This window comes from Phyllopteryx taeniolatus, chromosome 6 (assembly GCF_024500385.1).
Source record: "Phyllopteryx taeniolatus isolate TA_2022b chromosome 6, UOR_Ptae_1.2, whole genome shotgun sequence".
Taxonomy (NCBI): Eukaryota; Metazoa; Chordata; class Actinopteri; order Syngnathiformes; family Syngnathidae; genus Phyllopteryx; species Phyllopteryx taeniolatus.
This window is the reverse complement of record NC_084507.1, coordinates 8107408-8250383: the sequence shown is the minus strand read 5'-3', so window position 1 is coordinate 8250383 and position 142976 is coordinate 8107408. Positions and strand designations below refer to the sequence as shown.

General features: G+C 41.0%; 9 protein-coding genes, 1 long non-coding RNA gene and 1 other non-coding gene across 16 annotated transcripts; 8 read left to right on the top strand and 3 right to left on the bottom strand.

The window, feature by feature from the left end:
* The first annotated feature begins 369 nt into the window (after positions 1-369).
* On the top strand, positions 370-3583 carry fxyd11 (FXYD domain containing ion transport regulator 11). Of its 2 annotated transcripts, XM_061776714.1 has the most exons (7): positions 370-541; positions 1705-1746; positions 1954-1986; positions 2402-2416; positions 2699-2773; positions 3176-3200; positions 3344-3583. In XM_061776714.1, exons 1-7 carry the CDS (start codon positions 385-387, stop codon positions 3366-3368), a joined length of 372 nt encoding a protein of 123 aa, XP_061632698.1. In that variant the 5' UTR covers positions 370-384; the 3' UTR covers positions 3369-3583. The 2 variants fall into 2 exon arrangements, with proteins under 2 accessions (XP_061632698.1, XP_061632699.1); XM_061776715.1 differs by lacking the exon at positions 2402-2416.
* A 520-nt stretch (positions 3584-4103) lies between these two features.
* Positions 4104-18785, top strand: LOC133479562 (FXYD domain-containing ion transport regulator 3-like). Its single transcript, XM_061776716.1, has 8 exons — positions 4104-4284; positions 13424-13480; positions 13915-13947; positions 15999-16022; positions 17252-17326; positions 17470-17506; positions 17608-17651; positions 18131-18785. Exons 2-8 carry the CDS (start codon positions 13447-13449, stop codon positions 18148-18150), a joined length of 267 nt encoding a protein of 88 aa, XP_061632700.1. The 5' UTR covers positions 4104-4284; positions 13424-13446; the 3' UTR covers positions 18151-18785.
* A 6196-nt stretch (positions 18786-24981) lies between these two features.
* Positions 24982-56664, top strand: LOC133479188 (proline-rich transmembrane protein 1-like). Its single transcript, XM_061775793.1, has 3 exons — positions 24982-25255; positions 25762-25989; positions 54457-56664. Exons 1-3 carry the CDS (start codon positions 25118-25120, stop codon positions 54610-54612), a joined length of 522 nt encoding a protein of 173 aa, XP_061631777.1. The 5' UTR covers positions 24982-25117; the 3' UTR covers positions 54613-56664.
* Positions 56665-59852: 3188 nt separating this feature from the next.
* On the bottom strand, positions 59853-77016 carry sdha (succinate dehydrogenase complex, subunit A, flavoprotein (Fp)). Of its 2 annotated transcripts, XM_061775792.1 has the most exons (16): positions 76867-76980; positions 75798-76001; positions 75207-75287; positions 74867-75028; positions 74599-74742; positions 70824-70988; positions 70574-70722; positions 70359-70483; positions 67350-67518; positions 66284-66479; positions 66044-66215; positions 63234-63352; positions 63046-63157; positions 61137-61267; positions 60945-61058; positions 59853-60833 (listed from the first exon to the last, which is right to left on the bottom strand). In XM_061775792.1, the coding sequence occupies exons 2-16, from the start codon at positions 75849-75851 to the stop codon at positions 60747-60749; spliced, it is 1980 nt and encodes a 659-aa protein (XP_061631776.1). In that variant the 5' UTR covers positions 75852-76001; positions 76867-76980; the 3' UTR covers positions 59853-60746. The 2 variants fall into 2 exon arrangements, with proteins under 2 accessions (XP_061631776.1, XP_061631775.1); XM_061775791.1 differs by lacking the exon at positions 75798-76001 and having other exon boundaries at positions 76867-77016.
* A 1448-nt stretch (positions 77017-78464) lies between these two features.
* On the top strand, positions 78465-86116 carry ccdc127a (coiled-coil domain containing 127a). Of its 2 annotated transcripts, none has more exons than XM_061777497.1 (4): positions 78465-78594; positions 82347-82481; positions 83941-84185; positions 84948-86116. In XM_061777497.1, exons 2-4 carry the CDS (start codon positions 82352-82354, stop codon positions 85392-85394), a joined length of 822 nt encoding a protein of 273 aa, XP_061633481.1. In that variant the 5' UTR covers positions 78465-78594; positions 82347-82351; the 3' UTR covers positions 85395-86116. The 2 variants fall into 2 exon arrangements, with proteins under 2 accessions (XP_061633481.1, XP_061633480.1); XM_061777496.1 differs by having other exon boundaries at positions 78480-78594; positions 82344-82481.
* A 3579-nt stretch (positions 86117-89695) lies between these two features.
* On the bottom strand, positions 89696-91567 carry mrpl32 (mitochondrial ribosomal protein L32). The gene is made up of 3 exons (XM_061776644.1): positions 91382-91567; positions 91087-91280; positions 89696-90167 (listed from the first exon to the last, which is right to left on the bottom strand). The coding sequence occupies exons 1-3, from the start codon at positions 91473-91475 to the stop codon at positions 89916-89918; spliced, it is 540 nt and encodes a 179-aa protein (XP_061632628.1). The 5' UTR covers positions 91476-91567; the 3' UTR covers positions 89696-89915.
* A 3350-nt stretch (positions 91568-94917) lies between these two features.
* Positions 94918-99232, top strand: LOC133479525 (proteasome subunit alpha type-2). Its single transcript, XM_061776643.1, has 8 exons — positions 94918-95025; positions 95497-95573; positions 95843-95975; positions 96087-96209; positions 97367-97448; positions 97721-97794; positions 98379-98436; positions 98513-99232. The coding sequence occupies exons 1-8, from the start codon at positions 94985-94987 to the stop codon at positions 98627-98629; spliced, it is 705 nt and encodes a 234-aa protein (XP_061632627.1). The 5' UTR covers positions 94918-94984; the 3' UTR covers positions 98630-99232.
* A 316-nt stretch (positions 99233-99548) lies between these two features.
* On the top strand, positions 99549-119695 carry LOC133479523 (ATPase family AAA domain-containing protein 2-like). 2 transcript variants are annotated; one of them, XM_061776640.1, is made up of 30 exons: positions 99549-99924; positions 100926-101047; positions 101403-101458; positions 101588-101753; positions 101954-102026; positions 102166-102244; positions 104753-104929; positions 105015-105153; positions 105390-105404; positions 105658-105771; positions 105938-106046; positions 107600-107715; positions 108002-108176; positions 108345-108433; positions 108778-108937; positions 109115-109205; positions 109688-109865; positions 112237-112373; positions 112443-112554; positions 112643-112829; positions 114906-115091; positions 115206-115341; positions 115428-115624; positions 115821-115980; positions 116088-116210; positions 116408-116581; positions 116666-117205; positions 117332-117450; positions 117539-117667; positions 119369-119695. In XM_061776640.1, exons 1-30 carry the CDS (start codon positions 99724-99726, stop codon positions 119399-119401), a joined length of 4293 nt encoding a protein of 1430 aa, XP_061632624.1. In that variant the 5' UTR covers positions 99549-99723; the 3' UTR covers positions 119402-119695. The 2 variants fall into 2 exon arrangements, with proteins under 2 accessions (XP_061632624.1, XP_061632625.1); XM_061776641.1 differs by lacking the exon at positions 105390-105404.
* On the bottom strand, positions 108183-115328 carry LOC133479527 (uncharacterized). Its single transcript, XR_009788984.1, has 4 exons — positions 115191-115328; positions 112671-112745; positions 109680-109855; positions 108183-108446 (listed from the first exon to the last, which is right to left on the bottom strand). It is a non-coding gene; the product is annotated as an uncharacterized LOC133479527 (long non-coding RNA).
* LOC133480224 (small nucleolar RNA SNORA5) lies at positions 114397-114513 on the top strand. The gene has a single exon (XR_009789226.1). It is a non-coding gene; the product is annotated as a small nucleolar RNA SNORA5 (small nucleolar RNA).
* Positions 119696-120095: 400 nt separating the features above from the next.
* LOC133479718 (zinc fingers and homeoboxes protein 1-like) lies at positions 120096-142534 on the top strand. 2 transcript variants are annotated; one of them, XM_061777038.1, is made up of 8 exons: positions 120096-120157; positions 126169-126443; positions 126542-126996; positions 127164-127364; positions 127470-127682; positions 132322-132486; positions 133047-134273; positions 138927-142534. In XM_061777038.1, exons 2-8 carry the CDS (start codon positions 126263-126265, stop codon positions 139197-139199), a joined length of 2715 nt encoding a protein of 904 aa, XP_061633022.1. In that variant the 5' UTR covers positions 120096-120157; positions 126169-126262; the 3' UTR covers positions 139200-142534. The 2 variants fall into 2 exon arrangements, with proteins under 2 accessions (XP_061633022.1, XP_061633021.1); XM_061777037.1 differs by lacking the exon at positions 120096-120157 and adding an exon at positions 120258-120786.
* Positions 142535-142976: the final 442 nt, after the last annotated feature.

Here is a 142976-nt window from a genome sequence, read left to right as displayed (position 1 = left end):
AAAATTTTAATACAGTGGCCCCCACATATTCACGGTTTGGCATTTGTAAATTCAACTATTCGCACATATTTTGGGGAACCTACCTCCAATTATTCGCATAAACCCCCGCTTAGAGACCAAAAAAAATACAATAAAGCAGTATAACAAAGTGTGAAGGCTTCACTGTACTGCCTTGTGGGATGTGTTCAGATGTGTTGAATATTAATATTTTATATGACATGCTTTCAACAGCTGTTACACGATGTGACGGGCTGGGAAAACAGTGTAGCCTCCAGTGTATGTACAAACGAGTCACCCCTGCATGTCACACACACACGCACATGCGCACGCACACGCACACGCATGCATGCAGGCACGAACACACACACACACAAATAGATATACATGCACGTACACAATAGTTTATACTCTAAACAAAGAGGAGGACCAAGTGCCACAAAATCAGGTGAAAATGAAAATAAAGACTTTAATCCGGGCTGCGGCTTTGCAACATTCAGACAATCTTTTGCACCTCTCTACTCATCTGTTCAGGTAAGCCAAGGTACGGAAGAGCACGGCATTATGGGAGACAGGTTTTTATACGGTGAAAATCCTGTGATTGTAGTTTTGTTGTGAATCTAGTGTTTGGAAAGAAAAAAAGGTAGATTAAAATAATGAGCCTTGATATTATTAAGGGTTAAGAAAATATATATATATTTAATTAGGGTACCTTTAAAATTGGGATTTGGTGTTGTTTATCAGCATTTGTGAGGCATACATGAGACTTGAAAGTCAAAATTCGGAGTGACCTTCACTAATGTCATGCTAGCTGAGAGTCACTATGACCTCCAGACAAAGGTCATGGTGGAAGATGACTAACAAAACATGCAAAGCAAGGGGATCTTTCTGCCATCATCAATCCAATTATTGAAAGCTAGGAAGAGACGAATTACAAAACTACATATTGTGGAAACAGAAAAGTAACAAAAGGTTTGGCTAACTTCTTAATCCCACCCATTTTTTTTTTTTTAAGTTTACCTTGCTTCCACTTCATTAACAGAATTCTTAAAGATACTTGGAAAGGTCAGTTGGAGTTGATTTCCTAAATAAAACATTTATGTCACAGCTCAAAAAGGTTTTTAACCTTTGTTTATGTTTATATTTTGTCAGTAAAATGTTACACGTAAACACAAAAAAAATAAGTATGTATCTCAGTATCTCAGTGAATTATTTTAAAGTAATACAGCAGGAATGGCTCAACTGTACATGCATGTTTATTTATGCATGAAAACATAAACTTTTTGTTCCACTTCCAAACTTAACTGATTAAAAGAAATGGGAAACAACGGCCCAAAACATTGTGTTTGTTATTGGGTTTTCTTTCAAGATTTCAAGGGGGGGGGGGGGGGGGGGGGTTGTTGCGGTACAGCACATGACTGTGTTTGTCCTGGTGCTTTGGGATTTTTCTTTTATTTGAGAGGTGGAATGAAAGTTGACTGGAAACTTTGCTGTTTATTCTCCAAACATGCAAAATGTATCCCTGCTGACGGGACCCTGACCTCTCACACCACAAGGACGTGCCTCCTGAGGAGTGTGTGCGTGCGTGTGTGTGTGTTTATGCGCTCGCATGTGTAAAACAAGGGCAAAGTCATGAGAACAAAATCGTGTCTCCTATTCAATTTCACAGCCATGTTTTCCTTCGCTCTCATTTTTGTGTCTTAACAGTTCTGAAGATGGGGCATCTCACGTTTGTGGCTGTGATGGCAGGTATAGTGCAAAATACACCTTAAAACATTTTTAATCTATCTAACTCATTACTTAAATTCACATGATTATTAAAGTATCGCATTTCAAGCTAGTACAATAAGAATTTTAAATAATAATAATTAAGAAAGTCGCGGAGCCCCAAGGCGAGCAGGAAATTCCACAATTAACATTTTCTGTTGTTTTGTTTTTTTTGTTTTGTTTTTCTAGTGCTCTTCACTCTCTTCAATGAAACTGAAGCAAGTAAGGAAAAAACTCTGCCCCTGCCTTGGTTTGTCTCTGAGGCTGGTTCTGTGGACAAACTGGTTTGTGGAGAAACTTAACCCTCCTGTGGTACTGAATCATGCTCATATTGACTCATTTTACAGTAAAAAAAAATCCAAGAAGATATTTTCTTTTTAATGACTAAACATGCGGCAGCTCACATTGACCCATTAATATTTTGGGTGATCCAAAGAAACAAACTTAACAGGAGGGTTTAAGGCCAATATTGTGTGTAAATGACGATGACATGGAAATATATATTTCATTTCATATCTATTTAATCTATCTAATTTTGCTAGCCTTCTATATTGAGACCCTTTATGGGAACAAGTGTCAGACTAACATTTTGGTAGTAACTGTTCTGTCTCTCCATGTTCTTGTGTTTGCTCTATAGGTGCATTTGTTTATAGTAAGTACACATCCTCAGCTTCATCTGTTTAAAGGTCTCACCGTGTATATAGTATTACTTCTATAATGAGCATGTTTATGCTCGGGGGTGGGGGTAAAGGTCTATGTTGTTGTACATAACGTAATCAGAAGTAAATGTAATTATTTGAATTGAAATGCTGTACACGTTACAAAGTATGCATCATTGATTAAACAACATGTGTTTTGTAAAATAGAACAATTTGGGACTGAAATGGATTCCTCAGAACCAGAAAAATGGTTGTTGTTGTTGTTGTTTTGACAGACTATGAAAGGCTGCGAATTGCAGGCCTGATTTGTGCCGGCCTTTTAGTCATCGGAGGAGTTGGTATTTTACTGTGTAAGTGCCAAAGTCAAACTATCATTTAACCACTGAAATGTGTTGAAACGTTTAGCTTGAATGATGAATGATTATGGAGTAGTAAAAGTAGCATTATTGACACATTAGTGCTTTTTAATATCACCTTGGATCACTAATAGGGAACCCATCTGGAACAAACACTTTGCTCTTTGGTTAGGTTCGAATCTAACTACAGTGTATGATCGTGCTACTATCCCCTTTAAATAATAAAAAAAAAAAGATGACTTATGAGCATTTAGACACATAAATGCATTTGTGTGAAAGCTTGTCTCTTCTGCAGATGTGGTTTTTTTTTTTCGTAACCTTACTGTGACTGTCTCATTATTAGCACAATAATCATTGACTTCCTTTGACCAAAGTAACCGTAGCTTTCCTTCGCAGACAACAAGTGCTCCAGACGCTCCAAGTAAGATGTCTTTTCTTCCCTTTTAACCGCTTACAATCCAGTCAATGTGCAAACATCCTCCTCCTGGGACCCGATTGTCTGTCTTCTTCCTAAGTCGTCATTCTAACTGCTGCACCTCCCTCCTCTCTTGCTCCCCATTGCAGCAAAGACGATGACAGTGAAATCTGATATGGAACCTGACGAACCGGTTTCCTTGTGGGAGAAGCTCGAGCAGGCAGGACATGGGTGGAGTGGAAATAAAGGGTGGGTGGACATTTGGAGGAAACGCGCCATCTTGGGTAGATCTGCACATTTCGGGGTCGGGGGGAGAATTGGTAAAGAAGTCTGATGTGTTGTTTGTCTTAAGGTGCAAGATCTGAATAATAAATGATCCCTGAATTGTTGTAAGTGTGCAAAGACATACAGAATGCAAACATGTTGTGTAATGACTGCTGTTCCGTCTGATACCATATTGGAAGAATTTGCTACCTTTAGGGGCTTGGTGTTTTGCCAACCTCACCTCCTGCATGTTTGTACAGGGTAGATGTGGTCAAACGTTTCAATAAGAGAAATGAGAAATGAAACAACAACGGTGTATTGAGTGACATTGGATCAAATTTGCTTTCAAAAGTACACACTTTATTTGTAGACTCTTACAGTCAATATTCAATCATTTTAGTGCTACGTAGTATAAGATAACATAACATAAGACATAATACAATAGTAGAAAATTGTAACTAATGCGAACGGATCGACGTTACTGGAGTGACTCGTCCAAGGGAGAGAACTTGACATGTTCGCTCTCGTTAAGCAAACATTTAAAGCGACACGCCCCCTCCGGACTCGTGCGCCTGACCCAGGATCAGCCCGCACGCCCCTCGTCGGTTCGCCCTCAGCCGCTCATGCAACAGCTGAAACTGACCTGGGATCGGGGGACGAGTCCACGGTTCGACGCTCTCGAACTTCCCTTTGCTCCAACGCCTGCCAACCTGTGGAGAAGGGAGTTGACCGACTGAGCGGACAAGAAGCCACGGCGCTTAAGTCGCATGATCTTCCATCGTCAAACTTTTTCTGTTTTTTCCGAGTCCAGCGCTAAGCGTCAAGGGTAAGTTAAAGAGACACACGAGTTGTTGTTGTTGTTGTTTTTAAGCGAGCTTTGTCTCCTCCTTCACTGCACTTCATGAAATGTGCTGATGAAGCTCCATCTTGTGAGCATCTTTAAACTCCGCGGGGCACACTTGAATGGAGCAAAGGCACCTTTTCACACCTTTTGTCGATCGTTACAACACGCTCTGCCTCGTGCTCACGCGACATGTTTTTCCCAAAAAAATGTTACACTACATTTAGAATAAACCGTCTCACACGATGCGCAAACCACCTACAGACTATACACAGTAAAGTCGACTGAAATGGGACTCAAAACAAGTCAATGACTTTGTCCGGGCCTCTATTCGCATCTTCATGTCTTCTTCTTTTATTGTGACACAACGAACTTTAATCTGCACAATTGTTATCACATTGAACAGGCATAACCGCTCGATTCTGAAATTGTGCGCGTGTGAAAAGGCCACCTGATAAAAGTCGTGCTGATAACATTTAGCTACGAGCTACTGTGGCAGTAAATATGTGTCCTTCACATGAATATGCGTTCTTGAGAAGATATAACAGCGATAAATGACAATGGATATGCGTTGCTCATGTTTATATTTAGAGTTAATGAGTATTTTACCTGAAATATTACTCAACCCCAAGTTATTAATGCAATTAATGCTCTTCATTATCACATGGGATCATTGGAAACGTAATTTCCTCACGCTCATGGCGGAGTTTTCATGAATGATTTGAGCAACTCGTTCTAATCGGACAGTTCAGAACACTGGGGAATTTATTGCTGATATTAATGCACCATGAAATATGTGCTGCAGATTTACAATCTTGAGCTCAATAATTTAATAGAAGAGGAAAACAGAGGGACTCTAACGTCATATATTACTTCAGTCACACATAACTATATGGATTATATGTTACATGTACATTATTTCTTGATTAAGTGTCCATGCATGCAGCTCTTTGCAACTGTAAATGAAAGTTGAAGGGAAGAAAAATAAAACAATAATAACTGTGGCAAATTCGGTTCCTGAAACAGAATACAGTACTATTCCCTCGTTTAATGCGGAGGTTATGTTCCAGAAAACACCTGCAATAGATGAGACCAATTATTTATTGCATATTTATATAAATTAAAGTTAAACGCTAAATGTTGCTCTTTACTTGTATTTGTTCCATATTGTTGGCCCAACCAGTTCTGTATTGTTCCACATCGTTACGAGTGTGTAGGCCTGTCACGGTAAAGATTGTTTTAAGATTATATATTTTCTCAAAAACTATTACGATAAATTATAATATTCTTGTTTTTTAAATGCCTCTGTAATCATGAAAAATAAGGCCCCCCCTTAATATTTTTGATCATTTGTTTTATTTTCTTGCTTTTAAAACAGTATTGTTGTTATTATTATTATTATTTCCTTTCTTGTTTGTCTATTAAATTGTTTTACTTTCGTCTGTGATATGGATCCCCCTGGGTCTGAAATGAATAATAAAGAGCTGCAAGACAAGCCTGGTTTACATGGTTTACATTCTAAATCCGATTATAATCGGTTTAGAAACCCAAACCGAGTGAAAATGCTTCAAATAAAACCTCAATCGGAATCAACAGGCCGAATCTGAATGGAATTTCATTCCGTTTCACAGGGTTGGACTATTCATTTTAACAAACTGTTCAGAAGTAAATTTTCGCCATCCGTAGTAGGAAGGCTCTGTCTGCGCATGCTCCGTCTCGACGTAAATGCGCGGTGACGTCATCGTTTACCCAAGGTGTAAATATGGCTGCTCCCAACGGAGCTCGTATGCGACGGAGATCTTGTTTTTAACTACTTATACGTTGTTTTCATCACTTTTTTTTTTTTTTTTAAATAATCGTATAAAAACAATCCCAACTACTGTGCTGAATAGAAGACGGACCTCCATCTTGATAAATGAGACATTTAAGAAGAACTGCGCATGTCACACGGCTGTTCCGATTTAAATGTAGTTTAAAACCTCAACTTTTACCTCAACTCGCTAGCTCGTTAGCTCGCAGGCTAGCTTGTTAGCTCGCGAAAACAAACGGGTAGCTTTCCCTTAATGGTCTCTGTTGTGTGAAACTCCGCGCTGCATCTGGGGAAAGGGTGTGGAGTGGGAAGTATTGGACGGAGCCAACACCGGAAAGTTACCGGTCGGCTCACCACAACAATGACAATTTATCGACTCCAGAAAAAACTATCGTGTCCATTATATTTTATATTTATATATATGTCGATATTGTAATTATCGCGACAAGCCTGCGAGTGTTTGCAATAGCTATACTGTATGTCGGCATTTGTAATTTTATTTCATGAAACATAATGCTTATGCTTATAACAGTATGATTGAGAATGTGGTCAGCTCGTCTGCCTCACAGTCAGAGGTTCTGCGTTTGAATCTTTCTCTGTGAAGTTTGCATGTTCTGTCTTCCTCACACATTCCAGAAACATACATGGTAGGTTAATAAATACGCAATTGACCATAGGTGTGGTTTGTTTGTTATGTACCATGTGATTGGCGGGCAGCCAGTCCTGGATGCACCCCCGCCTCTTGCCCAAAGTCAGCTGTGATTGGCTCCAGATCATCTGTGACCTTGAACAGGATACACAGTAGAAAATGGATGGACTGATGGATGAATGCTTACAATATCTATCAGTATTGTTTTACTCTAGCAGTATGGAGCATGTGTTAATCTTTGTACTTCTCAGTGACGATCACATTCAAGGTGAAACTACAAACATCTAAGTCTCACAAGTCTAAAAGTGGAAAAGCTCTTTTGGGTTGCTGAGATTTAAATGCACCACATCACTTTTCAAGTGACCACAGAAGAGGGAGGTAGAGAGGGGAGAAAGCAGTGACAGACAGCTTTATCTTTCCTTGCCCAGATGAGACAGACTCTCCCCTCTTCTGTCCTTGCATGACTGCAGACAGAAAGAAAAGTAGTGCTTAGGAAAGAGCGGTCAGGAGAGGACATCCTCATAGGGAGGGGCACTTGCCCCTAATCACTTTTCCCAACATCAACGTCACTGAATTTAGAAACGTTTACATACCAGAATAGACTCGTTTTGAGCGATGCATCCATGACCTTCCCCATAAATACGTTGCTCTATACATGTGAAGATTTATTTTTTCCACACAAAAAGTTTGATGAGACATTTTGAGAATTAAGTCATATTATTATAAGCATAAACAAATACTCCTACATTAAAATGAGGACTGTTGGCGATCTTGTCAAGTTGTAAAAGTTTTACAAATAATGAAATCCTAACTATGAAACCATCATCATGAGCATAACAGTGTGATTGTAACATTTGTGTCTTGGAGAAAGAACTAGACTGAAATGTCCTTTTATTTGGTTTGGTCAATCATTTAAAGATTATTCCATTGACTTTATTGTGTGTCGAGAATGACAGTTGCTCCATTTTTTGGTTGACATTCACCTGTTGACTTGAGTCTTGTTATATTACTTTAATCATGGAACATTCTTCTGGGTGTTTTTTTCTGTTTTGGTTCTTCACACGTTAATTCTGTTAACTTTGACTTTTATCTCCGAAAATTACAACTTTATACTGAAGAGAAGTTGTGATGGCTGTAGTCGTATGGTGGTGAGCATCAAGACTCAGTGCTAGCACTCCTGAGTGTGACTCACTACCTCAGTATGCTCCACTCCCTTTTTTCCTCATTCCCTCTTTCCTATGACACTGCATCTCTCTTTCCTTTCACAACTGCTCCCTCCCTTTTTCTCCTTGCCTCACTCAATCATTCCCTCAGGATGACACTTTTCTCTTCTTTATGTAATTGTATCTTTGCTATATTGTTGTATAATGTATGTCATTTAGCTTAGTAAGTACATCTGTTTCTCAGGCTTGTGTCAAAAGCTGGAATCCAATGCTTCTAATTTGGGAATAAAACATGTCACAGAACAAGAGCTGTCTTTGTAGTGCACTACAGGAACACACACACACGCTCACATACCGGTCCAGTGTTCAAGTGGGTGGGTGTAATGATGAAAAAATAGAAACGACAATGTGACTCAGACATTGTGCACAACACATTCCATAAATCACCACATCCCGCACACACAACGTCGAGGAATCATAAACATTTGGAAGAGATGAGGGCAATTTATTTACAGCAGTCGATCAACACTGTGTTCTTGTACAGTACGTATGTAAATGAATGTGTGTGATGTTAACTTGGTCAGATGGGAGTAACTATATTGAAATGAAAGGCCTTTTCTCTACATTTATCTATGCTGACTGACTTACCGCAAACCTTTTAAACTGTTTTTGTACACCTGGAAATACTGCTGCGCAGTATGGACAAAATGTTACAACATATATCCCAATTTAGGTCATGTATATCCTAACAATATCCATCCACCCATCCATTTTCTATATCACCTATCCTAATTCACATCACAATATAGTGTTTCCTTAAGATAAAATGAAATTAATGGCAATTTTCTATAATCCTGTGTTTCCTTTTTTTAATAAAACAATAATTTTATAGGGCGGCACGGTGAATGACTGGTTAGCACATCTGCCTCACAGTTCTGAGGACGCGGGTTCAAATCCGACCTCCCCTGCGTGGACTTTGCATGTTCTCCCCGTGCCTGTGTGGGTTTTCTCCGGGTACTCCGGTTTCCTCCCACATCCCAAAAACATGCATGGTCGGTTAATTGAAGACTCTAAATTGTCCGTAGGTGTGAATGGTTGTTTGTTTATACTGTATGTGCCCAGCAATTGGCTGGTGACCAGTTCAGGGTGTACCCCACCTCTCGCCCAAAGATAGCTGGGATAGGCTCCAGCACACCCAAGATCCTAGTGAGGATAAGCGGTATGGAAAATGGATGGATGGATGGATTGATTATTTTAAATCGAAAACACAATCAAATGAATTTTTTAAAAGATGAATAAAAATACAATAAAAACACGAATCTCCAGTGGAAATATACCTTTCAAAAAGGCTCGTAGTACAACCAGTTGTCAAGGAATGTACACTGCTGTTGTGTACATTGTAAAGTAGTGTAATATAAAATGTTTACGTCCATGCGCCTGTAGCAGTACTGTAAAAATGAGTATTTGCGGGAGATGCAAACAGGCTACCTCAAAGTAGTAGCATTGCTGCATTTACATTAACTTTCATTCATTGGTATTACAATGTTTGTGTATCCTCCAATGTGTAGAGCGTTCGATGTCACACAAAAACTCACAAACACTCTCTTGGAGCACAGATGCCAGCTCGCCGCTGTGCAAGAGTACGTGAGTCAAAACTCGCTCCTCGAAAACCTTAAGAGTAACGTTAGCTGGTGGGTTAGCAGCTCACCCAGCTAGTTAGCGCACTCGACACGACATCAGTCAACCCATTTTTAATCCAATTATTACATTTGTACAACAGCTGGATTTAGTCATGCCTGGAGAGTGAGGCACAAGGGGAAAGGCGACTGTTGTTGGGCTACGCTTTAGGACGTTACATTAGATGAGCAACAGAGCTAACCTGATATCCCACATATCAAAATAACAATATAAATGATAGAGGATTATATCATACAGTAGACATTTTAATATTGCGTTACGATACATGTCGTATCACACAGATCTACCTGTCAGCATAAAGCAACTTGTCATACGACGTCATGCAATGTTGTACATCGACTCAAAGGACTTCAAAGGGTTTTTACAGCTTTACTAATAGTTTAACTTGACTAGCAGAGTAAATGAGAGCAAGACTGGTTTGACTGAAGCCACATTTCCATTACTTGGTACATTTCAGTTCAGCACGCCACAGCACATTTGAAATGGTAAACTCTAATCCGGTTTGTGTTTCCATTGCGAGGTGTGTCAGGCCAATGGCAGTAGCTGCCTTACTTAAACAGTGACATCATTGTAGCTCGACACAGTGTAACTCATCAATGAATTCACTCAAGAAAAGTAAACAAAGAGCAACAATGGATGACATCCAAAATTCTGTTTCTTCACTTTTTCTTCCTCTTTGGTTATGTGGCTGCTTATTACAAGAAGAAGACAACCTTTGTTTAAGGTTGAGGTATAGTTAAGTGCTGTTATAGTTTGAGCATTAGCCATGGGTGGCGGACTGTAGATAAAGGGTTGAATGAATACAGAGACAACAAACAAAAGAGACTGAAAACGGAAAAAGAACAAAAAGGCGCAGTTGGAGACAGGCAGAGCAGCATTGGCGAGCTTGAACAGAGAAGTCTTTTTTTCAACGGGCCCAGTAGAAGTGTCTCCACGGGCAGTTTGGGCCCAGGGGAGGACAAACTAATGTCAAATATGGCTGTTTGGATACATTATACAGGGCCCTATGAAATATTGTTATTATTTTTACTTTTTTCAAGATTGCAGTCCTTTTTTGGAGAAATTCCATTTATTTTATTTGTTTGTTTTTCTACAATGCACTTAAGATGATACACACACATTTCTAAACTTATAAATACTACGAATACTAACTTCACCCCCACATATGAATAGCTTTTTTTATTGATTTTAGCACCATTTGGGGCCTTCTTGCAATGTAAAGATGATCCATATCATGGCATCTCGAATCAAACTGCTGTAGACTGCACACGTCCCTTTCAGTGGGACGTCTAAATTTCAATGGCCCTACGGTGCTACAGTTTGTAATTATGTCCTCGTCATTTAAGTAAAAAAAAAAAAAAAAAGTCTTTTGTTACTTCACTGTCTTAATCTTAACAGCTGGTAAATTATTTTTACGCGTGTATGACAGTTGTGTTCCTCATAATTTGTAAAGTAACACAAATACTTCCTAATGGTGACAGTTTGATCCTGAAGCAGATTATTTCTAATTTGAATTTTTTTTCTTCAAAATCAGAACAAATCTGAAGTCTTGGAACTGGCCGGGCTCGACCTCTGAAGTTCCGGTGTATTCAAATGTACAATTTGAACTCTCGCATCCTGCAGCCTCCACCTTGAACTAACATTCATTTGATTGCATCATTTGATCTTCAGACAAGAGGAGCAAGGCGCCATCACTTCTAGCCCGCTCACCCTATGCACTTTCTTTGTCCTCCTACCTCCTGTCTCACACCCGCTCACCCTTTTCGTTCTCCCACCTTCAGTTTGCCCCCTGGGTGTTCTCTTCTCTCCCTGCCCTTCCCTCTCCTGTTTCAGTCTCAACAGTCTGTCTCCTCCTCATCACGATCCTCTATGCGTGCACTCTCTCTCCAGAGGTAAACCGTCCTCTTGTGGTTGTTGGCTTGTTTCCCATCCTGGACATTCCCGTTGCCTCGTCGTGGGTTGCTGTGGAGAGGCACCAGGAGAGAAGCACTTGCCCTGCTCTTCTCTTCTTTTTTCCTGCCAGGCTTCAAATACCAGCTGCAGAGCCCTTTTTTTCTCCATATACCTTTATTTCCACCCAGAGCTAAGCTTTGTATGTACTTATATTTTCACATAGTCATCATAATAGTGACCTACATCTTCAATTAATATACAGTATGTGCCCATAGAATACTACAGACCGAACTCAAAGTGAGTGCATGTTTACAGACATTATCATAGCGATTAAAATATGAACATATGTAAACGCTGCAAGGACACAGGCACAGGTGTGTTTGCTCTTTAGTTAAGAGAGCTGTGAGTGGAAAAGTGCAGTCGCGGAAAATCTCTGCAGTGATGCAGAAGGTGTTTGTGTTACATTCTGCTGTGTTGTCATCGTTGCGTAGACACGGAGCGACTCCGAAACGCTGTGGGATCGAATTGCAGTTTAAAAAGACTTGTGTGGTAATAATGACGTAAAAGTTCACATCCATACATACAACCCCAGTTCCAATGAAGTTGGGACGTTGTGTTAAACATAAATAAAAACAGAATACAATGATTTGCAAATCATGTTCAACCTGTTTAATTGAATACACTACAAAGACAAAATATTTAATGTTCAAACTGATAAACTTGATTGTTTTTAGCAAATAATCATTAACTTAGAATTGTTCTTGTCTTTGTAGTGTATTCAATTAAATATAGGTTGAACATGATTTGCAAATCATTGTATTCTGTTTCTATTTATGTTTAACACAACGTCCCAACTTCATTGGAATTGGGGTTGTGCATTCATTATGAAGACATTAGAAAATAGGATTAAAATACAGACAAGAATAACCTTTGAAGGGTTAGTGCAGTTTAACAATGTTGTCATGGATTTGTCTGTCAGCCAGGAAAGCTAATTTGTAAAAAGAAATATTTGGATGGCAGCAGCAGATCGCGATATGTCCTTGGGGACATGCATTAAATGTAATAAACCCTAAGTTAAAAAAAGACAAAAAACAAGACAAGGCTTTCACATGGCTTCAATGTCATGCATTACCCTGGATTTATTTTGTTCCATTAACAACAGATCATATTTCTGCTTTTGTCTCATATTGTGCTTCTCCATAGTTGTACAAATGACTTGCCTGGGAGAGAGAGTCAGACACATTTGAAAGTTTGATTGGTATTTAAGAGAATATATAAAAGACTATCCCTTTCAACGTAATCACGTTTCTGGCACGGCACAAATATTGGCAAACGTGGTTATTGGTACCATGGTTACTGGAGAGATAATATCATTTTCCACAGAAAAACACAACTGGGCACTTGTTCATTTGACCAGCAGATATGCAGCAGCTCCAAATCAACTTTTCATTGTCTTAGTGGTAATAATGAAGTGGGCTGCACCAAACATATGAAAAGTAAATGAGTATTTTCACACGAGAGCAAGGAATTAGGCAGCCGGGTTCAGAATCCACAGCATCCACAAAACAGAACAGACAACACCAAAGATCTAGCAAGCCTTCACCAAATAGTGTAGCCTCAAACAAAGCTATGAGACACAGCTGTTGAGAACGCAACAGCAGACTGGGAGCTGATTGGCTAATGAGACATGAGAGAAACAAATAAGAGTAAAACCTTAAGAGGGAATAGTCCAAAATTAAAAACAACACTAGCATCCTCAGGAAAGAGCAATCCACATCGGACGAAGGCATCTGTTCTTCACACATGCATTGATCACACAGAGCGACACACAACTGTCGCAGTCAGTCGTCCATGTGTTACATATTGTTGCTAAAATTGGGTTTAAAATCAATATCTGCATTTGTCTTGCAGGTAAAACCTCAACAAGCGTGAAGATGTCAAAGATCTGTGCTTTGGTGTTCATCACAAGTGAGTCAAAGTAATTACACTTCTGTAATCCAAGATTTGCCAGAACAATATAGTCTGAATAATTATAAATTAATAATCGGGAAGAAGTAGAAGCACAAATATTAAATAACATGCTCACAGGAAAAGAAATGTAGTATTCTGAGGGTAGTGGGAGTTTTTATGTGTGCAGTATTATGCAAATGACGCCACGGTGACTTGACAAAATGTTTTACTTACTACAAGTGAGGTAAACTGTGTCAAGCCTAGCTCGGGATTTGAAGATAATGTTTGCTTTGTCTGGAGGGCAGTGTACTTATTTGACATTATGGAATTTGTCTAATATTTTATCAACTCTTACATTGTGTTTTTGCTATAAACAGTCTTCTGATATAAAAATACATATACTTCTATATTTGTCTCATAATGCGAATATGTGTTTCTCCCATCTCTTGCAGGTATCTCCCTGGTGTTTGCTGAAGAACAGAAGTGTAAGAACATCTGACTCCTGATAGATTTTTGCCCAAAAAAAATCCACTTTATGTGAAGGTTTAAGTAAAGTGACCTCTATATTCTGTTCTAAATATGCATAAAATGCACATTGCAATGTCTTGACACAGCGGTGGTCAATCATTAGTGAGGGAATCAAACTAGGCCATAGTGTATGCTCATCTCACATTGAACTGTTGACTTTCATGGTCCTGCTTGATATTTGAATGGTTAGATGTGTGTCAGAAAGGCTCCAGGGCTAGTGTCACAGAACATATACCGTATTTTCCCGACCATAAGGCGCCCCGCATTAAAAGCCGCAGTCTCAGTTACGGTGTCTGTCTCTGTATTTAACACATATATAAGGCGCCCCGCATTATTGGGTGCAGGCATGGTAAAACATACGCTAGCTTAAAACATACGGTAGCATGCATGCACGCTAAAACAGTGTTTTTAAAAGGGCAGCGGGAGCAAAACTGAGTTTGGTTGTACTTTAAGTGTTTAACAATGTACTCATGTAATTTTTTGATCAATCCTCATCCACAAATCCATCAAAGTCCTCGTGTTCTGTATCCGAAATGAACAGCTGGGCAAGTTCTCCAAACACAGCAGGTTCCCTCTCGTCATTGTCGGAGTCAGTCTCGTTGCCGTGCGGCTCCTCAGAAATGATGCCGGCTTTTACGAAAGCTCGAACAACAGTGCAAGCAGACACATTAGCCCGAGCATCCACAATCCATTCACAAATTGTGGCGTAACTCGCCCGGTGCTGCCTCCTAGTCTTAGTAAAGCTGTGTTCGCCATCTGTCATCCATGGCTCCCACGCCGCTCACTTCACTTTGAACGCCCTGTTTACACGGATGTCCAGGGGTTCGTCAAGCCTCCCGGAATGATGGCAAGCTCCGAGTTATTGCACGCAGTCGAATGGTAACTGTAGAGACGCTTCTCCCGGCTGTTCTTTGCTCATTAATCCATTGCTCGAGTTGGTCTTCCAACTCTGGCCACCTCGCCTTGTTTCCGCCGAAACTCAGCTTCGTCTTCTTGACTTGGCGAAGCTCGTTTTTCTGCTTCCTCCACTTGCGAACCATGGATTCGTTGATCTTGAATTCTCTCGCGGCTGCTCGATTCCCATGTTCCTCCGTGTAACTGATAGCTTCCAGTTTAAACTGTGCTTCGTAAGCGTGTCTCTTTGTAGCTGCCATTTTCGGGGGTACTTAGCCAAACAGATGTTGTTTTGCACAATGCACACCCCGGCACTACATACCTACTGGGGGCGTGGCTTTAGCATCCTCCTTCACGCACCCTTCCCCCTTTACGTCCGAATGCTGTCCTCAGCCACGTCCGCCTTTCCTCTATATAAGCAGCATGTCGGCAGGAAAAGCTCCCAGTCAGTCAAGCGGTCAAAAAAAAGTCAAGCGGCACGCTCGTCACACAACAACATTTATAGATGTTGGAACTCGGTGCACACATAAGGCGCGCCGCATTATAAGGCGCCCCATTATTTTGGAGAAAATGTAAGACTTTTAAGTGCGCCTTGTGGTCGTGAAAATACGGTATTTGAAATACAAACTCCAAGTTTTCTCCTGAGAAGTAATCCCCCTAGATTCTAACAAATGTTCTCAGTCTTCATGGACTCCTGCAAGGAGACCTTCTTTAAAATTACTCCCCTTGTTGACCCCCTTGAGCTTGGGAAACGGGAGGAAAAAAAATCACGTGGAGCCAGGTCGGGTGAGTAGCGAGGTGACTCCAGCAAGGCAATGATCTTCTCGACCAGGAACGGTCATATTCTCAGGGCATTGTGAAAAGGCTCGTTGTCATGGTAAAGCAGCCATAAGTAGCCTGCCAAAACTCACGCCTCTTATTGCGCACTGAACGAAGTCAATACCACTGTAGACCTGCTGGTTGATCCTCTGGCACTCATTGAAGGGAAAAACTTGTAGTTTTTAGTTTGGACTTGAAATAAATATTTTGTGACACCAGTCCTGGAGCTTTAGTGACACACCTCGTATACGTCATGTACCTGATACTCATACCAACTTTGTTTCTGTCTCTACAGCTGAAGATGACCCATTTACCTTTGGTAAATCCTCTTGATCTACAAAATACAATCAAAATCAATATTTATAACCTAATGGTGTGGATCATCTCTATTATTGGGCTTGAGACTTGAAGACAAGAATATCAGAGCCATCGTGTCTCTGGGCACCACGAGAATGGATTTGACATAAGGCTATCATGATGGTCAGACTTTCAGCTTTGAATTGCACTTGGCAGCTGCTCACTGGAACATGCAGGAATTGACCATGAAAAGGGTTGATGCAAGTGAATGAAGCCATGAAATATAAACTCTTTTTTTTTTTTTAGAATTCTTTGTGTAGAGAATACTTAGAGTATAATTATTAAAGTCTAAAATCAAGAAGCACCTTCATTAATGTACGTAAGTTGAGAATTTTCCTCAAGACGGAAACAACTAATTAGGTTATTTGTGGAACATTTGTTTCTATCCTAAGTTTTGGGATTTAGGTCACAATGGTGTAGTGGTGCATTCGCCTGACTTCAGTGCAGGCCACGTGGGTTTAGTTCACACTCTGACGGTGTGATTGTCAGTGTGAAGGGTTGTCCGTCTTTATTTGTGGCATGAAACTGACTGGTGACCAGTCCAGGGTGTAGTCTGCCTTTCACCTGTAGTTATCTGGGATCAACTCCAGCTCCCCATGACCCTGAACAGGATTAAATGTATAGAAAATGGATGGTTGTTGGGATTTTTAAAGTGTAGCTAGTTAAAAAATACTACAAGTACCCACAAAACTAGATTAGTAAACAACTCTTAGACGAATCTGAAGTCGCAGATCAAAGCAGCGCCTAAATGTTCTTCACTTCAGGAAGTTCATCCATCCATCCATTTTCTTTACCGCTTATCCTCACTAGGGTCGGGGGCTGGTGGAGCCCATCCCAGCTGTCTTCGGGCGGGAGGCGGGGTACACCCTGAACCAGTCGCCAGCCAATCGCAGGGCACATAGAAACAAACAACCATTCACACTCACATTCACACCTATGGGAAATTTAGAGTCTCTAATCGACCTACCACGCATGTTTTTGGGATGTGGGAGGAAACCGGAGTGCCCGGAGAACATGCAAACTCCACACAGGCGGGGCTGGGATTTGAACCCCGGTCCCTAGAACTGTGAGGCAGATGTGCTAACCAGTCGTTCACCGTGCCGGCCTTCAGGAAGTTATTGATGATTATTACTTAAGCAATATTTTTGAGTATGCTTCTGTATCACCATATGGAAATCCTGATCTGCACAGACTACCACAGACTGCGTGTTGGGGGTCTGATTCTTGCAGCTGTCCTTTGTCTCATTGGCATTACCATCCTGTTCAGTAAGATGCATAACACACACACATACACCCAGACACTTCTGTGTACACAAATGTATAGACAACAGTCATAAAAAACATTTGTTTTAAATAAATAAATAAAACCTGATGTACCAAATAAAACATACAATTTTCTCTTGGCACAGGTGGCCACTGCAGGTGCAAGTTCAAGCAGGACAAAAGGTGACACTTGCACTTAAACATGTTTATACAATTGCAGTTGAAAATATATGGCAGTAATAATGTGCTATGTCTTGTCTCACTCTGTGCTCATCTCTCTGCAGGAGGAGGGCAGGAAGCAACACTCAGGCAATGCTCACTGACCAAGGTAGTGTATACTAGTCAGCTAGCAGACACATGTCAAATGCCTGCCACCCAAAATTATATATAACTACGCCTAATATCACACTTGAATTCTTAGATGATATACCTACTGTATGTGTAGTAAAATAGACCTCTCCATTCCTGCTAAAATATTGACAATTTTATCACCCATTTTCCAGCCTGCCAAAGTCTAAAGTTATATTTACTCTGGCCATCTGTTTGACTATGAATGGCCTCATGCCACATGCGCTGATACAATGCGGAGAGCAGCTCAATGTTGGCCAGCGATGGCCTGGTCCACACTGTTCAACAGGTGGTGTCTCGCAGGGAAGGGAACAGTGGTGTGAGACAACCAGTTAATGTATAAGGGGAATGGTCAAAGTAGAACAAATATTGCATTGACAGGAAGAGAAAATTAAACAAATGTTAGTTGGTCACCCCTTTGGTGCTGTAAACGCCAAATGTCATACTATTTGTCTTCAGGTCGTGCCTGTGATTGCTAGAAGTTGACAAGAAAGTTCCCGAAGTCAGATATTGCAGAAGCGGCAACGTTTGAGGCCCAAGTACCTCTACTTGGAGATTTTCATTGTTTAGGAAACCAACAGAATATTGTAAGGTGTGGGCTTCTTGTGACTCATTTTTGACTGACAACTGCTCTTTCATGCACTCACCAACACACACTTGCATTTGAAAACTCTTGTACACACATACTTCATAATGCTTTCATATCATTCAATTGAACTTTTTTACATTGTCATAATTATCCATGAGTTTGCATTCAAAGTTTGAATTGATTAAAGTGAAAGTGACCTGTTACACAAACCAAGTACCAAAACAGTTCCATATATACGTTGTGCCACTGTATCCCAGTACTCTGTATTGTGTGCGCGTAAATAAAATGTAAAGCTAGACAGTTACTTACTGCAGGCAGCCTAACGCATGTTACATGTATCCATTTCAAATACATCAAATACACATAGTAATAATCATCCATGAGTTACGATATGTTAAGTGTTGTGTTAATAATTAATGATAATCTTTTAATGTTCCTATTTAGCTTCTTTGAGCAATGCGGTGGATGTCACCATTCAGAAACAGTCTCTGCCATCTTTCAATTAAAGAATTGCTGAAATGATAACGATGAGAAGCAGTTTCATTTGTGCGTTTAAAGGCTTTGACTGAGTCAGGGCAGCAACAGTGGCGGTATACCGTTCTGATGTTGCCGTTATGAAAACAATTGACTTCTCTGTAGAGTAACTACAGTACGCTTGCACCTGCCTATGTTGTAAATGCACCTGACCTATAGATGGCAGCAAAACAACATACAGTTCTCGGGACACTTGCACATTTGATTGTATTGAAAGCACTAAATTAGTATATTGGACCAAACGCTGATATTAAATACACATTTATAAACACTGAGTTTAATCACGTAGGGGATACGTGGGTCTACGCTATCAAAAGGGGTGTAGATGCGAGATACAAGTACAAAGCACAGTTTCTGGCAAAGGGTTACAGACAGAGAAAGGGAATAGACTATGGGGAGATGTTTTTACCCATGGCAAATCTGGCAAGTATAAGGGTGGTGTTACAGAAAGCGTCACATGCACATCTGCTACTACAACAAATGGACGTGAAACAGCATAATCCACCAGAGAGTTATGAAGAGAAGGACGATGGCGTGGTGTACTAAACTAGAGACATCAGTTTACGGACTTAAGCAATCAGGACGAGATTAGAATAAAGGTTGCTTAACAACAGGTTCACACAAAACCAAGCAGACCACTGTATTTATGCCAAAGAGTCAAATGATGGGAAGGTGATAATAATCATTTGGTTCTAATGACTTAATCATTGCAGTGAGCAATGGAGAGGTTTTGGGGGATGTCAAAGACATCCTGGCAGAAAAGTTTAGAATGAAAGATCTTGGCCGACTGAAACATTTTGTGGGTATTGAATTCAGTCATTCCATCCATCCATCCACCCATCCATTTTCTGTGCCGCTTTTCCTCACTGGGGTCGCAGGCGTGCTGGAGCCTACCCCAACTATCTTTGGGTGAGCGGCAGGGTACACCCTGAACTGGTCACGAGCCAATCGCAGGGCACATAAAAACAAACAACCATTCACACCTATGGGCAATTTAGAGTCTTCAATCAACCTTGCATGCATGTTTTTGGGATGTGGGAGGAAACCAGAGTGCCCGGAAAAAAAAACCCACACAGGCACAGGGAGAACATGCAAACTCCACACAGGCGGAGCTGGGATTTTAACCCCGGTCCTCAGAACTGTGAGGCAGATGTGCTAACAAGTCTTTCACCGTGCCTCCACAGTCATTCCAATGAATGTCTAAAAATGTCACAGGAAAGGTACACTAACAACACTAGAGCGTTTTAATATGCTTAGACTGCAGATTATTATTATTATTTTTAATTGCCCTATTGATGACATGGTTGCTGATATGATGACCACAGAGGTCCACATTCATTCTGAACCTTTGTTTGGGGAGGGAGAGCCACAAAATGAACTAACCGTTGCCACGTGAAATTGTTTTCCATTCAGAAATGATATAAATCACTGGCATATGTACGTATGGGGAATTTAATGAAGTCGCCCTCTGTAGAAGACATGCAGGATGGGGGTCAGAAATAGATTCATGGAATAAGGGAAGCAGACAGTGGCACAACAAGGTTTTATGGCTATGTGGGGCTTAGCCCCCAGGAGATGCACAGGATGTGAGCGAATGTAGTGCACAAGCACAACATTTCTAAAACAGCTAACGAAGACTGAGACTGAGAAATTGCTTTGTAACATTTTTGGACAGATTTTAAAACAATATGATACTGAGTAAAAGTTCAAAGTCACTGTTAGCTTACTAGTGTTATTTCAGTCTATTTTTTTAATACAGTACACAAACACAGGAGGTATGTTGACAGCATTAACCACAAAATGAGAAAAATCATTGTTTGAAATTGTTTCAGTGTATGTAAAAAAAAAAAAAAAGGTCACTGTTGTCACAAAGTCAGCCGATATTGACTGAAATATTTGCCACCAGGAACTGAATTTGAATCATTTATATTTGAATTTGAATTGCTAGACTTGAATAATTGCATGAAAAAAACTTAATTTGTAAAACATAATTTGAATTTGTATTGTTTAATCTGAAACGATGCATTTCTAAACTGAATCTGAATAGTGTAATTTGAAATTTTATTTATTACTTTGGAACTGAAGTCCAATAAACTTGAAAGCAAATGTAAGATTATTTTATCCGCAATGAAACTTCAGATGAAATGTTTTTACATTCAGTTTAATCATTTTAGATTCAGTTTGACAAATTGAATGTCAAATTAGCTGTGACATACATCCGGGTACTTTAGGAATACCAATCGATCGGCGAAACACTGATCTCTTCGGCCAATCAGCGCTTTGGTTTTTGAAATCTAACCAGCGACAGTATTTTAACCTTTATACCACTTTTCCTTAACCTTTGTGGAATGGGTCATATGGTCAGAAAGAGATTAAAAAAAAAAAAAAAAAAAGGTGCTTCCTTTCGACCATAGGAAAGGACAATGTATTGTAGGAACAAATCTTTCTGTTTCAGTTTTTTTTCTTTTCAACATAACGTCATCCAGCCATTGAGCTCCATGCACTAGGCTTTACTGACACCTAAGGGCAGAAACATCACACAGCACATATCCAGCCCTGATGCATCCCTTGCCCATTTTTGGGGGGCATTTTGGGCACTTTGATGTTTTCCGTCAAAGACAAATCAGTTAAAATCAAATATTAGATGGCTTAAATTTAGTGACAGTTCTGAACAAATCAAACTTTAAAATGACACTATGGTGCAATTCTAACTTATTAGAAATAGGAGATAAACCTTGACTATACTCATATCTCTCTAATGACAGATTGACTCCCATTATAATTAATTTTTCCTATGAATACTGAATGAACCAAAGCATTGGGGAGTGGAAAACACACACACAAAAAAAATGTTTGGGGTGTATTTATGTTTTAACTTGTTCAAATCTGTGTGCCCTAATTTGAGCCCTCTAACCTTTGATTGTAACTGATTTGTCTAGAAAAACATCAAAGTCCCAAAAATGGACAAGGGCTGGGCTACAGTTTATTCACGTAAACCCACGAAAGTCATTTTAAACAGTGCTGTTGGAGTTCAATCCCTGGATGACGTTATGTTGGGGGGGGACGTAGTCACTTCGGTGTGATATGTTCCTACAATAAACGGTCCTTTCCTAAAGGGAAGCACCTTTCTATCTCTTTCACGCCATATGATGCATTCCACAAAGGTTAAGGAAAGGTGGTATGGAGGTTTTAAAGTACCGTAGCTGGTTAGAAGATTTGACTTTCCGGAGAGGCCCTATGTCACGTGCGCAAAAACAAAAGCGCTGATTGACCGAAGAGGAGCTCTGTGGATCTCAGATCGATTCCTATTCCTAAAGTACCCAGATGTCTGTCACAGCGAATTTGAAAGTTGAATTTCTCGGAACTGAATCTGAAATGATCAGACTGAATGTGAAAAGCTATCGTTTGAATTTTTGTTGCGGATAAAATAATCTTACATTCATTATCCGGTTTATTGGACTTCAGTTCCAAACTAATACATTTTCAATGTTCAATTTAAAATACTACTCAAATTCAGTTTTTAAATGCAATATTCCAAATTAAACAATAAAGATTCTAATTGTGTTTTTCAAATGATGTTTTTGAATGCAATAATTCAAGTTTAGCAATTCAAATATAAACGATTGAAATTCACTTTCTGGCGGCTCATATTTTAGCCCATGAGCCAAGCCCATGATTTTCAATTAACAAAAGAATTACAGACAATAATTTCCCTCTGGCGGCACGGTGGCAGACTGGTTAGAGCGTCAGCCTCACAGTTCTGAGGTGCGGGGTTCAATCCCCGCCCCCGCCTGTGTGGAGTTTGCATGTTCTCCCCGTGCCTGCGTGGGTTTTCTCCGGGCACTCCGGTTTCCTCCCACATCCCAAAAACATGCATTAATTGGAGACTCTAAATTGCCCGTAGGCATGACTGTGAGTGCGAATGGTTGTTAGTTTCTATGTGCCCTGCGATTGGCTGGCAACCAGTTCAGGGTGTACCCCGCCTCCTGCCCGATGACAGCTGGGAAAGGCTCCAGTACGCCCGCGACCCTAGTGAGGAGAAGCGGCTCAGAAAATGGATGGATGGATGAATTTCCCTCTGAGGGGTTAATGTAATCACAATCAAATTAACAGCTGCAATCGCTAGCTACTTGGTGGGCGGAAGTGTCGAAATGCAATCTGTCTTTAAGGGTGGCAAATCGGCCCATTACTCTGTTGTGACTCAGATAGTGAAGTGTCTTTCGATTGACATTACTGCAAGACTGTAAATTATTCCCCTTCGAGACACATAAAACACTTTTAATTAATAATAACTGATCCGTATAGAGGCTAATTATATGACTTTGGCTCACAACACAATAACTGTTTGTTCCAAAATACTTTTGAAGTTGCAGAGATTATATCATGGGCACCTACAGTACGTGACTAAAATCGTTGGAGAAAAATATTATTCAATTACTTTTAAATTAAACAATAAAGTCATATTAAAGTGGTCTTGAAAATATATGGCCCAGGTTAATTTGGCTTATATTTATCTCTGGGCTCTCTCCACTTTCTAATCATTACTCTCTTAAAGAAATAATAATAATCAATTAAACAAGTCTTTTATGGTGCACCTTGACTGACATGTTTCATATTTCATATCCATATTGAATTCCATATGATTCCTAGACTGGCTATATTCTGTGAAATCCTTTCGACTCACATTTCCAGTTTGTTTCCTGTTTCATGGTGTCAATTCATACACCGACTGCTGCCATGCGAGGCGCTGCCAGCTCAAATGTTGAATTGTTCATCAGTGCTAATTATTCACGCGTCTCTGGTGTGCAGATTTTTGAGAGCAGTTTCCCAGCATCACCTCTAAGTGTCGCCAAAGCACCAAAAGCTGCAGAAACGTGCGCACGCCAACCATGCAGTTGGCGTGAGGCACCGCACATTTCCACGGTCATGTCACTCTTGATGCGTACGCCACGTTTTTGTGCGTACGCACCTTTTGTACATGAGGCCCCTGGACTGGTGTTGCGATAACTCAGATTTTTTTTTAATGAGCACTGACGTCCGTATTATTGGGAAGCTTTTATTTTGAAGGTGACTTTCGCCGCGAGTTGGCGACCTATTACCGTAATGCCTAGTATGAACAAAATACACTGCGGTTCCCTCTCATATCTGGCTTTGCGCGTATTCTGCCCAAGACTCGGGCGCGCTCCAGAGGCTGGAGTAAGTCTAGCGCCCCGAGAAGGTGAAACATCGTATTGCACATTTTGATTCGAGCCTCCGATGACTGCTACTGGTGGCCCGACGCCGACCGCTCAGGGGTCGTAATGTGTCCCGACCACATTACGTCGATCGACGGCGGAACGTCAACATATCATGCCAAATTCATTCATTCATTTTCCTTCCAAACATCCTGCATGGCGGAAAGTGGCGATTATAACAACTGCACTCATCTCGATGGCGCGATGGTGTGTTAGAATTCTGTTTCTATTGGATCAATGTCATCGTCATTTAAATGACGCTCCCCAGTGTGTGGCGCTAGTATGGTTGCTGGGCAACGCTCATCAACAGCTGGCTCACTTTTGTACTTATTGGTATTATGATTCAATTAGATATGTGGCGCAATCTGTAATGTAGAGATGGCAGAACACGAAAGCGCCTTCTCCTCAGCCTGTTCGTCGAGTTCGACTATTCCCTTCCGTTTTCGCTGCCCTGCGACTGACTGGCGACCAGTTCAGGGTGTAGTCCGCCTTTCGCCCGAAGTCAGCTGGGATAGGCTCCAGCGTCCCGCGACCCTAACCAGGATAAGTGGTGTTGAAAATGGATGGATGGATGGATGGATTCCGTTTTCGCGACGAGCGCTCATTTCACATTTAAAGTGTGACATAATCGTCTTGTCTCCGGAAAACGCCACGAACTATGGAATGAATTACAATCAGGTTCTCTTCATTTTTTTTTTTTTTTTAACCAATTTGTACGATATAAGATTTGTGTTTTAAAATTGTGTGCGTTTCCTTAACGCTAATTGTTCTTTGCTGTTGCTGAATTGCTGTCAAATAGTATGTTCTGATCACTTCAGGATACCACACATTTGTTACAGATGAATTCGCCTTGTGCTGTGTTATTGCACCTGTTTTGTCGCCTTTATTTTGAAAGTCTCGACAGGATACCGGGGCCGTTATTTGGTGAATTTGACGCCATCCTAGAAAGTCGACCCCCTTCTCATTTGGTCAAATCTCCAAATACCATCAGGTCAAACTTCGGTAAACTTGGGAGTGGCTGCCGTACAAACAAATATAATAAAAGGATATTGCCCTCGTTATAAACGTCCATTAAGAAAGCAGACTGCTATGGACCCAAGCGCCCCTCCTAAGCAATGGCCAGATGAGAAGTCTTCCATGGCCCAGGCGCCCCCGCCACCTTACCGGGACAATCTGTACCCGGGATACCCCCAGCCGGGACCGGGTTGTTTCCCTCCCCATCCGCAGGTAAACGTTTTTTTTTTTTTTTACTCAATTTAATTTGATTGTATTTATTAGTGTATTTGTATTTTATTTTTTGTCAAACGGTGTTAATTTGTTCATACAACGTCTTTTTCTAATTTGAAAGAAAAGTTAACAAATTGATGAACGCTCCTACTGATTAAAAAAATTAAATAAATAATAAAAATAGTTTTCGTCGAACTTGCGCTGCAACTCAAATAGACCTTAGAAAGATTTTGCGCTCTAAAAAGGCATATCAAACACTTTAATTACCGGCCCTATCTTGCCTTAAATCTACATTATTTTATTGTATTGACTGTTTCGGTTTTGAGTAAGGAAGTGCTTTGCCTCAGTGGGTAAAGTTGCACAAGACTGAAAAGATGAATACATCTTGACAGAAATTCAGTCACCTGCGATGGAAAAACACGTCGACGACAATTGGCATCTGTGTGTTTCTTTGAATGCTGACTCTTGGAAATACAATGCAATATTCCTTGTGTATTCCCTTGCAGGAGTCTATTTATCCGCCAGCATATGGCGGTGCCGCGTACGGGCAGCAGCAGTACACGGCGGATCAACAATACCCACTCCAGGCCGGCACGGTCACCATCCAGCCCACGGTGCTCGTGACCCGGGCCCCGCTGGAGACCCCCGTCAATGACTACATGTGCTACTCCATCTTCACCATGCTGTGCTGCTGCCTGCCCCTCGGAATCGCAGCCCTCATCTACTCAATTAATGTAAGTTGAAGTCATTAGCAGCCTTTACACCCCCCCCCCCCCCCCCCCCCCCCCCCCCCCACACCCCTACACTCATTAGTATTTACACATGGATCGCTTATTTGCACCCCGCTATATCACAGATCACTTTTAACATGATGATGATGTGATTTTTTGGTCGTCAGTTATTTGCGGATTTTCTCTATTCGCAGTGCCTCCCTTCGCGAATAGCGGGGGTCCCATTTATTGAAAGCGCGGAGAACAGTTTAGCATAAGTGAGCTCCCATGCAGGAGCTGCTGTCGGCCACAGCACACACATTCAGACGCTCACACAAGACTTTGCGGGGTCACACGCCACCCCATAATCAGGCCATAATCTAACACACAGACACTAAAATACATACAATGTTTTCCATACTTACATTGCTTGCATTTTGTGTGGTCAAATACCTTTTCAGTGTTTAAAAAGTGTCTTCTTAAGTTTGTTTACCTGTTCAAAGTGTCAATATATGGTGGCAGAGTGCCCCCTACAGCCCTGAAGTGGAATTTACTCAATGGACTGTGCTAAACATGCATCCATTTTTTTCATAGCGCTTGATTTGATTGCTTTCAACGCAACAGGGTGGGAAAATGTATTCTCACACTCTGCTTGTAGCACTGTGCAAATATTTGTCTTTTTCTTCTCTCCATGCATTATCCGTGCCTTTTGTACAGAATAAGCGAGATGGGGGAAAAAAAAAAAAAAAAAAAAAAGCTGTAAAAGTGAAAGGCAGTGTGAAAGTGGGTTTTGTTAGTTAGTTCGCTGTCAGTGTTACATAAAAACTTCATGCAAGTTTACAAATTTTGGTGAGAATCTGGTTTAGATGCAGGACTTTATTTTCGCAGCCTATCCATTTGTATCATATAATCCAGTAAACCAGGGGGTTGCCATGGTAATACAGTACCCCCTCTTTCGTAGGATGGGGACTGAGCCCAGTTGTGAAAAGAGAAACTATGTAATTAATTAACTAAAATGTTTATAATTGCTTATGTTAATAATTTTACCTGGAAATATGGCAACAACTACAAGCCCAAAACACACTGTTTTGTCAAACTAATCTTAAAACATTATCCTCAGAAATAAATGGCTTATAGATTATTCACTGCTTTGCAACATGTAAAAATACTGATTGTCAAACAATAGCGAGACCTGTGTTGTCCATTTTGCGCTTTTTTAATAGGCAAAAAAAAAAACTACACATGCAGCGAAGACGCTCCATAACCTCCGCTGCCAACCTAAGTTAAACTTAGCTCCTTCATAACTTTCTCAGGGCATTGAATCGATCACAACTGGACTGTTTTGATTGTCCTAGAAGAGGTTTCGCTACTCATTCGAACAGGCTTCATCAGTTCATGCAAGGTTAGGTAGGACAGCACGAGCCTGGGTTTTTTTTCAAACCATCCTACCATATTCCATCCAATCATATCTGTTCCAGGCCATGGGAAGGATGGAGCATATGTCATCTGACTTTGCAGAGGTTCAGAGACATCTCATTGACTTACAAAGCACAACAAGTTGAATATTAACTGAACAGATTAAAACTCTTATCAAAAGAAAAATTGCAATAAACCTGGGACCGAACTCCAGCGTGTAACTGCTGCTGAGGTTAATGCTCCAAAGTTTTGTCAATAATTAATAGGGGCAACTTGGATCACATTGTGGCCGTGTGTGTTCTTCAGCACGCAAGGGATTTTAAGGTTAGACACTGACACGGCTAGAAGGATAAAATTTAGAAAATGAGTCTGTACCCTTTAGGTTTGTCTGAGATACTTTCCCTGTTAAACATCACAGAGTTTATTGGCTCATGATTCTCGTAAGTGCTGGTGGTCCCCCCCCCGCCCCCAGCTGCCTTCTCGCTGCGTCTGTTCCCAGAAGCTCAGGCCAGACACTTCAAACTTTCAAACCTCAGGCCTCTAAAACGTTTTGTTTTAACCATTTCACGTGCATTTAGTATATATATTTCTTTTCTTTAATCCCTTTCTATTTTTTTTTTATTTTATTTTATTTTTTGCCAGAATGTATTTACATTTTATTTTAAATTATTTATAAAACTAGTTGTAAACAACACATTAATTGCTTCCGGTTGTCATAATCAGTGGTTTAATCTATAATTACCTGCTATAATGGTAAATTTGTTATAATTCCTATAATTATAATTTTGTTATAATTTAGTTTGTTCTTCAGGTCACTCACTTGGGTTAAAAGGGTAATTGTAGACGAGTGAGTCATTGCGATCGTATGAGGGAAGAATATGTCTTTAGGGTAAAATACCAGTTACCGGTACTTCCATTTGGTCAGCTTTAATAATTGAAGAAAAAAAACAACTCCCTTTGCAGTTTTGTTTTCTTAAACTAATTAAGATGAATGTTCTAGTTCTCGTGGCACTTTAAGACCTTGTGCAGTGCTTGCATCATGTACTTTAAATGTAAATGATTAGACAATGTTTATTTAAAGTGGTGATGTAACACATTGATTTTTGTTTTGGAAGGTTTGACACCTTTACTGACTTCTTTATGTATGTTTTGATCCTAACTTTATTAGGTTAAAATGAGCACTGAAGAATATTACCATTGGAACCTGATCTTTTGTCTGTGACATTTTCAAAGTACTTTATGCTAATTCAATCACCAAAATAGCTTTGAGAGAAAGAAAGCCAACTGTATGTGTGACAAATTTGTCCGTGTAGGTAACTCACTGATTGGCCATTTGACTCGTTCTAGAAGTTAATTGTTTGCTACACTTGCTTTGAAAGACTCGATGATGCCAAAATAGGCCGACCTGCATCAGTGAAATAAATATACTGCGAGAACACAGAGTATACTAGCCCCCACCTCAACTCAGGCGCTGTGGTTGAACTGTAATCACAAATGTGTGGTAAACTTTATCCAAGTTTTGGATTTTATTGCTATTGAATTAAGGTATTCTTCCACCAAAATTTGTGGTTTAAATTTCCCAAATTAAAGTGGCTGTAAATTGTTACCCTAAATTTATTGGGTAAACTCTATAGGTTTTTTTTTGTTTTTTTTTGTTTTTTACAGTGGAGTTAGCTAATTTAGGCTCACTTTGATTCACTTGACAGTAGGATTAAACCAAATATTCTCAAACATGCTGTGGTCCCGGAGGCAGTTTTCTAGTTTTATTCTTCCTATGACAATGTGAGCTAGTTTGTCCAGGACCTCAAGCGCTCACTTATTCATGAATAGTATTTTTTAAAACACGTTTTACGAGATTTGTAAAACTGAAATCTGCAGTGCAAATTGCATTCTTTTCACATTACTTTCCCAGCCACTTCCCATCCAAATTCCTGGAACATTGCTGCAACAGCTGCTCTGAAAAAGGTTTTTGGAAGCCAGAGCAAAAACATACTTGAGTGGATGTTGATTATGCATAAATATTTCCTCTTTTGGGAATTGACTCGGACAACATAAAACATATGTGATAAGAAAAACAAAATCCAAATTCTTCAAATTGCAAATTGGCAAATCTGAACAATTAAAAATCCTGGTGTATAAATAATATTTTGCATGCGAGGCTTATTACATTGACCCATCTTTCTACCAGCTTGGCAGATCTTGATATTGCAGAAGACAAAATATATTTTTTTCACTTTTAAAAAGGTTTCTTAGGGCTTAATGACATGTCTGTGTCATACTGTTGCCAAAATACCAAAAAGATAAAAAATTACAGACTTATTTTTATGCCACATTTCTTGCCATGTTGTGATTGGTTTATTTTAGGGGCAGATCTGTCCCATGCAATCATCCCGCCCCACATACTGGTGGCTAAATGGCAAGCCTAGCTTTCGTTATAATGACAACTAGCGGGCTGGAACTCAAGCTGTCTTGTCTTTTGCGTTGCTCGACAGCAGGTTTCCGTGGCAGCTGACTGCTTTCTTCTACGAGTAGAAGTAGAGCCAAGAGTGTGGAAAATCAGCGAGCACCCACGATTAAGAAAGCATTTTTGTGGCATATGAACACATCTCATTAATTAATATTTTTTCAGAAATAGCCAGATAACAAAAGATTAAGTTGGTTTTAACTTAACACTTGATGGGTAGGCAGGCCCTCTAGAGACCCAGCTATTTGTATACAAACTTTAATAAGTATTTTTTCTTTTCTTTAAGGATGGTTGTTTGATGATATGACTTTGATCAAATAAAAACTAAATTATGGTTCAATACATCAGTTTGTCACTTTTAAACACTATTTTAGTGCCATGGGATCTTTCTTTCAATTTGCTGGGCTCTTGTTTTGATGCCAAAGTTTTATTAAATTGATTAATGTAGATAATCGTCATAGATGGGGCATTATATTGATATGTTTTTATTCTCTATTATAAATTATTAGATTATCATTGTTATCTCTGGTAGGTATCCGAACATGTTTCATATTTCATATTAATAAATTTTTTTGTGTTTGTGTGTGTAGTCAGTCTGCTTTTGATTGTGAGATGAAAACAGCTATCTATTGACTATCGTTCCTACCGATCATTTGTTTTGAATTCTGTTTCATAAATTTCTGACCAGAAAACGGCAGAAGCAATTGTCGTATTAATCGTGGAGGTTTCAGCCAATGCAGCCCTATGGGGGCACAAGCCAGTGCAAACTGTACGCCGGTCCCAAGCCCGGATAAATGCAGCGGGTTGCGTCAGGGAGGGCATCCGGCTTAAAAATTTGCCAAACAAATATGAGCGTTCATCCAAAGAATTCCATACCGGATCAGTCGTGGCCCGGGTTAACAACATCCGCCACCGGCGCAGTCAACCTGCAGGGCGCCGGTGGAAATTCAGCTACTGTGGGACGAAGTCAAAGAAGAAGAAGAGGTGGAAAGCGAGTTCTTCGACAGAAAGAGAAGAGGAAAGCACAGAGCTTAGAACTGAATGTGGGGACTTTGAATGTTGGTACTATGACAGGAAATTCTCGGGAGTTGGTTGACATGATGATTAGGAGAAAGGTTGGTCTATTGTGTGTCCAGGAGACCAGGTGAAAAGGCAGTAAGGCTAGAAGTTTAGGGGCAGGGTTTAAATTATTTTACCATGGTGTAGATGGGAAGAGAAATGGAGTCAGGGTTATTTTAAAAGAAGAGTTGGCTAAGAATGTCTTGGAGATGAAAAGAGTATCAGATCGAGTGATGAGGCTGAAACTTGAAATTGAGGGTGTTATGTATAATGTGGTTAGTGGCTATGCCCCACAGGTAGGATGTGACCTACAGGTGAAAGAGAAATTCTGGAAGGAGCTAGACGAAGTAGTTCCCAGCATCCCAGACAGAGAGAGAGTCGAGATTGGTGCAGATTGTAATGGACATGTTGGTGAAGGAAATTGGGGTGATGAAGAAGTGATGGGTAAGTACGGCATCCAGGAAAGGAACTAGGAGGGACAGAGGGTGGTAGACTTTGCAAAAAGGATACAAATAGCTGCAGCGAACACTTTCTTCCAGAAGAGGCAGGAATATAGGGTGACCTACAAGAGTGGAGGTAGAAGCACACAAGTGGATTGCATCTTGTGCAGACGATGGAATCTGAAGGAGGTTACCGACTGTAAGGTAGTGGTAGGGGAGAGTGTGTCTAGACAGCATAGGCTGGTGGTGTGTAAGATGACTCTGGTGGTGGGGAGGAAGATTAGGAAGACAAAGGCAGAGCAGAGAACCATGTGGTGGAAGCTGAGACAGGACAAGTGTTGTGCAGCTTTTCGGGAAGAGGTGAGACAGGCTCTTGGTGGACAAGAGGAGCTTCCAGAAGACTGGACCACTACAGCCAAGGTGATCAGAGAGCCAGGCAGGAGAGTACTTGGTGTATCTTCTGGCAGGAAAGGAGAGAAGGAGACTTGGTGGTGGAACCTCACAGTACAGGAAATCATACAAGGAAAGAGGTTAGCTAAGAAGTGGGACACTGAGAGGACCGAGAAGAGGCGACAGGAATACATTGAGATGCGACATAGGGAAAAGGTAGAGGTGGCAAAGGCCAAACAAGAGGCATATGATGACATGTATGTCAGGTTGGACACTAAAGAAGGATAAAAGGATCTATACAGGCTGGACAGACAGAGGGATAAAGATGGGAAAGATGTGCAACAGGTTAGGGTGATTAAGGATAGAGATGGAAATGTGTTTTACTGGTGCCGGTAGTGTGCTGGATAGATGGAAAGAATACTTTGAGGAGTTGATGAATGAGGGAAATGAGAGAGAGGGGAGAGTAGAAGAGGCAAGTGTGGTGGACCAGGAAGTGGCAATGATTTGTAAGGGGGGAACTTAGAAAGGCATTAAAGAGGATGAAAAATGGAAAGGCAGTTGGTCCTGCTGACATTCCTGTGGAGGTATGGAAGCATCTAGCGTGGCTTTGGAGTTTTTGACAAGCTTGTTGAATAGAATTCTAGCATGTGAGAAGATGCCTGAGGAATGGAGGAAAAGTTTGCTGGTGCCCATTTTTAAGATGTGGGAACTATAGAGGAATAAAGTTGATGAGCCACACAATGAAGTTATGGGAAAGAGTAGTGGAGGCTTGACTCAGGACAGAAGTGAGTATTTGCGAGCAACAGTATGGTTTCATGCCTAGAAAGAGTACCACAGATGCATTATTTGCCTTGAGGATGTTGATGGAAAAGTACAGAGAAGGTCAGAAGGAGCTACATTGTGTCTTTATAGATCTAGAGAAAGCCTATGACAGAGTACCCAGAGAGGAACTGTGGTACTCCATGCGGAAGTCTGGAGTGGCAAAGAAGTATGTTAGAATAATACAAGATATGTACGTGGGCAACTGAACAGCGGTGAGGTGTGCTGTAGGTGTGACAGACGAATTTAAGGTGGAGGTGGGACTGCATTAGGGATCAGTCCTGAGCCCCTTCCTGTTTGCAGTGGTGATGGATAGGCTGACAGATGAGGTTAGACTGGAATCACCGTGGACCATGATGTTTGCAGATGACATTGTGATCTGCAGTGAAAGCAGGGAGTAGGTGGAGGAAGAGTTGGAAAGATGGAGGCATGCACTGGAAAGCAGAGGAATGAAGATTAGCCGAAGTAAAACAGAATATATGTGCATGAATGAGACGGGTGGTGGGAGAAGAGTGAGGCTACAGGGAGAAGAGATAGCAAAGGTGGAGGACTTTAAATACTTGGGGTCAACCGTCCAGAGCAATGGTGAGTGTGGTCAGGAAGTGAAGAAACGGGTCCAAGCAGGTTGGAACGGGTGGAGGAAGGTGTCAGGTGTGCTATGTGACAGAAGAGTCTCTGCTAAGATGAAGGGCAAAGTTTATAAAACAGTGGTGAGGCCAGCCATGATGTACGGATTAGAGACAGTGGCACTGAAGAGACAACATGAAGCAGAGCTGGAGGTGGTGGAAATGAAGATGTTGAGGTTCGCTCTCGGAGTGAACAGGTTGGATAGGATCAGAAATGAACTCAGAGGGACAGCCAAGGTTCAATGTTTTGGAGACAAAGTTAGAGAGAGCAGACTTCGATGGTTTGGACACATCCAGAGGAGAAACAGTGAGTATATTGGTTGAAGGATGATGAGGATGGAGCTGCCAGGCAAGAGAGCTAGAGGAAGACCAAAGAGAAGGTTGATGGATGTCGTGAGGGAAGACATGAGGGCAGTTGGTGTTCGAGAGGAGGATGCAGGAGCTAGGTTTACATGGAAAAGGATGACGCGCTGTGGCGACCCCTGAAGGGACAAGCCGAAAGGAAACGAAGATGATGATCGTGGAGGTTTCAGCCAATGCATTCAATGGCTGCTTACTGCTGGACCTCCATAGCCCTCCATAATCCAGTGCTGTTAACATGAGACTATTGTGGATTGCTGAAGGTGTGAAAGACAACACTTTTATTTGTTGTGTTAATCCTTCGCTCATGTGAATTAATTGTCATGGAAACTTGAGTGGGACTTCATTTGTGAAGAGTCACTCACATTTGACTCATTGCTTAACATCTGTCGATAAAACACTTAGATGTTTAGAATCAACAACTGTTGATTTGAAAGTGCACACTTTAAATAGCTTTCCTTTAAGGCAAGTATACCCTTGCCAAAAAAAAGGAGGGAAATCACTTTGGACACACTGTCTGAATAAATTGTCACCTCTTTATTTCACAGTACTTTACAAGAGAAGTCCCCATGGTGTTAATAGTGTCCTAAAGTGCATTCTTGGAGATGCACCAAGCAGAATTTCCTGTGCCTACTCTAAGAAACAAATTTTAAAAAAACACAGTGATACATGTTGTAAATGCATTCAATTGTAAAACGCACTGTTGTTTTCACAAACCCGCTACTGATGGGTACACTATCTTCTATATATACGTCTATACATATATCCAGACATTTTCTTCTTGTGGTGGTGGTCTTCATTGTGGGTGAAAGGTAGCAGCTGTTGCTGGTCTGAGGGTGGAGCTAGACTTTTCTTAGCACTTGTTTTAACAGGCACATGGCATCAGATGTGTCTTGTTAATTTCCTCACTGCAAATTTTACTGTGTTGGTTTTCCAGAAATTTCTGTCTGCCAAAAATGTTCAATATGACAACCTAAACTTTGCAGATCTGCTGGTAGATCACATTGAACTTGTTGTTCGAAGATTGGATTTGAAATATATCTTTTGTCGTACCAGTGCTGCAACTTTTCCAGCACACCTCGTAATTGGCCTTGCGTGCGACTATGTGTCACAGTTGCATAATGTGGGCCATCAGGCGACAGGTGGTAAATTAAATTTGCAGTGGGGCTTGTTGGATGATAACCTAACGTACAAGGGTGTGTACATATTGTAACAATGATACCATTGTGTACTGACTGTAACTATAAAAGACTGCAATTTTCCATGATGCAAGCACACTCATGGATGATGAACAATGCTGTCACATATCATTTAGGATCCAGGATCCAGTTAATACAGATTTAGGACGTTGTATCTTCTTCTTTTCCTTTCGGCTTGTCCCGTTAGGGGTCGCCACAGCGCGTCATCCTTTTCCATGAGAGCCTATCTCCTGCATCCTCCTCTCGAACACCAACTGCCATCATGTCTTCCCTCACGACATCCATCAACCTTCTCTTTGGTCTTCCTCTAGCTCTCTTGCCTGGCAGCTCCATCCTCATCATTCTTCTACCAATATACTCACTCTCTCTCCTCTGGACGTGTCCAAACCATTGAAGTCTGCTCTCTCTAACTTTGTCTCCAAAACATCGAACCTTGGCTGTCCCTCTGATGAGCTCATTTCTAATTTTTTATCCAACCTGGTCACTCCGAGAGCGAACCTCAACATCTTCATTTCCGCCACCTCCAGCTCTGCTTCCTGTTTTCTCTTCAGTGCCACTGTCTCTAATCCATACATCATGGCTGGCCTCACCACTGTTTTATAAACTTTGCCCTTCATCCTAGCAGAGACTCTTCTGTCACATAACACACCTGACACCTTCCTCCACCCGTTCCAACCTGCTTGGACCCGTTTCTTCACTTCCTGACCACACTCACCATTGCTCTGGACGGTTGACCCCAAGTATTTAAAGTCCTCTACCTTTGCCATCTCTTCTCCCTGTAGCCTCATTCTTCCCCCACCACCCCTCTCATTCATGCACATATATTCTGTTTTACTTCGGCTAATCTTCATTCCTCTTCTTTCCAGTGCATGCCTCCATCTTTCTAACTGTTCCTCCAGCTGCTCCCTGCTTTCACTGCAGATCACAATGTCATCTGCAAACATCATGGTCCACGGGGATTCCAGTCTAACCTCATCTGTCAGCCTATCCATCACCACTGCAAAAAGGAAGGGGCTCAGGGCTGATCCCTGATGCAGTCCCACGTCCACCTTAAATTCTTCTGTCACACCGACAGCACACCTCACCGCTGTTCTGCTGCCCTCGTACATGTCCTGTATTATTCTAACATACTTCTCTGCCACTCCAGACTTCCGCATGCAGTACCACAGTTCCTCTCTGGGTACTCTGTCATAGGCTTTCTCTAGATCTACAAAGACACAATGTAGCTCCTTCTGACCTTCTCTGTACTTTTCCATCAACATCCTCAAGGCAAATAATGCATCTGTGGTACTCTTTCTAGGCATGAAACCATACTGTTGCTCGCAAATACTCACTTCTGTCCTGAGTCTAGCCTCCACTACTCTTTCCCACATCTTCATTGTGTGGCTCATCAACTTTATTCCTCTATAGTTGCCACAGCTCTGCACATCACCTTTGTTCTTAAAAATGGGCACCAGTACACTTTTCCTCCATTCCTCAGGCATCTTCTCACGCACTAGAATTCTATTGAACAAGCTGGTCAAAAACTCCACAGCCACCTCTCCTAGATGCTTCCATACCTCCACAGGAATGTCATCAGGACCAACTGCCTTTCCATTTTTCATTCTCTTTAATGCCTTTCTAACTTCCCCCTTACTAATCATTGCCACTTCCTGGTCCACCACACTTGCCTCTTCTACTCTCCCTTCTCTATCATTTTCCTCATTCATCAACTCCTCGAAGTATTCTTTCCATCTACCTAGCACACTGCTGGCACCAGTCAACATATTTCCATCTCTATCCTTAATCACCCTAACCTGCTGCACATCCTTCCCATCTCTATCCCTCTGTCTGACCAGCCTGTATAGATCATTTTCTCCTTCTTTAGTGTCCAACCTGCCATACATGTCATCATATGCCTCTTGTTTTGCCTTTGCCACCTCTACCTTTGCCCTGTGTCGCATCTCAATGTATTCCTTTCGCCTCTCCTCGGTCCTCTCAGTGTCCCACTTCTTCTTAGCTAACCGTTTTCCTTGTATGATTTCCTGTACTGTGAGGTTCCACCACCAAGTCTCCTTCTCTCCTTTCCTGCCAGAAGATACACCAAGTACTCTCCTGCCTGCTTCTCTGATCACCTTGGCTGCAGTGGTCCAGTCTTCTGGAAGCTCTTCCCATCCACCGAGAGCCTGTATCACCTCTTCCCGAAAAGCTGCACAACACTCGTCCTGTCTCAGCTTCCACCACATGGTTCTCTTCTCTGCCTTTGTCTTCCTAATTTTCCTCCCCACCACCAGAGTCATCTTACACACCACCATCCTATGCTGTCTAGCCACACTCTCCCCTACCACTACCTTACAGTTGGTAACCTCCTTCAGATTACATCGTCTGCACAAGATGTAATCCACCTGTGTGCTTCTACCTCCGCTCTTGTAGGTCACCCTATGTTCGTGCCTCTTCTGGAAAAAAGTGTTCACTACAGCCATTTGCATCCTTGTTGCAAAGTCTACCACCATCTGTCCCTCCAAGTTCCTTTCCTGGATACCGTACTTACCCATCACTTCTTCATCACCCTTATTACCTTCACCAACATGTCCATTACAATCTGCACCAATTACGACTCTCTCTCTGTCTGGGATGCTCAGAACTACATCATCTAGCTCCTTCCAGAATTTCTCTTTCACCTCTAGGTCACATCCTACCTGTGGGGCATAGCCACTAATCACATTACACATAACACCCTCAATTTCAAATTTCAGCCTCATCACTCGATCTGATACTCTTTTCACCTCCAAGACATTCTTAGCCAACTCTTCTTTTAAAATAACCCCGACTCCATTTCTCTTCCCATCTACACCATGGTAAAATAATTTAAACCCTGCCCCTAAACTTCTAGCCTTACTGCCTTTCCACCTGGTCTCCTGGACACACAATATATCAACCTTTCTCCTAATCATCATGTCAACCAACTCCCGGGATTTTCCTGTCATAGTCCCAACATTCAAAGTCCCCACATTCAGTTCTAGGCTCTGTGTTTTCCTCTTCTCTTTCTGCCGAAGAACCCGCTTTCCACCTCTTCTTCTTCTTCTTCTTTGACTTCGACTTCGACCCACAGTAGCTGAATTTCCAACAGCGCCCTGCAGGTTGACGTTTAGGACGTTGTATAATTTTGCAAAAGAAACATCTGCTGTATGTGCAACATTTAATTATTATACTAATGTATGTATTTATTATGGAATTTGTTTTCATCGTCAAATTAATACAATAAACACAATTTGAAAAATACGCCCAAAGTCAGCGGGGATAGGATAAAGCATGACCGTGACCCAAGTGAGGATAAGCAGTTCAGGAAATGGATGGATGGTTGGACAATTTGAAAAAATAAGACACAATCTGAAGTCAGAATCAGCCCACTCCCACTCATGCACAAAGAAAGGTCAGGCAAGTGAGAGGAAAACCACAAGAGCACAAACTTTCCACAACCCAAATTGTGACACTTTCTAAAGGAACATGAACACTTCTTGCATCTGACTGAAAATAAGTAAATGATTTCTCACAAACACAAAAGACTGTATGAAGGCATAGAAGGTGCATCAGTACCTTCTAGTTGAATGGACAAAATGTACAGTTTTGTTAGAAAAAGAATAAAAACGTCCCAATACTGAAACATCCTGGCGGCACGGTGGCCGACTGGTTAGGCTGGGCTTGGCTCCTTATTTCCAGTGAAAGGAACTCTGAATACTTCAGCCTACCAAGAGATTTTGGGAACATTTTGGACCTGGCCCCTTCCTCTTCAAACATGTCTGTGCACCAGTGCACAAAGCAAGGTCCATGAAGACATTCATTGACAGAGTCTGGTGTTGATGAACTTGACTGGCCTGTACAGAGTCCTGACCTAAAACCCAATAGAACATCTTTGGGATGAATTAGTAACTTTCCAGAAGTGTTAAAGCTGTTATAGCTGCAAAGGATGGACCGACGTCATATTGAGTCTGATGGATTAGGAATGGGATGTCACTTAAATTCATATGTGAGTCATGGTAGGTGAGCAAATATCGAACGAGATCGCATATTCTGAGGGTACCCTGTGGGGACTGCATGATATGATGGATCATATATCATCAGGTCTCAGTGGGATCATTGTGTACAGGCTGATTCTATAAATAGAATGACTGGTGGTCACTGGAACTAATAAGTGTGTCACAACACCGTCTTTGAAAGAACTGTCAACACAATTAATGTCTGTAGTCTAAAGTTGATACACTATGCAAAACCACCCCATTTCAAGGCTGATTCCAAGTCAGTTGACTCATTTTGAATTTGGACCAAATTCAAGTTGTGCAGTGTCATGAGGACAACTTGCAACGATTAGTTGAATTTGTTGTTGTTAGTTGTCATTTGTTGTCAAAATTTGTAGCGTGGCAGGAATTTGGTCTGCAACAGTGTTCTCGTACAGTTGAAACCGATTTATGATTAGTTTTTCCAAACTCTGAGACTCCTTTTATCAATGTGTCTTTGAAAAGTGGACAAAAAAACCTGCTAAAATGATGTTATAAAGGGTGTTGTCCAACGGGGATTTACACAGTATAACTAGAGGCAGTCTTTTCCAAGTCCATAAACGTTCATTGTAGGCCTATGTGCACAACCTACTGCTGTTTATATCAAATTCATTTCCTTTACCGCTTTTTCTCACTAGAGTCGCTGGTGTAATGGAGCCTATCCCAGCTGACTTTGGGAAAGAGGCAGAATACACCCTGGGCTGGTTGCTAGCCAATCACAGGGCATATATAAACACACAACCATTCACACTCACATTCATACGTACGGACAATTTAGAGTCTTCAATTAACTTTAAGCATGTTTTTGGAATGTAGAAGGAAGCCGGAGTACAAGTACAAAGCTCATGAAAGCCAACTATAAAGATCTATTCCATAATAACGTAAACATTTTCTTTGGGTGAATTAAGAAGGATTTGGTGTACTCTTCTACTCTTGTCTACTCTGAATGAATTCTCTAAGATAGTTATTCTGCCTAAAATTTTATATTTACTCCAACCAGTTCTAGTTTTTCTTCCAAAGTCATTCTTTAAGGAACTTGATTGACAAATTAGTATACAGTTCTCGAGAAACAAAAAGAATGTTACAGCTGGCCCTACCTAACTTCTTAGATTCGTATCCATCCATCCATTCATCCATTTTCTATACCACTTATCCTCAATAAAGTAACAGGTACCTATCCCAGCTGACGTTGGTCAAGAGGCGGGGTACACCACAAAATTTTCCTCAACCAATCCCACTTATAGATAATCATTCACACTCACATTTACATTACATTTAGCACAGGAAAATATGCAAACGCCACATACGAAGGCCCGATTCAAACCCCCAACCTCAGAACTTTAAGGCGAATGTGCTAACCACTCGACGACCGTGCAACCCCCTTACACATATATTGGTTGTTTGGTCCAAAACCTTTTAATGGAAGTGGCCCAAACTGGGTTCTTATGGAACAACATTCTTGCCTTTAATACTGTGTGCTCTTTTACTATTGGCAGTAGCTTATACCAATAATCCTGTTGTGATTCAATCTTAATAGAAACAGCTTTTCATATCTGGGCCAGAAAAGAAAAAAAAGTGTTGTGGCTCACCTAACTGACTTCTGTGCAGATTAGGTGGCGTCAGTTCCCACTCATGAAGTTGTGAATTTGAAAGGTAGTCTGTCTCTACGTGCCCAGTATTTGACTGGTGATCCATCTAGGTTGTATTCTGTTTCTACTCAAAGTCACATGGGCGAGACTCCACCTCCCCACAAATGGACGGTGTTGTTGCATGTACAGTATATACCTGGTACAGTAAGTGCCTCTGTGCCATTGAGTTCCAGCCAAGCATTTTCTGTATGTTTGGCTGGAACTCAGCTCTGTAAGCTGACTTTGGCCAAGAAGCGTTGTATACCGTAATTTCTCATGTATAATGCGCCCCCTCCCCCAAAAAATAGTCAAAAATCAATAGTGCGCATTCCACATACGGTAGGTATAGGGGAAAATGGAAAAAAAAATCACATTTTATACATTTATGCAGCCACCTAGAGGTTATGAGAAAGGTGTACACTTTTATTTGTTTAATGATAATGCTTTTCTGAAATGCTTGGCAGTTTAATTTGAATCCCATTAAAATAAGATTAAATGTGTTTCGACTGGCCCTTCATGTTTTCTTTAAAGAATTGTTTCCATTTTACAAATTATGCCTAGGTTATAAAACATATGAGCACAACTGTGTGTTTTCTCATTTACTAAATAAAAGTAGGGCTGTGAATTTCAAAATAAGACCAAGTAAATAAAAAGCAAGTATTACATGTTCAAATAAAGTGCTTAACTTCAGAATAATTCTTAAAAACTAACAAAATACAAATCATACTTCTTGTATTGATAATATGGGTAGAAGCAAAATCATGAATTGTAAAAATGCATTATACCCAAGTAGAAGGGTTTTTCAGAATTTTGAGGTCAACTTTGGGGGTGCGTATTATACATGGGTGCGCATTATACACGAGAAATTGCGGTAAACTTTACTGGGCGTCACCCAATAGTAGTGCTCCCTTTAAGTTTTTTTAACACATACGTACATCACATGCAATTGAGAGAAGCATATTACTTTGTTATTGGCATTGTATTAGCATTTAAAAAAAAAAAAGACTCTTACTGATCAATTTAGACACCACATTAAGTGGACCACCAACAGCTAGAATGTACAATGTGAATAGTCAAGTAGTGCCTCTCTATTAGTTCCTGTAGCGTCAGCACAAAACCATACAATGTACGGTAAGAGGAAACATTTGAGATTGCAGAGGGAATTGACTTTCAGGAACAGAGGAGGGATTCAAGTGGAGAACATTGAACTGCATCTGCATCTTTGCTAGCTGTACTACCAGATGGCTGAAGGAGAAAGAACCCAGATAGTTCCAAGAGTAAAAGAGGGAAAAAAAACTGAAGAATAGAAGAGTGCTGGGGTGATATGGGTCTTGCTGCTGGAATGTAGCTGCCCTACTTGACATTCTCAATTTGGTATTTCTACCACAATGGCCAAGAGAGCCAATGCTCCAGCAAGGATATTGTTACCCAATAAAGAAAGCTCCCTGGCAAGATTCAACTATTATCACAAATAAAAGAGTGCCATATCTGTGGTTATTTGTCCGATTACATCGTGAAGAGAAGCAGTTTATACGATGAGCCGCTTGCGCTCTAACAAGAACGAGGCAGCGGACAAAGAAAAGCCTTTTGTCAGGCCACACGCACAAGAACAAAAGACATGGCTCTCTGTCAAACTCATACTGCTGGTGCAAGACAAGTCTTGTCAATAAAACATGAAAAACAAGCCTAAACTCAATAACACATTTTCTGCTAATTGGCTAACAACAACAAAAACAAAACATTATCACAACAAACTATTGTGTTTTCGTGCTTGGCAGTGATGATAATAACCAGCTCTATTAATTATTGCGTAATGAAGTTTGTGTACTGTTATCTTCTAATAACGAGTCTCCAAATACAAACCCAATTCCTATTCTGAGTACAAATCCTTTTCAACCTATATTCAATTGAATACATTACAAAGACGGCGGCACAGCGGATGACTGGTTAGCACATCTGCCTCACAGTTCTGAGGACTGGGCTTCCCAGTCCCGGCCCCGCCTGTGTGGAGTTTGCATGTTCTCCCTGTGCCTGTGTGGTTTTTCTCCGGATACTCCGGTTTCCCCCCACATTCCAAAAACATGCGCGGTAGGTTGATTGAAGACTCTAAATTGCCCGTAGGTGTGAATGTGAGTGCAAATGGTTGTTTGTTTATATGTGCCTTGCAATTGGCTGGCGACCAGTTCAGGGTGTACCCTGCTTCTCGCCCAAAGATAGCTAGGATAGGCTCCAGCACGCCCGTGACCCTATGAGAATAAGCGGTTCAGAAAGTGGATGGATGGACATTACAAAGACAAGATATTTCATGTACAAACTGATCAACCTTATTGTTTGTTTTTGGGTAAATATTCACTCATTTTGAATTTGATGGGGCATGGGCATGTTTACGACTGTTACATCAACTTGCCTTTCAATAATCCTCAAAAAGTGTTTTGGAACAGAGGACACTAATTGTTAAAGCTTTTTAGTTGGAATTCTTTCCCAGTCTTGCTTGATGTACAACTTCAGTTGCTCAAATGTCCAAAACCACGCTGTTGTAACACACGCACAATGTGACTTGGAATTTCTTGCTGAAATAAGCAAGGACGTCCCTGAAAAAGACGTTGCCTGGATGGCAGCATAAGTTGCTCCAAAACCTGTATGTACCTTTCATCGTGAATGGTGCCTTCACAGATGCGCAAGTAGGTATGATGCTGGCTTTTGAACTTTGCGCTGATAACAATCCGGAGGGTCCTTTTCCTCTTTGGCCTGGAGAACACAACATCCATGATTTCCCAAAACCATTTGAAATGTGGACTCCTCAGACCACAGCACACTTTTCCACTTTGCATCAGTCCATCTCAGATGAGCTTGGGCCGAGATAAGCCAGCAGCATTTCTGTGGATGTATGTCTTTTGTTTTGCATGGTAAAGTTTTAACTTGCCTTTGTAGCTTTAGCGATGTACGGTGTTAACTGACAATTGTTTTCCTGAGCCCACATGGCAATATCAGTCACGCAATGATGCAGGTTTTTAATGCAGTGTCGCCTGAGGAATAGAAGGTCACGGGCATTCTATGTTGTTTTTCGGCTTTGCCGCCGACATGCATTACGCCTACATTTCTTTTGATGATGTTATGGACCGTAGATGATGAAATCCCGAAATTTCTTCCAATGGAACGTTGAGAAATTTTGTTCTTAAATTGTTGATCCATTTCCCCACACATTTGTTCACAAGCTGGTCAACCTCGCCCCGGTCTTGCTTGTGAACAACTAAGCCTTTCGGGGCTGCTCCTTTTATAGCCAATCATGACATTCACCTGTTCACTTGTGGAATGTTTCAAACAGGTGTTTTTTTAGCAATCCTCAATTTTCCCAGTCTTTTGTTGCTCCTGTTTCAACATTTTTGGAATGTGTTGTAGGCATAAAATTTAACGTGTGAGAATATTTGCAAAAACACAAGAATTTTCATCACTTTGAACATCAAATATCTTGTCTTTGTAGTTTGTAGTGTAGTCAATTGAATAGAGGTTGAAAGGATTTATCTTATGCACAACATCCCAACTTCATTGGAATTGGGGTTTGTAGCCATAGCCATCAAAAAAGGCAAAAATCTTCATGCACACACAACAACAATGCAGAAACTGTTAGGAATGAAAATGAAAAGACAATTTATCTGGGCTTAATGTTGTGGCTGGCATCTACCAATAGATGAGTGTATGTTAAGCATGCAGTCAATTTAAGTAATTTAATTTGAGAGTGGCGCAATAATTCTTTTAGCATTCAGTAGGAAGGATTTTGACATTGATAAGGGTTAATGTGAGTCATGCTAAGGACATTTTAGAGCGCTGAAATTTTGAATGCAGCATCCTCTTGATCAGCCGTACAAGCGGGGTCCTGTGACCGTGTCATCAAGCAGTTCTTTGTTACCCAAATCATCAGCTTGCTCTCATAGTTTTAGCATTTAAGGACCACGGACAATATCAGCCACTGTTTGTATTTTTAGCTTCATGGCTGAAGACATGATCAGTATTTCCTCTCCTCATCAAGAATCCCCAGTTGCCACCAAGGTATTATTCATCATCAAGTGGAATATTCTAAATAATGCACACCGATCTAAACTAGGTTATAGGTCCATGTGGTTTTAAGGACACTGAGAATGATACGCCAATATTTTCAAAAGAATCTTCTCAAATTAATGTGAAATAAGAAAGTTTCCTAACAGAAAATCAAAGTGGGATTCACACGAAATTTTTAAACTTGAACAACCATTATAATGGTGACTATATACACGCTCGTAATTTTAACCACTTGCATCATCTCAACATTCCCCATGGAAATGAATGGAAACGCTATTAATCCGTTCCACCCCCCTCCCCGAAGAAATAAGTTTTTTAAAATATAAATATAAAAATTTAATAAAAAAAGAATGTTTTAAATTGTACAGAAAAACTGTTTTCATGAAGTGTAGGGATTTCAGAAAATTCACAATATCGCAAAATTAAAAGTGCCTCAATATCGTCATGGTCTTGTCTCTGTATTAAACAATTAGCCGTTATGCCTAAAATTGAGTTTTGTTCCGGATATAAGAAGCCACGCCGCTTAGCCAGGCTGCTAGTATGCGTCACTTCCTCATTTGAGTGTAAATGCACCTGATTGGATGCGGAACCCATGTGACTATGTTGGTACGTCACAAGAAATACACTGATTGACTGACTGGCCCACGTGACCGAAAGGTTGCATTGGAAGGGATGCAGATTGCAGAAGCATTGCAACTTGCCGCCTTGTTGAAGAGATGTGCCTACGAAGCATATTCCACATTAGTATCACTTTTAAGTTGTGTGCTAGTGAGTGTTTATCTCAAGTTGAAAGTCGTGCGTCAATGAACACCACACAGAGAGAGAATAACGATTCTGACTCCCATAAAATATATCCGCCCCATACACAATCCATCCCATTAGTTCCAAAAAATAAAATAAGTAGGCCTACCACGTACAAATAAAACACCCAACATCAACATAAAAATAAATCATCTTACATACTTCCCGCTTTTCAACTGTAATGTGTACATTTAATTTTTTTATTTTATTTTTTTTTGTCCTGTTCGGCTGTTAGGTCAAGCAGAATGGATGATCTGTATCCCTTTTATGGTGGAACAGTTTTACTGTGTCACACTGGAGTTTTTAAGCTTCCGCTGTGGTTTCTTATTATTATAATTGAAGGTTATTGAGAATCAGAGTCGAACAGAACAAAGTTTCTAGATGGGAGAGAGAAACGAAGACAAAGCACTAATTGTAAACAGGATGAGAAAAGTAAGTCATTACATTATCTACAACAATGAAACATTAAATATGAGTGTTGCATGGGGCTGTAGTGCTACACTCTGTGAGGGAAGGACAGGACAAGCTGGAACAGGACAAGGACAGGAGAAGAAGCACGCAGGGTCGTGAACCCGGCTGTACAACTGAAGTGTGGTGAGATTGACTATGTAAATTATAAAAGACTATAGGACGAGAATATGAGTGAGGGGATACACAAGCAATTTGCATATTCATGAATTATTTGTCGCAATAAGTGAGTGGCCCCATACCCAATGAAAGAGTCCCAGTTAATTGAATACTCTAAATTGCCCGGAGGTGTGAATGTGAGTGCGAATGGTTGGTTGTTTATATGTGCCCTGCGATTGGCTTGTGACCAGTTCAGGGTGTACCCGGCCTCTCGCCCGGCGATAGCTGGGATAGGCTACAGCACGCCCGCGACCCTAGTGACGATAAGCGGAACGGAAGATGAATGAATGAAAAAAGCTGGAATTCTAATCTTTTTCTCACGTTCATCTTTTGATCTGAAACCCAAATGTCTTCTGGATACAACAAAAACAAAGGAATTGACCTTGCCGTTCCAATACTTTTGGAGGGGACTGTATATTTAGTAGATTGTGCAGGCTTCTGCTGTGTCATAATGAATGTCCCCTTGAGATGTCTTACAGCTACTCCTACTCCCTTACTCCCAGGAAAACTGGATTAATGTAATTGCCTCTTGTGGCTGGAACAGCTGTGCTGACTGGACTTCTTGGGTGTCATTTCTTCAAAGGCCTATTTTAAGAATTGTACTTTCAATATGTTGTTTCTTCTACACCCTACTACAAAGCGATTGAAAAGTAACTCCCTATTTTAAAATACTTATAATTTATTCATATGTTGTAATATTTTTCTCTTTTTTTCGTGTATGTTCCATGATTAAAGGAGTCTATTCTACCAAACCAACGACTTTGGAAGAACTTGAAGGACGAATACGAGAAGTTATGTCTTCCATCCCACAAGAGTTCCTTGTGAAATCAGTTAATGGGGTTCCCAGGCGGTTTGAGAAACTGGTGGCTAATGCTGGCGCCCATATTGAATTTTAAATAAAACTCAATGGAATACACTTTCTTCTCATGTTCATTTCTTGTAAGAATTATAGTTCAGAAATAAATTACAAATACTTAAAATGAGGGAGTTACTTTTCAATCACCCGGTAGAATATTTCATAGACATGTAAAAAAAAAAAAATGGATGTGGAAATTTTGTAACGTTTGTTGTTGTTCCGCAGAGGACAAACAGGTTTGCTGTTAGCAGTCTTCAAGCCACTTCCCAGAGCATCGTCCTACAATAAATCCCAGATGTGGGCATTCAACTTGGATTCCCCTTCTAGAAGGCATCTGTAGCACAAATCGGTCTGTTTATCATCCGTGAGCTGCAGCCAACTTACTCTATGTTGATACAATGTTTCTATGGAGCAGCCAGCCTCTGTTGTTGCATCTATATGTGGGTGTGTTTAGCTTAGAAACGCAATATACAGAGTATCTCTCCTCAAGGCTATAGAAACAGATAAAGATTATTGGTGAGGGGTGTTATGTTAGAAATGGATGTTGAGTGTTGCAAAATGCAAAAATAGGATCGCATAACAAAACATTTCCTTCAACAGATATCCTGACTATCTCGGTCGGTTGTGAGATTTCCTTGCCGTCTCTGTCACCAGGCATATTTAGTTCTGTAGGCCAGAATTTTCCCACACATATCAAGTCAAACTCTCCCTTTCCCATCTTTACACACAAAATAATATAACAAATAACGTTATGTGCCCACTTGCTGTTTGTTGACAATAGATGGCAGAGAGAGAAAGTGTTGCGAGTAAAGGCAAAATATCACATTTGTGGGAATGTCCGGATGTAGAGAAGATGTGATGGAAGCAGACCAAAGAGAAGCTACAACATATCCCAGTTGACTTAATGAGAGATGAGGTAGCGATAGACAAGCATATACGCTCACATTCACACTTTAGACTCTTCATTCATATTATTTTTTCAAGATATTCATTCACTCATAAATGGGCAGCTTGAGAGATAAATAGAAACCACTTCCACCTATCTTTTACAGCAAGCAAATATCACATTTGTTGTGGGTCTGATTTTTAGATTTAATGGATGTTATATATATTTTTTTAAAGGGGACTTAAAATGGAAGTTTATTGTAACAACAGCATCACAATTTTCCACAAAAACGCTGCAAGCAGTCTGCTGTGAAAATGGATGACTTTCATGTTAAGCGCCCAATGACCAAAACAATAATGGCGGAACACGGCACTATTGGTATGTTTGTTCTTTTCAGACTTCTGCAGTAAAATGTACATGAATACATCCCTCGGGGTTCAATGATATAGAGAGACCATACACTATAGAAAAAGTTTTTTTTAATTTATTGTTCTACCCCTATTACAAGTGTAAAACACATTTAAACTTATTAAAACAAACATAAACTTGCTGAAAATGATTTTAAGACTTTTCCTTAGCACCTTTTCTCACTCTCTTATTTGCACTGTTTTCCAAATGAAAGGTGGTGCTTGCTCCGAGCTGTTTATTTGTCACTGTCAGTTTAAGTTTAGTGTAAAACTTATACACAAAAAAAACAGGAATTAAACATGGGATATTTAAACACCAAATGTTCGCCCGAACCATATAATTTTGTCGAATGAAAGCCTACTATCTTAATGCATACTTATCATGCAAAACGCCATAGATGGGCTAAAGGAAATTAGCATAGATTACTGTTAAGGTAATATTACTGTAAACCTTAAAAGAAACTGCTACTTTAACACGCATGGAGGAGCAACACATAAACGGAGCCTACAACATTACTTACAGGGTGCATCTCAAGTCCCTTAAATGCAACCTTACTTGTTTCTCGCTCCTCAAAACATTGAAAGCGACCCTAAAGTTGTTGCCACGCCGCCATTTTAAGGAGCATCTCAAGTGTCTTAAATGCGCATCGAGGAGTGAAATCGAGCATTGAGGAACCGCCACGAGCTCGCATAAATCGAGGTACATCTGATTCGTTCTTTGCGGAAGTCCCATGGATCCTCGATGGTGACGTTTGAAAATGGGCGTACAACAGCTGCATCATGAACAGAGCAGAACTTCAACTTAAATAGCTAATCTTCTGTTTTCGTCAGTCCTTGATTATTGAATATACATATTTTGCTTAGTATCTGTTGTATTTGGGGCTGTATTTAATACTAAAATGACAAATACACTGGCTCATAGTTACTATACGCCTAACCAATCACATATTTCTAAGGTTTGTGTAGAAATTAGGCTGTCATTTTGCTTGCTGCATTTGGACACAAAGAAAATAAAAACATTTGGTCGGTTCTACACTGCTTTTGGATTCACCGTAATACATAAGCAGCATGTCAACACTTTACAAACAGTACATGTATTTACGAGTCACTCCAAAAATGCGCTGTGCGCTGGCGGAGAACAGGACGGGTTTGGCTTTGACCAATCACGATTGTTATTGCATTTGCAAAGTTGTAAAGAGTAACAGCGTTGATTATATTTGATTTACATGTAATCCCACCTAATATATGAAGCATAAAGTGGACCTCTGTGGCGATAGTAATAATTTAGCAACGCATACGGTTCATTTGCGACACGTTAATGATGTGTCGTCATCTTTCGTAGACGTCTCCATGAAATGACGTCATCGAGGAACGTGATTTCCCCTAAACATTCCTACCTCCTCCTGCGTTAATGTCCTTGCTCCTCGTTGGAATTTCTGGTGGGAGAAGCTAGCATGTAAACAGAGGAGCCAGGACCTCGGAAGTTCCAAATATAGAAATGAGATGCACCCACAGTCATATATTCCCTCTGCTCTGTGGGAACTACTGTAACTTGTATTACTGGCACTCATTTGGAGGGAAGGGACTAACTTTTTGCAAGACTCCTAATAAAGGCATATAGGAGTTGTGTGTAAACAAATTGAAACAAATGTATATTGTTTTGTCTCAGCTTTTGTAATAGTGGGTCTGCTCTTTAACTAATCTAAGCTGATAATGTGCAGCAAAATTCTCTTCTGCGGGGTGGGACTGAGACAAACTGCCTTTTATAACACACACACACACACATTCCCGCCTTACTACTGCCTTGTTTTCTCATTTTCTTTTTTTCATCCTCGTCTGTTTTTTCTTTTTACGTGCCATGATTGATCATTTAATTTTGTTGTACGCTAGCTGTATTTACAACAAACCTGCACGTAGGTGGACCATTATGGCGCTCTCCAAATCCCAATATGTCATTGCAGTGTCTGATTACAGTTGTGTCACTGATATGGACTAAAACAGAGGATCATTCAAAACAAACCGTAATAAGTAATTATAAGTAATTAACTTCATCTTTTGGCGATTATACACAACAATAGCCGAGAGAATACCGGCAAAATGCAACAAAGTTTGACGACACAAACAATTCATAGCTGCATCGGGACTCTGAAGCAAAGCGAGACAAAACGTTGAGTTCTGTTTCGGTTGTGCCTCAGCACGAGATGCATTCAACTTAGGACTGCCAATAGAATAGGACATTTCAAACTCAGATGGAAAAATGACCCTCGATATATTAAACATCAACAATGTAGAGTTTCTAACATGGGCCAATATCAGCCGTCTCTCAGGGCCCACCAGCCAGCAACAACTAGTAAGATTCCCTATGAGGGGGCTCCCTACTGCAACATGTGTTTGTAGTGTATTGCAGTGTTTTGTCATTGATATGGCCCAATGTCAGCCGTGTCCGGGGGCACCCTTCAGCTTGGGGCCCGAGACAGTCGCTTGGTTTGGAAATACCCAGAAAAAGCCATCTAGCTGGGTGTAAACGGTGAATCGAAGCCAATTTTGTCTTGGAGCCCATAGCCGATGCATATGGGCTTAGTGTATAAAGTGATATTACTGCCAACTGCCTACCTCCTCTGCAATGCATATCGCAGTGTTTCCAGTTGTTTTCTCATGTCTGTGTTAACAGGGATTGTTTTGGCAGTGTAATTTGGACTTCACACTTCAAAAAGACAAGTTTTTTAAACAAGTTGTTGTAATGTAAACACACCCTCTTTTCCCCACAGAGTGCTACAAATGAACGCTGAGAATGTTTTTTGCTCGAACCTTTGAAATTAAAAGTTGAACATGGGATATTGAAAAGCCAGAGAAAAGTAGCTACCTTTTACTTGACAGTGTTGTGTAACGTGTTAACGTAAATAAAGCATTGGCTCTGAGGACAGCGCCATAGTGTTTGGAACAATAGTCGGCGATGACTGAAAGTGAGCCAAGCAGCTGCTGGCAATCATGAGCAGCTTTACACAACCTTCTCACGGCACCAGCTAACCACACACACACACACACACTCACACACACACACACACACACCCTTTAGTAAATGCGCACATGCATTCAAAGCACCGCCAACACACTCATTGCCCACTCCCACCATCTCATTCTTGTTTCCCCACAAACCAAAACTTATATAAATGTAATAGAAGATCACCCAAAATACTGTATCGCTAAACATAAATGGATGGATTGGAGTATAGTAACTTTTTTGTCAAACACAGTTGCCCAGGCTTGTTTTTCTTCATGATTACAAAGTGTAATGTGAGCCTTGTATTCCCCGGTGAGAAGGAATTTTAAGAGTTTTTTCCTCCACCAGAGAGAAAGCCGCGTCACTCAGCTTGTGTGACGCACATAGTTGACTAAATAGGAGAGAGGACGGTCCAGTTAAAGAAAGGCCCATACATGTACTGTAGTTGCTTGGTGGGACCAACAGTTGATTTAGACTGGCGCTAAGGCCGCAGGGGTGGTGTTGTTAAAGGCGCAGATCATGTTCTCCAAATGGACTGCAACATCCCCCACTAGACTTTGATACATTCATGTTCATTTTCTTTTTATCATCCTGCTTGGAATTTCCTTGCCATCACTTAAGAGCATAGTTTTTCACTCATCACTATCAAAAGCAGATGCAGCGCTGTGTATTTAAGTAGAAGTAGGCTACAGAACTCCAAAGAAAGTAAAAGTACTTATTTCACTCCTTTGCCAAATCTCTTTCAGTACGGTAAAGTTTTTCTGTGTGGCTTCCTACCACTGATCACGAGATGTTATCAACCTACCTCCTCTTTTAGAGGCATAAATAAAATAATTCCAGCCCAATTCACCTGCTAATGTTCTCTTATGCAAATGTGTTTTATAGCTTTCAAATGTGACACCAGATTTATTTTAGAGTAAACGCTTCCAGTCACGCTGAGCCACATTCTTTCTTATCAGCCTTCCATCATGTGCTTCAAACAACACGCCAGCCTAGTCATTATGAAGCCTCCCCTGAAGCAGTTTGCTTTAGATAAAGCCTTGTACTTTAGATATTAAACAGACATTACAACTATCACCTGCTTATAATCAGTTTTGGCGTCAAGTCATAAGATCACATGACTGCTCGTATGAGAAAGGGACATCTGTGTCGAAGGCGAGGGCGAGGAAGGCAATGCAAAAAACGCGGAGGACCCAAGTACAGGGAAGCAGGGAGGCAAGGCAGGAGTGCGGGAGTCTCAAAAAATTATATTTCATCTTCAAAAACAGGCAAACAAGGAACACGGATAAAGCAAAACTAAACGAAGTCCCACAACACAAAACAACCAAAGTAACAAAGAAACACTTAAATACCTGAAACTGGAAACAAACTGATTGGTGAGTAAGATAGGGACAATGACACATGACAATGACATACTAGAAAGACAATGAACCAACAAGAAGTGAAAGAAACCAGGGAACTAAATACAAACAGATTGACGAGACAACGAGGAACACCTGGACAAGACGGGTGGCTGGAGAGAGCTGATTGGGCGACACGAGGCAGGTTGACGAGAACAGGTGGACACAACAACCAAATGAGCACACGACAAACATGGAACAAAACGAAACACAACCCAAACCAAAACACAGACCATGACAATCCTGTTCCTGTTTTCTCTGAGAGCTGCATCATAACTAATACGGCTAAATTTATACACTGCATGGGTCAAGCGACAATTCCGATTTGCCTAGATGTTAATTAGTATTAGTAGCATGCTGTTGTCAACTAGTGCAGTTCTTCCTCACGAGTTATGTAGTTTCCCTGCTACTTACTTACTCTCGAAATATAGTCGGTTACAAGTTACCCTGTTGAAAATGTAACAGTGAGATAACATTTCAATTACTTTCTCAAAGTAATATAATGGATTACATTTGATCAGAGGTGGGTAGAGTAGCCAAAAATTTTACTCAAGTAAGAGTACTGTTACTTTAGAATGATATGACTCAAGTCAAAGTAAAAAGTAGTCCTCCAAATAATTATTTGAGTAAGAAAGTCCTCAGCGAAAAAACTACTCAAGTAACGAGTAACTCATGACTAACATCTGATTTATTTTTTAAATCAAAGCATGTAAGCCAAATAAAATATAAAATAACTAAATAAGATATGAATGTGAAAATTCAGATAGAGCTGAACAATATTACTTAATCTAAAACATAATTTAAAAAATCTTTGTAAAATAACAAATTCAGCTCCACGGACAAGCAAAAGGATGTACTCCCTCTTAAAGCTGGCATGTGTCTGTGTTCAGAAGTAACAGATCAGATTCAAACTCATGTTCAATGGGAGTCCGCACACACCTGCCGCCATTTAAATTTTTACGTGGGAAAAAACAACAGCATATGCATAGGGCCTTACAGAAACATTATTTTCTTTATCCACTAAAATGACTGAATGAAGAAGCTGTTTGCTGACCACACTTATTGATAGTGTGTGTGTGTGTGTGAGAGAGAGAGAGAGAGAGAGAGAGAGAGAGAGAGAACAGAACGTAACCCAGAAGATGCATGTTTTACAGTTACTTGTGACCATAAAATAGGGCTAATGTTGCCCTTTGCACAGCCAAAACAACAATAAAAACATCTGCAACTTACCGCAAAGCGTTTTCTCAAGTTAGAAGTGGGCTGAAATATCCAAGTTTGGGCAGTGACAAAACTATACTGCATGCTATTGTTTTTCGTAGTCTGTAATGTAAATGGGGCCGTATTTACTTCCTTCAACACGGTACCTAATGTTTGTGCATAAGCGCAATGTGACGTCCTGTTTTGTGCGCATTTGTGTGACGCCACGGACGCATTCTGTCCTTGGTAGAAGTCACATTTGTTTTTTGTAATGTGAACGACTCGATAAAAGATTGGGTTTAAAAGAAACTCTGAATTAGGCATCATGTCCTACAGTGTGAACGTAGCCTATGAACCTTACTTTTCAAAATCGTTAGACGGAAGAAGTGATGAAAATTAGCTTTTGGGGGGATTTTTCAAATATAACTTAAATTTGTAATCTTGGAAAATTCCAAAAGCAACTGTAATTTAGTTACCCATTTTCTCCCAGTAATGTAATGGATTACAATTGCATACATTTTGTAATGTATGTTCTGTTACATGTAATTAGTTACTCCCCAACACTGCCTACTAGTATGCCAAAGTTGTCCTGCTAGTGAGCACAAAGACTGTACTAGTACAGTGACCTTAAGATGGATGTGAAGAATATTGAATTAATGCTCAAATGTCATTCCATAAATACGACAGTTGATGTGTATTTGATCCAGCCAATAACAAGTGGCACGAACTTCAATACTGTTTGTCATTCAGAGGCAACTGTGTTAGGTCAAAGATTTTGTACAAGTATGTATGACAAACTATTTGTGACTTTTTTTTTTACTCTAGGCCCGAGAAGCCAACCACAGTGGGGATCAGCTGATGGCCGAGCGGAGCAGCCGCACTGCCAGAACACTTAACCACGTGGCCCTAGGACTCGGCATCGGCGGCGCTGTCCTCTTAATCATCTATGTGGTGGTTGTGGTGTCCCTGGTGTCTCGCTAAACTTATTTAAAAAAATTCCTATTATCCTATTTTCCATTTCCAAATACTACATCAGCTCACTCTGGCCTTTGCGTTGAAGTCACCTGATTGTCTGTTAGTTAAAAGAGAAATGTCGGAGGATTTGATCTGTTTTGATTTGTTCGCAATATGACAAAATTAAAATAATCCAAATGTTTCTATTATATTTGAGCCGGTTGAAATGTGAACTCCTTTCCGATCAGTTTCCCTGGTGTTTGGTACCGGTACATGTGTAAAAACAACCGTTTTTTGTTATTTTTTTCCCAAACATAATCGTACAGAAGGTGTCAATAAACATAGCTTTCAAAATAAACTTCAAAGGTGGTAGAATGGACATACATCACTGTTTTTCACATCTATCATGGGCCAGTCGCCACAACAAGGATACATGAAAATAGCCTGAAGCGTAAAATCATCCTTTGCATGAAAAAGTGCTGTTTTTCCTCTGCTTCGAGAGGGAAAGAAATGATTCACATTTCTGATAAAACTGCCTCTCAAGCAACATCCTTCCTCATATCGTCAATGGCTGCCATTGTTTTCGGCTACACTAGCCCCTTCGATTCAGCCTCACAAAGTCAGCTTGAAGATGGCTGATAATGACCTCCTCTTTCCCTTGAGGGATGTTAATCAATATAATATATAAATAAAAATAATTTCCATTTTTTGCCACTCCCGGCGGCATGTTGAGCGACTGGTTAGAGCGTCTGCCTCACAGTTCTGAGGACCGGGGTTCAATCGTCTGTGTGGAGTTTGCATGTTCTCCCCCGTGCCTGCGTGGGTTTTCTCCGGGCACTCCGGTTTCCCCCCACATCCCAAAAAGATGCATGGAAGGTTAATTGAAGACTCTAAATTGCCCATAGGTGTGAATGTGAGTGCGAATGGTTGTTTATTTCTATGTGCCCTGCGATTGGCTGGCAACCATTTCAGGATGTACCCCGCCTCCTGCCCGATGATAGGTGGGATAGGCTCCGGCACTCCCACGACCCTAGTGAGGCGAAGCGGCTCAGAAAATGGATGGATGGATGGATGTCACTCCCTTCCACTAAGTTTCATTGAAATCAGTTGAGTATTTTTTTCTGCACTTTGGCCTCGGTTGAGGCCTCTGGTTTAAAAGGGATTGATTGCAAGTGGGCGGCACGGTGGCCGTCTGGTTAGAGCGTCAGCCTCACAGTTCTGAGGACCCGGGTTCAATCCCTGCTCCCGCCTGTGTGGAGTTTGCATGTTCTCCCCGTGCCTGCGTGGGTTTTCTCCGGGCACTCCGGTTTCCTCCCACATCCCAAAAACATGCACGTTAATTGAAAACTCTAAATTGCCCGTAGGTGTGAATGTGAGTGCAAATGGTTGTTTGTTTGTATGTGCCCTGCGATTGGCTGGCAACCAGTTCAGGGTGTACCCCGCCTCCTGCCCGATGACAGCTGGGATAGGCTCCAGCACGCCCGCGACCCTAGTGAGGAGAAGCGGCTCAGAAAATGGATGGATGGATGGATGATTGCAAGTGGTCTTTCCATGTAAAATTACTGTCCAAGAGGACCCTCCCCCTTCCAAAGATTTATAGTATTATATCCTGCTTAGTGTTCTGCCTTTGATGCCTTAAAAACGGAGTACTGGATTGTTGCGCCACACGTGCAGACGTCAGAAATTATATTCAGATTTTTTTTTTTTTACTGTTGCTTCCTTCCACTTTGCTTTTGAATGTGTCTATGATGACTAACCCTCAGAAATTTATGCTTTTCTATCATGTCGTGAAAACTAATCACATAATTTGCAGGAGGAGAGATGTTATATGATGTCATCCACTCCTCCTCCAATTTTTGGTGTCACATTTTTTGGTGTGCAAGGCCAAAGAGGAAAATGTACCAAAATCAGCAGGTTGGTTGGTTATGAGGCGGTTGTTGTGAAATGGTCATTATCTGCTATGTATCCTTGCAGAGTGTCTATGTTCTTCTCTCATCCAAAGCTGAAAAAGCCAGCCTGTACTTTGTAACAAATTTCTTTATAAATAAAGTTCCACATATTTTGAAAAGAAAAATACAAGCTTTGCTTTGGGCTCCTTTTATTTTCACCGGCCTCATTGACAGTGGATAGATTAGGTGAACAAACTGCTGTTAAAATAAAAAAGACAGACAAAGATCACAAAAAAAATTATTACAAAACTACACCCTGAACTGGTCGCCAGACAATCGCAGGGCTTGTTTAGACATACACCTGCAAAGCATGTTTTTGGAATGTGAGAGGAAACTGGAGTACCAGGAGAAAACCCACGTAGGCACGGGGACAACATACAAACTACACACAGGGGAGGCCGGATTTGAACCCGTGTCCTCACAACTGTAAGGCAGATGTGCAATGGCAGAGTCAAACTCATCAGTTTACCTACTGTCTGCTGGAATTACTGAAAATTGATGAGAATTGACAAGGAATAAGCAATTTAAAAAAGTAATATCGTTTATGGAATTGCTAAATTCTTACCAATTCACATCCCAATGGGCGACACTAGATTGCCAAATTATATTTTGCCTACACCATGTAAAGTGGATGCGGCATGGCATCAAAACGTGATAATCAATCGCTGTTTAATTTTTCTTCCATTGTTATTATGACAAAATACAAGGCTTTGTGGTTGCATTTATTTGACATATTCATCACTGTTAGATTCACTGACCGTATTTCTTGTCAAATGGGGTCAGTATTTGTCAAGAAGCCTTTTGTCTCATTGGCACGATAAAAGAATAAAACTATAAACCCAGATAGAATGCAGCCGACTCAATACCAAACACTTTGTCAATTATTAAACCTCAACCCAACAAGGTAGAACAGTCCACAAGGGCTGGCACCTTGTAACAGAATTGTAGTTATATTGTTGTAATTATAGAAACAACAATCCCAATTGGGAAGCTTGGTGATTAGTACAGTACAGTACAGTAATCCCAATGCTATACAATTCCCAGTGCAATGCTATGCTTCTGGAGCTGGTTCATTACCATGCTTTTACTTCCTCCTAGTGGCAACCTAGAAACAAGGTCTAACTTTACTACACAGTATGTTGCACTATTTATGACCTGACAAAGTTTTGAGTGAAAATGATCGTTTTGGTTTGTTAAATCTGTGTTTTAGATGGTAATGGCACACTACGTGACACGACTGGAAGACATTGTTCTCAGACAGGGGGGCAGTTTTGTGTTCGATGGCCACATTGGATTTTTAAAACGGACAGATGGGCCCCAAAAAAAGAAATACCTGAATATGTATATTGTAATAATAAAATAATAACGCATTTTCTCATTTAGTATATTAATTAACCAATTGTTTAATATAACTACCAAAAATAATAGCTAAAAAAACAATGTGTATGTAAAATATGTTAAATTGCTTATTTTAATAATGCATCCATTTTCTGAGCCGCTTCTCCTCACTAGGGTAGCAGGTGTGCTGGAGCCTATTCCATCTTAAATAGCAGTTCAGGGTGTACCCTGCCGCTGCCCAGAGTCAGCTGGGACCCCTGCGACCCTAGTGCGGATAAGCAGGATGGAAAAATGGATGGATGTGGCCCGAGTTCACAGAAGTTTGCTCAACTCTGCTCTAACTTATCCTGAGTTACCAGGATCCTTTTGAAGCTGTGTAAATGATTGAGTTTCATCAAAAAGATCTTTTAAAATCAGGGATATCGATAATTTTCTATTTCTATAATTCTAGGTGTCAAATTCAAGGCCCGGGGGCCAGATCCGGCCCGCCATATTAATTAATGTGGCCTGCGTAAGTGAATCATGTTCATCTACTTCATGTCCTTCTGGACCAAACTTTCAAATTGTCTTTACTTTTAATAACACATTTTAAAATATTAAAGTTATGAGTGCTGCGGGCAGTATGATACATTTTGGACCATTTTCAACTGTACGGAAACCAAGCTGATGTACAAAAATTGGGACAAAATTTCAGGGGGAAACTTTTTTTCAAAAACTAAGGCATATGAAAACCAAGGTTCCACTGTATATATATATGATGAGGCAATTATACATAGATATGGTTCCACAGTCATAACGACCCTCTAAGGGAAACCATAGCTACAATCTGCGCCGCTGACAAAATGAGTCTGACACCCCTCTTCTATAGCATTTCTCCTCATTAGGGTGACAGGTGAGCTGGAGCCTACCCTGGACTGGTCGCCAGACACTTGCAGGCCACATACTATACAAGCAAGCATTCACACTCACTCTTCCATCTATAGACAATTTAGAGTCTTCAATCAGCCTAACAGGCACAGTGGACGACTGCACATCTGCCTCACAGTTCTGAGGACTTTAAAATCTGGCCTCACCTGTGTGGAGTTTGCATGTTCTCCCCGTGCCTGTGTAGGTTTCTCCGGTTTCCTCCCATACCAAAAATATGCATGATAGGTCAATTGAAGACTCTAAATTGCCCCTAGGTATGAATGTGAGTAATGGTCGTTTGTTTATATGTGCCCTCCAGTTGGCTGGCAACCAGTTCAGGGTGTACCTGCCTTCTGCCCGGAGTTAGCTGGGATAGGCTCCAGCATAACCGCGACCCTAGTGAGGATAAGTGATGTAGAAAATGGACGGATGGATGGAATCAACCTAACATCCACGTTTCTGTAGTGCAGAAGGAAGCTTAAGTACCTGGGGGGGGAGACAGTGGCGAGGAAAACATGGAAAATTTGACACTGGAAGGTCTGAGGTGAGATTCAAACAGATACAGTACAGTATATCCTATTTTATATATAGGTGAATGCAGTACTTTGTACTCAAAAGTACCAGGTTGCTTTAGAATAGTGTCGACGAGTTTGTTTCCACAAAATTGCCTTCAATTTACTCATCAATCAATTGACTTTCTATACCACGTGGAACTGGAGCTGACACGAATGGTCAGTCTACAACCTGGACTGGTCACCACAAGCCACATATGGACAACAATTTACACGCATACCATGTGTGGCATGTGAACACACATTCCCTATACAGAGGTCCATGAGTGAATAACTTCATTCATGAGTCTTTTACGAGATAATTTTCAAAATGTCCAAAAAAAAAATAATCATTGAATGTTAATTTATAACATTGCATCTACGCAACTACATTCTTTGCCAGTTCCAGCTAAAAGATACTGATTCCGTTGAGTAAAAGTGATTCAAAATTTAGCCACAGTATGAAGACTAAGCTACGTACTTCAAGTGGTGTCATTGCATTTTCAAGTTTGGATTTGCAAGATACTTTTGTTCCTGGGCATCGTCTCCTCTTTATTCAAAATATGAAACCAAGCATGAGTCAGAAAGAAAAAGTAAGAAACAGGAAAAAGGCAAATAAATTACATCACTTCAAACGATTCTGATCAAGAGACATATTGACATGTTGTTGTCCAAGTGCCAGCACCCTACCCTCCTTATCTTCCACTGATAAATCGGTGGATTAAAACGTGCCCAATTCCATATTCAAATCATAGTTCCATAAGAATTCCAATTCGCAAAAAATCCAAATTTGTTCAACAGAGCATAGATAACCGGACACTGATTTTCTTTGACATCCATAATTCAATGCCGAGTCAGGCACTTGCAGCTGGCAAAAGCTTTTAAGAAACAGCTGTCACAGTTGTAATAAAGAGAAACCAAAGCCAAAACTGTTACATCACAAGACTTAATTACTTCATATATATATATATAAAGCATGATTTGAGTTAATGTTGCTTTACTCAAGTGCAAAAACACCAACAGACCACAAATGTATGCTATCCAAGGCAACAGTGAGTAAAACGAGATTACATTTAACAACTACCTACCGTGTGTATTGTACATTTAGGTCATATTTACATGCTTAAAACTTCCCTGTGGCCTTACAGCAACATAATCTCTGGTCTAGGCTGAAGCTAATCCGAAATACAAAATGCATTTAAAGAAATGCAAATCTAGGAAACGAGAACACAATGTCATCACAATAGCAAAGCTGGAGTGATGAAACATGTTACACATGATATACGAGAAGTGACAAGTAGCCTTAAAACACAGGCAAATCAAAGCAGTTTCCCTCAATATCCTGTGTATTGCAGGAACCATTTCTCCATAAATAGTGAATGAGTATTTGCAGAGTATTGTGATGGTTGGAAGGTTTTTAGTAAGAGCGGATGGCGGGAGGAACACGGGCGCAGTCCTCTTCGTCCAGAGAGTGGTCAATGACGGGACGGTACTCCAAGGTCACCTGTGATCGGGCAAAGCATTATGCAAATTATTATTTGTTACAGTCAACAATAGTTAGTGTAGCAGCAACAAACATACACACATGCACACACTAAGGTAAAGTGTACAGTACCTTGCCAGTTTTGGGGTCAACATAAGACATAGTGTGTTTCCGCCAATGCTGCTCAAAGGGCTTCTTCTCCTGACCCTGCAACGGCTTTGAGTAATCGTACTCATCAAGGCGATCCTGCGGTTCAAAAGAGACCTAATGTCAGAAGAGGAATGAAGAGGGATGCTTTTTTTTCCCCTCTTCTGGAACACAGACCTTGAAGTCCTCTCTGGCATGAGCTCCTCGACTCTCCTTTCTCCGCTCAGCAGAGTGAATGGTCTGGACGGCGTTCAGCATCAGATTCTGCAGCTCCAGCGTTTCCACCAGGTCCGTGTTCCACACAATGCCTGACGAGGACGACAGTCAAGAGTGGAAACAATGAAGTTTCTTTTAGGTTCAAACTACTGAAGTCAGGCACAAGATCACGGCAGTGAAGATATCCTAGAGTAAGCGTGTCACGATAACTATATCGACTTATTGGGTCAATAAATAAAATGATAATAGTTTTTCTGGACTCGATAAACTGTCATTGTTGTGGTGGGCCGATGTATAGATATGTCATAGTTTGTGTTTTTAGTTTTAGTAGTGTTTCATGTTTTCCTGTGTACCATATTGTTCATGTCTTGTGCTCATTTAGTTATTGTGTCCACATGTTATCGTTAACCCTCTACCTTGTGTCAACCAATCAGCTCCCTCCACCCACTCGTGTCTTGTCCAGGTGTTCGTTGTCTTTTCAATTTGTATTGATTTCCCTGCTTTCCTTCCGTCTAGACGTGTTGCTGCTTTGTCGTGTGCCGTTGGATGGTTCATTGTCTGTCTGTTCTCTCATCAAGTCTTGCTTTCTGGCAGTGATGGCCAGAGGAAGCATCATAACACTTCAGCCATTGGTTCGAGTAATGGTTCATTTCTTCATGTGCACATGAGACCACCTGCTGGCCATGTGCATAATCACAGGAAATACATTCCCTTTGAAAAAATGTTTTTGAAAAACAAATGTAATTGATAAGCCTCAATGATAGTTCTTTATGAGGCGCGGTCCTGCTTGTGGTTCAAACTCACACGACCACCATAGCCCAGGTTGAGAGTCGAGTGCACCAACCACTGGGCTATGAGACCAGGGTGCTGTTAGCAGCCTGTTTCCAAGGATTCCGAGGTTTGACGTACATGAGCTGTAATCGCTTGCCATCTCTACCATCCAAGCTACGTCCAAATTGTATGCTGTAAACACTCTCCAAACTATCTTTATTCAAACTCTGAGCTGACCGCGATTCTATATATATATATATAAAAAAAAAAAAAAAAAAAAAATACAATTTAAAAAAATATATATATATTTTTAAACTTTTAAATGGAGCATGAAATGAGGGGTTTATATTGCTCTCAAACCTTGTGGCAAACTCTGAAGCGCTTCCCGAATTAGTCACGTGGTACAGCCGGGCAGCGAGGCTTCTGACGTCATCACTTCCAGCTCCTCCCCTAAATGAAGCAAGCTTCGATACGCACTTTGCGGAAACGCCTCTTCCATTCCCGACACGCCTCGAAGACTCAGCACATCTCGTCTCTGCATCACTATTTTCTGGTGTTTTGTGTTTACTCCAAGTGTTTCTTTGTTACTTTGATTATTGATTTTGGGGAATTTGTCAAGTTAGTATTTCGATTTTTCTTGCACCTTTTTATTCTTTATTTCAGACCCACGGGGAGCCATATCACAGCGTAAAGAAAAAGAATAGAGAAACAAAGGAAATTATAATAATAATCAAAACAACAATAATGATTTAAGAGCAAAAAAATACAAATTAAGGGCGTGGGTTTTCTCCAGGCACTCCAGTTTCCTCCCACATCCCAAAAACATGCATGGTAGGTTAAATGGTAGACTAAATTGCCTGTTGGTGTGAATGTGAGTGCGAATGGTTGTTTGTTTATATGTGCCCTGCGATTGACTGGTGACCAGTTCAGGGTGTACCCCGGGTGTACTCCTATTGCCCAGAGTAGGCTGGGATAGGTTCTAGCGTGCCCACGACCCTAGTGTGGTTAAGCGGTACGGAAAGCGGATGGATGGAACTCAGAAGTTCCAAGTGGGAAATTTACAACTTCCCAAAAGTTTGAAATGCAAAATTTGTGGTACCTCTGTCAAAGGTCTTGATATCGTCCATGGTCTGGTAAATGGCATCCAATTTGTCACATCCCTCCTTCAGGACAGAACCAGTACGGAACACAGCAGCGTGGGCCTGCATCGCCTGGATAAGCATAAATAAAGTTAATCGTGCATAATGTCTTTAAGTGTGTGTGTGTTTCCATTCTATGTATGTATACCTTCTGCATGTTGAGCCTGATTTCAGAGGTTCGCAGGCTTCCATCGGCAAACCTCATCTTATCCAGGTTGGCCACAGACTCTTCCCCTGCACTGGACTTCAGAGGGGAAAGTGCCTCTCCTGAAGGAGAAGAAACAAAACTACCATCATGTCAACTTTACACAACTGAGTTTTATTTGGAGAGCACTTTAAAAACAACCGCAGTTAAAACAAAGAACTGCACATAAATACAAATAAAACATATGAAAATTTAACATACCATAATTAAAAAATAATTTAATAGTAAAAGTTAAAAACAACAAAAACAAAAACACTCAAATTAAGCGCTCAAGTCTCATACTGTGTTGAACACAGAGGAATAAAAATGGGTTTTAAGGTAGGTTTTAAAAAATGGACAGCGAAGTGGCTTGTCTAATGTGCACTGGCAGGTCATTCAATGGTTTGGGACCAGTGACAGAAAAAGCCCTATCCCTACTGAGCTTCCGCTTAGACTTTGGCACTGGCGTCGTTAGGCCCCCAAAAATGATCTTAAGCCTTCCTACATGATTAATTTATTTATTCATTTACAAAAAAAATACAAATAAATTCAATATAAAGTGGCCAGGAAATTAGTTAGAAATAATTACCTAACCTATCACTTATTCACTCAGTTTCCTTTCACTTTATAGTACAAGGTTGAGAGCCTTTCTAGTGTGTCGTTATCCAATCCGCTCCACTTGTTGAAACTGAAAACATCCTTATTACTGAAAATCGAGTCCATGTTTTACCTGCGACCTTACTTGCACTGATACATGCCTCTATTAGAGTGTACATTTAGTGTATACCTGGGTAGGTAGGACAAAGGCTTGCTTAAAAGCAGCGTGAGGAAAAGAAAGTGAAGGATGGACTCTCATTATTCACTTAAATATGATGATACATTTTCAGATTCCTTTCAATTCATAGTGTGGTAGAGAGCCCTTGTCATTATCCAGTCCCTTCCACTACATCATATAGAGCATGTTCTTATTACTGAAATTTCAGTCCATGTTTTCCCAGTGACCTTGCTTGCACTGGCTTTTTTTTTTGCATGCATGCAGTTTTACATACACTGAAACGTGTACATATTTTTTCTTTGTTGTGGTTAATGTTGTAAACATACTACCTATGTTTGTGTACTGTATTTAAAAGAGGACTGAAATTAGTGTTGGTCTGATCAAATCGGCCACCGATCATGATCGGGCGATTTCTGTGAAAAACACCTGACCGGCACTCTTCTATCAATGCCTTTTATTGGCGATCACAAAAACGGATTACCCGTGGCTCGTACTTTACAACCTGCAGCCTGTGGAGAATGTGTGCTCTGCAGTATAGCATCCCCGCCCCATTACACATTGGGTAGTTGCACAGCAGATGCAAAGCAAACCCAAACAATCATGTCAGATCATATAGCCAATAGAACTCACCATAAATACATAAAATTTAAAGCTAATCTATATGATCGATATCAGCAGTGATCTGTTGAAACAAGGCGAGGTGGCCCAAGTTGGAAGACCAACTCGAGCAATGGTTTAATGAGCAAAGAACAGCGGGGAGAAGCATCTCTACAGTTACCATTCGACTGAGTGCAAGAACTCGGACCTTGCCATCATTCCGGGAGACTTGACAAAGGAACTCCAACCGTTGGACATCGATGTAAACAGGGCGTTCAAAGTGAAGTTATGAGCGGCGTGGGAGCGATGGATGACATATGGCAAACACAGCTTTACTAAGACTGGGAGGCAGCGGCGGGCGAATTACGCCACAATTTGTGAATGGATTGTGGATACTTGGGCTAACGTGTCTGCTTGCACTGTTGTTCGAGCTTTCGTAAAAGCCGGCATCATTTCTGAGGAGCCGCACGGCAACGAGACTGACTCTGACAATGACGAGAGGGAACCTGCCGTGTTTGATGAAGAACTTGCCCAGCTGTTCATTTCGGATACAGAACATGAGGACTTTGATGGATTTGTGGATGAGGATTTATAAAAAAATAACATGAGTACATTGTTAAATACTTAAATAAAGTACAACCAAACTCAGTTTTGCTCCCGCTGCCCTTTTAAAAACATTGTTATAGCGTGTATGCATACTACCGTATGTTTTAAGCTAGCGTATGTTTTACCATGCCTGCGCCCAATAATACGGTGCGCCTTATTGGATGTGATAAATACAGAAATAGACCCGTAACTGTGACTGCGCCTTTTAATGCAGTGGGCCTTATGGTCGTGAACATACGGTAAAAACATAAAAAAAGTCATTTTTCATTTTTTTATTTCGAGTGGAAAGAACGGATCAGACACTGATTCAAATCAGTTCTGGGTGATAAATATAAAACAATTACATGAAAAACAGCAAGTACAGGAGGAAATAACCATGCCTTTTTGTACCGCATGACCATGGACTCTTATGCGGCACTAGGTAGTTCATTGTGTCGGGCGGCTCAGTAGGTAGAGCGGGTCGTCCAGTGACCGAAAGGTAGCTGATTCGAATCCCGGCTCCAACTGTCTGCATGTCAAAGTATACTTTGGCAAGACACTGAACCCTAATTTTCTCCCAGTGGGCCTGACAGCGCCTTGCATGGCAGCAGTCACCCATTGGTGTATGAATGTGTGTGTGTGAATGTGAGGCTTTGTAAAGCGCTTTGGGCACTGTGATAGTGTAGATAAAGCGCTATATAAGTGGAGTCCATTTACCATTGTGCTCTGTTTGTAACCTCAAAACACAATCGTAAACAGAGGACACCCTCTACCTTGAAAGACAATCTTGTCATAATCATCTGCATTTTGACCTCACCAGGTTTGTGCTCCTCAGCGATGGTGAGGGCGCAGGCTCTGCCAAAGACCACCAGGTCCAAAAGAGAGTTGGCACCCAGTCTGTTGGCACCATGAACACTTGCACAGCCAGCCTCTCCACAGGCGTACAGTCCACGAACCACCTTATCCTCGCCGTTGGTGTAAGTGATCACCTAAGGGCAGGAAAACAACCAGAATGATCACAGTTGCAGAAGAGTGGTATGTGAAAGCTGAGACTTACCTGGCCTTTGTAGTTTGTAGGTATACCTCCCATGTTGTAGTGGACGGTTGGTAGGACAGGAATGGGCTCCTTAGTGACATCCACTCCCGCAAAGACCATCGCTGTCTCAGAGATGCCGGGTAGCCTTGTGGCGAGCTGCTGAGGAGGCAGGTGGTGTAGCTGCAGGTATACGTGGTCCTTCTCCGGACCCACACCCCTAAAGGATGACACACACACACACACACACACTACAGTGTCCCACCGCTATATCATGCTTTCCTCATTTGCGTCCGTTATATTGGAATTTGTAAAACTTCTTAAAAACATTTCAAACAAACAAACACTTCTATGTTAGTTAAAAAAAAAAAATTTATTCCCCAAGTCCGAACTTATAGCTCCATCCCTTCAGTGTGGTACCGTGTTGTGCTGCAACATGCTCTAATGGATGTAAGTACTGCGTAATTCAGAGCAAGAAGAGGAAGGGAAGGGCAGGGAAAAAAACACAATGATTACTTTGCTTCAGTAATAAGTCATTGTTCCCACACATTTGCCTCAGTTTTCTTGTATGCTCTGTTTGTATCATTTCCTGCTACATGTATGTTACAGTAGCAGTTGTTTGAAGGTTCATAACTATTGTAAAATCTACGCTAATTGTATTTAGCCCATCTATTGTATTTTGCATTATACGTTAGCATTAGGCTCGCGGACTTTTGTCATACAAAATTATATGGTTTGGTCAAACATTTTTTTCTTGAAATGTACCATGTTTAATTCTCTTGTGTTTTATGTCAGTTTTACAGTAAACTTCAACTGTGAGTGATAAACAGCTTGATGCAAGCATGTGTTGCCTTTTAATTGGAGAATTGTGCCAGCAAAAGAGTAAGAACAGGCACTAGGAATCCTTTAAAAAATGTTTTAATCAGTTAAAAGTGTGTTTTCATAAGATTAAATGTGTTTAAAGATTGTAGAAGAGGTAAAACTCTATTGAGAATGGGTTTGGAACCTATTCCATACGATTATCGAGTTTTCATGATAGTTTCCTTCTTGCAATTTAAGAGTGACAAAATTCAAGAGTGTGAACAGTTACCTGCCCTCTCTGATCTCTATGGTCATGGAGCGGGACACCACATCTCTGGACGCCAGGTCCTTGGCGTTGGGCGCGTAGCGCTCCATGAAGCGCTCGCCTTCACTGTTGATCAGGATGCCTCCCTCGCCACGGCAGCCCTCTGTGATCAGGCAGCCGGCTCCGTAGATCCCTGGAAACATGGCGATACAGTAATAATATCGTCAAACTATTGCAGCAAGATGAAACCGCATACATCTTTTAGTATTTCCTGAAGAGTGCATCGTTTGACATCGTAACAAGCTTTGTGAACAACTTCACTTCATAAGGCGACATCTTTGATGCAAATGTTTATTAGTGGTGGGTAATAATCAATTAGCACATTAAAAAATTCATGCATGATCCCCTCAATGAAAAGATAATCATTGGAAACACAGACTGTGCTCGTTTGACCAAATGGAGATTAATTTACTTACCGTATTTTCACGACCATAAGGCGCACTTAAAAGTCGTAAATTGTCTCCAAAATGTACGGGCCGCCTTATAATGCGGCGCGCCTTGTGTGTGCACCGAGTTCCAAAATTTATAAATGTTGTTGTGTGATGAGCGCTCCGCTTGACTGACTGGGAGCATTTCCTGCCGACACGCTCCTTATACAGAGGAAAAGCGGACATGGTTGAGGACAGCATGTGGACGTAAAGGGGGAAGGGTGCGCATGAAGGAGGACGCTAAAGGCATGCCCCCAGTAGGTATATAGCGCCGGTCAAGCCAGCCTCCACTCGTAAAGTAGCAATCAAGCCAGCCGCCCTAATTTTGTTCATACTAGGCATTACGGTAATAAGTCACCAACTCGCGGCGAAAGCCACCTTCAAAATAAAAGCTTCCCAATAATACGGATGTCAATGCTCTTCGGTTAAGGAATGCAACCAGCAAGGTTAATTTGAATCTTGAGATGCATTAAAAAATGTAGTTTATTACTTTTCGGAGACTTTTATTTTGAAATACAATATCAGATCTTCATCAAACCTCTTTTAGTAGAGTCCTTGGTGGTCTGTCACACAGATCTGGACTTGTCTTGCGATACCAATGGGATTATGTTGGGGTGGCTTTGGGTCAGTAGGCAGAACAGGTTCGAATCCCTGCTACAACTGTCCGCATGTCGAAGTGTCCTTGGGCAAGACACTAAACCCTAATTTGCTCCCAGTGGGCCTGACAGCTCCTCGCATGGCAGCAGTCGCCCATTGGTTTATGAACGTGTGTGTGAATGTGAGGCTTTGTAAAGCGCTTTGGGCACTTTGATGATGTAGATAAAGTGCTATATAAGTGCAGTCCATTTACCATATATTTTTCCTAAGATATCAAATAAATGTTTTAATGTATCTCAAGATTCAAATTAACTTTGCTGGTTGTATTCCTTAACAGATTAGCACTGACGTCCGTATTATTGGGAAGCTTTTATTTTGAAGGTGGCTTTGCACTGAGTTGGCGACCTATTTCCGTAATGCCTAGTATGAACAAAATTAGGGGCGGGTGGCTTGACTGCTACTTTATGAGTGGAGCCTGGCTTGACCGCAGTCGAAAAACTGCACTTACGAAGAGACACGGTTACGAAGTACAATTTAAACTGCAAGCTATCAGTTACGCGGAGGAACATGGGAATCGAGCAGCCGCAAGAGAATTCAAGATCAACGAATACATGGTTCGAAAGTGGAGGAAGCAGGAAAACGAGCTTCACCAAGTCAAGAAGACGAAGCTGAGTTTCCGTGGAAAAAAAGAAAAACAAAACACGGAAACAAGGCGAGGTGGCCCGAGTTGGAAGACCAACTCGAGCAATGGATTAATGAACTCCAACCGCTGGACATCGGTGTAAACAGGGCCTTCAAAGTGAAGTTGCGAGCTGCGTGGGAGCGATGCATGACAGATGGTGAACACAGCTTTACTAAGACGAGGTGGCAGCGCCGGGCGTTTTACGCCACAATTTGTGAATGGCTTGTGGATGCTCGGGCTAACGTCTGCTTGCACTGTTGTTCGAGCTTTCGTAAAAGCCGGCATCATTTCTGAGGAGCCGCACGGCAACGAGACTGACTCGAACCTGGCGTGTTTGATTGAGAACTTGCCCAGCTGTTCATTTCGGATACAGAAGATGAGGACTTTGATGGATTTGTGGATGAGGATTGATCAAAAAAATAACGTGAGTACATTGTTAAATACTTCAATAAAGTACAACTGAACTCAGTTTTGCTCCCGCTGCCTTTTTAAAAACATTGTTTTAGCGTGTATGCATGCATGCTACCGTATGTTTTAAGCTAGCGCATGTTTGACCATGCCTGCGCCCAATAATACGGTGCGCCTTATTGGATGTGTTAAATACAGAAATAGACCACTTAACTGAGACTGCGCCTTTTAATACGCTGCGCCCTATGGTCGTGAAACTACGGTACATGCATTTGGACTCCAGTCGCTATATAATTTGTTCCTTTACTTTCTAGGAATCTAGATCTTTGAAATAAATTACTAGGATGCTACTACTAGTGATACTGTCAACATACAAAAAAATAACTCTCTTTGCAGTTTGGTATACAGTTAGTGATAAATTGTACATTTTTAATGCCGGACAAGAAGAACTCTAAAACAGCAACAGAAATACAGGGCTTTATGTAAGGAAGGCCTGTAACCGGAGCTCCCTGTAAACAACAAAGTGTAAAATGAGTCCTTGGATGAAAAGCCACTAGAGAGGGATTATCCGTGATTCAAAAATAGCAAATTGAAGTACGAGTATGATAAACAACCTCACAGAACGTGGTCATTAAAGTAACGTCAGAAAGGGGAATTTTACTCAACATTATTACAAAACGACTGTAAAGACCAACAAATCAATTGTTATGTTGGTATTAAACTCATATGTGAACTTAAATTTTTTTTGTCTGCCTTTTTATGTCATTTGCCACAGGAGTCGTGCAGTAGTTGTGTTGTCTTTTAAAATAAAGCTCGGTGCCACCTTTGGTTTCTACAAAGCGTATAGTATTTCCTCACCAGTGGGATGGAACTGTACAAACTCCAAATCCTGGCAGGGCAGACCTGCTCTGGTCACCATGGCGTTTCCATCCCCGGTACTGGTGTGAGCAGATGTGCAGCTGAAATAGGTTCGACCGTAACCCCTGGAAACAGACAGTTTTGGCTGGTGTAAATTGAAGCATAGAAGCTTCAACATTGCCAAAGTGCCCACTTCTTTGTGCATGTTTGCTTACCCAGTAGCAATGACAGTATTCTGAGCTCTGAAGCGATGAATAGATCCATCCTCCATGCAGAGTGCGATCACACCTTTGCATTCCCCATTTTCCATCAGCAGGTCCAGCGCAAAATACTCCACAAAGTAACTGGTGTCGTAACGCAGCGACTGAACATACAACACAAAATGGAGACAAATTGTACTGTATTAGGAGTGTCCAACTGGTCAGGCTGTATTCCAAAGTGATAACAGTAAAATGAGTAGCATACCCGTCCATACAGAGTGTGAAGTAGTGAATGCCCAGTCCTGTCTGCGACACAACAGCAACGGTGGGCTTGGCCTCCTTTGCCGTATTTGAGACTCTGACCCCCAAACGCCCTCTGGTAGATCTTACCATCTTCAGTGCGGCTGAAAGGCATGCCAAAGTTCTCCAACTAGTGGAGAGATAGTTATATTTGGGTTACCTGGTGCTGTATTTGGGTTATCTGACAGAATGCATCTGAAACTACAAATGCATGGTCTTAGGCCGTATCATATAGATAACATCATGCATTTCAATACATACAGTTCATATAAAAGTTTACACACACCTGTTCGAATGCCAGGTTTTTGTGATGGGAAAAAATGAGACCACCATAAATCACTTCAAATCGTTTTTTATTCCCATTAAATGTGACCAAAAACTGCTGCTTTCTATCAGAAGCCTGAAGGTTTTGTGCGGACACTGACTGATATTTGAAATTGTTCATAATTCCCTCCACCTTTACGAAGGCCCCAGTCTAAGTAGGTGAAAAACAGCCCCAAAGCATGCTGCTGCCATCACCATTATGGCCAAAAAGTTCAACCTTGGTTTCATCTTCACATAACACTCACACAATTTCCCACATGCATTTGGGAGATTTCAAATGGAGTTTTACAAAATGTAGCCAGGCCACATGCACTTAACAGCCTGTACTTTCCAGAAATTCCTGCAGCTCCTTCATGTTGCAGTCAGCCTCCCTAAACTGTTTTCTTTTTACAGACATGCTAACACCAGAAGCATGAAAAAGGGGATAAAAAAAAATAATAATATTTTTTTTAAAAAACATTGTAGGGGAGGTGTGTGGGGGGTGGGGGGGATCCTGCCGCAGATAACGTTTTTGATTTTAATGTAAATTAGGCAATCTGGAAAACTGAAAAGTACAATAAGGCAAAAATAAAAAAACAATTCTTCACGCAGAAAAACATTTATTTACACCGCTCAAGTACATGTGGATGTACAAATTTAGGATTAAAATTAAATTTGCCTCATTTCTTTGCTTTTTCGTTTTGGCCTCCATCTTGACCCAGGCCCATCTCCACCTGCACCTGATGCCAGCTTCAAGCTGTGCCAAATGAATGGCATCCTCCTCTTTAAGCGCTCTCATTGTGGAAAAGAATTGACTACAATCATTGTCTGTTTCACTTCATTTTTCACTTTGACCAACTTCAAAGGCTAATCCCAAATGCAACCTCCAGGAAAATACGAAGTACAATATTTTTCTGTTTTTATTGGCCATTGCTAAATTTGAAGTTAGTTCATTCTGTGTTGTGACATAATTCCTAACATCGCTCCGTCACTTAATATATCCTAATTACTACTAGATGTACTAGCAGATCAACTCTTGCCGCCGATGTTACGTATGCTTCGCTGTTCCACTGCCACGACCCGCAGCTCCTCAACACGAAAATGCAAAAGACCAGTGCAACAAATACGACACTGGCTGATCTGATGAGCAAAAATGTTGCTTAAACATAAGATTATCAATAGAGGATGTCCGCTCCAGAGGTGGGTAGAGTAGCCAAATATTGAACTAAATTAAGAATACTGTTACTTGACAATAATGTGACTCAAGTAAACGTAAAAAGTAGTCCTCCAAAAAAATACAGTAATAAGTACACAGTAAAATAATTACTCAATTACTGAGTAAATAGTGGGTAACCTTTGATTTCTTAACCACAGCATGAACATCAATTTTAAAAAAATAAAAAATAAAACAAAAATTAAAAACATTGCAAAATAAAATTCTAATTTTGATGTTGCTGTGTGTGGGCGTGTGTGTATGCACAGTCAAAACTACAACATCTGCAATTTACTCCACGGTGTTTTCTTAAGTTATATGTGAGCTGAAATATCCATGTTTGGGCAGATAGTGCCAGACAAATACTACAATATATGGAAGCGGTTGTTTTTGTTCGTCTAAATGTAAACACGACGAGTTGCACGCCGTTGCCCTCATGGTAAAGACCACCTTTCCAACATGGCCGCCACGTAGGCACGACGATCAGCTGGGCTGGCTTATCTAGTTTTAATACCGATGGCCGGGAAGCCCAATAGAAGATGTTGTGTGAGGTCATGTGACTTTCTTGTGTCGTTTGATTGGTGAACTAGACATACGTCTCTCGCGCTTAAACTGGATGTGAACAAACAGCGCCAATGCGGAAGTCGAAGTCGTAGTCTCGCTCACGAAATAGTTGATTGATAAGCAATAATTTATAAATAAAAGTAGCGACCGACATATAGATCATTGTAACGGAGTAAAATTACCGTTACTTCTTAACAGCAGCAGCGGCGGAATTGTTTTTTCTGGTCTCGTCAACTCTTGTGATTTATCTCAGGCCGATGCGTCTGCATTTTAGTCTGCCGCGGAATAATATTCACAATTACATCTGTGTGTCGATGGTGGATGCGCGGAATGGCTCTAGCTGCCAGCCTTGAAGGAGTACAAAACAGTCTATGACGACGGCAACACACCCCCCCCCCCCCCCCCCCCCCCCAAAAAATATGATCTGTACGATTCACGGAAATGGCCTATTTTGAGTTCAAAACGGCAAATTTCGCCGAAAGGCAACTGATTTGCATGTATGTTTTTATCTTTTCATCAATTTGGGAGAGACATCCAGTGTTTGGTAATGTCACTGTTGTGCCATATTTCCAGCACTTGATGATATCAGACTGTCTTCCACAGTATACTTAATGCCTTGGAAATTCTTTTGGGCGGCTGGTGGCCGACTGGTTAGCACATCTGCCTCACAGTTCTGAGGACCTGAGTTCAAATCCGGCCTCGCTCGTGTGGCATTTACAAGTTCTCCCAGTGCCTGTGTGGGTTTTCTCTGGGTACTCCGGTTTCCTCCCACATCCCAAAAATATGCATGGTAGGTTAATTGATGATTCTAAATTGCCCATAGGTGTGAATGTGAGTACGAATGGTTGTTTGTTTGTGTCCTGCGATTGGCTGGCAACCAGTTCAGGGTGTAGTACACCTCTCACCCAGAGTCAGCTGGGAGAGGGTCTAGCACGCCCGCAACCCTAATGAGGATAAGCAGTACGGAAAATGAATGGAAATTCTTTCTTAGCCTTCTTGTGACTGATACCTTTAAACAATGAGATCCCTCTGATGTTAGGGAAGCGCTCCGCGGACCATGGCTTGTGCTGTCAGATGTGACCACAAAAATGTCAGGAAACGCCTACTAGAACATCTGGATTAAACGGTGGCATTTTAAATTGTGGCAGGTATGTGCTCACTCCCATTTAACCTGAGTTAGAATGTGATAATGAATTCTGAATGCAGCCACATCACCAGTTATAAAGGGGTGTGCACTCTTGTGCACCAAATTATCTCAGTTGTTTATTTTTACTGAATATGAATGGATGAAATTTGTAATGAAGTAAACATTTTTTTAAATTATGTTGAGACTTCAAATACAGTGGATAAAAACAATACAATGTTTTTTTTTATCTTGACTATAAATGTACAATTTTAAAAAATGACATTTTTGAATTTTTGTTAATCTGCTAAATACATTTATTTAAACTTAAAATCGGCAGCAATACAACAACCACAATATTATGACTACTTGCACAAAGTTATCCAATACAATTGCTGTATCAAAATGTTGGTGTCTGTATACTGGTGTAAAATAAAATATGTCCTCAGTTTTTATTGACAGTCACAGAGATATTAATTTAACAATATATGTTTGTTGCAGTTGCAAATGTGAATTTAAATGAGTATATGTCTTTACCTCCACCACAGCTGCAGGAGCCTGTTCCGTCATGTAGTGGATGGCGTCCTGGTCCCCCAGCCAATCAGAACCCTTTACAGTGTCGTAGAAATGCCACCTCCAGTCATCATTTTCCATGTTGCCGAGAGCTGCATTGATTCCACCCTGGGAAAACAGATTGTTCAACTATTTACTTGACCAATATTATTAGATTTGGTTTGGTTCTTAAATTACATAAAATGATATTGGGGACTATCTTTAACGAAACATTTTAAAAAGATTACACTACCTGTGCTGCAACAGTGTGAGACCTGGTGGGGAAAAGCTTGGTGACACAAGCAGTGTTAAAGCCAGCCTCAGACAGGCCAAAAGCTGCCCTGAGTCCCGCTCCTCCAGCGCCAACGACCACGGCATCAAACTCGTGATCCACGACTGGGTACTGACTGGAGATCTGAAGTGAACAAGCAAAATCACTTTAATTTTAGAAAACCTTACACAAGCACTGCATTCATATTGTTTATAATGACCCACAACAACACCTCAACTACAGCACACTGAAATTAACAACATCAATATATACAGGCTATCCAATCATATTTCTGTGAATGTAGATGCTTATTTTAACTCACATCATCAGAAACTTTGGCATTTTTCTTGCCGTAAATGGAGAAGTGCAAATTTCTTGAACCTTGAACTGCTGTAGCAGGGACCTGGCAGCAAAGAAGACGAAAATATCAATTATAGGACTCAACAGGTATCAAAATATTACAGATATTAGGTATATATAAAAAGATCATCCATTTTCTGAGCCGCTTCTCCTCACGAGGGTCGCGGGCGTGCTGGAGCCTATCCCAGCTATCATCGGGCAGGAGGCGGGGTACACCCTGAACTGGTTGCCAGCCAATCGCAGGGCACATACAAACAAACAACCATTCGCACTCACATTTTACAACTGAACAACATTTTACAAGGGGTTCTCCGTCTTCAGTACGAACATAAAACCATTTAACGTTTTTCATTTGATTGGTCTAAATGTATGGACAAGAAGTGCACTTTCCCACTAAAATTCGGGTTGCCTCAGAGGAACGGAACTTCATCGTTAACCGAATCTTGAACCCCTGAACCTTATCTATAAGAATCAGCTTTTTTATTGTCATGAACATGCATGCATGCACACGAAATTTGTTCTCTGCATTTAACCCATCACAGTGAACACATACACATGTTAGTGGAACACACTGGAGCAGGGGGCAGCTGAAGCGCCCGGGGAGCATTTCGGGGTATCAGTGTCTCGCTCAAGGACACCACAGCCGTGAGTCCGGGGGATGTTGGCGGATGGTCCAGTCGGGGTTTTGAACCTAGGTCCCCCACGGTGGCAGGCGATGATCTTAACCATTGGGCCACGGCTTATCTTATAATCTTATCTATAGATGGTCAAAACAAGCCTGATTTAGAAGAAATACAATATGCAGTATTATGATGAATATCATATCCAAATAGACCTCTCCAGTAATGTTTTATAAGAACAGTCAGTGTTTTTTTATGTAGTAGATCCGATCCACCCTTCCATCCATTTTCCATTCAGCTTATCCTCGCTAGGGTCGCGGGCGTCCTGGCCCCTATCCCAGCTATCTTCGGGCGAGAGACGGGGTACAGCCTGAACTAGTCGCCAGCCAATCGAAGGGCACATACAAAACAAAAAACCATAACCATTCACACTAACACCTACCACAGACCTAATTTAGAGTCTTGAATGAACAATTAATTAACAACTTTTGCGGGATGAAACCGGAGAAATCCCACGCAGCACGAGGCCGGATTGGAACCCGGGTCCTCAGAACTGTGAGGCAAATGTGTTAACCAGTCGCCCACCGGCCCGCCCTCCTCGATCCTAAATATTGTATGAACCGGTAGGTAATGCTACCTGTTTTGTATGTAGGTAATGCTAAGTTAACAACTACGCTAACAATAATAGAAGCTACAACGCTTTCCTCAAGGACAACGAAGTGAACAGATTCTACTCAACAGTACAACTTCTCGTCAGACATTATTAAAATACAAATATATGTGCATGGTTTGAAAGAAACGGCCACAGAATGTACTTTGTTGGCCTTTCAAAAGCCAATTTTCACTGCAGACTTAGCTAGTGTCACATTGAAGCAGCCCTTTACTACGTAACGCAGGTTACGCAACTCGATTCGTTATGAAAGCACTGCGGCACGATATTTTTCTTCATGGGGGGAGAAAAAAAAGACGAAACTACTTCAGAACTCAAGTGTTAGTACTTACGGCTTTTCTGGAGGACAGTATCCTCTTGGACAGGAGCCGAGAGGCAGCTTGAACACCAGCCATTTTGTCAGTCAGTCAGTGACACGAGTGATGGGAACGGCGGTGGTTCTTTGGAGTGTACTGAAACATTCGAATCAGTTCTTTAAAAAGATCCGTCCAAAAGATTCGTTCACCGAATCGTTCAGTTCTTTTCCACAAAATCATCAGAATCAGAATCATCTTTATTTTGCCAAGTATGTCCAAAAAAACACACACAAGGAATTTGTCTCCAGGAGTTGGAGCCGCTCTTGTACGACAACAGACAGTCAATTGACAGAGAACACTTTTGAGATATAAAGACATTGAGAAAAAAACAGTCACTGAGCAATAAAGGGTTACTAGTTATCTGTTAATGCCGGTACAATTTTATTTTTTTTGACAATTGTGCAAAAAGATGCAGCGTCCTCTAGCACTTAGAGCAGTTTGAATGGCTAATATAGCAATGACCATTGTGCAAAGGGCGCCAAGACTTCAAGGAATGTATGCGGTTTAAAGTGATGAGTAGTGCGATAAACTGGGATAATGTCGATTGTGCAAATGTTGCAGATGCTACTCAGGCTGGTGACCGGGATGCGGAGGGTCCGAGAGGATTTTGCACGCTCTTGTCTTAGTTCTGGCAGCGTGCAAGTCCTCAAGGGTGGGTAAGGGGGGTATCGACAATCTTTTCAGCAGTTTTGATTGTCCGTTGCAGTCGGAGTTTGTCCTTGTTTTGTAGCAGCACCATACCAGACTGTGATGGAATCATTCAAGTGCTTCCTCATCCCTGAGGTTCACGTTCAAGCAATACGTTCACCGAAGGACCAGGCGTTGCTGTTGTGACGTATTGAAAACTACGAAAGGCGGGGATATTTTAAATAAATAAAAATGTGCTTGACTGACTCAACGTTAGCCGTTAGCTTGAAACGAATCACTCATCGTGCTAGTATATCGCTCCTTAGCGAATCACAAACGAAGAAGTTCACTGAACACATCACTCGGTTCACTTAAGTCCCTCCCTCGCCGGCACGGCGCTGCCTGACGCTGGCTGCTCATTGGTCATTCGCCGAAGCGAATGAAAACGCTGGCGAATCGCAAATGGAATCGCGTTGAATGAGTCCCGCCCCCGCCAGCACGCTGGCTGCTCATTGGTCATTCGCCGAAGATTCAGAAGTGAGTGACAGAATGCTTCAGAAGTTCCGTTTCCGCTACCAGCCGACTCGGTCGCCTCACAGCGGCGGGCTGCGGCCAAGCTAAAAGAACGAATCATTTCATAAACTGATTTGGTTCGGTTCGTTCACTAAAAAGATTCGTTCTTCTGAACGAAACGTTCGCGAACGTAACAACACTTAGACGACACTCCAGAACGGAGCTGGAGCCTGACGTATTTCGTTGCACTGGAATGAACCACCCTGCGATAAACAGGGGTGAAATTATATTTAAAGTGTTAATGTACCCCTCTTCGATCTTTTGTTGGGACTAATTTTACTACATGAATATTTCAAAATGTAAATTATTTGAAACACTCGTGTACTTGTGTTCATTGTGTCATTTAATGGAAAATGTTTAATAACACTACTCAAAAAAATAAAAAATAAAAAAATAAAAAACAGTTGGTGTCAACAGTCACGGACAGTCTACGAGTTAAAATTGTATAACAAGGGTGTGTGGTCCCGGAACAAATGTATCAGTGACCCAGACTTTCCTTTGAAGGTGAGACACAACAGCACAAGACCAGTACTTTTGAACAGACACACGTTGAGTTGTCGAACCCACAAAACACCGTTGGATGCATTTGTGAAATACACTAACGTGTATGAGCACGTAGGCTAACATGTTAGCTAGTTTTTTAGCTTTTACCTAGCCTTGTTTGTGGTTAGCTGGGCTGTCAACCTTGCGAGCATGGTGCAAATGTTGTTGTGTTGCGGCTATTTGAGTTGATTAAGATGATGCGTACATCTCACCCATTGATTCACATGTTTGAACGTCTTCTGTTAGCGTGTTTACAAGTTATTGGGACTTCTCACCTGAAGTGGTAATCGAGTGTGTAATGAACCACTGACTTCGTGGTCGTTTAGTAATAATACGATTAGCAGTGGTGCGAAGTAACGAAGTAGAGGTGTCACAATGAATCGAGTACTCGATCAACAAACTAATCGACAAACATTTTCATAATCAATTAATCGTTTAGAGCCATTGTTTAACTTACAATTGTCCAAATTCTCTGATAGCAGCCTCTCAACAGTATATATTATCCGATTTCTGGAGTCCTTCATGAAAGCAGACTGATGATTAAAATAAGACATTTGCAAACATCTTTTACTTTGGAAAACAATGATCAAGTTGTTTGCCTATTTTCTGACATGTTATGGACCAAACCAGTAAATTCAATCATAATCATTCATTAATTTATTTTCTGTACCCCTTATCCTCACTAGGGTCGCGGGCGTGCTGGAGCCTCTCCCAGCTGACTCTGGGCGAGAGGCGGGGTACACTCTGAACTGGTCGCCAGCCAATCACAGGACACATATAAACAAACAACCATTCGCACTCACATTCACGCCTACGGGCAATTTCGAGTCTTCAATCAACCTTGCATGCATGTTTTTGGGATGTGGGAGGAAACCGGAATACCCGGAGAAAACCCACACAGGCACGGGGAGAACATGCAAACTCCACACAGGCGAGACCGAATTTGAACCCGGGTCCTCAGAACTGTGAGGCAGACGTGCTAACCAGTCGTCCAGCGTGCCGCTTTTATCATAATCAATTTATGGGGGGAAAAAAAATACTACTTTAATACGGAAATGATTGTTAGTTGCAGCTGTAGTATTCATAAACTGTAATTGACATATAATTGAACCTGAAGTCAGCCTCAGAAGTGTATATCAAACGAGCCCATTACATTAATCAGTACCCAAGAAGTAGCTCTCAGTTTCTAAAAGGTAGAGTACATCATCACTCGCTCTTGTGTGATATTGCTTAATTGTTGTTTATGTAGTTTTGTTCAATCATTATCATAATCGGTTAATAAACATCCATCCATCCATTTTCTGTACCGATTATCCTCACTAGGGTCACGGGCGTGCAGGAGCCTATCCCACCTATCTTCGGGCGAGAGGCGGGGTACACCCTGAACTGGTCGCCAGCCAATCGCAGGGCACATACAAACAAACAATCATTCGCACTCACATTCACACCTATCGGCAATTTAGTCTTCAATCAACAGTATTTGAAAAACATATTTTGCAATAAGCTTGAATGCAAAATGTTGTTTTGTCCGATTAATCGATGGAATGATCGATAGAAAGATAGATTCTAAAATTATTCGATCGTGACAGCCCTATAACTAGGACTCGGACTTGCCCTCTAAATCCTCATTCGCCATTTGTATTGACAGTAACGAAATAACATATAAATCAGAATCGAATCGTTCCTCGTACTATTTCAAAATAACAGTCCAACAACTGAAAAGTAAAAAAATATAATAACATTTCAAATTGATTGAACCAAAAAGAAAGTACGCAGGAACGTTTTGGCTGTCGCTTCTCCCTCTAGAAAGGTTTTTCTTTTTACTTTAAAATGGCTTATTTTAACCAGAGTCCCTCGCCGTACCATGGCCAAATATAGGTTGGTTGGTTGGGCAAATGCGCCTGTTGGTACCGTCAATCCTTGCTGTCTTGGACCAGCTGCCGCCTGTCTAGCTAGCTGGCTGGCTACTTAGCCTGCTGCTGGCTATCTCGTTATCTTTCTTGCTGTGTTGGATCAACTCTCTCCCATTGTGGCGCTGCCATGAATATCCGTGCAGCTCCTCAGGGCTAGGGTAATGGACAACTTCCGCAGAGATCTTGTGGAGGGCGATATTCTAGCTATAACTGTGCACATGTGCAGAAACTATGGGTGGCAAGTCCAAATTCTGTCGGCTGTAAACGAAGACTAAAAATTGGGAAATATTTTGAAGTAAATGTGGTGTGGCAGCATAGCAGCTCTTAGTAGTATGTTACTCTTTTATCCGTTGTGATTCGAATCCAAAAATTCAGATTCGGCATTTGGTTTTTTTCTGCAGACTTGAATATCAACTCGAGTCACCACCCATTTGTGCATAGCCCTACGTACTATACCGAAATACAAATACTGAATTATTCTATTTTAGTAGATGTAATTTACTTATTTATATGTCTGATAACTTTTTACTTTAACTCCCTACATTTGAAACGTGTACTTTCTACTCCTGACTCTGTCAAAATAGGCTTTTTACTTTTTTCTACCTTCGCGGATAACGATACAACGTAAAAAAAACTTATTTAGATCAAAGTAGAGCGCATTTGAGATCTTGATGGACTGATTGAGAACTTAGGTATGTATAAGGCAGAAAAAACTTTGCCCTTACAATTTGTCTGTATTTCTCAACATTTATATGACTTATAATGTTTGTGTAAAGCGCTAGTGTACCTATTTTTCCCCCATGTGTGATGTCATGTCAGTTTGTGCTAACACATTATTCAGGCTATTATGGTAGATAATACAATTATTGAACCTCATTTGTTTGTGTTGAAAAATTGAACTGCTGAAAATAGCCGTTTATGTAACATAGGTTCATAATGGTGTACTTTCTAGATGCAGGGTGTTGATACCTTGCTGACTATTCTTTGTGTGCTGTTACAGAACACAGTAAATAAATAAATTCTAACTGAATACCAGTCTCTGTATTAAGTTATTTGCCGCCGTCTTATGGCACATATAGGCAATTAAAAATTCCTTTTAGTGGGCCTCAATCTATCGCAGAGTTTTGCTATTTGCGGTTGGGCTCAGTCCCCATCTCCCTTGAATAGCGGGGGTTCACTGGAATCTGAAAAAACACAAGATGTTTTTTTTCAGTCATTATTAGCTTTCTCAGCCTTTTTGTTGCTCGGTTCCCAATATTAGCAGAGCTATGGCAACACATTGTTTTGATACCATAAAAGTCCAGCCAATGTTAGCTAGCTTTTAAACAACAACATGTAATGTGATTATTTTTTCTTCTTCTTCTCAGTAGGAGCATTATGTCAATTATTAAAAGAGGATAAGTCTTTTGTGTTCAGTTTTTTTTCTTTTCTTTTTCGTTGTGCCTAGTTATTAAAACGCATATATAACTGACTGTAAAAATATATATTTTTTTACTTTTGCAATGAAGTATATTTCAGAATCTGTACTTTTTACTTCTACTTAAGGACAGGAGTTGAATCATGACCTCTACTTTTCCTAGTTTTATATATATATATATATATTTTTTTTTTTACACACAAGTATCTGTACTTCTACATGGGCAGACAGAGTGTGAGAACCTTTGCATTCTTTGACTTGCGTTCTTTGACAATGAGAGTAAATGTCGATTGAATAAGCCATTCTACTTGAAACTTGGAACAGAACACCACAAGATAATGTTAATGATAATGTTTTGATTTGTTTGTGTGGTGTAACAGCAGCCTCCATGAACAACCTGAATGACCCTCCAAGATGGAATATTCAACCAGACCCAAGAGAAAGGGGGGAGGGAGGCGCAGATGGCAACCAGTGGAACTATGCTCTGCTGGTGCCTATGCTGGGACTGGCTGCATTTCGTAAGTTAAACAAGCAAGTGTTCAATGTTAGAGTGCCAGATAAGACTGGTAGGATTGAAATTAAATACTGTTTTACAATGTTTGTAAACAGTAGGTGTCAGGATACTTCTGGGTGGCAGAATGTGAGTGACTACTGCTGAGCTAAACTAAAATGATGACAAAAAACAGATGTATCCCCAAATGTAGTTTTTTTGTTGTTGTTTTTTTTTCTCCCCTTCAAAAGAATCAAAATAAATTCAGTGGAAGCAGAGAAGAAAGTAATTCAAGCCATTAACCCTATTTTTTGCAGTTCTCTGCCTTGATCAAATGACATGTAATGGTTTGTTCACCATTGGTGCCATCGGAGAACGCTTCGACTTTTGCCACCCGGAACAACGTCCTGAATTGTCCTGTATCAAAACTAACAAAATATTACACAAACTACAAAATATTGTGTGTGCACCATCATGACGTGTGACGAACATGCAGACGGCGATCACTGTGTGCCTGGTAGACGAGTCTCTTTGCACAGTGCACTGTTGTTTTTCTTTTATTATTGATGTCAACAAGTGTAGCTGTTGTTATATTGTCCTAAGCAGCCTAGAGACACAGATGTGTACACCATTCTTGTCACTGTGAACTGCTACCTACATATTGCATTCCATATTCTCTGTTTGGTTGGTTAGCATCACACTTTTTCACTTTTAAAATCACTTTCTGTGTGGCATCCCAAGAAACATTCATCCATTTTTATTAAATGCTTAATCCTTATCACGTTCATGGTTGCAAGAGCCTATCCCAGCTGACTTCAGGCAAACTGTAGACGCCCTGGATTGGTCACCTGTCAAACATAGGGTGCATATCGAAGCAAAGAACCATCGACACTCGCATTCACATCGTAGTGGGAACTGAACACGCGCTTTTCCATTGGCAGTCAAGTCAAGCGAATGAACCACGACACTGTCAGTGACTCCCTCAAAAAACACACTAAAATGCCAAAAATGAGCAAAATACAATTGTAAAGTTAAAGCAAGATGCTCACTGAGATAAAGTCGATGATGCTTGATGAAAGTTGTTATTTGTGTGACTTTAGTGGTGTAATTTTGCTCCAAAGTTTGGTCCATTTCTAATTTTTACAAACTTCTACAGTGCTTCTATTGTACAAGAGAGCAAATCTGATATTACAGTAATTTACTATCACTGTCACTATCAGTCATATGGCTGCATTAAGTCATAACATTAGCGTTTTCATATTAAGAGACTTTATTTACTTGGCCATTAAAGATTATTCTGATTCTGAGATGTTTATAGAAAACCTGCACATAAATATCATTTCTCAGTGATGTTTTGGTACACTTGTGTATTTTTGACTCAATCTTTGGAGATGAGCAATTGCATCAATGCAGCAGCTCTTAATCTTAAAATGAAGAATGAATGAAGCTTCAAGATCAAGACTTAAAAACACCTGTTCTCTACTCAGGTTGGATCTGGACCCGGGAGTCTCAGAGAGAGATCGAGAAGGTCAAAGCCAAGTATAACAAGGATGTGTTCTTGGTAAAAAGTGAGTTGGAGTCACGATATGAGGAGACGTTAACAGAGAGGCGCCGAGCCGTGGCTGCCTTGGAACTGGAGCTGGAGAAGGAGAGACAGAGGGTGAAAGGCTACAAGCAGGCCATGATCTCCCAGAGCCATCTTCTGGTAGAAGAACGGAAACGTTTACAGCAGGTAACCTCACGTCTTACTCGCACAGACTGTACATTTACGTGCCTTGACGGAAACGGACCTATTGTATTAAATCGATCAAAACCATCCATTTTCTATAGCACTTGTTCTCATTAGGGTCACAGGTCAGCTGGAGCCTATTCCAGCTGACCTTCGGCGAGAAGTGAGGTAGACCCTGGACTGGTCGCAAGCCAATTGCAGCAGGGCACATATAGATAATCATTCACCCCTATACAGTAGGTAATTTAGAATCTTCAATTAGCCTTGCATGCATATTTTTGGACTATGGGAGAAAGCTGGGGTATTTGGAGAATACCCATACAAGCACAGGGAGACATGCAAACTCCAAACAGGAAGGCCAGAGCCGGGATTCGAACCCAGAACCCCAGAACTGTGAGGCAGATGTGCTAACCCCTAGGTTATTGTGTTGCCATCAATTAAAACCAGGCTCTTAAAAAGTATTTAAACACTATAACCACAAAAGTCAAGACAAGAGCCCCTTTCTTCCCCAAGATACAGATTGTACAGAGCTGTAGTTATCTCTATTAGCACAACGCTAACTTCTATGCTAAACGAGCTAAAAGGAGCATCATCGCCACCTAGCAAAGGCAGACATAGTTTGGCTAATGATCAAATTGCACCCATTGCATGTACTGTACATAAAGTGATATTTGAACGACAAGTGTGAAGTAGTCAATGGCTATTTCTTGTAAATGTGTATGTGTATATCTCTCATACACCAAACACTGTCATCATCTTCACCAGGAGCGTGAGTGGTTGGAGGAAGAGAAACAAAGATATGTCAAGTCTGGAGCTGGAAGGGCTGTGCTGCATCAAGCCATGGAGCAACAGAATGAGTGGTTCCAGAGAGCCAACGGCACACTGCGAGAGCTTGAGGCTCAACTTGTGGAGCGTCAGAATGCCTACTGTTCTCAATTCCTCCCTCGAGACAAGCGCCTGGAGATGGAGAGAAACATGCTACTGAATGCTGTCAAAGAACCTGTCACGGATGAACTTAATCTAGAGGCTGATCTTAAAGATATTTTTAATAGGGATAAGCATTGTGCAAACTTGATGAACATGGACAAGAGAAAGAACGGAAGTCTCATGTGGGTGTATCTGAAGTACTGGCAGTTGCAGGTCACTGTTCAGAAACACAAGAGAACTGAGGCGGCCATTCGAGGGGAAGACATTGAGCCGCAAACAAAATGATGACAAGATGAGGCAATCATTTTCCTTTGACTTGTGGGTCACAAATGGAATATGCATGAAGTTCTGATCTCAAAGTTTGGAAAAGACCTTTTGTCACATTTTTAAAAATGCTGCAAATTAGTTCTTCCTTAATTTAAGATGCCCCAAATAAGACTCATTAGCTTAAACTATGAGGTACATCCACATTGGATACACAATCAAAGCTTAAAATCGAAGTATATTCTTTTGAAATCTTTTGTCAGAATGTGTGTCATCTATCTAACTTTCTGTGCGTACCATGGAATCTAATGTTATTTACTGGACCTTTGTTCATCTTGGTGTGATGAACTTGTATATCAACATTTAGTTTGATACTGCCTGATTTAGTTATTTTATCTTGAAATTGAGTGAAATGTCCTGATGCTTATTCCTCTCCAGCTCAAACTCATAAAGTTAATCTCTGTTTAAGAGCCTGATAAACAGCCATTCATAACACTTCACATAAGGTAATGCCTCTAATTGATCAATTGAACAAATATCAGAAGTGGGCACAAAGAAGTGTTTGGTAATCACGATGGCTGAAGTAACACTTGAATCTACATACAAAGAAAATGTGAAGTTGGTATTTTCTTATAACACTATGACAATTATGTTTTAGTTCTAACAATATCGTGGTGAGTGCTCGATTTTATGTTCAGATGCATAGATATTGCACACAATAAAGTCTTTGTGTGGGAATTTGATATATTGGAGTATCTGTGTTTTTTTTCTATTTTCTTAGTTGGATAAAAACTTGTCAACACTACCTGCAAGAGTTGAGTGCTCCCCTGTTACTGGTTTGCCTTAGAGTGTAATACATTAGTATGATGTATATTAAATAGTGTACACCATGAGCCCTATTTTAGAGAAATCACTTTATTCTTCTTGGGGGAAAAATCCGTTCTCATTTTTTTTGTCCGCATACAAAGCACAATTCCAATCCAGATGGTCCTTTTCCTCTTTGGCCTGGTCCATGATTACCAAAAACAATTTGAAATGTGGACTCATCAGACCACATCACACTTTTCCGCTTCGCGTCAGTCTATCTCAGATAAACTTGGGCCCAGAGAAGCTGGCGGCATTTATGGGTGTTGCTGATATATATCTTTGCATGGTAGAGTTTTAACTTGCATTTCTAAATGTAGTGTAACTGTGTTAATTGACAATGTTTTTCTGAAGTGTTCCTGAGCCCATGTGAGCATTTCTACTTTGTCAAGATAATCCATCCCACCTCACAGTTGTGGCATATCAAGATGCTGATTAGACAGCATCATTATTGCACAGGTGTGCCATAAGATGGCCACAATAAAAGGCCACTTTGAAATGTACAGTTTTATCACACAGCACAATGTCACAGACGTGACAAGTTCTGAGGGAGCGTGCAATTGGCATGCTGACTGCAGGAATGTCCACCAGAGCTATTGCCTGTGAATTGTATGTTAATTTCTCTACCATAAGCCGTCTCCAAAGGCATTTCAGACAATTTGGCAGTAGATCCAACTGGCCTCACAACCGCAGACCACATGTAACCACACCAACCCAGGACCTCCACATCCAGCATGTTCACCTCCAAAATCGTCTGAGACCACCCGGAAAGCTGCTGCAACAATCGGTTTGCATAACCAAAGAATTTCTGCACAAACTGTCAGAAACTCATCTGCATGCTCGTCGTCCTCATCGGGGTCTCGACCTGACTGGAGTTCGTCGTCGAAACCGACTTGAGTTAGGCGAATGCTCACATTCGATGGCGTCTGGCACGTTGGAAAGGTGTTCTCTTCGCGGATGAATCCCGGTTTTCACTGTTCAGGACAGATGGCAGACAGCGTATGTAATGTTGTGTGGGTGAGTGGTTTGCTGATGTCAACGTTGTAGATCAAGTGGCCCATGGTGACGGTGGGATTATGGTATGGGCAGGCGTGACCATCACCTCATGTTGCAGCATGATATGCACGGCCCTATGTGGCAAGGATCCGTACACAATTCCTGGAAGATGAAAAGATTCCAGTTCTTGCATGTCCAGCATACTCCCCAGACATGTCACCCATTGAGCATGTTTGGGATGCTCTGGAACGGCGTATACAACGGCGTGTTCCAGTTCCTGCCAATATCCAGCAACTTCGCACAGCCATTGAAGAGGAGTGGACCAACATTCCACAAGCCACAATCAACAACTTGATCAACTCTATGCGAAGGAGATGTGTTGCGCTGCGTGAGGCAAATGGTGCTCACACCATATACTGACTGGTATATGGTGTGACCCCCCCCCCCCCCCAGACTTCCACAATAAAGCAAAACTCCTTTTATTATTATTATTATTATTTATTGGCCTTTTATTGTGGCCAGCCTAAGGCACACCTGTGCAATAATCATGCTGTCTAATCAGCATCTCGATATGCCACACCTGTGAGGTGTGATTGATTATCTCGACAAAGGAGAAATGCTAACTAACACAGATTTAGACAGATTTGTGAACAATATTTGAGGGAACTGGCCTTTTGTGTATGTAGAAAAAGTTTTTGATCTTTGAGTCCAGATCACAAAATATGGGAGCAAAAACAAAAGTGTTACATTTATATTTTTGTTCAGTGTATAAGCTTTTTGCACTTCTCACGTGCTATTTCCTCCCACTCTTCCTTTGCAATTTTTTCAAGGTCTTAAACATTTGCAGGGTTCTTTTCCCCAGTGGCAGATTTCAGTTCCCCCAAAGATTTTCGATTGGACTGAGATCAGGACTCATTGCTGGCCATTTTAAAACAGTAAATGTTTTTCCTTTTCAACTATTCCTGTGTGCTTTTGAATGTGTACTTTGGGTCTTTGTCTTGCTGGAGCACCCTTGATCTTCGCCTCAAACCAAGTTTTCTTACCACTGAGTAAGACAATTCGCCCTAAAATCTCTTGATAATTTTCTAATTTCATGATACCTGTGATACAGTCAAGGCCTCCACTACCAGATGCACCAAGGCAACCCCACAGCATTATGGATCCTTCACCATGCTTGACTGTTGATAGTAATCGTTTCCCTCAAGGCTTCATTGTGCTGTTGTAAACATATTGTTTGTGTGCATTTCTAAAAAGCTCTATTTTTGTCTCATCCGTCAATAAAATATCATTTTCTCTTTTGTATCAAAAACAAGTTCTCTACAGAAAAATGTTGTCTCACTTGATTGATTTTCTTCACATATTCCATATTTTGTACTTAAACTTCATGGGTGCCAATAATGATGAGCACGTATTTCTGTTTGATCCAGTTTTGTATCCACTTTGTCCATATTTGGCTAAGACCGCCCCCTTTCTTCCAATTGGTTGCTTCTGTGTAGAAGACCCACTTGAGAGCACACGTATCGATTTTGTTGACTGCGGTGGCTCGGGAGCGGAGAGGTAGGCGGAGATCTTCACGAGTGACGTAGATAAGCTCGAGAAATTCGACTCACCTGATTTCAGGCCTCTCTGCAGAAAAACCTAGGGATGCGTGGACGATTTTAATTAATATTTCACATATTTACTGAGGCCGGCACAGTGGACAACTGGTTAGCACATCTGCCTCGCAGTTCTGGGGACGGGGGTTCAAATCCCGGCCCCGCCTGTGTGGAGTTTGCATGTTCTCCCCGTATCTGCGTGGGTTTCCTCCCACATCACAAAACATGCGTGGTAGGTTGATTGGGGACTCTAAATTGCCCATAGGTGTGAATGTGAGTGCGAATGGTTGTTTGTTTCCATGTGCCTTGTGATTGGCTGACGACTGGTTCAGGGTGTACCCCGCCTCCCACCCGAAGATAGCTGGGATAGGCTCCAGCGACCCTAATGAGGATAAGCGGTAAAAAAAATGGATGGATGTTTACTAAGGCACCATAGAGCCAATATACCATCGCAAATACTAAAAAAAAGTTTGGTATGTTACCATAGAGCCAATATACCATCGCAAATACTAAAAAAAAGTTTGGTATGTTACCGCGTGAGGGATCGAAGGTCACAGGCATTTCATGATGGTTTTCGCCCTGGCTGCTGAAGTGCAGCGATTTCTCCAGATTCTATGAATCTTTTGATATTATGTACTGTAGATGATGAAATCCCTAAATTCCGTGCTTCTTCATTGAAGACTCAAAAATGGCCATAAAAGTATGAATCTAAGTGTTAATGTTTGCTTATCTACAGTATACAGTGACCTACGATTGGTTCGCAACCAGTCCAGGGTGTACTCGCCCAAATCAGTTGGAATAGGCTCCAGCTCACTTCACTTGTGTTCATAATAAATGAAACTATATACAAAAAGATGGACGATGAAATGATGGTTTTGTTGCTTTTTTCCCCACATAATAAATTTATTAAAAAACACAAAAGAATTCAATCACTGCTGTACACATATATACCAGCATAAACAAACCAAATGTTGCTCAGCCGTGTGCCTGCAGAAACAAAACAAGCTGCAATTATAGACAACAGACACATCAGTCAGTCTGCAATAAAATGAAGGTGTGTTCTGCATACAACCAGACTACATGAGCATTACTGGCCGAACCAGGCTGGACGCTTCCTGGGTCTCTCCACTATTCTCCTGTCTTTGTCCAGGTCGCTTGGCGTCTCATCCACATACAAGACAACGGTCTCCACAGTAGGGGCCCCGAGAGGACCACCCTCCATTGCTTTAATTTGATGACGGATTAGAGCGGTCTCCTTGCACACTTTGGCATAACAGAAGCCACACAGGATGTGCTTCTGCTTCAAGTGGCCGCACTCTGGACACGGCTCGATGTTTAGCTGAAGGAGAGGTCAATGTTTTAGTCATGGATACATTTACTGGTCACTCACTCTGGACACCTACACCATCTAATGACTTCCAATACAAGAACTGGATCCAAAATTATGTATTTAAAAATAAGAGATTGTTTACAGTTTACACTTACAGTGGCAACCGCATATTAAAAATGTTTGTTATTGTACTACTAACATTGTTTCTTCTAATACTTACCTTGCCTATGCAGTGTAGCTATACGCTTCACTAACTGCATCCACAACAACAAACATAGTGTAATTATTACTTACCCAAAAATTAGCATTATTGTCTTTGTTACAACAGATTGATTTCATATAGCTCGTGTTTTGGAGCTCATTAGATTGTACAGGAGTACCTAATGTTGTTGTTCGTGTTTATGTACATTGATTCACAATTCCATATTGATGATTTCAACTAGTGGAGTGATTACACATGCAGTTACTGCTCTAGAAACAAGAAATATTAGTATTGGACACTTTTATCTTTTAGGCAGCACAGCGGTCTAGTGGTTAGCATGTCAGCCTCACAGTTCTGAGGTTTGGGATTTGAATCTTGGCTACAGCCTCCCTGTGAGGAGTTTGGTCTCCCTATGGTTGGGTGGGGCTTCCTCACACATTCCCAAAACATGACAATTTGGTTAATTTAAGATTTTAAATTGTCCATAGGTGTGCATTTGATCGTTAATGGTTGTGACCTGCAAGTCCAGGGTGTACTTCACAAACCGCAACTCGAATGAGCCCAAGCTGTATAATGAAGTGGATGGATGTATGTTATATTACAGTATAAGAACATGTGTTGTGGCCCAAGGAGATAAACACTGGCTGCCGGTATTTTTAAGCAAATGTTTGTTTTAAACGTGACATTGAATTCAGTATCATAAGTGGGCGGTTACGTTTAGTGTACCTTGACTTTGATAAGTTTGCTCTCAGCCCTCCTCCTTGTTCGGTTGACCTCGATGGTGCGCCTCTTCTTTGGTGCTGCCATCCAGAAAATGCTGTCCAGAACGCCGGGAGGTCGCTTCAAGCTCTGCCCCTCCTCCAGTTGCTGTTCCTCGACAGGCGGCAGCAGACTAGGACCATTAACTGCTAGGGCTGGAACTGCACACAGAGACATTTCGCATCATTGGCCGGCCATACTTTGAAAGACATCACGCGGTCAGAGAATATTAACACGTTACTGTGTCGCGGAATAAACTCACCCAGCTGTCGTTCTATTCCTGCCGCCTGCATGAGTCTGTTCTCAATGTGTAGCAAGGAGCATCTTAAACTGTGTAATAATGCAGCCAAATTCATTATAGCTTCCACGTTGTGTTCCTTCAAAACATGTCAAAATGCTCACGGTCACAGATACAGTCGTCACTAAAGTGCGACAAGGTATTTTTTCTTCTGTTTCATTTTGGCCACAGTTTAAACGTTATTGCCCTCTAGTGGTAGACAGATAGATCCATTACCAATGTTTAATGTTTTAAAAAGAATACTTAGCTTGAATATTATGTCATTTCGCTCCTGAAATGTGTCACTACCGTAACACAGCAACACACTGCAATAAAAAACATTATATTAATCTGTTAATATTGCGTGTCCATACACCCTCTAAAGAATAATTTTAGTAATTTATTATGAAGGGTTTTACAACTAAATCAATTAAAATGATTTTTTAAAACAAATTTCAAAGTTTATCTTCTAAGAGTCATAAAAATTTAAATGCAATCTTTTTTTGTAAAATGAGTTACACTGATCATAGAGATCTCAGAGTTAATTAGTTATTACATTTAATGTACATCTAAACAAACAACCATTCGCACTCTCATTCACGCCTACAGGCAATTTAGTTTTCAATTAACCTAGCGGGCATGTTTTTGGCATGTGGGAGGAAACCGGAGTACCTGGAGAAAACACACGCAGGCACGGGGAGAACATGCAAACTCCACACAGGTGGGGCCAGGCTCGAACCCCGGTCCTCAGAACTGTGAGGCAGACGCACTAACCAGTCGCTCACCGTGCCAATAGTTATCATAAAATGTTATTTAATGACTCAATTCTTATTTTACACTGTTACAGTAGTGACTGCACTGTTTTGGTCGTGACCACAGTATTTTGTTTGCAAGGTTGTATTATATCCCCTCAACCTTATTGCTTAATATTAACCCATAACCTGCCTTACAATGTGAATTTAAAAAAAACAAACGTTTAGAATCAATAAAATGAGGTCATTTACTCTTTAAGAGCCATTTATTTTACATTACTTCAGCATAGCAGCGCATCTACTGCAACACATTAAAACATCTAAAACAAATACACACACAGCAGAATGTGTTTTGTGCTTGTAAGTGCATTAAAGAACAACAACATAAAGTAGAGCTTCAGAAAGAGAAAAACAAAAAAGAATATTAATAATCTAGTTATTCACATACTGAACACATGCTGAACACCCTTTTTTCAATTATTGCGGTGTACACTCTGGGGCTGAGCTGGACATCTGTGACCTTTTCTGGATGAGGGATTAAGGTGACAATATTGTCCAGGGTGTACCAGATCTTGTCCTCCCGTTGCGGCCAGAAAAAGCGGTTTCGCCTAATGTTGTGCATAACCTTGACCTCCAGGGAACCTGCACAGATGAGGGATACAATAAAAGGACACTGTGAGTCAGTTTCAAGGACCAAAACTCAAAGATGGAAGTAGGGAAACACAGAGTTCCTGCTCATATCAGAAATACCGTTCTTTTTCACAATCCACTTATGCACTATATGCAGAAGAAATAAGTCTGCCAGCTACACCGAGAAACATTAATTCAGAAGCGCAATATAAACTAGGTTGCTCAGAAATTACAAAGTTGTTTCTACACTCAGACAAGTAAGACACATAAACGCGGGAAGCAAACCAAGATCGAAAATTGCAATACTTGGGGGAAAAAAACAAGTTTTTATGAAGCATAATGTTTTTTTTGCCTTTGTTATTTTATGTATTTTTTTTAAACTTGTTTTTTTTGTATGTCATGCAGCTTCTATGCTAGGTGCGAGTGTTAGGTGCGGGCAGCCGTGGCCCAATGGTTAAGATCATCGCCTGCCACCGTGGGGGACCTAGGTTCAAAACCCCGACTGGACCATCCGCCAACATCCCCTGGACTCACGGCTGTGGTGTCCTTGAGCAAGACACTGATACCCCGAAATGCTCCCCGGGCGCTTCAGCTGCCCCCTGCTCCAGTGTGTTCCACTAACACGTGTATGTGTTCACTGTGATGGGTTAAATGCAGAGAACAAATTTCGTGTGCATGCATGCATGTTCATGACAATAAAAGATGATTCTTCTTCTTCTTCTAGGGTCTATGCAAAAACTACTAATATGCTTGTTCACATCATTTTCCAACAAGGTCTTCAGTGATATCATCAACTGGACAGAGAGTTCCATCACACGCAGAGCAGAGCTTGAGGGTGTGGGAGGTGGCGTGGAAGCCGTGCACAATCTCTCTTTTGACTTTTCACCAATACCCTGTGATGTTGCTGTCTTTTTCGCCATTATCTTCTGACCTTCTTTTGCTCCCTGTCAGATTAATCACTGATAGATTTGACCTTTCCTTCTTCATTTTGTTTCTTGTTTCATTCTTTCTTTCTTTAAATATTCTTTGGGTCTTCCCTCAATCTTTTTCTGTATTCTCTCACCCAATCTGCTCCACTCTTTTTGTTATTTTGCCATAGCTGCTTGCTTTCTCCCAGCTTAGTTGTATAATGTCAAATATAAATCAACATTATCTTCATGTTTTATCATATCATACATTATATAGCACTCTGAAATTTTTAAGAATGAAATGTGCTTTACAAATCAAATATAATAACATTATTATGTTTTAAGAGTATAATGTAATAATAATGATCAAACAGTGCCTTAAATATGTGGAACATTACATGTTGTCACTCCCGTACCGTTACAATTTGTTACGGTTGTGACATTTTTAGCTAATTCCTAGCATAACTCAAACATGTTAAGTAAATGGCTAGCAACAGATGTTTGAACAGTTGTACACACAACAAAGCATAATATTCTGCTTTAAGCCCCCAAAAGTGTACTTACTTTCAGATAATATGTGTACGGTTGTGACAATTATTAATGTAAGATACTGGTTTTCAGACTTCGCAACACATTTACTTAAAAATGATGAGAGGTAATCATTCACCGCGTAGCCATGAGGGACAGGGATGCAGCGTCACTTCCTGGTCAGAAATTCAGGTGTGTGGCTAAAACCAGGCTCCACCCATGTGGTAAAACGACTGGTGTTACGGTTGTGACATGAAAGTGTGGGACAGCATTTTTTAAAAATGTTTTGTAATTTTAAAAAAAACAAAAAACTTCAAAATGAATCTCAATATTTTACATTCTGTTCAAAATAAACAAAAAATATATTTTAAAATACACCATATGACAAAATTCTTTTAAGTATTATTTTCATGGATTGAAATTTAGGGTTTAGAGATTCGGACAACTACTTCCCAATAGAAACCACCTCGGAAGGTAGCATACATTATGATTTTGTATATATTTAGCTTAATTACTATCTAGTTACAGTCTTGTGTTTAACTAGATCATAACATAATCTTAGTAAATATTGAAGGTCTGAATTCTTAATTGTTTTGTTAAATACCTTTTTTTTTTTTTATTATTCTGGGACAGCAATTTGCACGTATTCGGTAGAATGGCCCATTAAACTCGTGATCCGTTGTGCGAAAATACTCAAGATTCTCTCTAGGTGGCAATGTTGTCAATGGTATGTTGTTAGCTGACTCCCAGAATAGAAGAAGAAAAAGAACATGGCGGAACGAGGCTACAGTTTCTCTTTGACCACATTTAGGTAAACTTCATAAAATAGTCATTGAATTAAAGGTATCCGATAAACACACTGTTTGTAGTGAGTGTTGTTAAATCGCGGTAAAGAAAAATCTATATGCCGTCTTTAATGTTGGTAGTTTTAGCATCTGATGTTGTCGATTCACTGTCATTACCTGGAAGTGCAATGAATCAGCTACAAATTCGATTAGCATGTTGCTAACCAGTTTATACGTGACAGTTTTATTTGTGATGTACGTAAACCAAACTTGCTCAATACAACATTGACAGGTTAGGTACATTTGTTATACCGGCCAATCTCCCAGATTATGTTGCGACCGGCTATCCATTGTATAGATGAAAGAAGTGTTGAGGTTTTGCTTGCACTTATGACAGTCGCCAACTGTGGCGCTGGTGTTTGCTTTGTCTCCTACCGTAATCTTTTCTTCTCTCCTCAATCATAATTTTAATGCAACGTCTGCGTGTCTTTTCACAGCCCTTCTGGTAAACTGGTGCAGATTGAATATGCACTGGCTGCTGTTGCTGCTGGAGCCCCCTCAGTGGGCATTAAAGGTAACGATTTCCCTTCCATTTTAAGAGCTAACTTAAATGGTGCAACAAATATGTCAGTGAGTGATTCAGTCTAATTTTCAGTCAGGTTATCTTTCATTGTGAATTCAATTGAACTTGCAGTTTTCAACAGGTGCATAAATGTTAAAAGTAGCATTGGTATGTGTAAAAAAAAAAAGTTCAGCTACCATATTTTTCATAATTGTCGTAAATGCTTACAGACAGTGTAGCTCAAGACAGTGAGGGCTGATTCGTTTCCAACATTTTTCCAGCTTCCAATGGGGTCGTCCTGGCAACAGAAAAGAAACAGAAGTCTATTCTGTATGATGAGCAGAGTGTTCACAAAGTAGAGCCCATCACCAAGCACATAGGCATGGTGTACAGTGGCATGGGGCCTGACTACAGGTGGGGATTATCAACTTTTCACCTGTGCAAATACCCAAGTTATTTGTGTCAATGTTGGTATTTCAGTAATTTAGTACTTACACAAAAGGTCAATAAATGTGGTATTTGCAGGGTTTTGGTCCGACGAGCCAGGAAGTTGGCACAACAGTACTTCCTTGTGTACCAAGAACCAATCCCCACAGGCCAGCTTGTACAGCGAGTGGCATCTGTAATGCAGGAGTACACACAGTCTGGGTGGGTGACACTTAGACTTATCGTTGACCATTGCTTATTTTAGGATGTGATCATTGATCATTAGCTATAGTGTGGATGGGTGTTGCTTAAGCCCACCGCACACCAAGGAACGCGGCCAAATGTGACTGAAGTAGACTGTCACAAAAAAAAAAATTAGTTGGCGGACTCTCGTTTGGTTAATTGCTGCACACCAAGCAATTGAGCAAACCACATCTACCGGCACGATGCAATAGAAAGCTCCAAGCCTGTATCGGGTTTTGAGGCTTCACATACAATATACTGTACTGTATTTGTTTATTGAACGATAAAAACTTGTTGCGATTGTGAAGGAAGAAACGGATTACCACTAAGAAAGCAAATAACAAATAGTGTTGATATTTTGAGAGGCTGTTTGCAATGATCAATGGCTCCCTTTGCAAACTTGCATTCATGACTTTTGGTGACATATTCTCCGCGCTTTGCTTTGTAACTGCAGGTATATAGGAAAATATAAATACAGTTAAGTACTTTTGTAAAATACAATATAAGATGTATAGGTACAGCTTGGCGGTGCCGCGGCAGCTGCTGGGTGGTTGGGTCTCGCTTACGCTTTTTTGATTGACTGTTCAGCAGTGTAGCGGATCTGCCTCACAGTTCTAAGGACCCTGGTTCAAATTAAGCCTCGCCTGTTTGGAGTTTGCATGCCTGCGTTGGTTTTCTCCGGGTACTCTGGTTTCCTCCCGCATCCCAAAAACATGCATGGTAGTTTAATTGAAGACTCTAAATTGCCTGTAGGTGTGAATGTGAGTGCAAATGGTTATTTGTTTATATGTGACCTGCGATTGGGTGGCAACCAGCTCAGGGTGTACCCTACCTCTCGCCCAAAGTTAGCTGGGATAGGCTCCAGCACCCTAGTGAGAATAAGCAGTATGGAAAATGGATGAATGGATATTAACCAGTGACGTTGCAATGCCATTCACTGGCGTTTTAAATTTTGAATCACAGCAAAACCAGTGGCTGACAATTGGCCACTCATGAAAACTAGTGGCTAAACCCTGCACATTGCGTGACAGTTCATTCGGTTTTGGCCACGTCGTTGGGTATGCCTTATACTATTTTAGGATGCATTCTGTCTCGATGTGATGGCGATGTGATTTTTTTCCCTCCTCTCTCTGCAGCGGAGTGCGTCCATTTGGGGTGTCATTGTTGATAGCTGGATGGGATGAAGACCAGCCCTACTTGTTCCAGTCAGATCCCTCAGTATGCTCAGTTTTTCATTTTATTGAGACTTGACTAACACCCTTGTCTGTCTCATTCATCATAGTTGTAATAAGTGGTTGACACTGCTAGACTGCATTGATCAAAAATCAGATTCCCCAATTCCTTTTATAACTGAGGATTTTAAAACTTAATTCAGCAGCAGTGTCTGACTGGGATAATTGTGTATATATATGAGTCACTCAGTATATTCCATATTATTACAGAAGAGTAATAATTCCATTGCTGACTGTCTCCCTCCCCCCTCTTCCCAGGGGGCATATTTTGCATGGAAAGCCACAGCCATGGGAAAGAACTACGTTAATGGAAAAACATTCCTTGAGAAAAGGTAGCTTGCTTCATACTCAAGTTATATAGTAATTTGCATTCTGTTACCAGTTTCATCTCATGGCAAGAATATGGTATGTGTATCTCAAGTTGAACTAGACTGATTTAAAATATTTTGAGATGCAATGAGAGCCTAAAAAGAGTTACATTGGTTTTTGTCAAGTTTTGATGACTTGACAACCTGTATGTGTACATCTATGACTGAAAGTGAGAAACCACCCATATTTTATATTCAGATAATTTACTCATTTAAAGTATTACAACCTGAGGTTCACCCCTGAAACTATAATCCCAACGCACTTTAACCTCATTTCAAACACATATTACAACATTCCTCTAAATATAAAGGGCTTGCATATAATTTGATGTAAAAAATTAGTGTGAAGACACTGGCACCTATGTTGTCACTTTACAACCTGTAAAAACCCCGATTACTACTCCTTTTATCCTAGCTATTTTATTACATTTTTGACTAATATATCTGATTGATAATGGATGCAGAAAATCCCTTTTTCTGGATCATCTTGAGAAAGTTACCACCCTGCACTCTACAGGATTGATTTTTTATTGAATTTCATTCTCCAGGTATAACAACGACCTGGAATTGGAAGATGCCATCCACACAGCCATCCTGACATTAAAGGTACATTTTCTTTGTTATAAATGTCCAGAAAAAAAATCTGTCATTCACATACACACCATTTACTGTTGGGTTACAGGAGAGTTTTGAAGGTCAGATGACTGAGGAGAACATTGAGGTTGGCATCTGCAACGAGGCCGGGTTTAAGAGACTCACCCCGGCAGAAGTGAAAGACTACCTGGCAGCCATTGCATGAGCACTCGATGCTGATGTCAATATGTAGACATGATAGTGTAGTAGCCAGCAACTGCATAAAACATATTCCTCTACAAAGTGACCTTTTATGTTGTTTCTAAGCTGATTGATAGGATGTTTTGGGGATTTATGTACTGACTAAAAGCGACCAACTGTGTGCAAGTACTATATTAGGGCGGCCTCTTCAACTCAATAGCTACTTGATAACACAGTTGCAAAAAAAATAGTTTTATTAGACTAATTGGCAATGTGTTATGGCACACACCATACACGTGAAATGTGATGGTTGGCTACTGCATGTCTACTTATGTGGGCTCTGCGTAAAACCTTGTCTTCCACTGACAGCGGACATCCCTAGACTCATACATTTGATTAAAGTGGTTTCAAGCAAAATCTCTTCACTTGAGTTCATCTTAACACAGTCAACCCAAGTCAGCATGATCCAGTGGGATGCTTGATATTACCGCTCTTACACATAAGGTTGCCTGTACAGCAGTTTTATTAAATGTCCCTCCTTTTCCAAATAGGAAGAATTCAGTTTGTATTTTCTCTTGTGTTGACGGGTTATTCATTGAAAATAAAAAAATAAAAAAAATCGAGTTCACGTTGTGTGGGTGTTTAAAAGCTTTGTCAACGTTATCGTAAAGCGTTTGAACGGCCGAACATTGAATGCAACAAGCGGCAACAGTCTTTCAGCAGCAGATTTGCCGACCGCCGGTAGTGGTACGACCGCCTATCTATAAAATGTATTCTTCCGCCGAGTTGTAGTTAGCGGATAATTTTTGACCTATTGTTATTTCAAAGCTTGAGGTCATAAAAAGTGTAAGTATGGCTCACATAACGAAATACTGTCATGTTTGCAGTTAGCGGCTCTATGAACAATTCGGACCTCGGCTCTATTTTTCCTCGCGGCTGCGCTTCTGCCCTGTGATGACGTTTGTGGCGCCAGAAATCAAGGGTTGAGAGGCGGACTACGCCGAGGCGCGATTTTGCGTGTATCTTTTCTATGTTGCTGACGTTCAACTTTCGATGGATTTCAGTGCTGTAGTGACCGAGCGCCCGTCATTAGTGCGTTTATAACTAGCTGGAGTCGACATGGTAGTACTACGCAGTAGCGGCGGTGGTGTAGTTCTCCAACCGGTGGCAACAACTCCGGACAGGAGGTCGATGGAGTTGGACACAAGCTCGGAATTTCTGTCTCTTGTTCCCGCTTTGCAGAGAAAATCACCCCGGTCCACACGAACCTCCCGCACTCTGGATGATAGCCTGGCCAGCCCCGAACACAACCGAGTGAATGTGAGCTAAAGCTTGTTAAGTAGAAATACGACCTCTCTTAACGTGTTGGATATACTGTATGATGTGCTAACTGCACTTGCTGGGATGCCCTTGTTAGCCAGCTAAGCTACGTAACAACAGCTACGCTGTCAAAGTGACAGTAGTGGTCACTCATAGTACCCCGTTTACTCACAAGTCGCATCTCTCGAGATATAATTTAAACATAAAAAGGGATTTTAGTCATATGAGTCAACGTTATTTTAGTTAAACATTGTGGCAGTCCTCCTCTTCGCCCCAACTCCCCTCAACATAATTAAATAAAATAAATTAAGTTTTCAACTTAAGATCGGTCGTTAGCGTATCGTTTCAGGGATGTTTCTATGTAAGCATAAGGAATGCTTCATCATACAGTCATCCGTGTCAGTCATTTTGAATTAATTTCTTGTGAGAACAAGGATTGTTTTTTTATTCAGCATAATAATGATAACAGTCGATTGGGTTAAATTGTGACATTTTCCACCAGTCAATGCGGTCACAAGAAGTCGTTTCCTCGATGTTCAAAATGGAAAGGACACGCCCCTCCTGTACAGAAATCTCCAGTAAAGTTCATCCAAAGCTTGCTGATAAAAGCAGAATTAAACAGTATCTCAAGCACGACTTTTTATGTAGTCTATGTGTCTTGCTGTTCTGGCCTATAACTTATACACTAATATCTGTGACGGTGTCAGTTGTTAATTTTTATTTATTTATTTTTTTTAACAGTTTTTCTAATTAAAGAAGCTCTCGTATCTGTAATAAATCCCCTTATTACTATTCGTTCCAGTGAGCAGTGGAGTGGCTTCAACCCTGCAACTTTATTTGATCTCTATATTTGGTTTGTTCTGTCTGCTATTTGGACAATTTTAATGTGGAATTTTAGAAATGCATATCCTTAAGGCTATCAGGCAATAATGTAGTTGTAGATCTTGGTATGTTGTCAACTTGACAAGTATGAACTAATTAAATAATTATGTGACTGCTAGGGAGATGGTAAGCAGCAGTCGGGAAGCTGTCTCCATTACTTTACAAAGACCAGAGGACAGCGAGTCAAACTAGAGGTCTCCTTTTCTGACATGGAACCAAAGGCTGGAGGCTACGCCACAAGGTGATTGACTTAAGCCTCTTTCCCACTGGCCATTTAGGCTTACATTTCCCCAGCTTTCAGATGGGGGTTGAAGTTGACCCAAGAATTTGCCTACTACTGACATAGCATTAGAGGCGTAACGGGTAGAAAGCTACCAGCTGTGTGAATTTTAACCACAGACACTGACTGTCCACGCTCCTCTCTGTGGTTCATATAATTACCATTGTTGAAGTAAATGGGGGCTGGACTTTTTCGGGTGGTTCTCAAATGAATTGTCACAGCTAAAATTTGCCATCCACGTAAAATAATCCAAGGACAGCATGCTAACATTGACACATTATTGTGGGTTTTGTATGTATCCATTTTGTGCATTCAGGAAGTCCTCCAGGCTACAGAAGGAAGGCAAATCATCCTGCGACAAACTGCAAGGGGGTACGTTTAGGCAAGAAGTCTTGAGATGGAGCTGTAATTCACCAATCTCACATACATGTTTATCAGCCATGTGTTTTTAGGAGAGTATGTTTTCCCAGGCCACCAACCTGGTTTCTGTTAATGTTGAAGATGTTCCAGATGAGGTAGAAGGGACATCCACTCCCAAAAGAAGCCGCGTTAACTTAAGGAGCCCCGAAGACGAGGAGGAACACTCTTTACGACGTAGTTCCAGAATCACCCAACACAAATTTAATTCCCGGAATCAGTCCGTCCTCTATGACCGCCTCATCACCAAGTAAGTTTGGTGACAATTTTATCACAATGATGATGATAAAAACTGATGAACAGAATAGAATACAATGGAAAAAAAATAACAACTTATACATCACCATGTCAACTATGTTAAATTCACAATTTACTGCACTCTGGTGAGTTTGGAAAGGGGGTCTGTTTATTAAACAGTGGCTCACCAAATTCTTTCTGTGATCCCCTTAGTACGGCTGAGGCTGTTTTGCAAAAGATGGACGACATGAAAAAGCTGCGACGCAGATTAAACAATGAAGAACAGGTAATGACACCTAATGAAAAGCATTTTATCATAGTACTGTTGAAACACCAGTGTTTATATTTATTGAATGGGTTTGGAGGAGTGGGCCGGCTGAGTAATCATTTTGTTGAATTGATGCAAAATTGTTTTACATGGGCAGCTAGGTGTATATACTAGAGGCAGAGTGAGGCAATCTCTGAAGACCAATGTGGACAAAAAGAATGCCAAGGAAAACCAAGGTGAGGGCCTAATGTATTGTGCGTTTTCATCTTTTGATAAGAATTGGGGTCCAAGTTCATAATTACCTGGTTGTAACACCTGCTAAGCCCAAGATCACCAAGTGTAGCTGTTATGTAAATAAAACCCCATCTACAATTAAAAAAATTATAATCTACCTAGCATAAAAATTTAGCTGTGAACATTTCATGTATAGAAATTAGATTTGGACGATGGCACCTTAAATCAGGGCTGCTCAATTTAAAGTCAGAGGTTCTATCCATCCATTTTTTTGTACCGCTTATCCTCACTAGGGTTGCTGGCCTGCTGGAGCCTACCCCAGCTGACTGGGCAAGAGGCGGGGTACACCTTGAACTGGTTGCCAGCCAATCGCAGGGCACATATAAACAAACACTCAGACTCAACGTTCACACCTCCGGACAATTTTGTCTCCAATTAACATACCATGCATGTTTTTGGGATGTGGGAGGAAACCGGAGTACCCGGAGAAAACTCACGGAGGCACGGGGAGAACAAGCAAACTCCACACAAGGGCAGATGTGCTAATCAGTTGGCCACCGTGCCACCCCTCAGAGGTTCCAGTTCAGGATAATTTACTCAAACCAAAGTCCAGAATATTATATAATGTAAAGCACTCATTATATTTAGCATGCATAAATACATTACAATTCAGTATCATACTGTGCGGTATAACCAACTGGATGTAAAAAAACAAGCTTTTGTGTCCAACCATACTGTTGACTTGCAAGGACGAATAAAAATATTGAGCGTATGTTAAATAAAGTTTGCATTTAAAAAGTCAATTGTTTGGTTAGAATTATGCTGATTGCAAAGAATTGATTGGGCTCGAGACTGCGACCAGAATGTGACCCTTTTTTCAGTGTGCGAGTAAAGATTTCATGTGGTTGCACTTTCCCAAGTGCATGTTTTAATGGTCCCTTCACACACTCTTGCTATATAAAGACATGGTGGTTGAAAGTCACCATCTTTTTCACTGCTTTAGTCAATCTCCTCCACCCGCATGCTCTCCTTTCTGAAGATAAAGATCTCGTCATTATGAACGGCGTGTGCGCGCGCCCGGCCCCCTCGCCACAACAAGAGCATGCCTCGAATGGCGGAGCAGTCACGAGCTGGAGAAAGTCTGTGCTTGCGGAGTGTCCCTGCCATCATCGGGCGATGACGTGCCGCTGACAAGGGCATAGATAGCACTGATAACCACTCGGATTTATCATCACATCGATCCATACCCTCCACATTTTAATCACCCCTCTTCCTGAAGTTGGATCTCCAACTCGGCAAGGGAGACGAATCTTAGAAGTCCGAACTCATGCTATCTGCTTCTCACGTAAAACACTACCTGTATAGCTACATGTTTTTTGTACGTTTGTAAGGCTGAGAAGCGCTGGGAGCACACAACTCAGGCCTTACTTGTCGCAAGCGTTAAAAATGACTGTGGAAATTGTACACACCATCACCGCGTCATGGGTCTCACTCCCCACACTGTAAAACGTTTTCTCAACTTAAAATTAAGTAGCAATTTACACTGATATTTGTGTATCTATCTATACTTGGGTAGATAAGTCTTGTGGCGTACACTCAACATTAGCGGAATTGAAACACCTTCAAAATGGCTGTGGAAATAATTACATCTTTTCTTTTTAAACTTTAAGCCAAAACCTCATTTTTTACGGCATGTGGTTAGTGGCTAGTGTCCTAAAATCGGGTAGCCACGCAGTGTCTGTTGTATAGTTTCGGGGAAAAAAAGAAACACAAAACAATTACAGCGGTCTTTCATATATAATTTTTTTTTTATGCTGTATGCACCAGAGGGAAATCCTAATAATTCTATTTCTGTTATTTGAAATTTGAATTTCATTTACAGTTTACATAATTATTTTTATTTATGGAAATGTGTGGTTGTTGTTTAAACTACAGTTCATACATCCATCCATTTTCCAAGCCGCTTATCCTCACTCGCGGGAGTACTGGAGCCTATCCCAGCTGTCTTCGGGCAGGAGGCGGGGTACACCCTGAACTGGTTGCCAGCCAATTGCAGGGCACACATAAACAAACAACCATTCACACTCACATTCATACCTACGGGCAATTTAGAGTCTTCAATTAACCTACCCTGCATGTTTTTGGGATGTGGGAGGACACCGGAGTGCCCGGAGAAAACCCACGGAGGCACGAGGAGAACATGCAAACTCTACACAGGCGAGGCTGGATTTGAACCCTGGTTATTAAATCGTATTGTAAGGCAGTTGAGGCAAAATGAAGTGCACTGGTTGGCTGCAAACAGCAGAGGCACTGTTGATTGAGCACATGTAAATTAGCTGCGGATAGTTATGGTGCATCTCTGTCCAGTATTATTCTGCTCAATACAAGTAGGTTATTGAAACAGGACCCCAGGACTTTGAGATGTGAATCTATTGATTTCTTTTAAAGGAAATGTTATCAAATACCCATCTCAAATACCTTGTTTGTTTTGATTCACATCGGGGATGAAGGTGATCATGATGAAGAGGATGATGATGAGGATGACGATGATGATGATGATGATGAGGAGGAGGACATTGAGGATGACATTGACGATGATGAGGATGCGGTGGATGAAGAAGACAACCAGAGGCGTTATGACTTTAGACAGCGAAAAAATGTAGTTCTCTACCAGGCACCGCAAGATGGTAACGTCTTATTTTTCACATGACCATTTTATTTAATTTAACAGCATGGTGAAGGTTCAAAATGTTCTTCATTTTGTCATTTCAGAGCCCAGAGAAGCTAGAGAGACCAGAGTGCCACGAAAGCGCACCATGTACTTTAAGGACCATTCATCCCCCACCAGACACAGATTTCCCTTCAGCTCCACAGCCCCTCGGAGTCCTTACAACAGGAGGAGGACCAGCCGGTTAGTAGGACAGCTAAAATAATGAGCTCACAGAACTAAGACCATTAGACATGTCAAATTTTCATTCTGCTCAAACCTTTTGTGACAGACCATACATGTTTCACTGCTACTGTCCTCATATAACATGAATATTTGTCTCAACCCATTTTATAATGTTTCTCTCTCTGTTAGTATCAGCAATGCATGTTAAATCATTCCTCAATTCTTTTCCCTCTCCAATTCTCTTCCACCATCAGGAATAGTACTGAGAGGTAAGATTGCCCCTGCTTGTCTGCTGTCAGGTAGCACTAATAACAAAGTCACAGTAAAATGTGCCAGTATTTGTTTAAAATGTCATTAATGAATAGATACTTTATGATAATCAGTAAACATTTTTTGTTTAATGTAAAATAGCATGACTTCTCAATGGCATCTCATGTTTTTTTATTGGTCCATCATAATGGTTGATCGTCTCCATAGGTTGGATTTGATAGATTTTTTTTTTTGCGTCATTTGTACTCGCAGGAGGAGACATGCCCTCCACAGTAGCGACTCCACATCCACTTCTTCAGAAGATGAGACGTTTCAAAGGAGGAGGCGTAAGAGCAAGAGTAAGAGCAGGAGCAGGTCAGTCACCAGGTGAGAGCTGAGGCACAGCACAAATTCAGATGCGCAATGGACACGTTTCACCTCCACAAGACTTATTAAGCTTGACATGTTTGCACTTCCTGTTGTATGGTTTAATAAAGCATATTGCGACTATAATTAGAATCTGTTAGGTTTTCTTTCCTTTGTTTCTCCGCAGGTGTCTGCCTATGAACATTGTGAAAGATGACTTGCTGGGAATTCACAAAGATCGCATGAAAACTGGGGCAAGTCTCGCTGATGTTGACCCCATGAACATTGACAAAACGGTGAGCAAAGAGGGTGGCAATGTAAATATTTAGGTATGTCCCTGTAAATTTAAAATAAATGTCTTCCAAATTTGACATGTCACAGAGAAGAGTCTTAATAACTGTGCCAAATTGGAATGATTACAATATATCCAAGTATATAAGATGAGACTTTGAAAATTGTGAAAAGTCAAGCCCTTCTCTAAGCTCTCAAATGTTCTGGGCTTGTTTCCTGAATGTGGTGAAACCGCACCCTGCTCAACTGTCATCTTTCTTTTGCGTCCACATCCCAATGTGTTCGACCTGCGGAAATATATCCACTTTAAGCCTCCGGTGGCTGGTATATATCCCATTGGGTTGTCGCAGAGATTTCTAGGCAACGATGAGAGGCGCTAGATCGTGAGCTAACTGGGCCTTCTCTTGGCCTACAGATGGGCAGCGGGCTTGTCCGTGGTGTCACCTCCTCACTTAGTTTTGCGCCGGATAAGCACTGATGCGAATGAAGGCGCTCAAGTTGTTATATGGTGGGGTAGGGTCGATCATGCCGGACAACCAAGTGCATCACTTGGTTGCATCACTTGAAGTATAAAATTGTCCAAATCAGGAAAACTGAAAGGTGAAAAACTGTTTTAACGCTATATCTCCACAATGGCCTTTTTGCATGTAATCTCCCTATTTAAGGACTTACCCAAACTACCCATCACAGACGTACATTGCCCTTGTAAGTTCTCCGAAGCACCAAGCAGCAATTTAGAGAAGGGTTTTAAGATGAATGTATTTTCTTACACCCACTGATATGAAAGTAGAAGTCAGTATTCTTCCTAATGTTTTGGTTACTTTACATATAAGTTAGCAATACACTAATAAACAATCCCGATTAGTGATGCAATATGAGTGTGGTATTGTATTAATGTTGGTATGGACATTTCCAGCACAGAAAAAAGCTAGTATAAATGTAGGGCTGCTGAACATTATGGGTAGCTTTTCCTCCATTTTACTTGAATAGAAGCGGATGTCATCATCGGATACGGCAAATCTTTGTAATCCAAATGTATAGTTAATTTTTTGTTCCAGGATCTCTTTCTTTAACAAGTTTATTTCTCTTTTTAATTGAATGTTTTCATGCAATGCGGTGTCCAGGAAAGCTGGTTCTGGGACAGAGCAATACACATAATAATGAGAAAGTTAAACTGCTGGGAAATCCGTGGTGTCTTAAAATACTGTTTGTTGGATGACAATGTGTATATTGAAACACAACGATGTCCATGGTATTGTTTGTGTTGCTTTTGGAATAATAATAATAAAACAAGAACTTTTATAAGGATCATACTCGGCTGATAACTCGACTATGATTGCACGGCTGTCAGTTTGCCAAACAGTAAGAGGATAAACCATAATAATTGCAGTGGATAAGACGTTACACCGTTATGTGCAAAGAGTGCGTTGAGTTCATCTTGAAAACAATTTTGGACTTTTAATACACTTAGTGACATATGCTGTAACTATATAAATGGTATTTACAGGAAAATGTTTGTTTATTCTGCTTTCTGAGACTGACAAAAAAACTATGACAGGTACGCTTTGACAGTATCGGTGGCTTGAGCAAACACATCTCCTCCCTGAAGGAGATGGTGGTCTTCCCTCTGCTTTACCCAGAAGTATTTGAGAGGTTCCACATACAGCCACCCAGGTAAACAATGTTGAAATGGAACATGACGACATACAGTATATGTACATAAGCAATGCTTGGCAACTATAAAGTGTTAAGCGGTCATTCAAGGTAGTTATGTAGTAATCTGACCACAATCTAACGTCTTAAAAAATATATGTAATAAGGGTGTTTGTTATGAGATTATTGAGGATATCTGATTGGTCCCCTCATGTAGATTTTAAACAGATACCCTGTATTGACGGCATTCTCCAACTATTAACTTGATTATAATACACTGCTCATCATGTTTTCTTTTGGCTTGTAGGGGCTGTCTATTTTACGGTCCCCCAGGCACTGGGAAAACCCTGGTAGCCAGAGCATTGGCCAACGAATGCAGTCAGGGAGAAAGAAAGGTGTCTTTCTTTATGAGGAAAGGTGCTGATTGCCTCAGTAAGTGGGTTGGAGAGTCTGAGAGACAACTACGCCTTCTGTTTGACCAGGTAAACCAAAATCATCAACACAATTTCTTTCATCTTTTGTCAAGCTTTCATCATCACAGATAAAATCTCACTCTTGCTTTATTTTGGTGCACCTTGAATTAGTTTATATTTACCATATAGCACTTTAATATGCTTTCCCTTCAACACTACATTTTCACTTTCATCTAGGCTTACCAAATGCGTCCATCTATCATTTTCTTTGATGAAATTGATGGTTTGGCTCCAGTCAGGTCCAGTCGTCAGGACCAGATTCACAGGTGACCATTGCTCCTTGAGAAGACAAGATGTTTTGTACATTCAGATTTGCATTTGTGAGGCCAGGCATCACTGGTGTCAGAAGAGTTTTCCTGGGTCAGTCTCAGTTCTAGTTAATTCCAAATCAAGGTTCTCCACCTCAAAGTCATTCAAGCATGTTTTTATTGAGATGGTCTGTTACGACTAATTTGGAAGTATAGAATTGTCCAAAATATCTCCATTAGTAGAAAAAAGTCAGATTCAGAGCAAGTGTATGGCCACAATATCATGGCATTATATTTGTAGAACCACTATGCTTCAATGTATTGCTTTGTTTGGACACACCTGTTAATTGTTGTGTCTATAGTTCCATCGTGTCGACCCTTCTGGCTCTCATGGATGGATTAGATGGCAGAGGAGAGATTGTGGTGATTGGTGCCACCAACAGACTAGACTCCATTGATCCGGCTCTCAGACGCCCGGGCCGCTTTGACAGAGAGTTTCTATTTGGCCTCCCTGACAGAGAGGTACTGACATACTGAAGATATATCAACTTGGTCCTCTAGAACCTTGATTCTCCAGACATTATTAGCTCAAAGAATGAATACATATAATTGAACCATGCTATATCTGTGTGGGCAGAGGCCAGACTTAAGATTTTTGGTTCTGTAATGCCATTGCTATGATCTCATTTTCTCTGTCAGTCGAGAAGGGACATTTTGAAGATCCACACCAAACAGTGGACACCTCAACTCTCTGAAAATTTCCTGGAGGAGCTGGGTGATAAATGTGTTGGTATGTTTGCTAAGAAGGACATTGTTGTAGAAAAAGTTAATTGCTGTACAACAGGGGTGTCAGATCTTCCACATATCTCACACAGAAAAAAAGAACAATGTTGTGGTAACTCTACACTTTGTTTATTAAACACGCTAAAACATATGTGTCAGTGTAGGTCTTGTCTGGACTAACATTCAGATGTCCCTTCGACACATAGTCTTGGAATACATTTTTAGATTGTTGTTTTTTTTCAAATTTCTTAATCATTTTAATGCCCGGTACCACTAAAGGTTTATTACCTGAAGAATACAATGAACATGATTCCATAATACTTTGTCATATTTGACATGCTTAAGCTTAATTGTGTTCCCAGTGACTTTGGTTACTATCAAGAAAACCATGGAAAATGGCTAGATATGTTTTGTTGTCATTGTATTTGTCCAAACAAATGTACCTTTAGTTGTACAAGGAATTAAAAATGAACTGCCTTACCCTTGCAGGTTATTGTGGAGCAGACATCAAGGCGGTGTGTTCAGAGGCGGCACTATGTGCACTACGGCGCCGCTATCCACAAATTTACTCCTCATCAGAGAAACTTGTGCTTGATGTTGATTCTATTGCAATCACAGCTAAAGACTTCATGTCTGCCATGTCCAAGATGGTCCCAGCTGCACAGAGGTAAAAGCCACTGATGAAATCTGTTGTGCCTCTTTATTTGTATGTATAATTATTTTTTTAACAACTGTTTTAATATTTTTTTTCTGAATTGTAATATCACACATTGCTATTCATTTACCTTTCATTTACATTGTTTCCTGTTATACAGCTGTACATATATTTGGTAACATACAGTCCCCTCCAAAAGTATGAGAACGGCAAGGTTTTGTTGTATACTGAAGACATTTGGGTTTCAGATCAAAAGATGAATATGTGACAAAAGTTCAGAATTCCAGCTTTTATTTCATGGTATTTACATCTAGATGTGTTAAACAACTCAGGACAGAGCACCTCTTATTGGAAGCCACTCACCTTTCAAGTGAGCCAAAGTATTGGAACATGTGACTGATGGGTTGTTTCTAGTTGTTCAGGTGTTGCCTTTTATATTGATTTCTTAAACATTAGATAGTGCTTGTTTTTGGCTTTGGGTTTCAGCTGTGAAAACTGCTTTTGCTGTTACGCAAACATGAAGAACAGAGAGCTGTCTATGGGAGAAAGGCAGAGAGAGCTGTGAAGAAACAGACACTGCCAACCTCCACAGACACTGCCAACCTCCACAGGGCAGGGGGGAAGGTATCACAATCCACTGTTCAACGAAGACTTCAAGAGAAGAAATATACAGGCCATACCACAAGATGCAAACCACTCATCAGCAAAAAGAATCAGAGGGCCAGATTGGATTTTGCAAAGAAGTACAGACATGAGCCTCAAAAGTTTTGGAACAAAGTTTTATGGACTGATGAGACCAAGATTAACCTCGACCAAAGTGATGGAAAGGCCAAAGTATGGAGAAAAAAAGGATCTGCTTATGATCCAAAACATACATGCTCATCTGTGAAGCATGGCGGAGGTAATGTCATAGCTTGGGCTTGCATAGGTGCTTCTGGAACAGACTCACTTGTCTTTATTGATGATGTAACTCATGATGGTAGCAGCAGAATTAATTCTGAAGTCTACAAAACCATTTTGTCTGGCAATTTACAGAAAAATGCTTCCAAAGTAATTGGGAGAAGCTTCATCATGCAAGAAGACAATGACCCAAAACACACTGCCAACACAACAAAGGACTTCATCAACGGGAAAATGTGGAAGGTCTTCGACTGGCCAAGTCAATCACCGGACCTTAACCCAATAGAGTATGCATTTTACCTCCTGAAGAGGAGACTGAAGGGAGAAACCCCCATAAACAAACAAGAACTGAAAGAGGCTGCAGTGAAGGGTTTTTGCTCACTTGAAAAGTGGGTGGCTTCACACAAAAGGTGCTCTGTGCTAGGTTGTTTAACATATCTAGATGTAAATACCATGAAATAAAAGCTGGAATTCTGAACTTTTGTCTCATCTTTTGATATGAAACCAAAATGTCTTCAGTATCCAACACAAACAAAGGAGTTGATCTTGCCATTCCAATACTTTTGGAAAGGAATGTATATACAGGTGCTGGGCATACAATTAGAATATCATGAAAAAGTTACTGACTTTCATCAGAGAACCTAACTGTGGCCCACTCAGTAGCAGTCCAGTCCTTTTTGTCTTTAACCCAGGCGAGACACTTCTGATGTTGTCTCTTGTTCAAGAGTGGCTTGACACAAGGAATGCGACAGCTGAAGCCCATGGCTTGCATACGTCTGTGCGTGGTGGTTCTTGGAGCACTGACTCCAGCGGCAGTCCACTCTTTGTGAATCTCCCCCACATTTTTGAATGGGTTTAGTTTCACAATCCTCTCCAGGGTGCAGTTATCCATATTGCTCATATACATTTTTCTACCACATCTTTTCCTTCCATTCGCCTCTATTAATGTGCTTGGACACGGAGCTCTGTGAACAGCCAGCCTCTTTAGCAATGACCTTTTGTGTCTTCCCCTCCTTGTGCAAGGTGTCAATGGTCGTCTTTTGGACAACTGTCAGGTCAGCAGTCTTCCCCATGATTGCGTAGCCTACATAACTAGACTGAGAGACCAGTTAAAGGCCTTTGCGGGTGTTTTAAGTTAAGGAGCGGATTACAGTGTGGCACCAGGTGTCTTCAATATTGCACCTCTCCACAATATTCAAATTTTCTGATACCCAATTTGGGGTTTTCATTAGTTGTCAGTTATAATCATCAACATTAAAAGAAATAAACACTGGAAATATGTCAATCTGTGTGAAATGAATGTATACATTATACAAGTTTCACTTTTTGAATGGAATTACTGAAATAAATCAACTTTGTCATGATAATCTAAATATATGACCAGCACCTGTAATATAGAATATTCATGAACAGAAAACACTAATTATATTACATGTAATTAGAGAGACAGTCAAATAAAATGTTTGCTGAATATGATCATTAGGGCTGTAGTGTCACCAGCCAAGGCTCTGATGCCTGCAATACGCCCATTACTGAGTGCCGCCCTGCAGGAGATCCTCCACACTGTCAGCAAAGTGTTCCCGCACGCTGAGCAGGGCTTTAAAAGGAAGAGGACACCAGGTACGGTCTGTTTTAAAATGTCAAATCTCTTTCCTCAATCAGTCTTCAGAACTGTGTGTGTGTTTCCAGGTCAGTGTTGCGTGTCTGATGATGAGCTAATGTTCAGTGAAGATGAGGAGCGATCTAGTGGACAGACTCCTCAAAAGAAGACTGTCTCAAGGGGAATCCTCAACATTGAAAGGTTTAATTAGTTTCCGTTCTAAATGTGATTGGTTTAATGAACTCTTACAGGGCTCACCACATCTTTCCCTCTGTTAATTTTTGTGTAGAAGTGCATTGAGTCAGCCAACCTCTTACCGTCCCAGGCTCCTTTTGGAGGGTCGACACGGCTCAGGTCAAACCTCCCATCTGGCTCCTGCTGTTCTCCATGCTCTGGAGAAATTCACAGTGTACACACTGGACATGGCAGTTGTGTTTGGAACCAGTGCAATTGCACCAGAGGAGGCTTGTGCACAGGTACAGTTATCACTGTAATAATCACTCATTCATTGGGAATGGGAGAAATAATAGATTCTTAGATGGTCACATCGAGATACAGATGAAAACAATTCTGAATTGATTAATGTCCTGCATCTCGTCAGCTGCATTTTGTGATGCAAAATCTAAACCAGCTCAACTAGACTGGTTTGAGACTGCGACCAAATATAAGAATTTGAGAAGGGGGCCAATACTTTTTCACGACATTGTATATATCTATTCATCTATATCTATCTAGAACCTGTTTATAGCATAAACATGTAGATTTGTGCAAAGTTAAAAAGCCCAGATGCCTTTGAAGAGGATTGTATAGGAAAACAAACTATCATTAAAATAAAAGTGCAATAATTGCATTCGTAATGATTTATCCAGGCGGCACGGTGGACGACTGGTTAGAGCGTCAGCCTCACAGTTCTGAGGACCCGGGTTCAATCCCCGGCCCCGCCTGTGTGGAGTTTGCATGTTCTCCCCGTGCCTGCGTGGGTTTTCTCCGGGTACTCCGGTTTCCTCCCACATCCCAAAAAAAACATGCATGAATTGGAGACTCTAAATTGCCCGTAGGCATGACTGTGAGTGTGAATGGTTGTTTGTTCCTATGTGCCCTGCGATTGGCTGGCAACCAGTTCAGGGTGTACCCCGCCTCCTGCCCGATGACAGCTGGGATAGGCTCCAGCACGCCCGCGACCCTAGTGAGGAGAAGCGGCTCAGAAAATGGATGGATGGATGATTTATCCATGTTCTGTCTGGGACTTTGATTTTAAATAGGTAAATTGTTTGTTGGTAATGCTCAAAATTAAGTGGTTTTCCCAGGGAGCCCTCACCATAAGAACTGGCCACCTGATTCGAACAAATTATCAAATAAAAGTAAAGCCTTTGTTGTTGTTTTTATTTATTTTTTAATTTAATTGACCTGTTTTGTCTGCCACAGCTTGCTGTGGACAAACTTGTTTACAGTAAAAGATTTAGCAAATACCATATCTCGAGTCACTGTCAATCTTTACTTCATACGAAACTACAGTATGTTATGCCATGGTCATGATGTACCTCCTCAAAAAAGTGTGCGACCAAATCATGTTCTGGTGCGACCAACTGAAAAGGTTGGTTGCACCAGTGCTACTTGTGCAAGAATTAGTGGAGAGCCCTGCTAGATAATATAAAACTTTTCTCGTTTGTTCTGTCTGTGGCACTCTGAGACAGGTGAGCACGTCACACATCAGTGACGTGACATCAGTATGAGATTATTCACAATCCCTTAGTCATTGATAAAGAGTAATGTGTGAACTGGTTTGTCTACGATAAGACTGTAATAGAGCCTTTTTCAATTATTAATCAGATCACTCTGTACTTATTTACAAACAAATTTTTGGCAATAATTTAAATACACACAATTAAAACACCACTGCTGGCTTTTTGCAATGCTGAGAAACATTTGTTGGCCAATGTTATATTCTAATTTATAAATCTTTCATTTTGTTTTGATAAATCATAATCAAATTGTGGGGTGACCAGAGATCCTACCCTTACTCCTTAAGATAGGTGTCAATGTTGCAGCTTTGTCAAATTCATTGGGTTCTGGCAAAAAATGGCTGCCAGAGAGAATGTAGCTCATGGGTCCTACTGCCTTCCTTTGGTTTTACTGGGGATAAATGTGCTCCAAACACAAATAGCTCGCAATTGTATATGTATCCATGTCCATGGGACCCCCATCTTTCACAGTGTGACCTGAATCTTTACATAGGCTATTTGACATTGCATTAGGTACTTTATAAACCCAATACTAAAAGTAAGACCACATGCAGCCAGCTGTTGATTTAGTCTTATTTTTTAACATTCTATGTAGGTAGAGGTGTGTAAAAACCTTTGCATTAATTATTGTGTTACCACCAGCCCTAGTTTTGTTTTTAGTCTTTGTTTCTACTTGGGAATGCCCCCACAATTCTCAATGCAATTTTATGACCAGTTTTATATCTGTAATGTAGCAATCTTCAGCCATCTGTGATGCATTGATTGAAATGTTTGTTACAAGTTCATGCCACAATGTCACATGCTCTGCAGATTTTTGTCGAGGCCAAGCGGACCTCTCCCAGCGTCCTGTACGTCCCCCACATTGGACAGTGGTGGGAGACGGTAGGTCCTGCATTAAAAGCCACTTTCCTCAGTCTACTTGGCTCCCTCCCTGCATTTGCTCCTATACTGCTACTGGCTACCTGCAGTCTACAGTACTCTGAACTCAGTTTTGAGGTATGAAAATCAGTGAACCCATGTTGGGTTTGGACTGGTAAATAATTGCCTCATATGAAGAGAAAATACACCGCTCCCTCTTTAAGAAAGTTCATTCACCTGTTTTCTCTGCAGGTTCAGGAGTTGTTTAAGGTAGAGTATGGGGAGGTTTACCATGTCCAAGCCCCTTGCAGGCGAGAGAGAAGAAATTTCTTTGAGGACCTGATGCTCAATCAGGCTGCCAAAGCCCCTGCCTCTAAAAAGAAATACAGTGAGACAAACTCAATGATTTTTGTAGAACATTGTTATATGTTCGACCAAATTTATTGAAAACAAACTGTTGACTTTCCATTATAGTATCCCACTCCTTGGAAGTCCTTCCTGTTGCCCCTCCTCTGCCACCACGTCAGCTGGCGGAGCAGGAGGCCCGAAAATTGGCAGAACAAGAGGAAGACAGCCTCAGAGAGCTCCGCCTCTTCTTGCGGGATGTCACAAACCGCCTGTCCCAAGATAAACGCTTCAAGGCTTTTACAAAGCCTGTGGATTTAGAGGAGGTGGTTATTCCACTGTAATTCCTGCTGTGTTAGTCTTTGTGAATACCAAACTTGCTTGTTGCTTCATTGTCGATAATGTTGAAAGGTTTCACTTTATTTTACTTTAATATTCCCGCTGGGGGCGCCAAAGTCAATGTTTAAACATGTCCAAAAATGAGTTTGAGTTGCTTTGTGTGTGCACTTTCACATTTTCTAGGTTCCAGATTATGCTGCTGTGATAAATAAGCCTATGGATCTGTCAACCGTGCTTTCAAATATTGACCTCCATCAATATGTAACGGTTAAAGACTTTCTTCAAGATGTAGATCTCATTTGGCAGAATGCACTTGAATACAACCCAGACAAAGACCCCTCAGGTACACTGTATCAACACTCACGTGTGCCTTGCCTCTTTGGAATAAAGTACTGATTAGATCAAACAACCATTCTGATCCCTTTTGTACATTTTTTCTTTTTCTTCCAGACCGTCAGATTCGGCATAGGGCCTGTGCACTGAAGGACACTGTGCATGCCATCGTACGACATGAATTGGATGAAAATTTCGAGAAGATTTGTGATGAAATCAAAGATTCACGCATCAATCGAGGTGACTGCGTGTGTGCGTGCATGCACTTCAGACAGAAGGCAAAAGTGATAGCTTTATGCACGCAACTAGATATACCCAAATGTGTTATCCCAGTTTAAAATAATGGGGATTGACATCAGTCGGTGATGTATGATATTCTTCAGCATCTGTGTCAGTGTTTTTTTATTTGTTTTCACCTTAATCTTGTTTGTCCACAGGTTGCTCCACTGCACAATACGCTCCCTCCTTTTACCATGTCCTCCCTAAACAGGCCAAACTTATGACTGAGGCCAATATGGCTGACAAGACTCCACAAAGAGAGCTGGCCAAAGCCACAACTGCGCTGACTCCTAGTACAACTTCCTCTACGTGTATTACACCTAAAAGCATGGGTAGAGGATATGTGTATTTTTGAAAATGAATAACTCTTAAGTCGCAACAATCAGTCCTAACAAATACCTATCTTGATCCTCCAGTGCAGAGGAAGAAACGTCGGAGGAGTCGCTGGGCCTCTGGCTTCTATGCAAAGAAGACGTCTTCCTCGTCTCCTCAAATCTCCAAAGAGTGTATGCACTTAGTCTCTGATAATGACGATGAAGATGCAGATGAAGAAACTGAGATGGAGAAGGGAATGATAACAGAGCTTGACGAAGATGAAGACAAGGACGTTGAATCGGTGGTTAAAGCTACTGTGAAAGACAGTACTCAGAGTGAAAGCGAAAAAAGGGGTGCTGAGGACCAGGCACCAAACGAAATAGAAACAGTAGACAAACATCAGCCAGCTGTAGAATTTACAGCAGACAACCCAGTCAACGTTGGGCACAGTACAACAAGCAATGAAGGGCATAACCAGGGACAGTTGGACACAGGTTGTGGTCAAACATGCACCCAAAACCTGACACGGGAAGGCAACAGCGAGATCGCAGGACAGAAGCCTAAGCCAGTGGAGGTGGTCACAGACAGTACCAGCACAGACCACTCTGAAGCCATCAGAGGAGACAAGGACTCTTGCCCAGGTTTGGGTTCATCGCTGTGATTCTCAAATTACAAAAGACTTTAGATTTCCACAGAAGCCTCATTGTCTTCTTTTACTCCCAAGCTATGTTCATTTTTTTCACGTCGTTCTGTGTTTTATGTCATAGAGAGAAACATGAGGCGCATGACCCGGCCCTCAAAGAACACTGCTCAGCAGCAGCAATTTGATATGCAGATCCGTGACCAGGAAAACCCTTCATTGGTAGTGGACAGGGACAAATTAAAGGTGGGATACTGATAACTGCTCATGGTACTTGAGCGTTACATCATGGCTTAAGAGAACGTTGCATGAATCATTTTTTTTTCTTATCAAGGAGCTATTGGACAAAGTTGTGACTAAGACTGATGGCTGTGAGGTGCACAAGTTGGAGAAACTCTATGCTCTCCTCTGCCAAAGTGTGTACAGACACAGAAGAGACCACCACAAAGCTGCATTAATAAGGGTTGGTATAGCTCTGTTATGCAGAGGACAGTTACTAATGCTTATGAGTGATGACATCGGTCCCCTCCATAAGTATTGGAACGGCAAGGTCAATTTTGTCGTTTTTGTTGTATACTGAAGACATTTGGGTTTCAGATCAAAATATGAATATGAGACAAAAGTTCAGACTTCCAGCTTTTATTTCAAGATGTGTTAAATAACCTTTTGTTTGAAGCCACTCACTTTCCAAGTGAGCAAAAGTATTGGAACATGTGACGGGTGGTTTCTAGTTGCTCAGGTGTTGCCTTTAGATTGATTGCTTAAACATTAGATAGTGCTTGTTTTTGGCTTTGGGTTTCACCTTTTAAAACTGCATTTGCTGTAAAGCAAACATCAAGAGCTGTCTATGGGAGAAAACCAAAACATTTTGAAGCTGAGAGAAGAGGGAAAATCGATCAGAGCTATTGCACAAACATTGGGCATAGCCAATACAAAAATTTGGAATGTCCTGAAAAAGAGAGAAACTACTGGTGTACTGAGCAACAGACATGAACAGGTCGGCCAAGGATGTCAACAGCAGTTGATGACAGAAACATGGTGAGAGCTGTGAAGAAACACCCAAAGACAAGTCAGTGACATCACTGCCAACCTCCAAATGGCAGGTGTGAGAAGAAATATACAGGCCATACCAATAGATGACCACAAACCACTCATCAGCAAAAAGAATCGGAAGGCCAGATTGAATTTTGGAAAGAAGTACAGAGATGAGCCCAAAAAGTTTTGGAACAAAGTTTTATGGACTGATGAGACCAAGATTAACCTCTACCAAAGTGATGGAAAGGCCAAAGTATGGAGAAAGAAAGGATCTGCTTATGATCCAAAACACACAAGCTCATATGTGAAGCATGGTGGAGGTAATGTCATGGCTTGTGCTTGCATGGCTGCTTCTTGAACGGGCTCACTAGTCTTTATTGATTCTGTAATTTATGAGGGTAGCAGCAGAATGAATTCTGAAGTCTACAAATCCATTTTGTCTGGCAATTTACAGAAAAAAATGCATCCAAACTAATTGGGAGAAGCTTCATCATGCAACAAGACAATGACCCAAGACACACTGCCAACATAACAAAGGACTTCATCAGGGGGAAAAAGTGGAAGGTCTTAGCCTGGCCAAGTCAATCACCGGACATTAACACAATAGAGTATGCATTTTACCTCCTGAAGAGGAGACTGGAGAAAGAACCCCCAGAAACAAACAAGAACTGAAAGAGACTGCATTAAAGGTCTGGAAATGCATTTCAAATGAAGAATGCAACAGTCTGGTGAAGTCAATGCGTCGCAGGCTTGATGCAGTTATTGCAAGTAAGGGCTCTGCCACCAGATATTAAATGATTCACTTTTAAGTTAATTTAATAATGTCTGTTCAAATACTTTTGCTCACTTGAAAAGTGGGTGGCTTCAAAAAAAGCTGCTCTGTCCTGAGTTGTTTAACACAAATACCATGAAATAAAAGATGGAATTCTGAACTTTTGTCTCATATTTATCTTTTGATCTGAAACCCAAATGTCTTCTTTATACAAGAAAAACAAAGTAATTGACATTGCCCTTCCAATACCTTTGGCGGGACTGTAATAGCCAATAACCATGAATGATTCCAGTGTTAAGTAGTTCTGTTGTGGTTATTACTAATTCTATGTCCTCATTTGGTATTTTCATTCAATAGGAGTTGGAGCAAGAGATCAACGACTTCTGTTAACAATTCTAAAGGAACAATGTAACATTTTTAAATAATTATGCACATTATTCTGAAAGAATCATGGCCAACACCCTCAGCTGTGAAAAGATCCAACCAGTGGTTCCATTCAAATATCTTTGAGCATAAAGTGAATCTTTGTCTTACCGTTTGTATCTATTTAAATAAAAGGCTTACTCTTTATAAATAATGCGGTGTATCCTTCTGTTTAAGAATATTAAAAAATGACTCACACAATGGGTTTTACCTACAACGCTCAGCAAGTCAACTACTCCAATTGATTGTCATGTGGAGATGTAGTCTTCTGCTATTTTTGCCTTTTAAATACATAACAAAAAGTGTTGACCTGATGGAGAAACCGTTGAAACAAATTCAGATGTTACCATTCAGTTTGTCTTCACAAAATTAAACCAAATTTACAATTTTGAACGACTGAAAATATTAAGTTACGGAGCCCCTAAAGGGACATGGAAAAGAAACTTGTTTCTCATTCTAACTAGGAAGTTTCACATTAGAATGAAACTTTCTCGTTAGAATGATAAACTTCCTCATTGGAATGAGAAACTTTTTTTTTTTTACATCTATTTCACCCCCCCACCCCACCCCCCTGTCCCTTTAGGGGCTCTGTATTAAGCAAGCAACATGCTCAGATTTAAAAGAGAAAAAAAAGTGCAATGTCAGTTGTGGCCTCAAGTGGCTTCTCGTGCTACCCTGACGGGTCATCTAAGGACATTTTCGCACGGAGTCGCCAACTGAGACGTAATACAGCCTCCTTACTTGCACTTTTAAATGTGACCACGTTTCATTTGAAGTAAATTTTAAAAACTCGCCAGAATGACTATTTTCTATAGAATATTTATATTGTGGTATTTTCTTATTTCTATTTTTAACGCACTGAAAGTCGCAGAGGAATGACGTCAAACGGTATCCGAATAATGACGCTGATCATTGTTTAAAAAAAAATAAAAAATCAGCCGTCAAAATTGAGAATTAGGTCAGCGAACTAATGAAGCGCCAGTGAAGCTCTATGGTTGTAAGCGTTGTGTTTTTATTAATGAAGCCTTATACGACGCTTGCCGGGACACACAATAACCTGTTCGGAAGAGGGTGAGAGATGTCCGGTGTTCCCGGCATCTGCGGGCGGGATTCGTAGCCGCTCTACCGGTCCGTTTGTGCGGGTACCTCCCGCTGTCGGCTTGGGGAAAGCGACAGACGAGCCCAGTGAACGTCTGCACCACGGTGCGTCCCGGCCCGGCTTTGCTTGAATTCGTAGCAAGACGACACAGCCAGACAGACGCCGAGAGCTTCTCTGGGGACACCAAGGAAATCGGTCCTCGCCTCGCCAGCCTGGCGGCAACACGGCACTCGCGCACGCTTGTGTAGTTGCAGTAAGTTAGCCGCCAGACATGTACAGCATTTCATGACTGCTAGCACTGGCTATTTGGCCCTCCTTATACACATGCTAAATGCCCCATTGCTAAAATAGACGCCCTCCTTTTCAAAACGATGAGTTCACATCGCGCATACCTTCAATGAAAACACTCGTCTCAGCCAGGTTATTGTAAACATAACTTAGCACTGACATGCACACCTGTTTTAGACTAAATGTAGTACTGTAGCCATCACGTTATTACTACCCAATGTATACACCGCAGCCACATGACCATCCAGTACCGGAGCTGTATCAAATATTGTGTCTTACCAAAGATTGACATTGTCACAGAGCTATTACTTGTTTATTGTTGTTTTAGTTTGCAGTTTTGCAGAATTACTGCGTTGAGCATAATAAGAGGTGCTCCAAATATTTTGAACTCTCGTGTAAACTAATTGAGGTAGTCCAAAAAAGAGTAGAAAGAATAGAGTGACAGCTCAAAGTCAATTGACATATACAGCACAAAGCAACCAGACATATGTTGTTGTTGCTAAACAGTGTACAGGTGAATTATACCCTAATGCTGTACTAGGTACACAACAAAGTGGACTCTACTAACATTTTCTCATTATGTAATAGTTGCCACGAGTTAAATTTAATAATTTCAAGATATCGAGTGATTACATGCTGCTACATTATCAATATTGTAGTGTTACATGACTTGCTGATTGTGAGTAGTTCGCAGCTGTGTAGAGCTGAATTCCATCAATCATACTGAGAGCTGTTCCTAATATTTTGAACTCTCATGTAATTATCCATCCAACCATCTTATTCAAAATAGGATATTGACCTTTATTCTCAAGTCACTTGACACATGTACACCATAACGCAACCAGACATTTGCTGTTACCAAACAGCATTCAGGTAAATTACTGAATACCAAGGGTGTCCAAACCTAGTTCTAATACAGAAAAACTGAAGGATGCAAGGGTCACTTATAAATTCTTCAACTTTTATTTATTGAAGACCCAAAAAACAATCCATCAAGCAATAATATTTTGGTTTTATTCTTGTATATATTACTGCAGTTGTTTTTTTAAAAGCTTCGACATGAAAGCTTTCTGATAAAGGTGATAAGGCAAATAATTCGGAATTTTTCAGAATTTTAGGGTTGCTGTGAGGCACCCCTGTGTCCCACCAGAAATGAGCCACCACTGCACAGCTCCACATTCAGAACCAAAACAACAAGAGCAATGTGGAGTAAGCTTTCACTCGTTAAAGCTTGAAAATCGTTAATGTGATATGTTCACAAATCAGACGTTGACATGCATAAGTTTTTTGCTATTTGATCTGTAAATAGTTTGTCTCTGTGCATCTAGAAAATGTCTAAATAAAACCATCCATCCATCCCGCCATCCCTGAGAAAACCCACGCAGGCACGGGAGAACATGCACACTCCAAACAGGCGGGGCCGGCATTTGATCAGAACTGTGAGGCAGATGTGCTAACCAGTCGACCACCGTGCCGCCTATATAAAAGCAATTTATTATTAATAGCAGTTAGGCCTGTGACAATAACAATTTTTTTGGACCATATATTGTCCCACAAATGATTTCTGATGATTATATTATTGTCAATATTTTTTTTTAGATCAAATTAACTACTAATGTAATGATAATATATCATAATAATGCAATTACACCCTTATATGCAATAAATATTTATGTAAAGTATTTTTTCTCTTTGCACATTTGACTGTCAACATTTTTTAAATATCCCAAATAAAACACCAAAAATAATTAAAAGAAAGACACTGTCTGTCTGGTAGCAAAAAATGCACATGAATAAAAATCACACCCAAAAACAAAATAGACCCTGTCTCTGGAAAGGGGAAAAACACGAACATAAAATGATTGCTTTCTTTTAATATATCATCTTTCACTGTATTGTAAAGTTGTGGGATTGCCATTTGTGACGTATTTCAGAACAGGTGATTTGTGCTGTTTGTCAACCATTTGCTGCATTTCTCGAAATTCTGTCTTTTTAAATTTTCTTTTGCAAAACTACACTTTTGCAGTGTTCCGTTTGTATTTTGTCAACCAAAACAGCTCATGAGATAATGAGTGTTTAATGTCATCGAGGTCTAAATAGCCAAAATACAGAACCTTTAAAGAAAGAGTTGGCTAAGAATGTCTTAGAGGTTGGGTTGGGCATCATTTGAATTTGACACAAATCCACAAATAAGAAGACACTTTGACTGTTGTAACGTTACTTGTCAAATATCTAGACTAACTATTGTTCTGCTGTGGTTCACACCCTTATTCCCCTTGTCCATTCTGTCCCTCTGTCTGTCCCCTAAAACTCATTTCTGTCCGGTTGCATTTTCAATAAACAGAGTAATTAAAACAATTGAAAATAAGCAGAGGGAGTATTTCACACTCCCGTTGCACAGCAAAACTGTTCCAGCACAAAAGGCATACATATCCACCATTCTGCATGGCAATGCAGCTGAACAGGACAGGTTAAAAAAAAGAAATTGAGGGCGTTATATTTAATGTAATTAGTGGTTATGCTCCACAGGCAGGATATGAACAAGAGGTGAAAGAGAAATTCTGGAAGGAGCTTGACAAAGTAGTTGCGAGCATCCCAGTCAGAGAGAGTCGTGATTGGTGCAGATTGTAGTGGTCATTTTGGTGAAGGAAACAGGGGTAATGAAGAAGTAATCAGTAAGTTCAGCATCCAGGAAAGGAACTTTGAGGGAGAAATTGTGGCAGACTTTATACAAAGGATGAAAATGGCTGCAGCGAACACTTTCTTCCAGAAGAGGCAGGAATATAGGGTGACCTACAAGAGTGGAGGTAGAAGCACACAGGTGGATTGCATCTTGTGCAGACGATGGAATCTGAAGGAGGTTACCCACTGAAAGGTAGTGGTAGGGGAGCGTGTGGCTAGACAGCATTGGATGGTGGTGTGTAAGATGACTTTGTGATGGGGAGGAAAATTAAGAAAACAGTACAAAGGCAGAGCAGAGAGCCATGTGGTGGAGGCTGAGAAAGGAAGAAGGTCGTGCGGGTTTTCGAGAAGAGGCAAGACAGGCTCTTGGTGGACAGGAGCAGCTTCCATATGCTAGGTTAGGGTGATAGGATAGACATAGAAAGGTGCTGACTGGTGCCAGTCGTGTTCTGAATAAATGGAAAGAATACTTTGAGAGTTGATGAATGAGGAAAAGGAGAGAGAAAGTAGAGTAGAAGATGCAATTGTGGTGGACCAGGAAGTGGCAGTGATTAGTAAGGGGGATGTTAGAAAGGGACTGAAAAGGATGAAAAATGGTCCTGATGACATACCTGTGGAGGTATAGAAGCATCTAGGAGAGGTGGGTGTAGAGTTTTTGACCAGGTTGTTCAACAGAATTCTAGCGGGTGATAAGATGCCTGAAGAATGGAGGAAAAGAGTGCTGGTGCCAATTTTTAAGAACAAGGGTGATGTGCAGAGCTGTGGGAACTATAGAGGAAAAAAACATGATGAGCCACACGATGAAGTTATGGGAAAGAGTAGTGGAGGCTAGACTCAGGACAGAAGTGAGTATTTGCGAGCAACAGTATGGTTTCATGCCTGGAAAGAGTGCCACAGATGCATTGTTTGCCTTGTGGGTGTTGATGTACACAGAAGGTCAGAAGGAGCTACATTGTGTCTTTGTAGATCTAAAGAAAGCCTATGAGAGGGTACCCAGAGAGGAACTGTGGTACTGCATGCGGAAGTCTGGAGTGGCAGAGAAGTATGTTAGAATAGTACAGGACATGTATGAGGGCAGCAGAACAGTTGTGAGGTGTGCTGTAGGTGTGACAGAGGAGTTTAAGGTGGAGGTGGGACTGCATCAGGGATCAGCCTTGAGCCCCTTTCTGTTTGCAGTGGTGATGGATAGGCTGACAGATGAGGTTAGACTGGAATCCCCGTGGACCATGATGTTCGCAGATGACATTGCGATCTGGAGTTACAGTAGGGAGCAGGTGGAGTAACAGTTAGAAAGGTGGAGGCATGCACTGGAAAGGAGAGCAATGAAGATTAGCCAAAGTAAGACAGACTATATGTGCATGAAGAAGCAGGGTGGAGGGGGAAGAGTGTGGCTACAGGGAGAAGTGATAGCGAGGGAGGAGGACTTTAAATACTTGGGTTCAACAGTCCAGAGCAATAGTGAGTGTGGTAAGGAAGTGAAGAAATGGGGGACAGTACTTTTTCACGGCAGTGTAGGTAGAAGGATGATGGAAAAGGATGACGCACTGTGGCGACCCCTAACGGGACAAGCCGAAAGGAAAAGAAGAAGTAGGTAGAAGGATGATGAAGATGGGTGGAGCTGCCCGGTAAGTGAGCTAGAGGAAGACCAAAGAGAACGTTGATAGGTAAGGGAAGACATCAGGGCAGTTGGTGTTAGAGAGGAGGATTCAGGAGATAGGCTAACATGGAAAAGCATGACACGCTGTGGCGACCCCTAATGAGACAAGCCGAAAGAAAAAGAAGAATCAGTCAATCAAGTCAATCAATGTCATGGGCACACACCCAATTTAAAATGTGGACTTGTCAGACCACAGCACGCTTTTCCACTTTGCGTCAGTTCATCTCAGATGAGTTTGGGCCCAGAGAGGTGGCATTTCTGGTGGTTTTTGATACTGTAAATGGCTTTTTTTTTTTTTTTTTTTTTTTTTTTTTTTTTGCACAGTACAATTTTAACTTGCATTTGTAGATGTAGAGACGAACTGTGTTAAGTGACAGTGGTTTTCTGAAGTGTTGCTGAGCCCACTTGGAAATATCCTTTACAAAATGATGCCGGTTTTAATGCTGCGCCGCCTGAGGGATCGAAGGTCACAGGCATTCAGTGTTGGTTTTCGGCCTTGCCGCTTATGTGAGAGAAACTTTCTTAAACTGGTGGACTATTTGCTCATGCAGTTGGTCACAAAGTTGTGAACCTAACCTCATCCTTGCTTGTAAACAATTTTCAGGGGGGATGCTCCTTTTATACCCAATCATGACATGCACCTGTTTTCAATGAACCTGTTCACCTGTAGAATGTTCCAAACAGGTGTTTTTGAGCATTCCTTAACTTTCCCAGTCTTTTGTTGTCCCTGTCCCTGCTTTTTTGGAACGCAGGCATCAAATACAAAACGAGAGAATATTTGCACACACAGAAACCAGTGTTCATCAGTTTGAACATTAAATATCTTGTCTTTGTCGTGTATTCAATTGAATGTAGGTTGAAGAGGCTTTGCAAATCATTGTGTTCTGTTTTTACTTAGGTTTTACACAATGTCCCAACTTCATTTGATTTGGAGTTTGCAAATTGAATCATCCCAGTAGAACAAACTAACCTTATGCGTAATTTTCTCTGTAATGGTTCTTCCTCCAGAAATTGAAGGAGTCTTGCTATGTGAACTTGGCCACTTAAGACATGTGAGCCTTGACTCTTCTTTACCCTGAGTAGAAGGTTGCACAGTTTGACAATGTCAAGCCGCAGAAAGTCGACCACGCCTTGCATGGTGCCACCCTCTGGCGAATTGGAAGAGACAACTGATAGGACAATGGAAGTAGAGACTGAGGGGGTGGAGGGGGCAGTAGATGAGATTCACACAGCAGTGGAGCTGGATCAAACGATAGTGGTTGTCCCCACACCACCAGATACTGGTAAATATGTTTTGGCCCACTCTCTCTTGTTTAGTCATCCTAACACTTTCCTTAAATCTGACTTATTTGTTTCAATTAATGTTTTGCTGTCTTTGTAGGTGAGTCCAACAGCCTAGAGGACAAAGCTGTCCTCAGTCCATCAGTAAAGTGTAGCTCTATAAGCCCCCCTGAGAGTCAGAGTAGTGACCACCTGAACAAGGATAAGCAGTGTGACGTGCTTGAGGAAGGAGGAGCAGATGCCACAAGTGTTGGCGCCATCTCACTTAGCAAGACCCCTATCATGAGGATGAAGACCAAATCTGAACCCAAGAGGATCGCCGTGGCCCTTAAAGCTTCAGACGAAGCTGTGTATTTTGAAGGCAGCAGCGAGGCTGTGGGGGAAGGAGAGCAGGAGCCAATCGAAGCGCCTCTGGGACCAATGGCGTCTGTGGAGATGCTGCTGCATGACTCCATGAAGCTTGGAGCAGGCAACTTACTGGTCAGCCAAGCCTTAGAGCAGCCAAGGAAGTCATCAGTTTTAAATCCCACCATTATTCCTCCTGGCCTGGCACAGGTAGTGTGTAAATTTGGTTAAAAGACTAGCATAAAGAGACTAAACGTTTTAGACTGCAGTAACAAAAACATCCAAACAGACTTTTAATAAGTGGTTGTAACATTAAATATTCTTGCAGCATCTATCAAATAAAATGATATTCCTCATTGCATCTTTCTTTTATTCAGGTCCTTTCTGCTTTCCATGCCCACAAGAACACATCAGTTCAACCCCAATTGCTGATTCCTCTCAGCAGCATTCCCTCTTATAGTGCCGCTATGGACATCAACCCTCTGCTGGGTAGCACTTACAAGAAGTTTCCCTATCCCTCCATGGCTGAGATCAGCAGTCTGGCAGGGCAGACTCAGTTCACAGAAGAGCAGATTAAGGTAGTTAAAAGGCAGTGGATGAATATTCTCCACTGAGAAAGATGATCCTTAAAAAAAGGTTAATTAGTCCATAAAATGACTTCAAAGGTGCCCTTCTATATCTAGGTGTGGTTCTCAGCCCAGCGGCTGAAGCACGGCGTCAGCTGGACACCAGAGGAAGTCGAGGAGGCCAGGAGAAAACAGTTCAACGGCACTGTGCACACAGTGCCTCAAACCATCACTGTCATACCTGCTCACCAGCTCTCTGCTGCCAACGGCCTGCAGTCCATTCTGCAGACCTGCCAGATAGTGGGCCAGCCTGGCTTGGTCTTCACACAGGTAGGTGGACAAACAATATGTGCACAGTAAGTACTGACCTGCTGTCAGCATACATGATAGGGTTAATGAAGTCAACACTACACACTAAATATGCATAGGCATTCTTGTCATCAGGCTTAAATAAGAAAATTAATGTGGTTGACAATAAGCATAAAGGCAAACCTTTGATACCACACAACATCCTGCAAGTGGCTGTGTTGAAATTCTTTATTCTTGTTACGTGCAGTCAGAGGGGCACCACTGTGAAATAGTGGTTTGCACATCTGCCTCACAGTTCTGAGGTTTGGTGTTGGAATTTTGGCTCTTGACTTGCTAGTCAAACCCTGCTTCCTGCACATTTCTACAACATTCTGATTAGGTTCATTGAAGACTCAAATGTTGAGTCTACGTTGTCCATAGGTGTGAATGTGAGTGGTTACAGGTTATATTGACAATGTTTAATCGATTATCGACATTTTAGTGTTGCACCAAGTACCGATACCAGTACCAAACCGAGGTCAAACACAGCACAGTACCAGTTTTTGATGGTACCGGTATTTATTAAAAAAAAAAGAAAGAAAAAAGAAAACATACACGACAGTGCTTCTATTGTTTCTTAAAAGGCCAGTACACGAATACACAAAACGTTGACGATCAGCCAATGACTGTCTGTCTGCTGACAAGGTTGAAATGCCTTTAAGTGTGGAGATAGGGTTCTGTATGTGAGTGTATGTGTGTGTCAGTGTGTGCATGTGTACGTGCATGCGTGACTATGAGCCAATAGGAGCAAATGGCAAACTGTATTGGTTCCTCTGCAAGTGCCTGCCGGACACCGGTGCAGGTGCATGATGCATCCTTCTGATTGGTCAGATTTCAATCGTTGGCTCTCTCGTTCGTCATGCTAATTTTGTTCTGTTCTATGTGCCATGGCGGCTCACCTCACGGTAGCACATACGCACATCCATTGCGCATATACCCCCTCATGGAGGTTGAGGCCCTATGGGCAGTGTATATATAAAGTAATTAATATAGTCATGGGGGAAATGCAAGACCACCCTTGTTTCTTCAGTTTCTTTTTCCTTTTTAATGCCTGGTACAACAAAAGGTACATTTTGTTTGGACAAATATAATGATGATCAGGAAAATGGAGTCATAAGAGTTTAAAAGCTGATATCTAGCCATTTTCCATCGTTGGATAATAACCCAAATCATGTTTTATAATACAATTAAGCTTATGTATTCTTCAGGTAATATACCTTTAGTGGTACCAAGCAGGCATTAAAATGAATAAGAAATTGAAGATACAAGAGTAGGCTCATCTTTTTTTCATGACTTTATATATCATACATCCATCCATCCATTTTCTGAGCCGCTTCTCCTCACTCGGGTCGCGGGCATGCTGGAGCCTATCCCAGCTGTCATCGGGCAGGAGGCGGGGTACACCCTGAACTGGTTGCCAGCCAATCGCAGGGCACATACAAACAAACAACCATTCGCACTCACAGTCACACCTACGGCCAATTTAGAGTCTCCAATTAATGCATGTTTTTGGGATGTGGGAGGAAACCGGAGTGCCTGGAGAAAACCCACACAGGCACGGGGGAGAACATGCAAACTCCACACAGGCGGGGCCGGGGATTGAACCCGGGTCCTCAGAACTGTGAGGCTGACGCTCTAACCAGTCGTCCACCATGCCGCCTATATCATACATATACTGTAAATAGATATAGTTTTATACACATATATACACATTTTATATATAATAGATATGATAATGCAGACATCGATCTCATTTTTTGAAAATGTCTAAGAATGGGCTAATTCCTTTATTACATTTTTCAAGATAATCCTAATATTTTCAAATAATAAAAATAAATATGAAATTATTTTTAAGTTGTTTTGTAAATTTTACAGATGTAAATTATAGATGTATACAGATTTTTGCCATGGTATTGTTTCAATACCGATATCGAGGTATTTTATGCAAGTATAGTATCGAAGTCAGAATTTTGGTATTGTGACACCGCTACTAATTGATTATCAAATTAATCTATTTTGATAATTGATTACTTGTTTAGAGACCTTGTTTAACTTATCATTGTCCAAATACTCTGAATTTCATCCTCTCAATAGTAAGCATTCTCAGATTTTTGTACTTATCCATGAAAGCAGACTGCTTATCTTTGGTTTTAATAAAATAAGACATTTACAAACATCCGATGTTACTTTGGAAATCAATTATCAACATTTGTACCAAATTTCTGACGTTACGGACAAACCTGTAACTGAATCCTAATCAGTTTATTTTTGTGCGTTTTCTGCACTGTAAATTTGAAATAATGTCCTGTTTTTTAGTAAAGGGATGGAGTTTTTTTTCAAACCGATTCATCGATTAATAGAAAAAATTAACGATCCATCCATTCACAATACCACTTATCGTGTTCAAGGTCACGGGGTGCTGGAGCCTATCCCACCTGACTACGGGCGAAAGGCAGACTACACCCTGACCTGGTTGTCAGTCAGTCGCAGTCCACATATAGACACAGAACCATTCGCACTCACATTCACACCGTCACTGAGTGGGAACTGAACCCATGCTGCCTGCATTGAAGTCAGGCTAATGTACCACTACACCATGAGTGACTAGAAAAAAATAATCGAAAGATTAATCGATTATTAAAATATTCATTTGTTGCAACCCTAAATGCTTATTTGTTTTTTATGTGCCCAATGATTGGTTGCCAACCAGTCCAGGATATACCCCACCTCTGGTCCAAAGTCAGCTGGGATAGGCTCCATCTGAGCTCACCACAACCCTAATGAAGACAAGCAGTATAGAAAAAGGAAGGATTAGATGGTTTCAGAGATTATCAGGTCAATGAAAGTGTCTTTTTGCAGGGCTGCTCTTTATTCAACTCGCATGTATTTTTGTTGCTCTTTTTCACAAATTTATGTACATCGTTTATATTGGGCAGTGTGCGCAGGGAAGTTCAAATATGAGTGACAATCATATGCAGTAGATTACCTGCATCCCATACTAGTTTCATACTATGTCATATTACTGTGCATCTGCCAACAATTTTCCTCGACTGCGTAACATGTTAGACATAAAATACCACTTGGAATGTTTCAACCATCTATTTTTTGTACCGCTTATCCTCACTAGGGTTGCGGTCGTGCTGGAGCCTATCCCAGCTATCTTTGAGAGAGAGGCGGGGTACATCCTGAACTGGTTGCTAGCCACTTGCAGGGCACATACATATAAACAAACAAACATTTTGCACTCACATTCACACCTACACACAATTTAGAGGTTTCAGTTAACTGACCATGCATGTTCTTGGGATGTGGGAGGAAACCAGAGCACCTGGAAAAAACTCACACAGGCACAGAGAACATGCAAACTCCACACAGGCGAGGCTGAATTTGAATCCAGGTCCTCAGAACTGTGAGAGATGTGCTAGTCGTCGACGGTGCCGCTTTCTTTCAACCATTGTGTTGTGGCTGTCCCTTTATTCATATACAGACAGAGTTTAATGTTGTTTTAGTCAGACACTTATTTGGACGTATGGGTCCTTATGTGGTCCACTGCTTTGACTACCAGTTCAGCACATTGCAAGGTAGAAAATGCATTCATAAATAAGTGACAAACTAATATTTATTAGCGATTCAGGTCTTATCGAACCTTCTGTGATGTTGTGACAACATTAGTAGTGATTGCATTTGTGATGAATGTTAAGTCAACATTCGTGTTTAGAAGACTCAAACGACATTGTGTATGCTGCTAAACAGCTGAGTTTACTTAAAGCACATAGGTTGAGTGATGTGTCAAATGCGTACCTTGAGGAGACAGAACTGCTGTCCCAAAAGATATATTTCAAACCCAAACTACTGTACGATTTTTCCACTTCAATGCGGCCCAAAGGATCAACCAGCACGTCTACAAAGGGATCCTGCGGTCTTTGCATCGTTCAGGGCGGAAGAACAGACGAGAGTTGTGGCATGAAACTCACTGCTACTTCACCATGAAAATGCGCCTGCTCACAATGCCCTGAGCATCCGACACCTCCTGGCCAAGAAGAACATCGCCATGCTGGAGCAAGCTTCCTTCTCAACCAACCTCGCCTTGTGTGATTTTTCTATTTCCTCTTTCCCAAGCTCAAGAGGTTCATCAAGGGGATCCCTTTTAAAGAAATGGACGACATCAAGATGTCTGTGACGACCGAGCTGCGAGGATACGGGAGGAATGTATAGAGGCGTAGCCGAGAAGGCTGGGAAAGTGCGTTAGACCCCAAATGGATATCTCTGAAAGGGAAAACCTTTGTAGTTTGGATTTAAAATACTGTATATCTTTTGTGACTCCAGTCCTAGAACTTTTCTGATAAACTCCGTACTGTATGTGCAGGAGAAAAATGACAAGCATCATATAAATATAGTTCTTACATTTCCCAACGCATTTTGTGTAAAGTTTTCACACCTTCCCATTCAATAGCATAAGGAAAAGTCCAAAGCTTTGACTGGTGCTTTACATCTCTGACAGTGTCAAACGAAACTGAGCATAATTATAAAAACTAATCTTCTTCTGGGACGAAATTTTCAATAATTAAATGGGAGAAGTAGCACGAGAGTAGTATCTTTGTCTCCCATTTTGTGTTTCCAGGTTGCTCCAGGAGGGAATCTTCCAGTGACGAATCCCATCACCTTGACAGTGGCAGGACTGCCAAACCAGTCCCAGAGCTCCAACAGAGTTTCCTGCCAGTCGACCCCAACGAACAGTGAGCTGAAACGGGCTACCACTGTACAGCCCCCCTCGCTTTCCCCACAGGTATAACTACCTCCCTGACCCGTACCTATAAAGGCCTTTTCACAGGGCACTTGGTTATCTTGGTGTTCACTGCGGGGCAGGATGCAGAAACGACTGCGCCCCAGTGCAAGCTTGCCCATATTTGGAAGAGGTTGCTTAAGTGGCCTACCGGGAAGTAGTATGAATGCTTTTCCCAGTGGTTGATCTATTGTTGCTACCACTCTGAAATCACTCCGCCAACCGCTCTCCTATTAGATGCGTCATCTGACATCACAGCGACGCCCCTCCTAAGTTGAAAATTTTTTCAACTTGAGGCGCAGCGCCACAATGGCATATGCCCTCCTTGCACGCCACACCACGACATGGCGTTCCGTCGTCCCGGTCTCTCAGCACATACACAATGAATGGTTTCGTCGAGGACGCGCTGCGCCCTGCTAAGTGCAGTGTGAAAAGGCCTTAAGTCATTGATACTGTGCTGTCAGTGCAGTTTTTAAACTGTACATTCAAACATGAAAGCTGGTCTTTGGCAATAGCAAACAATAAAACTGTTTAACATGTAACTGTACCTTTCTCTTTGGAAGGAGAACTCTGCCCTGAGTGCTGACACATTCAGTATGCGGCCCAAGAAGTCCAAAGAGCAGTTGGCCGAGCTGAAAGCCAGCTACCTTAAAAACCACTTTGTCAGTGATGCAGAAATCGCCCGCTTGATGAAGATCACCAATCTAACCAAGGGAGAGATAAAAAAATGGTTCAGTGACACCAGGTATAACCAGCGCAATTCCAAGAACAACAATGTCATTGTTTTTCACGACGGAGGCAGCAGAGGAGGTGGCGCATGTAGTAGCGGCACTAACACCACTATTGTCATTGACTCAAGCGATGAAACCCCAGCATCCCCTCATCCACCATGCACGCCTCTTGTAAAGGAGAAGGAGACACGGCCCAAGACATGGAATCCGTTCCCAGACTTCACTCTGCAGAAGTTTAAAGAGAAGACGCCAGAGCAGTTGGTGGTGCTGGAGGAGAGCTTTGAGAAGAGCAGCACGCCATCTGATGAAGATCTGAGCCGCCTGAGAACAGAGACTAAACTGACGCGCAGGGAGATTGATGCCTGGTTCACAGAGAGACGGAAAATGCCAACAATGAGCACTCCCTCCCCAGAGTCTTCTGAGACAGGACAGATGGATACTGGTGGAGGGAAAGCTGGAGAAGTTGCTGCTGCTTCTCGCTCCGCTTCCTCCTCTCGTAAAGGTAGTCAAACTCCACCTGGAGGCCGCAGTAAGCAGATGCCAGCCAGCAACAGCAACAGTAGCACCAGCAGCAGAGACATCAAAGATAAGACTAAAAAGACTCCAGAGCAGCTCCACATTTTGAAAAGTGCCTTCGTGCGGACTCAGTGGCCCACAACAGAAGAGTATGACCAACTAGTCGAGGAGAGCGGCCTCCCCCGACCCTACATTGTCAGCTGGTTCGGGGACTCTCGGTATTCCTGGAAGAACGGCAACCTTAAATGGTTTTTTCAGTATCAAAGTGGTAACGTAGAGGGCCCGAATGGTGGTGGAAATCACAAAATGGGAGGTGGTGGCAGTCGAAAAAGACGTGTCCGAAATCGTGGTTGGGGGAGATCCCGAACTCGCAAGCAGCCAAGGCGGACAGCATCCTTTGGTTCAGACTCGGAGAGATGTCCCCCACCAAAGAAATTAAAGAGTGGAAGGGACGTCTTAAAGGAGTATTACCTAAAGCACCGCTTCCTCAATGAGCAGGACCTGGATGAGCTTGTCAACAAGACCAACATGAGCTATGAACGGGTAACACAAACACATTTTACTTGCGCAAACTGCATAACCTCAAAATTTTATATTTAAAACCCTTTGGCCAATTGTGACAAATTATGTCACAGCCACATTTCTACCAAACACAACTGTTTAGTTTAGCTGAGCAAGGTATGTTTTGGAACCATAAACTAGTTTCACTGCAAGGTGTGTGAGTCATCTACATAAATAGCGTGTCATCATACTAGTGTGACACAATGTAGCCTGCCAATTAAGTCCACAAAAAGGAAAACCAGCAGAGTAAACAAAGAACAAGTTGTTTTTTAAAACAAAAAGAAACATTGTTTGACTGTTCTGTGTTCTTTCCATTCCATTCTTGTAATTATTGATCATTCGACAGAGTAAAGTGTGTCTTGGTCCACCTTTTAAGTATCACACTGGTACTGTCGGTAGCACAACAGAGGGGTCTTAAAAAAGCGATAGTCATCATCAAAAATGATTTTGGTACACCCGTGACAATAGAAAATTATTCTCCATACTGAACTGGCTCAAACTACACTGCTTGGTGGAAACAGGGATTTTGTGCACTACCATCATAACTTTAATTATATATGCCCACTACAGCCAGATACTTTGATTATTGAAACTCCAAAATGCCAAATTATTTCCCGGAATAAATGCAGGAATTACTGTCTGCAATCCCCCGTGTTTACCATTTTCACATTACGTTGGTTATATCATAACGAGTACAGTGTAGATTGTCAGATGTTGCTTGCCTCGCCCAAAGCAGAGATATCATACCTGACGGATTATGTCATTACAGGTAACTAACAAACATAACATAATATTAATAACAACATATACAATAATAATATGATAAAATCTCCTGAACACGTGTAAAATGTACAGTTTTATGGTCCGAAGGAACGAAAGTTGAACTTGTTGGCCATAATTCCAAAAGGTGTGATTGGCGCAAACACAACAATGCTCATCACCAAAAGAATGCCATACCTACCGTGAAGCATGGCGGTGGCAGAGTCATTATTTCGGGCTATTTTTCCTTAACTGGAACTGGGGGTTTTAGGCAAGGTGGAGGGAATTATGAACAGTTTCAAAAACTAGTCAGTGTTAGCACCAAACATTCAGGCTTCTGCTAGAAAACAAAACAAAACAAAAAATGTCAGGAAAGGCCTGATATAACAGTTAAAATGTATTTACGGTTTATCAGAGGAACTTTGAATTGTGGCATGTGTGTGCTGACTTCGGTTTAACATGATTTTCAATTAGGGCTGGGAAAAAAAAAAATCAAACAACTCGGCAAAGTCGACTTCAAAAATAGGTCAACACAAAATTTCTTCAAAATTCCACCGGGACCAAAAAAAACAAAAAAAAACGTTCGCGCCGCCGGAAGCCATATTTCACAGGGACATTTATTGCAGACAGACGCATGTGTTGGGCCACTGTCATAAATCACAAAGGAGCGTGATTTTGTTGACACTGTTAGATGTGTAATATACATATAACATGATAAGTATAAGCGAGCTGAATGGCAGTTAGCATTTTTTGACCTAAAGTGGTCATCGCTAGCGTTCTAATGTTAATCGCGATTGCATTTACCATTTTGCGGTCTCAAATTCTGTACATCAAATTTATACCATACACTCAGTACCAACATATGCAGTTTAAGGATTGACGTCTATCCCTCTTAAATGGGAATAAAATGCAAGTTATTAATTTTAAAAAAGTAAGAGTGGGGGGTGATTAATAGTCGACTATTCGATCAATAATCAATAGGAGAATCGATTCTAAAATAATTTGATAGTGACAGCCGTAGTTACAGTGTGATTGGTTAATTAAGAACACAGACACATCGCAGTTATAAGACGTGTGCACTCTTTTGCAAACACACTATTTCAGTTGTTTATTTTTACTTAACCTCTCAAAAAAAAATTTGCGATGGATGATTACAGCTCATCTGTAACATTAATGGTGGAAAAAAGTTTTGAAATAGTTTATCTTGGTCTCATTTCTGTGTATCACAAAAACCTGACATTTGAACATGGGTGTGTAGACTTTACATCCTCTGTAAGTAGAAGTAGACATGCTTGTGAGGAAGACTGGTAAAAATAGAAGTACTAATTCAAATCCATAAGTAAAAAGCACAGACCTTGAAATGTACTTAAGTACAAAAGTAATACGTATAAAGACATTTTTAAGGTCAATGCATTTTGGGGAGAAAAACCTGCACACAAAACAGTTTTACGCTCTTATTAACTTTTAGAATGCTCATACTGAGAAGAAATCACTGTACACGCTGTCAAAACAATGTGTTACCATAGCTTTGCTAATGTTGTGAGCGGACTAAAAAAAAGGCTAAATTAGCTAATGATAACAACTGAAAAAAACCACACCTTACATGTATGTGTTTTTTTTTTTTTTTCAACATTTTTTTTTTACCTTGATTTGCGCACTGATGCACAGTCATGTTGGAATAGGAAGGGGCCATCTCTAAACTGTTCCCACAAAGTTGGAAATGTCCAAAATAATAGCCCCTGAGCTCCAGTGAAAGGAACTCTGAATGCTTCAACATACCAAGAGATTTTGGACAGTCAAACAGTTTGGGGATTACCCCTTCCTGTTAAAACATGTCTGTGCACCAGTGCACAAAGCAAGAATTAGTATGGATGAACTTGACTGGCCTCCACAAAGTACTGCCCTCAACCCGATTAAATACCTTTGGGTTGATTTCAAGTGGACAATGAGCCAGACCTTCTCATCCAACATCAGTATCTGACCTCACAAATATGCTCCTGGAAGAATGGGGGAAAAATCCCATAAACTCACTCCTAAACCTTGTTGAAAGCCTTCCCACAAGAGTCATAATAAACCTTATGGATTTAGAATGGGCAGCACATCTGCCTCACAGTTCTGAGGATGAGGGTTCAAATCCCGGCCTCGCCTGTGCGGAGTTTGCATGTTCTCCCCGTGTCTGCATGGGTTTTCTCCGGTTACTCCGGTTTCCTCCCACATCCCAAAAAACATGTGGTAGGTTGATTGAAGACTCTAAATTGCCCATAGGTGTGAATGTGAGTGCGAAGGGTTGTTTGTTCATATGTGCCGTGCGATTGGCTGGCGACATGTTCAGGGTGTGCCCTGCCTCTCGCCCGAATATAGCTGGGATAGGCTCCAGCACGCCTACAACCCTATTGAGGATAAGTGGTACAGAAAATGGATGGATTTAGAATGGGATCACTTAAAATCATATGAGTCAAGGTAGGTGAGCGAATACTTTTGGCAAAATAGTGTATCTGTTTACAAATGTAGGGAGTAAAAGTTAAAAAGTTATCATCAATAGCTGAAAAATCTTAAGTACAGTACAGCAGTTAAGTATATGTACTCGGTGACTTCTCACCACTGATTTTAGGTTCAGTCAGACATTTTACCCAAAAGCTGAATTTCCTTAATTTTTATGAACAATGTATAGGCATGCACACAACAGACCAATAGAAAGCTGCTCTTAATTATCATACTGTTGGTCTTTACGTGGCTCGCTCTAAGTGATGGGCTAGTCCTATATTTGATTTGAATGTATTCTATGCAATGCAGCACTCCCGCATTCGGTGAAGGTCGCATGTTAACTTCCGGTCAACAGCAAAAGCATAGTGACAACATGGGAAAGGTGTTTAAACACACTGCAGTATGGGCTGGAGGAGGTGTCTCCTTGTCTTTCAAAAGTAAAAAACTTTTGATTTTCAATCTTGAAAGGTATCGGCACCGAACTATTGAATATTGTCACTGTCAGGCAGAATCCTCATATGTTCAAATTTGGTAACTTTCATCTTTCAAAAATGGATACTGTTGGTCAGTCCTCACGTGGCAATGTTATTGGTTCAACATGCCGTTTTTTTGTTTCCTGAAAAGTGATAGTTTTGGAGATGAGAGGATTCTAACCGGCAGTGATATTTTACACAAACACAGCCCAGGTTATCACATATTTAATGACAGAGGTTATTTTTCAGTCGGATGGCGTACCAGTAGCTTGTAACATATCGACAGCGTAAACTATTATGGCATCTGACCTTTCCTCAGGAAATACTTAATGTGTTGCCGTGCAGAAGGTCCATTATCAGAGCATCCTAGTGAAAGCGCCTGTGTAGATCGAAGCGTTGACGTTCATTTCAAATCCACATGTGGTGTGGTTCTGAGGCTGAAGTGTACAATATGTGTGTGTTTTGCTGTTTAGACTTCATTAAATACAATGTAGTTACAATTTGGTTATGACTTGGGACCGTCTGTGTAAATAAGGCCTTGATCTTATGTGAATAAATACCAGATATCAGCTAGTGCAACTACAGTCTAACCAAATATACCATGTGATTGCAAGCCTATCCATCCATTTCAGAATGATTGAATAGGTTTGGGCCAAATTAAAAGGTATATATTGATTAATATAATAGTTTACTTACCTGTGGGCATGTAGAACCTGCATTCCAGTGTTCAGCAAATGTAAACACATTGATGAACACGGCTATATGTTGGCGTAACTAGACAAAAACGGGCAGCAAATCGGAACTGGGTATTAAAGACACGCAGTGTAAATCTAGCCTAAGTGAATTAAGTGGAAGTGTTACAGCTCAGATGACAGCATCCAGTTAAGTATTCCTCTGGTTTCACTTTCTTTCCATGAAGGTCCGAGAATGGTTTGCTGAGGTCCAGAGACGCCTCAACATGGGCGCAGACCCCTTCCAGGAGCCGGCTTTGGGGAGGGCGGACGGAGGAGAGGGGGCTGATGAGATAAGTGGGGAGGCGTCGCACGCCAACAAGGTACCAAGAGGCGACAGAATGGGAGATGAAGAGGAGGATGAAGACAATGAAGAGCATGATGAGGAGGATACAGATGACAGTGAGGTTTGGGAGCCGTCACGCAGTGTGAGGAAATCCTTGTCTGTATCTGAAGACTAGATTTGTGCACAAGGCTCAATTGAAGCATTGAATATGTTCCAAGTATTTCCAAATGGTGTCGACATGAAACTAACACATTATTAGCAGCTGTATCTCCCTGTCTCAGCCCTCACCTGACTGACATTATTAAGATGACCTGAAGAGCATTTTTGTCACACCAAAAACATTGAAAAGTAGATAATCATTAAAAAAAAAAAAAACATGGATTTGATGGTTAAAAACTGAGATCGACATATGTCATACATGAAAAGTGGCTGTTATTAAAGGGTAACTTGGGGAGGAATTCATATTTTACGTCTACTGTAAATTCCTTTTTTAAATGCAATGTTGCATTTCCCTTGCACAAGCCCAAATTTGAACTGAATTTTTCAGAATTTCCAGCGAATGATCACCCCTCTTCCCTACAAGAAAAAAAGTGTGACTTCCTAATGTGTTTACAAGGTGCCACCTAGTCAAACACCTTGAGCGCACTTGGTGGAACTAGTCTATAATGCTGTTTTATGTATTACGGCTTTGAAAGCTATAGTCACCTAAATGAGAATGAATGCGCTTACACTGATCATGAAAGTCCATGATGGATAAAGGCCGAATGCAACATGAGCCAAAGTACATGAACAGGGAGTGAATGCCAACGTATTTGTTGAAGGATGTCGATTCAATTCTTCCCTTGATGGTTGTTACTAGTCTGTTTTAACATGGAATATAACTAATTGGGGGCGGGGGGAATGTTTAATATGCACTGCGGTTGATGTTTTTTGTTTTGTTTTGTCTTTGCACCTTTTGACACAACAAGCTCTGTGCTGTTGTTAATTTATATATATATATATATATATATATATATATATATATATATATATATATATATATTGGTTCTGAAACTTTGCCAAATTGGAATGTGTTGTTTCTCAACCTCCAAAACAAACAAATAACCAACCAAACAAAGTGTTTAGCTGCAGCTTATGGTGTAAATGAAATGCACCTGCTGTGCCTCAATCATAAGTTAAAACAAATCCACGTCAGCAACAATCATGACTTAAACCTAACTACTGGTGCGACGTATTGTTCTCAAAACAGTATTTCAGACATTTTAAATCGTGAAGCACCTGAACGAAACTTGTTTCAAATGCACTTTGTCTGCCACATAGTGGATGAAATTATAATTTGGCACCTTATTTTATCATGCAATGGCTCTGAGAGCCCATATTTGTTATCTGACTAATCCAGTATTTTGCTTTTTTTTTTTTTTTTTTTTTTTTTATGAATCATTGTTCGTTTTCCCTGAGGAGGAATCTTACCAGTTGATCCACTTTTGTAATAATATGTAAATGGTGTCAGATGTTTATAAGGCTCCGTAGAATCAGCTGCCACTTACGTTCCTTTTATTGCACACTTTGAGCCACATTTTGAATACTTTTTGGGGGAAAAGAACGCTTGTATAATGTTTTGTATTGTTTCAAATCATGTGTCCACTTAACTTTTTGATGGACTTGGGAGGACACGTTAGTAGTGGCCTTGCGGTTGTCTTCTCACAGCAAACCAACCAGATGACACTATAAGGACATGTTCAATAGCTATATAATGTGTTAACATCCCCTTACGTCCGATCACAGAAAGGACTGTCGTAAGGAATGACTACCAGCTGCCGTTTAACCAGCCACGGCAAGGACAATTACCCCCCCCCCCCCTCCCCCAGCACCATGTTGACTGTTGTTAACTTATACAGACATACTGTACCTACATGTGCCTACTTGGCTTGTGAACTCGTTGCAAGAGGATCTCCCCATATTGTCACAAAGCACTTATGGTAGCCTATCTTAAAGGAAATGGGGATGCATGAGCAAGATGTGCTTTCTGCCGACACTACAAAATGCCTGTTTGAAGTTAAACTTTGCAAACTTCTGTCCCTAACCATGGTTAAACCTCGGGCTTCTAAATTACTTTCTTGTACTTGTCATTCATGCTACATGCTATCACCTTTTAGACATCGCAAAAGCATTTTCAGCCTGCCTGGTATAAAGTCACTAAGCTAGCTCGCTGATTGCAACTGAATGAGCAGAACTCTTTGACACATTATTTGTCGTAATGTGAATAGTAAGTGCCTGGGCATGAAAAAGAACAAGATGTTGTACCTTATATACAGTACATGTATACCGAGCGTTTATACCTTTGTCTATTACTGCATGCAATAAGTACGTTGAACAACTGCTCATTTTGTACATATACAGTATGTGTGTGTCTGTTTGGTTGGGTTGGTATCGTTGGCACAGTGGTTTGCTAATCTAAAGATAAACAAGTGGTATGATTTCAAAGTCTGTTATCATGGATTGTATAATTGTCTTTCCCAAATCATTAACAGTATAAACAGTCCTGTCAGTTAGCTAAGAACACTTCCAATAGTGAGCCTGAGTCCTTTTAATACTTAGTCATTACAAGCATTTGATTTTTGTGTTCTTTCTGCTGCTTATTTTAGTACACAGATGAGGTACAAGCCTACCCCAAAGTATTTTACTAGCCATGCTTGTAAAGCTTTTCTATGTTTTTATCAATGACAAGTGTCTTTACAACCAAATAGTTTGTTTACTGCACACACTCAACTGTGTTCGAAAGTGAAAGTGAAATAGAATTTATTTTGAGCTCAGACGGTTTTGCTAGAGTTGCTTTTGGGTACTTTGGTTGCAAGGAATATAAAATCACAACTCACTTGAAAGATGAGCACTTTATTGAAGGATATAAATACAATGTCCGCTAGGAGCAACATGTTGTAATTTTAAAATGTTACTGTTACAATAAGGCCCTATAGTAAATTATATGACCAATAACTGTTTGCTAGATGCGTCTCTTATTTGATTTGTTCCATGGGTATAATGATAAAGCGCTGTGTCTTCTAAGTGGGTTTTGATTTTATATAATGTATCATATAGCCTACCATATATCCTACTTGCAGTAGAGGTTGTATCGTGAGTAGTTAAGCTGCTGTAATATTATATGCATACCTTTTTGTCATCTAAATCCTTCACTATGTGCTCTCATTTTGTTTGTTTATACCTGTGCTCTTTGAATGTTTTGCAAATGTTTTCACCATAGCTTTTTCAACAAAATACACTTTGTCACAATATATATATATTTTTTTTTCTATTGCAAGCTCCTTTCTTATAAATGGAACACGTCGCTGTTTCGGTTCGGTCACAGAACCTAAAGTTTCGATCTACAGTGATGGCAACTCCCATATGCAGATGTTCCATTAAAATACATAACTGGAGTTGCAGTGAAGATGAAAAGGATGACGCCATCACTTTAAAGCTCCCAATAAATGTTTACTTTGTCATTTTTATTTACATCACTGACTTGCAGCTTCTTGAACTTCCTTGCTACTGGCAGTTCAGTTTATTTAAAGAAGAGCGCTTGCAAATGAGCTGAATGTGAATTGTGAAAAGAAATCAGGTGACAGCAATTGTTGTGCAGGGTAATTTGTACTACTTTTAAATTCCGCGAGTTATTAAAGCTATTGTTATGTATGTTACATTATTTTAGGCCCGATAGAAGTTGAGAAACACTGATATAGAAAATGGATGAATGCTAGCGATGTAACAATATTCACAATATTGCGAAATTAAAAGTGCCTTGATATCGTCGTGGTCTTGTCTCGGTATAAAATAATGAGTATAGATATAGTATGAGAGTATAAATGCACCTGATTGGATGCGTAACCCTTGTGACCATGTGGTACAGCTAAAAAAAATACACTCATTGGCCAACTGGCCCATGTGACCGAAAGGC

Bases quoted from the DNA above. Each gene is read 5' to 3' on its own strand.
- fxyd11 (XM_061776714.1), top strand. From the start codon at position 385: ATGCACGTACACAATAGTTTATACTCTAAACAAAGAGGAGGACCAAGT. The intron at 542-1,704 runs GTACGGAAGAGC...GTGTCTTAACAG, and splicing joins ATCTGTTCAGGTAAGCCAAG to TTCTGAAGATGGGGCATCTC. The intron at 3,201-3,343 runs GTAAGATGTCTT...TCCCCATTGCAG, and splicing joins AAGTGCTCCAGACGCTCCAA to CAAAGACGATGACAGTGAAA.
- LOC133479562 (XM_061776716.1), top strand. From the start codon at position 13,447: ATGTCAAAGATCTGTGCTTTGGTGTTCATCACAA. The intron at 16,023-17,251 runs GTAAATCCTCTT...TGATCTGCACAG, and splicing joins AGATGACCCATTTACCTTTG to ACTACCACAGACTGCGTGTT. The intron at 17,507-17,607 runs GTGACACTTGCA...ATCTCTCTGCAG, and splicing joins AAGTTCAAGCAGGACAAAAG to GAGGAGGGCAGGAAGCAACA.
- LOC133479188 (XM_061775793.1), top strand. From the start codon at position 25,118: ATGGACCCAAGCGCCCCTCCTAAGCAATGGCCAGATGAGAAGTCTTCC. The intron at 25,256-25,761 runs GTAAACGTTTTT...ATTCCCTTGCAG, and splicing joins GTTTCCCTCCCCATCCGCAG to GAGTCTATTTATCCGCCAGC. The intron at 25,990-54,456 runs GTAAGTTGAAGT...TTTTTACTCTAG, and splicing joins CCCTCATCTACTCAATTAAT to GCCCGAGAAGCCAACCACAG.
- sdha (XM_061775791.1), bottom strand. From the start codon at position 76,929: ATGGCTGGTGTTCAAGCTGCCTCTCGGCTCCTGTCCAAGAGGATACTG. The intron at 70,989-74,598 runs GTAAAGACATAT...TCTCTCCACTAG, and splicing joins CTCCTGCAGCTGTGGTGGAG to TTGGAGAACTTTGGCATGCC. The intron at 66,480-67,349 runs GTAACTGTTCAC...GTCATCCTTTAG, and splicing joins ATAGAGATCAGAGAGGGCAG to GGGTGTGGGTCCGGAGAAGG.
- ccdc127a (XM_061777497.1), top strand. From the start codon at position 82,352: ATGAACAACCTGAATGACCCTCCAAGATGGAATATTCAACCAGACCCA. The intron at 82,482-83,940 runs GTAAGTTAAACA...TTCTCTACTCAG, and splicing joins GCTGGGACTGGCTGCATTTC to GTTGGATCTGGACCCGGGAG. The intron at 84,186-84,947 runs GTAACCTCACGT...CATCTTCACCAG, and splicing joins AACGGAAACGTTTACAGCAG to GAGCGTGAGTGGTTGGAGGA.
- mrpl32 (XM_061776644.1), bottom strand. From the start codon at position 91,475: ATGAATTTGGCTGCATTATTACACAGTTTAAGATGCTCCTTGCTACAC. The intron at 91,281-91,381 runs GTGAGTTTATTC...CTCTGTGTGCAG, and splicing joins AGGAATAGAACGACAGCTGG to TTCCAGCCCTAGCAGTTAAT. The intron at 90,168-91,086 runs GTACACTAAACG...CCTCTCCTTCAG, and splicing joins GCAAACTTATCAAAGTCAAG to CTAAACATCGAGCCGTGTCC.
- LOC133479525 (XM_061776643.1), top strand. From the start codon at position 94,985: ATGGCGGAACGAGGCTACAGTTTCTCTTTGACCACATTTAG. The intron at 95,574-95,842 runs GTAACGATTTCC...ACATTTTTCCAG, and splicing joins CCCCTCAGTGGGCATTAAAG to CTTCCAATGGGGTCGTCCTG. The intron at 98,437-98,512 runs GTACATTTTCTT...GTTGGGTTACAG, and splicing joins CAGCCATCCTGACATTAAAG to GAGAGTTTTGAAGGTCAGAT.
- LOC133479523 (XM_061776640.1), top strand. From the start codon at position 99,724: ATGGTAGTACTACGCAGTAGCGGCGGTGGTGTAGTTCTCCAACCGGTG. The intron at 101,754-101,953 runs GTAAGTTTGGTG...TGATCCCCTTAG, and splicing joins TATGACCGCCTCATCACCAA to TACGGCTGAGGCTGTTTTGC. The intron at 117,206-117,331 runs GTTTGGGTTCAT...TTTATGTCATAG, and splicing joins AGACAAGGACTCTTGCCCAG to AGAGAAACATGAGGCGCATG.
- LOC133479718 (XM_061777038.1), top strand. From the start codon at position 126,263: ATGTCAAGCCGCAGAAAGTCGACCACGCCTTGCATGGTGCCACCCTCT. The intron at 126,997-127,163 runs GTAGTGTGTAAA...TCTTTTATTCAG, and splicing joins TTCCTCCTGGCCTGGCACAG to GTCCTTTCTGCTTTCCATGC. The intron at 132,487-133,046 runs GTATAACTACCT...TCTCTTTGGAAG, and splicing joins CCCCCTCGCTTTCCCCACAG to GAGAACTCTGCCCTGAGTGC.